The 144,179-nt window shown below is 39.0% G+C and overlaps 5 protein-coding genes across 11 annotated transcripts in view; 3 read left to right on the forward strand and 2 right to left on the reverse strand.

Annotated features, from left to right (window-relative positions):
* Positions 1 to 343, forward strand: part of SGO1 (shugoshin 1) — a 9,021-nt gene extending 8,678 nt beyond the window's left edge. The window contains exon 9 of the mRNA XM_063420672.1: positions 1 to 343. This exon is cut by the window's left edge and continues 181 nt beyond it. The gene's annotated coding sequence lies outside the window, so the exon portion shown is untranslated.
* Positions 344 to 2,022: 1,679 nt separating this feature from the next.
* Positions 2,023 to 41,845, reverse strand: KAT2B (lysine acetyltransferase 2B). Of its 2 annotated transcripts, XM_063409091.1 has the most exons (18): positions 41,494 to 41,842; positions 32,861 to 32,987; positions 28,004 to 28,149; positions 27,418 to 27,507; positions 25,528 to 25,709; positions 23,122 to 23,313; positions 20,791 to 20,897; positions 20,068 to 20,193; positions 18,477 to 18,613; positions 16,907 to 17,115; positions 14,546 to 14,672; positions 12,214 to 12,324; positions 11,041 to 11,184; positions 8,525 to 8,639; positions 7,726 to 7,762; positions 7,301 to 7,364; positions 7,119 to 7,203; positions 2,023 to 4,030 (listed from the first exon to the last, which is right to left on the reverse strand). In XM_063409091.1, exons 1-18 carry the CDS (start codon positions 41,713 to 41,715, stop codon positions 3,837 to 3,839), a joined length of 2,415 nt encoding a protein of 804 aa, XP_063265161.1. In that variant the 5' UTR covers positions 41,716 to 41,842; the 3' UTR covers positions 2,023 to 3,836. The 2 variants fall into 2 exon arrangements, with proteins under 2 accessions (XP_063265161.1, XP_063265170.1); XM_063409100.1 differs by lacking the exon at positions 7,119 to 7,203 and having other exon boundaries at positions 3,877 to 4,030; positions 41,494 to 41,845.
* Positions 41,846 to 42,437: 592 nt separating this feature from the next.
* On the forward strand, positions 42,438 to 56,687 carry PP2D1 (protein phosphatase 2C like domain containing 1). Its single transcript, XM_063390980.1, is given in 18 exon segments — positions 42,438 to 42,605; positions 42,971 to 43,116; positions 44,603 to 44,723; positions 51,277 to 51,663; positions 51,665 to 51,749; positions 51,752 to 51,781; positions 51,784 to 51,820; positions 51,822 to 51,881; positions 54,439 to 54,834; positions 55,500 to 55,552; positions 55,555 to 55,602; positions 55,605 to 55,766; positions 55,769 to 55,840; positions 55,843 to 55,921; positions 56,001 to 56,109; positions 56,259 to 56,292; positions 56,421 to 56,512; positions 56,514 to 56,687. Coding segments are annotated over 18 exon segments (2,253 nt in total).
* Positions 56,688 to 57,157: 470 nt separating this feature from the next.
* RAB5A (RAB5A, member RAS oncogene family) lies at positions 57,158 to 73,672 on the reverse strand. 5 transcript variants are annotated; one of them, XM_063409154.1, is made up of 6 exons: positions 73,309 to 73,672; positions 67,188 to 67,440; positions 63,749 to 63,900; positions 62,602 to 62,724; positions 60,679 to 60,772; positions 57,158 to 58,358 (listed from the first exon to the last, which is right to left on the reverse strand). In XM_063409154.1, the coding sequence occupies exons 2-6, from the start codon at positions 67,348 to 67,350 to the stop codon at positions 58,243 to 58,245; spliced, it is 648 nt and encodes a 215-aa protein (XP_063265224.1). In that variant the 5' UTR covers positions 67,351 to 67,440; positions 73,309 to 73,672; the 3' UTR covers positions 57,158 to 58,242. The 5 variants fall into 5 exon arrangements, with proteins under 5 accessions (XP_063265224.1, XP_063265207.1, XP_063265216.1 ...); XM_063409137.1 differs by lacking the exon at positions 73,309 to 73,672 and adding an exon at positions 73,146 to 73,302; XM_063409146.1 differs by lacking the exon at positions 73,309 to 73,672 and adding an exon at positions 73,038 to 73,292.
* Positions 73,673 to 79,078: 5,406 nt separating this feature from the next.
* EFHB (EF-hand domain family member B) lies at positions 79,079 to 97,360 on the forward strand. 2 transcript variants are annotated; one of them, XM_063409114.1, is made up of 13 exons: positions 79,081 to 79,407; positions 79,710 to 79,772; positions 80,579 to 80,722; positions 82,048 to 82,228; positions 82,824 to 82,934; positions 84,778 to 84,904; positions 85,266 to 85,349; positions 87,107 to 87,173; positions 88,562 to 88,717; positions 89,535 to 89,742; positions 90,109 to 90,312; positions 90,810 to 90,991; positions 93,875 to 97,358. In XM_063409114.1, exons 1-13 carry the CDS (start codon positions 79,258 to 79,260, stop codon positions 94,037 to 94,039), a joined length of 1,842 nt encoding a protein of 613 aa, XP_063265184.1. In that variant the 5' UTR covers positions 79,081 to 79,257; the 3' UTR covers positions 94,040 to 97,358. The 2 variants fall into 2 exon arrangements, with proteins under 2 accessions (XP_063265193.1, XP_063265184.1); XM_063409123.1 differs by lacking the exon at positions 85,266 to 85,349 and having other exon boundaries at positions 79,079 to 79,407; positions 93,875 to 97,360.
* The last annotated feature ends 46,819 nt before the right edge of the window (positions 97,361 to 144,179 follow it).

The following is a 144,179-nucleotide window of genomic DNA, read 5'->3' on the forward strand; positions in this document are numbered from 1 at the left end:
ATTTCCTGGATGAAATATTTGTTGCACAATATGTTATATAAATATGTAAATAGTTGTGTGTCTAGTATTAAGGATATCAGATTAAGGGGGCCTGGATTTATTCTAGTGACTTATTTTTAATGATATGGGTTGGTTACTTTTATAACTAAAGTGATTCTATTCAAGCTCCTTTTGAACGGATCTGGGAGTACAAGAGAAATCTGATGGACGAGATGGGGAATGTCATTATATGGGTAAACTTTAGGCACTTAAAACTTTTTGGGCAGGAAGTATTTTTAATAACTGTTTGTACAGATCTTGCTTATGTATGGTTGTAGTTTCATGTCGAATCTTACAATAAACATCTTAGTGTTTGGAAAGAGCTCTGAGTGGGTTGGTGTTCTTTTGGCCATTTCCATAGTTGCTGCAAGGGCACTAAGGTCAGCAGTGGGCATTACAGGCCTATGTATTCTGTTCCCATCTTATGTGGTGGCATAGGCACTCTTTAGAAGCAGCTTAGCAGCTGCAATTTCATTCTGTAGCTGCAGCTCTCAAAAGCAGCAATTTAGGCTTAGTTGGTCCTGCATTGAGTGCAAGTTAGAATCAAGCAAACAGAAACAAAGCAAATTTCTCATGGAGGTTGGTGAAAAAGGCTCCACTTGGGTCCCCACTGTTGCAGGACATTCATAGGAGTTTATAATAATTTTGTTCCTGCTTTGCCCAGTGCCTTTCCCAGAGGAAGAGGTGGAACATCTGAGCTTGTGCTATTTGGTGCCACACTAGGCTGCATATGAGTACAACAGTGTTATCAACTGTCCACCACTCAACAGACTTTTACTTTGATACACACTTAACTATTAATGGGTTTGTGAAAACCCAAGTAAAAGCTGCATTCCAAGCAACTAATGGGAAAACACAAAAACTACAACCTTTTCCTCTGTTTTGTAAGACTGCTTGTCCTACTTTAGTAGGTGCAGGATCTCTCCCTTTCTGTAATAAAACTATTAATTACTATTTTATTTGTAACTTCTTCTATGGCTCTCAACAATAGTACTACCTGCTAGTACTGAGTGTTTGAAAATAGTTATTCACAACACAGCCTTCAGATGTTTGAATGGAAACTCAACTTTACCTGTGTATCCTAAAATTCTAGCACAAGGCCTCACCACCTCTGTCTGGAATTCTAGTACTAGAGGGACTTAAGCAGAGTGGTTGAACTATGTAAGTTAGAGCCTGGTGCTAGTAATGCCAAGGTTGTGGCTCTAATCCCTGTATCAGCCATTCATGTAAGAGGTGCACTGAAAGATCCTTAAGAGTATTCTGTGAACCTCAGGTGCTCTTTCATGAAACAAATCTGCAGCAGCTGTGTTATCAGGGAAAGAAAAAGAGCAGGGTCATTGCAGAGCAGCCCAAGGTAGGTGTGGTGGGTCTAGTTGGTTTTTTTGTTACTGGATTGAGCAAGCTTGAAAAACTGAAGTGATGGAAATGTGTAAGGAAGAAATCAGTCCTTCCTCATCTCAGCTGCTTTGGAAAGAAGCCTTCAGTAAAACAGCTCTTGGCTACTGTTGCTGCCCTCAAAGCAACAGTTTCATATCTCTTCCTACTCTATCTGTCACACAGTGGATGGGAGCAGGCTTTGTTGATGTGACCATAAGCGACCGTCTAGTGATGGTACAAGCTCAACCTGGACTGCAGCTTGCTGCTCCATATATTATGTACTGTGAGTAAAGGACTCTTGAAGGCAAATATGGGCAAATAGCATAAGCCTGCTCTGAAGTGAAAAAACCAAAACTTTGGAACTGCTCTGTCAACAGCACTGTGCTTCAGTGACCATAAGGCTGGGAATGCTGCTTGCACTGAGCACAGCTCAGCTCAGCCCATCTTGCTCTTGGTGAACTCAGAGGCCATTTTGCAGATTTTCTATCCTCCCTGGAAGAGGCACTGACAGCACTCCTGTAGCTTCACTGCTTGGTTGTGAAATTGCTTCAGTATGGATGTTTGTATCACAAGTACCAAGTAATGAAAAAAAGAGACCAAAATAAGTAGGGTTTTGTACATATATAATTTAAAACTATTCTGTACCAGTACAATATATTAATTTGACAAATGTAAAGTTCATCAGCTGTTAAAGCATTTGCAAAACCACATATCCTACCATAACTTTATTGCACAGTATCTATGAAAATATTAATTCTTAAATTAGAAAACACGTTTCAATATAGAAGAGACAATCTGATTGAAAGACAATAAGAAAATCTACTCTGAAAATAACAAAAATTCACAGGTTACCAAGCTTAACAGACGCATCTGTAGGCCCAATCTACAAAACAGGTTTATAGCATCCTGTTCTGGCTATTAATGAAAAAGTACTCACTGTACCTTTGTTATAGATCCCAATGTAGGTCAGACTAAATTCATACAAAACACGATGTAAGTCCAGCATTAACATTTTGAATACCTTGGGTACCACATTTACTACTTCTAGATAGTTCCTGACATCTCCTTGCTGAATTGATGTGTGATCTAACATCGCACAGGCATTCTGCAGGAATAGATTATTTGACACAGCACAGGATTGGTTTTCTCAGTCTCATAACTTGAATTTTACCAGTGTAACCTCTGTAAATATAAAACACCAAGAATGAAAGTTTAATCTGTTTTTCACAAAAGCAGTCATAATTTACAAACTAATTAGAAAATGTCAAGGGACAGCTTTTTGGCCTGTACTGATCTCCACTAAGGATTTAGGTGTACCTCTTAAATGTAGTGTAAGCAGCAAAATGTATATATATATATATATATGTATATATGAGTGTGTGTTCTTTATACTAAGAGCTGTAAAATGTAAATATGTTCCTGGGTCTAAATAATCACAGTTAATATGCATTTACAATAAAGCTTGGTAGAAAATCCAGTTTATCACAGAATCGAGTATCTAAGCTCGAAGCTGTCCTATGCTGTCTTCCTTTGTGTACAATAGTCTTATTTCTGCTGAACAATCTAAAGAATTTAGCAGTGAGGAGCAGTAAGTAGGGTGGATCATGAAGTGCATAAAACCTTAACTACTAAGCCAATTAAAATTGTCTAGTAGATGCAAAGTAGTCTCTAAAGTTATTTTGGGTACTTATGTCCTGCATAAGCCAAGTCACTATGACATTACGCATCTAGCCAGATTTTTTTTCTTTCTTTTTTTTTCTTTTTTTTTTTTTTTTAAGAGTGGTTATGAGATTACAATTTGCAGGTAAAATATTTATCAAAACTGAAAATGAATAGAAAAACTTGCATCTATCAAAGATCACAGGCAGTCCTTTTTCAGAACCGACTGCTCTTCTCTCACAGCTTCTCAACCAGCTGAGTGTTTCTTTTAAAAAATAATATCTTATAAAAAGATTCTACAAAGAAACAAGTGTTTCAGAACCCCCCCACACCTGTTGTTTTCCCTTACGATTTTCTTTTTTACTGGAAAAAATAATAAAACTTTATCAAATAGGTACTGCATTAGGTAGCTATAACATTAGGTAATCTATAACATCTGTTGTCTGGGAATTTTCTTCATCTTCCCAAACATGTGCAACTTTCCCCATGTTAGTGGGGTTTCTGAGGCTGTAGCTGATAAACTTATTAGGAACATAAGGTAATCGGCACAGAAAAGAAATATTCCGTAATTAAATACATTATAAAGCATTTAATAAAATATTTTTTGTAACTTCAGTATAATACATGTTTGCAAAACTAAAAGGGTTTTTAAAAGTGCTAAGTATTAAACAAAAGTTTCTTGAAAGTCCCACAACTCAGATATAGAACAGCTTTCCCTGTCCATAACATAGGCACACTATTTGGTTGTAAAAAAGACAGTGTCACTTGTCAATTAATCCAGCTTCTTTAATTTTTGTGTAGAAGAATTTCTCCAGTATATTGGCACATTTGTAGTATTCACTCTCGGGGGGGTTGTACTCTCTGCAGTTTGTAAAGACTCGCTGCAAGTCTGCCATGAATAATTTCTTAGACACGTAGTACCTGTTCTTGAGTCGCTCACTCATTGTTTTGAGATCTGCACAGAAGAAAAATAGATTAACAGTTGGATTCAAATACGGTTTGTGTGCAATATCCCTTCAGACTGATTTGCAATTTAACATGAACTGGCAAAGCTAGGATGTGGAATGGAAATTGCCTTCATCTAAGGCATGGTCTGTATTTTAGCTTCAAAAGCAACTGAGCTGGTGGAACTACGCAGCATTTCACTGAAAGGATGAATTTATGTAGGGTTTATTTTTAATTCTTTAAAACATTAAAGCTTTTTTTTGTTCTGTTCTCACACTTAGAGCTCTGAGTTTTCTGTGGGTAGTAGATGTCCCTAAATGCTCTTCTGTCCTGAGACAACCTGTTCTCAGCTCTGCTGGAGGAGGCCTTAGGGGTATATGGGCAAAGAATTCAAACATCACAAAACATATGCGTTAAACTAAAAACCTTACTGCTGTGCAAACACAGCAGAGAAGATACATTGGTCTACACTACAACCAGGATTTGCAGCTTTGAAAAAAAGATGAAATTTGTTCTATGCTCAACATGTATTTTTATTACCTCTTCAGAGTTTACAGTTATATATCCTTTTTAAGAATCATGCGAGAAGTGATCTCCCCTGCTTTCAGAGCATCACGCAAAACATTTACTTACAGAACATTCTTTAAGAAGTACTCTTTATACTAAAATCAGACACCCATAAAATATGTAAATCATCTCAGTGTTCTCCACATAGTTACTTCCCCAGTAATTCTCATCAGACATTTAAAAATTCTGTCTACATTACAAGTGTTCTAGGAGTGAGCACAGGAATAGAAGTAGTGGGAGGTATGCTGGATGCCTTGGCTTTTCTCACCTCAGATGCTCTAACAACTATTTTTTTAGCAATGCTTGAGCCAGGCATCAGCAGCACCTTTGTGAAACCATAACAGAAGTAGCTGAAATGAAGACTTAATGAGTATTGCAAGGACAACACAGACCAAAGACCTCCAGTGCAAAAGAATTAAACTTTTAAACTTCAGATTTAAAAATATAGTTGTATTTTTGTTTTGGTAATGGCTTGGGGGGGTTGGGGTGTAGGTTTGGTTTTTTTAAAGGAAATTTGAATTTATTAAAAGAGAGGAAACCCTGTCAAATTGACAAGATAGGATTATTTAGGGAAAGTTTGATGGATGCTCTCAAATACTTCTTCCCATGGTACAGAACTTCCCACTCCCTAGTTTTGCACAATATTTTGCAAAAGTAAAGGCTTGTTCGGGTCCCATTAAGTCTGAAATTCAGGTACCTATACCTAAACTGGACATCCATAGACTAATTATAGCACCCAGCTGAGAAGGCTGTTCAGCTCATCCTAAAGAAAATGTTGCCTAGCTAGAGAGTTAAGCTGTTCTCCTCTAAGTACAGTGAAAGTTTGGTTCCATCTGTCACTCAGCCATATAGCTTTTGAATGGCAGATGAAAAGGGAAAAGAAACCCAAAGAGTATTGCTTGATGGAGCACCTGAAGAGCACTTAAGACAGGGGTAAAAAAGCATTTATACATGAGAATTGACCTTAGGAGGTAGTAAAAGAAATTTACAGCCATACCTCTCAAAACCTGTACAATTTAGTCTGTACACAAACATAAAGGCAACTGTTATATCTTGACTGAGCAACTTTTTACAGTATCAGCATGCTGGCAGGGAGAGCAGAAAGAAATCTGAAGGTAATCACGAACCAAGGCACAGTTTAGTCATGCTGGGTTCCTTAGCTGAAAAAAACAAAGCAAAACTAAACCAAAGACCTCAGCTTAATCCTGAAGGTAAACTGCTGCCCCTACCTCTAGTGTAATGCATCTGAACAAGGAAAGGACAGACAACATTCCTACTTTGAGTTTGCCAACTCTGGTAAATTATTGGTAACCACTGCTCAGATTAAACAGGTTTCTGAGCTACATCTGCTCAGAAAAGCAGATAGAGAAAACTCTGCCACAGAAGGTGATTCACATTCTTTTTTCTTCATTGGTAGAAAATGAATTTGTGTTGAGGATACAGGAAGCCAGCCATTGGTTTATAAAGCATATGTACACCTGTTACTCGGGAATGATAAGTTGAATTAAAAAATTAATTAAACTAAACTGATATGCATGGGCTTGGAGCCCATGCAAAGCAGCATGAACAAATATTCTCTGAGAATATTTTATTTTATTTTTATTCTGAGAAACTGATGGCTAGTAGCCTGCCATGAACCTGTATTTCATTCTCTAACAATATTAAAGGGTTCAGAAACTGTAATCAGAGTGATAGAGGTGAGTATCACATGAATGAGGAAGGAGAGCCAGAATTCAGTTTTAAATCTGATGCATTACAAATCAGGCATCTGTTTAGAGTATCTTTGAATTATCATTGAGATTATACATCCCAGAAGTCAAAAGCCTGGTCATAGAGAAGAAGTCAAAGGAAAAATGTTATTAGCAGTAGTGCACTTCCCTTTGCAAGCAATCCTACATAAACAATAGCTGTATTACTTATAAGTAAAATAAATACACCAATAAATGTAACACTTCAGACAACCGTGGCGGATCTAAAAGACAAAGATAAAAGTTAGCTTACAATCGGTTGCATGAAGCATTTTCCTAAACTTAAATTGCAGCAAAGTGTTAAGACTTAGCTAGAAAACCTTGTGACCTTTCAAAATGTTTTCTCTACGTGAGTTAGAAATCTTAAATCTGTATTTCAAAGCAACTCAAATGCTCAGGTGTTCCTGCAAGCTTGCCTTCAGGTTTAACATATGAGGAGGATCTGCAATGACCAGTTACCACACACAAGAACACATCCCTACAGCTCACCTACACCAGCTCACTCCTGAAAGCTTCTAGCTGACTGCACCATTTAGGAGCTTGTTAGGGCTCTCTAGGGCACACTAAGATTTCAGATACGAACACCACACGTTTCACAAAGGTCACAGAGCACTCATCAATTTCAAATGACAGCATCACATTCTTGACACTTCAGAGCTGCGAGGTACTCAGCTGCAAGTAACATATATCTTTTACCATAAAACAATCAGATTAAAATTTATCTGCTATGTCTGCAGCTATAATGATTTTTAAACTCTACTTAAAAAATGTTAATGGCATTACCCATGGGAAACCTTATAACTTCATAATATCCAGGAGCTTCAGTTCTCTTCACGGGTTCCATGAAGGGCCAAGCGCTTTGATGGCTCTTTGGTAAAGAAAAAAGTAAGGTATCTAATATGGAAACTAGATATTGGAAATAATTTAAAAATCTTTACAGAAAGTAAATTAGAACTAGCACTCACCTTCACTTGCTGTAGGATGGTTTTTAATGTGCTGTAAAGTTGATCTGGATCCTTGGGCTCCTTACTTAAAGGAAAATATAAATACAAAAAGATTAGCTTGAGTCCCTTATCTTCATTCCTACAATTTGTATCTTACCTAAAAGCAACTCCACAGTTTCAAGCATTTTATGGAAGAAAAAAAATTTAAAACAAGCAAACAAACCCAAACAAAAATCCTCAAAAAAGAACCCCACTACCCAAGACACACTTGCCCACAATAAAAAATAACATAAAAAATATCACCAAAAGCCACTTAAGAACTCATCTCTTGCAGATTACTTGGTTTCCAGTGGATGGAAGGAAATATCAGGTGGCATTGTTTAAAGACTTTTCTCAAAGAAATATCCCAACTGCTTCAACACTCTACTTTGCGTAGTAGCACTTACCCTCTTTCCTTTCCACTTGGTTTCCAGCCAGTCTCTCCTGTACACCAACAACATGAGATATTATATGGGAACTACAGTAACAACACTAACTGAGTTATTACAACTCAAAGAAGAAAAGCTATTTCAGCACTACTGCAGTTAAATGGCTTTGTTTTGATAAAAGCTACTTATAATAAATAACATAACCATCTAGCCCACAGTTCTATTCAATTTCCTACATGCCTTTTCCTCCAGACTGCTGAAAAGATTCTAAAATATTTCTAAATTAAACACATTTCTTTTCAATAACTCAATATATATTTTAATGCAACCCACCCCTGTAAAGAATAATCATGATAAAGTTATCCAATCTGATTCCCCAGGAACAAAGAATAAATTGCAGAAAAGCAGAGCTGAAGAAAAGTCCTCCAAAATATGATACTTAATTTTTTTTTTAATTCTGTTTTGTCCTGTAAGTTCATGCCTTGCACAGAAATCATTGTTGTTCAGGAGTGCAGTGCATTAAAATGGTGCCAGAGGGAAACTGCCGTCTACACTGTGATACAAATCAAAGAGGGATCACATATAAGTAAAATTATACACACATACATAAAAGAGGATCAGCCTGGGATACCTTGGGGAAATCTCAAAGACAGCAGTTGTAATGAAAACACAACAATCTTCACAGAAATCAAATCAGCAGACCAAAACAATTACATTCTAATCAAAAAGAACTATGTGACTACATTAGTATTTCTAGTCTCGGACCTTTCTCGGGCTATGCTGCCTCTGTTCTACATTAAAAGAGTTTGATACATACGAATTCCAGGAATGCTTTCTATAGGAATCTGCCGTACTCCGTCTTTGAAGCAAGAAAGGCCGGGATAAACTTTTCGTATTTGAGCTTGCTTCCTTTCTATGAGCTTTTTAATGATCTGTAATAAAGCAGCAGAGAAAACAAAAAATATTTTATTTGGGCTAAAGTAACCCAAAAGATTAATACAAAACTGAGAAACATTCTCACTTCCTAACCTTGCAGTCCTTTTCCATGAAGCTGGTAATGGGGCTCAGCTACCTGACCAAACACTGATTCTGCAAATGAGGTTACTAAGTCTCTCAGCTATTTTGGCACAGATCTAGAAAAAAAGGAGTCATTGCTTGCCCTATTATCACAAGCTGCACAGCTCTTGGGAAGACAGGAGCAGAGGCAGAGAAGGAAATTTTCTGGAAGAAGGTCTGAGAACTGCCTATAACATTTTAACAGCTGGAGCTTCTGAAATGCTTCAGCACAGCTTGTCAAAAATTTCAAGGCACATATTGAATGCATGTATTTTGATGTACATATATGTTCATATTTCAAAATTTTAGAAATAACCCATTCACTTCAAAGTCTCCATATATCTACCTGTAGAGTTTCTTATGTATCAATCAAAGGTAATCTCATGAAAGTTTTTCTCTTGAGGATGTCAGAATGAGACCACTCTTCAGAACCAAAATTCTAGTCTCTGCAAATGCTAGGGAAAGGCTTTTCCCACTTCTGGGTACACTCTGTTTTACTTTGCAATCTTATTACCTCAAATTCTAAGCCATTTGCTTTGGTGTTCTTGATACCCACTTAGATACTTGTCTAAGCTTTGTGGGTCCTGGATATGTGACCTTCAAAACATAGTAACTTGGAGTAAACAAATGCACAGCCATGCACACCACCAATTTGACAGAATACTTTCTTTGGAGATTATAAAAATGGACATTTTTTTATTTTAAGGACCGTCCCCCCCTCATGCATAGAAGAGGAAAAGATAAAACCAGACTTTAGAAATATTAGGAGGAATACAACAGCACTGTGGCCAGATTCCAGATTCCAGATTCCATATTATTTTCATAATATGAAAAATAATTTCAAACTAATCATTAAATCTAACTTAAGCCCTTCTTATAATTTAGGAACTAGTGGCTTTTCCTGATTAAACCAAGCTGTTCAATCAGTACCAGTAATTACTCACAAATCAGGAGGTAACAAAGCTTTGCATAGAGGGACTTGTCATATTTTTCAGAATGACTCTAAACAAGCTACTGGTACAGTGTCAGGTGATATGGTCTTAGCAGCCATAGGCATTATACTCCAGTTCTTTAAATAAACGCTTCGATCCCATGAAAAATTTCCCTTCTAAAAGGACAGATCCTGAAAAGCCTGGTGTCTAGTATGGGCCAATATCAGCATTCAAGAAAATCAATACATAATACAAACTGTCAACATTCAAAATTCTTTTTATGTCCAGGTAGCACTATCACTGCCTTTGACATGCACAGACAAGCAAACACTCTTCAGGAAGCTGCAGACTGTGAGGGCTATTTCTAAATTTCCTTGCAACAGGGAGAATGAAAGGCCTAATCGATGTTTTTTATGTTAGGCAGGCAATCCTAAGATGCAGTTCCAAAGCTGTATGTAATTATTCCCAGAGAAGATCAACAGCACAGATCAGTGCATAACAGCAGCTTTCTTCCTAATAATTTTAGACATGAGATGTCTGGAGGACCTAAGCACTTAATCTACAAAAGGAGTGTCTCCAAGTTCTTTAGAATGATGTGGACATCCCAACAAATAAGAGAGTGAAGAAAGCTTTTTAACAAAATAAAAGGTAAGGTTTGAACAATCTTGAAAGAACAAATTATAATTTGTTAAAAAACAAGTGGAAACATCAACACAAGTGATGTTTGTGTTGATGTTTAAACACTTGTGTTTAAATGTTTAAACAACATTTAAACACAAGTGGAAACATCATAATTATTTTGCTAATAAACTGCCTTATTATATAAAATATTATTAAGAACTAAATAAAGAACATCCCACATAAAATCCAAAGAGGGACAGACTGGAACTTAAGACAGTCCACCCTTGATTTATATATTTTAAAAATGGCAGAAAAAAAGAATCCTCTTCTTTTCAAGTAAAACAGGTCATGCAATACAAACACTCCATTTAAATATCACTCTAACAAACACCACTGATAAGGGAGGGAAGGAACTGACAAAGACATAAAAATAATCCATCTCATGAGATTTTTCTTAGTTAACTACCACAAAACTGAACTTGAATTACTCCTCAAAATACCAGTACTTCAACAGTATTGTCTTTGTTAAGTCAGTAACTTAGAATTTGATGCTTCAATTCTAAAAATTTTGGCACTCAGACTTGAATGAAGGGATTATTCTAACCAATAAAAGTATGCATTCAAATTTAAGCACCAAAGCAAAGAAAGCTAACCTGGCACCCACAGAACTGTTTCTAAACATCTGAATAAAGGGTAACATTAAACATTTCATTTCAACCTTCACCTCTTTTTGCTTTTTGATAATGACAGAAAATTCCGTGTAGGGGATCCGTGGATTTAATTCACATCCCATTAATGTGGCACCCTCATAATCCTTGATGTAGCCAACATATTTTGCTTTTGGTACTTTAATATCTTTGGAGAAACCCTGACAAAAAAATAGAAGAAGAAAATTATATTGTCATAATACCATTTTCCTTTTACATTTGTTTTAACTAAATGAATGAGGATTTAGATCCAAACTCATCACGATGTTAAAATACAAAAAATACAACATTGAGTTACAGACAGTTCAGTGTTACATAAACTTTCTCATGGGAGGCACTTGATAAAAGAACAGTTAATTGCTAAGAAAGGTGACAGTGGAGACTGTATTCGTTTTGAATGTGTGAAGAGTAAATTGTACCAGTTTTATATACACAACCATAGAACAGGTTGGAAGGAACTTGAGGAGGTCATCTAGACCCATCTCAGCTCAGAACAGGTCTCATCGTATCTGGTTGATCAAAGCCATGACCAGTCTGGAAGATTGTCAAAGGACAGAGATTCCACCACCTCCCTAGGCAACATTTTTCAGTATTTCACCACGCTCAGGACAGGAAAGGGAAAAAAAAATTCCTTCTACCTAGTCCCAATTTCCCACTATCCAAGTCATCTTCACTGCCTAATGCTGTACGCCTCTGAGAAAAATCTGACTCCATTTTGCTGAGCAGATAGTTGACACCTGCTTATCAAATCTATTTGACAGAACAGACATTGCCACCTTTCCTGAATTTGAACCTCATGCTTCAAATCAGAAGGAGCTGTAAGTGCAGGTCAGGTAAGTTTTAGTCTGTCACAGGTATGCCTAGTCCTTTATCCCTCTTACAGAAGTAGTGAAGGAATTGATATTTTACTAGGTTTAGACAGGACAAATTATAGACTATACCATATATTTATATTCTTATATATATACTTATATTCTTACCACATACTTACATACGATTCTGTAAAAGTAAAATGTATTAGAAGCCAAAAACATTACAGGAGATGAACACGGAGCATGTTTTACAGATAAAAAATATACATGTAAAATTGCATTATGCATTTTATCCAATTACTTTGTCATGTCTAGTTATTTAGTTCAACACTGCTAGATACAAAACTTGCACTAAGCAATTTCTTGCATTGAACTTACTTGTTTTTTGAAGTAGCCAATAGCATATTCATCTGCATACGTGAGAAAGTTGAGAATGTTGTGTTTGATGTGGTACTCCTTCAGATGGTTCATTAGGTGAGTCCCATAACCCTGTGTGACACATATGAGGAAAAAGCCATGACAAAGCCTTTGGGGACTGCACATATCAGACCCTGCGGACCAGGGTCATTATACGCTGTTTTTCAAAATGCAGTCTTTCCTCTAGATCCTGTTTTAAAGATTTTCTCTTAATTAACTTTGTTTTGCACACTCAAGAGCAAACTCTTTTGAGCCTTGTAGAGGTATCTTTGTGACCCAGCATGGAAGTTGTTATTCAAGGTGCCCACCTTTTTTTTCTCTCTTTTGTTTTAAATCAGATATCAACCATTAAAATCACATACTTCACTAATAACAAAGCTGCACATACTATAACAATAGAGCATCCTTTCTGAGCCATATCACTTCAAAAGTACAAAGCAGTAGCAATACTGAAATTATTCCAGTGTTCTGTGCACCTGTAGCAAAACAGTCTCTGCCTCAAAGAATTTATCACCTAAACTTATCATAAAGCATAAAAAGGAACAGTGAACAATTACCATAATAAGGAGCAGAAAAGAGTCCACAATCAAATAAATAGCTATGCCTTCTGACTGCACACAAGCATGATTTCCGCTTAAATTTAGCCCCAAAGTAAACAGAAGGTTGCATTGATTCACATTGCCAAGAAAGCCATAGTCATCCCCTTCTGCTGTGATATGAGGAAATGCAAAGTAGATAGGAAAGCCCATAATAATGTTTTGTTCTTGCATATGTTCCAATTTTCTCATCATGCAGACTAACAGGATACTTAGAGAAACATACATGGATTCCTTTTGGGTGCTCTGCTCTTGAAAACTGGGAAAATTTTTACTTATGTAAAAAAGCTAGAGAAATAAATTAGAAAATACAAACTTCTGATTTAATTTACAATTTAATAGCCCCAAATATGGCAAATGCCATATAGGAAACTAAGCCACATACTGTAAAACTTAAAATTATTTTGTAACAGGTGACCAAACTACTTAAAAAAACAATTCCATTTGTGAGGGAAAACTATTCCTATATTTTTTACTGAATTAAAATAGGAATTTATTTTTCCTAAGATTAGGCAGGTCACCCATGTGTGAACATTTCTTTTTTTCTCAGTTACCTGTTGACAGCGCCAGCTGACTCAGAGAGAAAGGTGGGAAGGCAAATTTTCAGAAACACTCAAATGATACAGTGAAGTATCCAGAGGATAAAAGAATAAATAGTGTGTTATGCAACCCTGGGGGCAATCTGATGGGTTAGAATTGTCTGCTCTATTATTATGAAAGATTATTGCTATAAAATCACAACACACCTTTAGCAGCCTCACCTGTGTAGTGCAGTTAAGCACAACTTAAGCATATTCTGTTAGGTTTGCATTTGCTACAACGCTGTGAATGCTAACAGGTCACTGCTTAATGTAGGGAAATGCTCCTCTCTAACACCAGAGTTGAAGAAAATCAAATATAACCTGAATATTAACAGTTGTTACAGACTTTCAATCCCACTGTGTTACTCTTCTGCACCAGGGTATACAATTTTTGCATGTTAACTGCTATACACTCTGAACTAACCCACATCTCAGCTCTTGCTTCTTGAACTGAAAATCATGAAGCTACAGCACCATCTAAAGGCAAAATACTGAACCAAATGGTCAGAATTAGATCCACCTGTAGTAGCTGGAAAAGCTGGAGGAATCTCACATATTCATAGTGCTCTGTATTATTTCAACACAGATACTAATTCTTAAAATTCTGAGAAAATGTTTTGGCATTAATGCAAAAAAGAATTTACAGAATAGACCCTGTCTTTATTTTGAGATGTAAAACTACACCTAACTTTGTACTATATCTCGTTTAGACTGAAGTCATGTAACATCACAAAGTGATTGAACAGAAATTCAAGCAATATGTATTTCAGTCATCCAGGAGATGTTACACTACACGGAGACACAACTACTGGGGACAGAGGCATGGAAACTCCAACAATGGCAACCTACTGGCCATTATTGCTCTGCTGAGAAAAATTTTATTTAATTAATTAAATACAGGTAATTCTACTGTTATGTTGATGATGATTCCAAATCTGCACATTTTAGTTTGGTTTTTGTGTATTACATTCGGAATCACTGTATCTTTCAAAATTTATTTCTGTCTGGCAACTCAGCAGTATATTCAACGTGACTAAAAATATTGGCAGCACGTGCAGTAGGTGAGCGGGACTCAAAAGCATTTAACAAACACTTGTAATACAGAATTCTTTTTACCTTGACTTGCTCATTGGAAGTCACAGCACAGAACACAATCTCTGTAAATCCTTGGGAGGGGAACATCCGGAAGCAGATACCACCGATAACACGACCATCTTTTATTAATGCAAGGGTTTTATGTTTCCTGAGCAGGCAAAAATAACAATCACTTTAATTCATGTACATAGTACATAAAGTGCCATTAACCTTCCTTTTTTCAGAAACTTGATTCACTTCTTTCCATGATGATAATGCAATTATTTTTGCCTCCTAAGTTAGCCACTTGTATCTACAGAAGAGTTGTTAATTTAATATCATGCTTTCAATATACCATAAAAGTAATCATTGTAAAACAAGCTCCTGGCCTTGCCAAGTACTCTGAGATACTCAGGTAATGCCCAATAAATAAAAGTTGTATTGTTGTCATTGAATCTATTGCTGATAGTTACACCATTGCACAGTTCTCAGCATGATTTTATCCTGAGTAAATTAAAAATTAATGGAGTTACAGGATAGCAAGTCCTTTCTAAGGGATTCCTGTTTCTTTGGATGCATTCTCCACAGTAAAGCTATCAGCCTCAAATGCAGCTGATGAAGTAAGAGAGGACATTTCTAATTTCTAATCACCCACTCCTCTGAGAGTGGGTGATTAGACCAGAATAAAAATCTATTTCTGTTGCACTTATGGTGACTGCCAGGAAAGATGTAACAAGGTGCAATCTCAACCCTTACATGAAGGATAAGGAATTGTAGTATAATCTTCAAGGTGTAAAAACAGTGCACCTTTCTTTAGATTATTCAATACACAGTATCATATAAATCATGTAAATTATACAGTTAATGCAAACATAATGTATTTTGGGGAGAAATGTTGGTGCCAAAAATGAGTCCCAGCCAAAAAGCCCCAAGAGTTGTTATACTGTATGTGCCACCTTGACGAAGATTTTTATACCTATTCTTTCTTCCGTGTACTTATTTTAGTGCTTTTTACTTGTGGAATGACAGCAGCAATGCAGTAGCTTGAGTTTTTGTGGTGGTTTTGTCCTGGCTGGATGCCAGGTGCCCACCAAAGCTGCTCTATCATTCCTCTCCTCAGTTCGACAGGGGACGCAAAATGTAACGAAAGGCTCATGAGTTGAGATAAGAGCAGGGTGAGATAACAATTACCACCACAGGCCAAAAAGACCTTACTTGGGGAAATTAGTTGAATTTATTCCCGATCAAAATCAGAGCAGGATGACAGAAAGTAAACCAAATCCTAAAACTACCTTTTCCATCCTCCTTCCTGATTCTCTACCTTCTCTCCAAAGCAGCACAGGGGGATGGGGAATGGGATTATGGTGAGTTCACCACATGTTGTCTATGTCACAGTTTCCTCCTCAGGCAGAGCAGCTCTTCCTCTTCTCCAGTGTGGGGTCCCTCTCATGGGCTAAATCCTTCAGGAACTGCAGTAGCATGGGTCCCTTTCCATGGGGACACAAGTCCTGTCAGCAAAGCTGCTCTAGCAGGCAGTGTGGGCAGCTCTCTTCACAGGGCCACAGGATCTGCCAAGAGCCTGCTCTGGAGCGGGCTTCCCCCAGGGCCACAGCCTTCCTCCAGGCATGCCCCTGCTCCAGCATGGGGCTCCTTCACGGGCTGCAGAGGGACACGAGCCTCCCCGGGGTGCTCACCAAGGAAGGTTAAACTACTGGAGCAGTTCATGAAGAACTGCAGCCTGCAGGAAGGACCCATGCTGGAGAAGTTCACGAAGGACTGTCTGTTGTGGGAGGGACTCCATACTGGAGCAGGGAGAGAGCGTGTGAAGTCCTTCCCTGTGGAGGAAGAAGCAGCATACACCACATGGGAACTGCCCTCGGCCTGCATTCCCCATCCCCAGCACTGCCTGGGGGAGAAGGCAGAGAATCATGAAGGAAGCTAAGCGTGGGAAGAAGGGAGACATGGGGCAAAGGTATTTTAAGATGTAGTTTTTATGTCTCATTATCCTACTCTGATCTGATTTGTAAAAAATTTAACTGATTTCTCCAAGCTGAGTCTATCTCGCCTGTGATAATTATCAGTGAGTGATCACTCCCTGTCCTTCTGTCCAAGGACTTTGTACTTTCTCTCCTCCCCTGTCCAGCTGAGGTGGTGAGCAATAGAACAGGTTTTGTGGGAATCTGGCATCCAGTCAATGTCAACCCACAACAGTCCCACAACAAGAAGCCATTTATTATTAATACAACCACCAAGATGGCATTTGGGTACACTCCACTTAGATTGACCATTGAAAAGATGGCAAAAGTGAAGCACAGGCAGAGCTGCTCTCTACCCCACCTCTGCCGCAAACAGCACCAGACTCCCTCTGCCTTACACGCCAGCCCCCTCTCCAAGGATACCCACGGATCAAAGACCAAGCGGGTGATGTACTCCTTCGGCATTCGAGGCAGCTGATGGGAGAACACATTCTGCAAACCAACCAGCCACATCATGATCTTCTTGTTGGGCTTCTGGTTCAGGGAGTTGCCGACCACGTGGAATTCAATCACACCCCTGCGCTCCTCCAGCCTCGCTGCCTCGTCCCGGGCTGAGTGTGCCGAGAGGAAGTTGGTCTGTACCACACAAATGAGCAACAAAATCAGTTTTGACATTTCTCATCCTCTGACAGAACAGCCTTAATGACCAGAACAAACAGTTCCCTTTTTCCAACAGAACTGCCAATGACTGCCTTTGTAATGTACCTTTGCAGAAGTGATACCATCAAATAAGCCAGATCTAAGTCTATACTACAGTCTACAAAGGCTTATCTGAATTTATATTGATACAGATTAGAGAGCAACAACAATGGTTATGACTCAAAAAGTTCCAAAACCTCTCAAGGGATAGCACTCATCCAGTTGAAGCCTATGCCACTAAGTCTTCATATTTTCTTTAGTCTTAGCCAGATTGGGCATGATTGTGGATTCGCCTACACGTACTGCAAATCATGCATTTTAATGGCGGTGCAGGAAAAGTCATATTTTTTTCATTTTATTAGTGCTTTCCACCATCTCTGCCAGTACTGTAAGAGCCTAAAAAAAGATTTTAATTCCTACAGAATTTGCTGTTACATACCTAGCATCTACAGATCTAAATGCAGATTAAATTAATACAGAGAATTTACTGAACTTATTTTTTTCAAGATCATTTTACAATGACAAAACATCTCTGTATGCACGTACTGTTTACTTTTTTGAGCAAAGTTTGGCTGCTGAGTTTCTAGTCACTGCCAGCCCCAACAGCCAGGCTGGCACAGCATTTGTAATATGCAGAGCCATCAGTCACAGTATATAGTTTGAATAAGAAATGTAGGTGGTTCCAAATCTTCATCAGTTTCTAGCTAAATCTTGGCAAATGAGCTGCTGGCAAAACATAGCCTGGCAGAGAGAACAGAAGGAGGAAAAGCCAGCCAAGGGAAAAAAAAGTGCAATTCTGTACGTGGCACAATTCTGCAATTCTGCTTGTTTTCTTCTTCTAGCCGAAAAAAAGAGCAACTGGGGAAGACAGAGCAAGTAACTGTTTAGATCAGTTTCTGCACTAGAGAGAGGTTTTAACTTCACATCTTTCATTCTGCTGCAATTCTTGAACCCTATTTAACCTTATCTTATGAGCTGTGTCTATAATTAGCAATAAAAAAGCATACTCTGGAACTGTTCTGTAACAAAAGCACCTTGCAGGAGAACCTGAGATTTTTACTATCAATAGTTTACAAGTCTCTTTTCTAACTGTACACAATGCATTAAAAATTTTGTAGAACTATTCTTCATGTTAATGATGTATTTCACCATTATTTTTTGTTCACCTGATTGTGCTCATTCAAAGTCTATTTTTCTTGACAGGACTCTCAGCTCATCACATTCTATCCATGTGGAACATTTACTAAAAACAGACCATTCACAAACAGACCATTTGCAACACCAAGTCTATATCTCACCTCTGGCCCAAGCATTGCTGCAGGATCTGTAATTGTTGACATTACTTCATTGATTAACTCAATAGGGATATCTCCTACAACCCTTGGTCTTTTAGAGTCCTCCAGAGAATAGGGTTCATTATTTTTTCTCTTCTCCCCTGTAAAACAAAACTCTGACAAATTAGAAATAACCAAACTGTCACAGACTAGCACTATGAAGTCTAGCACTTCTGTCATATCCTGTAGTTTATACAACAAGTTTGAGGTTGAGTTTATTTGGTTTGGTTTTAGGTTTTTTTATCCCCACAGACAAAGAGAAATAAATGAAATCTGAAAAATATTTATCACTTCTCAATTTTTGCTTTGCACTGGGCTATCAGCATGAAGCAGGAAAAATATACATCGCCTTCTACTATACCTCTGTGAATTCACAGTCAAACTATTTGCTTTTTCTTTTTGCTTCAAAATCCTCTGCATGGAGCCTCTGTGCAGCTGTCTTGGAAGGTCAGTGCCCAATACACAAATTGCAGTGCCTATTTCTGTATAACATGAAATCTCCCTTTTAGGATTCACTGGAACTAAGTATCCATTATATATTTCTTTGACTTCTTCTGTAAACCAAGCAGCACATACAGTTTGAAAAATTTGAAAATCCACATAAAATTTCCAAATCAAAATATACCATATTAATTATTAACTGTCCTACTGACTGCAGAGCCACATGCATTATTTAGCAAAAACACTAGTTAAATTCACAGAAGAACAGTCCACCAAGTACTAGCAGAGGTACAATAACAGAGATCCAGCTGCTAGCTCAGGATTATCCCACTCATCATCCTATTCATTCCCACTTCTGAGGGACAAATTGAGAAATGACCTTAAAGAAAACTGCCATTTCGGAGCTGCCCTAAGTTTCTCTGCAGACTAAAAATCTAAGACTAACTTTCACTGAGACTAAAAAAATCACTTTGGTTTTAGATTTTCCCATTCCTCGAGGACTCACTTTACATAAGCTTGGGATCACTTCTCTGACCTAGCAACCTCTCTTGACAGGCTCATTAATCCTGCGGTGTATGAAAAAGGATTTATTAGGAGAATTTATGCATCCACCAACTTTTTCTTACAAGGTTTTTTGGTTGTTTTTTTTTTTTTTTTTTTTTTTTTACCTAGCCGCATTCAGGTTTTAAATTTAACCTGATTGGTGTGTCTGTATTTTTCTTCACTGCTCAAACATATGCATTTTCAGTACCTTGAAAGAATAAAAACCCCAAATGTGATGACCCCTTCTACTCTGGCCATTATCTAAATCAAACATCTCCTCATGGCTTATAATAGAATACTCCAAGAAAAGTATTTTTCAAAAACCTCTGACACCAGCAGACCTTTCCCCATCTTAATTTAATTTAAACAAACCAATTGGGGTTCTTTGCAAATACAGTTGCCATTTCTGTTAGTTAAACATTACCACAGTGGAGAAAAAGGTATGTGTGTGCAAATCTTTCAGCAAAAACACCTCAAGTTTGCTAATGTAGAGTGAAGACAAAGATTACCACATACTGCAACTACTGATAATATCAACAGAAGTCAAAAGGCAAGGCTCCTTCTCCATTACCTAAGTTTGGGTCAAGGGCAGAAGAAACTTTACAAGCTGGACTCATATTCCCACTGTTGGATTGCTCCAGAGATGAAGGACTTGCACTGTATGCAACAGATCTTGCAACAGGAGGTGGACTGATAACTGCAATGACATAAAAAACAAACACAAAAAAATCAGGTCATGGAACCCATTCTGGTGCTCTGGTCACAAAGATGGACACCCACCACCCAAAAAATAACATGTTGTGAACACTGTGCAACAGAGCAATGCCACCAGTTCACAAATAGAGACATGAAAGCTTTATCTCAGTCTATTTTTCTAAACTAAATTCTACCTAAAGAGGGACTGCTGGATAACAGGGATTGCAAACATCAGGCTTTGTTAGTTTGCAGTGCTGAGCAGAAGCTAAGAAAACAAACTTCCTTCAAGCACCTGCCAAGCCTGCTGGCATTTAGCTTCATGAAAAGGTTTTATGTAGGGCTCCATTGAAAAGCAAAATCTCATCATTCAGCTTCATCTGTCCTATTTATAGTGCTCTAAGACTGGTTGGATAAATCAAATTCATTAAAGGGAGAAATTGTTTCACCAATTAAGAGAATGAAACTATTATTTTAAAAGGTCACAGACTAGCATCTCTCTCCCTCTAATATATATATATATATATATATTTAAAAGCCCCACATAAGTCCTAAATCATGCAGTTTTCATTTGTGCTACCCAGCACTAAATGCAAATTACCTGTCTGGATCCCCAGCTGGCCAGTTCGGGAACTAGACACCATGAAATCCTGATCCCAAATGGGAGAATTCTGGCTGTACACCTCTTCTTCCAGCATAGACAGAAACCTAGGCACAAAACCAGGCAAAATATCAACTAATGGGATCACTCAAAACAGGTTCTTTTTCAAAATAAGCACTTGCAATGTTTTTAAATTAAAAACATTTACTAAATCAATAAGAAAATGCTGTTGACCAATGCTGTTAAAAAAAACCTCCACACATGCAAAAATCACGAGCCAGAGTAGACACAAAGTATCCTAATTCAGTAGAGCGCTTTCACTAATTAAACCTTACCTCTGATTACAAGCAATAGTTAATCTAATTTGCAAGTGCAGAAAAAGACAAACTACTTCTACAGATCAAAACTCCACTAATGAGAAAGCTATGAGTTGATTAATGTTTTACAGTGATGGCAAAATACGTCTGTTCTGATAAACCAGTATTCTGCACTTGCATTTGCTTTCTGTCTGATAAAATCCCAGTGTTACTAACAATGCTTTTAGGAAGATATTTTCATTCCTTTAAGTGTCCAACTGTAACATTTTTGTGGTTGCATAACAGTATTTTTCACCTTACTTTGGTACAGTTACAGAAACAGCACAATTTTAAACCTCTTAGCATTATTATATTCCACAGACCAGACTCTCCAGCACATTCACCCTCTCAGGGCTAATACACCAATTCCCTCCCAGCAGCAAGACAGCTGCTTATCCTATGTTGCACAAAAAGGGTTTTCAGACCAGAAGCTGACATGGCACATTTCTACTCTCTGGAGTTTCTGTATATGAAGTTTATATGTATAGAAACTGTTCAGCTGAAACCAACAGGACTGTTGAGCAAAACTTCATTGAACAGGATAGGGATTTTCAGGATGAGGCTAGACTCTGTACTGTATATATAGGACAGCCATATCTAAGCAATGTGCAGTTTTTGCTGTTGTCTATAGAGGTGATAATGGCTAAAAAGTTTGTAACAGTGACCTGACCATCTATGATAGAGCAGAAGGACAAATTCAGCTTTAGCCAAAGCTCCACTTCCGGGCAGCACAGAGGCCCTGCCTTCATCCCCTTTAGTGACAACTTCCTAGGCATGCATAGACACAACCCACGAGTGCTCCCTTTGCCCAAAAGGAGAGCCCAGGGCAGAGGGGAGCCCTGTGCCAATGCCAGGCTCCATGCCCTGAGACATGCCAGGCTCCATGCCCTGAGACACAGGTCCTCTGCGGGGGTTCACTCAGCACAATGCCAGAGGAAAGACAAATGCTTCAGATAAGTACAGCCCATGGAAGATTTAAAACGTTATTCATACTTCCCACAGATCATCTGCAAACAGTACTTGTCTTTTTTTCCCCAGCAGAATATCAAAAGGAATTGCAGTGAATAATAATGCTTTTCAAAGTACTGCAAAAGGCTTTAAAAGGCACTGAAAACAGGGGCATATGCACACCTACTTCCTCCACAAATCTGCTCTTTGCATCAATGGGGTGTCAAGACCTTTTTTATATCTGTTTCAGGGCCACACCATGATCCTGTTCCCAGACATGCACAGACATTCCTGTATCCATAACAATCTACCCCAAAGACAGTGTACGTTTTTCAAAGTGCTAAAATAAATTTGTTGTAGGAGCAACAAATCCTGCCTCTACTCAGCTTAGGAAAGTCCCTGTTGTTTTTCATTCCCCTGAGCTCTAACCCATCTTCTGGCCCGACACAGTAGCTTGTATAGACAGCATCAGTGCCACCAGATCCTCTATAGCTTCAGTTCATTTGCTGTTAGGAGGGACAGGCTTTTAAAGTATGACTTGGAGAACCAAACTACCCTTGCAAAATAAGGATATTTTTAAAGTGATACACTATTTTAACAGGAATCCATTACAAAGAATGATCCTGTCATCATTATTACCCCTCTTTACCACCAGTAAAAATTTTGAAATTATGGACTGTGAAAGTTGAGCATGTTTCAACACCCCTATAGGTAATTATTGCTGTTTTATTGTGAGAGACTGTCATCAACATTCCAGCACTGGAAAAGATACTCAGCATGAAATTTATGAGTTTAGGATTCAATGATGCAGTTCTATACTGACGCCTCTCTAATAAACCCATCTCTTCTAGGGGTGGGATGACTACTTTGTTCACTATTATACACTAATTTATGGCAGTAAAGAAAACTGCAGTATCCAGTTGCTACTGAATAAAAAGATAAATTATTTTAATCTGCAGGTTATTTCTCCCTTCCCACAATGAAGTTACCGGTTAACTTTGAATGTAGACACACTGTGACCCCTTACTTTGGAAAATGAGTGAGGATTAGTGTTCGTTTCTCTTGAGGAAGCTTGTCTTTTTCTTGCCTGGCCTGCTCCAGCAGTTGTCGTCTCATTACAGTAAAAACAGAGCGAAGCAATGTCCTACCAAAAACCTGGGTGGTTTCATACCGAGGTAGACTGTCACAAAATTGAGGGACATTGCAATAACAAAGCCACCTGTAAAGAGGAAAAAAGCCAGATAATTATCACCATCTAGCATATGTCAGTGCAATAAAACCACTACCCACATCATTTATAATGCAGCTGAGAGCTATATGACTGCATAAATCAGTTCCACTTCAAGGCTGGACAGAGTTAAGCAGCATTTATACTGATCAGTTTTTCACAGAAATGACAACCAAGTACTTTTGAGTTTACATACATTCTTTTTCTCTGCAGTCTAGTTTACATGAAGTGCTCTTGTTCCAGACAATAAATATAGATTACAGAAAATTCATGGGTATGTCAGGGATTCTCTCCACAGAGAGAATTCTCTCTTATTCAATCATCCTCTCACATCTCCTGCCACTGACTGCAGTTACCCTCTTCTATCTTTCCCCACAAAGAGGCCAAATGGGTGACACTTTTAACTAGCTCCATCCCAATCCAATTGGATTCCTGCCCTGGTTTTCCACCTTTTGGCTTCTTGTCATTATATTCTGACTTGTTACTCTTTCATTACTAGTATCTCCATCCATAATAAACTTTGCACTAAGAAAAATTACAGCATGTCATGTTTCTTTTCTAGGAAAAGAGATTATCGTACCGAAGGGACAACTCAGGAGTACCATGCCAATGTAGATCACAATATCTGTTTATCTTATAAACAAGATTTTGATATCTGTGTGTAAGTGACCAGTCACTGGTATCTGGAGCTTTAGCAGAATCAGACCATAATCATTACGAAAGCTCCAGCAATGAAAATATTAGGAATTGGATGCAAACATACTGTGCTGGATCCTGCACACATTTCCTCATCCAGACCCAAAGTACAGCCTGTCTCGAAATGTTCTCCCAAACTCTTGAGCCTTAATCTTTGCAAACGTGAGTTGCAAAAGAGGTGTGAGATAGAGCTGTTCACAGACTTCTACTCCCTGTTCTTGGCTGATAAAGCACAGCTCTCAAAACACAAGAATGCATGTGAAACTCTGATACAGTTTCATTCAAATCCTCAGGTTCTCAAATGAAATTGGTGACTGCTAAAATTCAGGTGTGCCTGTGGTGCACAGCAGCACCCCGAGCAATGCCTCGGACAACACAGAGGAGAGAAGCTCACAATGACAGCTGAGAGATGGGAAGAGCTCTTGGGACAGGGGGGACCTTAGGGACTGTGGGCAGGACAGTTGAGAAAACACAAGTGACAAAATAATTAGCAACAAAAAGCCATCAACCAGAACCAGTGAGTTATTGATTTCTAGTAAGATTTAACTCCTACCACCCCTGGCTGACATTGGTTATCACAAACAAGTGGACGTCAAACACCCACCAAAAGTGGTGTTAAGAGCACCGTGGGTTATAAGTGCCCTTTACGTGAGTTATTCAAGGTGACAGGACATCTGGGTCAGACACAGGGTAGTCTGCTCTGTCACTAGCCAGAGTCTCAACTCACACCAAGTTTGCTGCTGCTCTCCTTCGTGGAGAGGAGCTGTGTGAGAGGAAAGGCCACCAGGACAGCAGCCAGAAGGTGGTGCTCACCCTCGGCCAGCAGGGATGTTTCTGAGAACAGAGTGCTGACAGAGGTTAACGACCTGCTGCCTGACCGGCAGGACCCTGAACTGCTCTCACTGTGCTCACTGAAAAAGGCACTGCACTACTCTTGTGAGAAAAAGAAAATAAATAGAGATACGTCATTTTATCCTACCTCTTCATCCTCCAGCGACTAAGTTATTCCTTTGAATTCTAGTAATGCATTAAATGGTCATAACAAGAACTATAATTTTAAGGAACCTAGTAATATCTGCTCCCCATTTAGCATTCAAGCACTAGCAAAATTAGTTAGATTCTTCAACTCCTTTGTGATTTGGTTTCAAACAGTGATGCTTTACTGCTAAATGTATCTTCTCTCTTTTTAAGTTGAATAATAAATAGGCTCATACATGAGGCTCATATCTTAAGAAGACAGATAGCACTTCACAAACACAGACCTTGCAAAAGCATTGTTAGATACAAGTGTTCCAGCCTCTACACCCCGTTCTTGGCTGATAAAGCATATCTCTCAAGACCCAAGGATGTACATGAAACTGATAAAGCCTCACTAAAACCCTTAGGTTTTCATGCTAAATCCACGGCTGCAAGAATTCACAAGGTCCATCTGTGGCATTGAGATACCAGTGTACTCCTGAAGTTTATACGTGGCCTATTCGTAAGGAGGACAAGCAGAAGCAGCATTACCTGGTATAATTCACTTTATACCCCGCAATATCATCATTGGGTGATCTCAGTCTTCGCTGAGAAGGTGTCTCCAGGTGCCAGTAGTTAATGCGGTTCAGAAACATTTTAGCCAGTTCCACTATTGTTTGCCTTTCCTTCGAGGGTAAGTGGCTAAACTTGTACTGCACAAAATTATTCACACCCTGAAAAAGTAAGAAAATTCTGTTTAATAATTTAGCCATAATTTTTATAGGAGCATCCTCAAACATTCCTCACTTTATGTTTATCATGAACTCGCATTGTGTGGGAAAGAAAAGAAATATCAGAGACCATCAACTCCTTGCTCAGCTACTTATGCAGGTGGCACAGGCTGGTACCTGTGTACACAGCAGGAGGTACATCCAGGTATTTTTAACCTTTCAGCAGCTGATGTAAAGGGAAAGAAGAAAAAAATCCTTTTTTCCTTCCTTCTCAAAGTCAGTGAACACAGAAAGTTCTAGTAGGCTTTCATCTATACATAAATCAACTATCACCCTCAAAACTTTCCAGCTACTTTTCAGTAATAGATTAAGGCTTATGGACTTCTACTTCAGTTTATGTCTACAAATGACATTATTTCTTCAAGAAGTCTTAATACTTCACAATCATGTCTCCTCATGGCACTTTGGACACTGTCCAGTTTGAAGAAAAATCAACTGAACATGATTAAAATGGGGGACTAAAAGTGCTGCAATACATATTTTATAAATCCATTATCATACTAGTGCTTAGAAAATAATTTTGTTTCATTGAATGGCTGAGCTGCTAAAAACAGAATTGAAAATATTGGTCTTTTTTTAAGGGAACATTATTTCAAAATAAGCTGTAAGAAGAATTACCCTTTAATCTCTATGCTCTATTTTCTTAAGCAACTTGAACTTTATGAAGAATTTGACAAAAAATTGCATTGTACAAAACCTTTTTAATAGTGTATTTTAAGGATTAGGAGCCTAGGGGGATTATATACACATTTATTGTTTATATTAAAACTAAGGAGAACTTAAATGGAAGACTTCTCAGAAATTCAGCAATAAAGTGGTTTGATCTTCCTTAACGATAAGAAGTGAGAGTTGCAAAGAAATAACTACTACACACAACAGTCTTCACATTTAAGTTATCCTGTTTAACAATAGAACATCCATTCATCCACGGTGGGGAAAACATCGAGCTCCTGTTTCAGCGAGGTATGTGAGCCTCTGCACAGCCTCACTGCAGATCATGGGCCCACTTGTCTGCCAGAATTGCATTCTTAGGAGCTTGCTTAACCAAAAACTGAACCTGTCATATGTTCTTTATCTACTGAGAGTCACACAAGCCTCAATTATTCTTTGGTTTCAGCTTTGTTTTTTTCTTGTGTACCCTTTGAAAGAGACAGCTATGATCTCACTGAATTGGACTGTAACATTTTTCTTCATATACAGAAGGCGAGTGTCATTTTAATATTGGATTTCAAAACTTCAACAGCATTTTTCATCACTTGAAACAAAGAAAGATTAGAACTGCCAACATAAAAGTAGCATTTCAAGTTAATTCTCTAAACCCACAAAAAAAGTCAGTTTCATTAAAGCATAAGACCAATGATGAGAAGTTAAATAATGTAACTATTGTACAAACACTAAAAGGAGAACCAACAGCAATCTCCTATAGCCCCATTTTGTCCTAAGCAGAACACAGAAACATCTACAAAGTGCCTAAAAAAATGCCCTATTTTCAAAACCAGTGCTTGCATTTACAAAAAGAAAAACAAACCGCAAAAAATCTCAGAACAAACAAAGCCTCCAAACCCCCACCAAAATAAAATCTAAAAATAAGTAAAGAAACAAGCAAAAAACCCCACCACACACCAATGAAACCCACATTTTGACCCTTTACCTGTTCAATGCTAGGTTTCTCAAATGGAGGACTTTCCAAAGATCCTTCTACCACAGGTTTTCCCATCTGTAAAATGCACTTCCTCAAAAGCTGTTAAAAAGACACAATTTTTTAAAAGTTAGTATATTTTCATACACAGAATCAATGGAAGTCACAAGGGCACAACACACTGTGAGCAGGGTTGAAATTCTCCTGGCTATAGATCTGCTTGTTTAATCATCTGAAGCTGTAATTACTAAACTTCACTGTGAAATCACCTTCTCTGAAATGTGTACAAGAGACTCCTCTGAGGAAATGCAGGCAGCTAAGTGACAACTCATGTCAACTGACTGTTTTTTCAGTGAAGAAGGTTGCAGTTTATACATGGGACTCAGGGTCAGTTCCTCAACCATCTAGATGACTTTTGGAATAAGAATCAGTACATTGCAAGTACCAGAATGTCCAGTCCAGGGTTACTCAGTAGAGCATCATCCTAGAGAAAAACTGTCTGGGCAGATAAAGTCAGTGCACGCCCGAGCAGCAATGAAATTGGCTCATGTGTGAGAAAGTGAAAAATCTGAGAAGATACTCCACAAGTTCAGCTTACTTTGAAAAGGTAGAAATAAACTTGCTTGGTGTCTGCATCCTCTTCTTTGTGGACACAGGTGAACAGATACTCCACATCCAATACAATCCCCAGGAGCCTGTTCATTTCTTCTTCAGACACATTCTCCAGGTGAGAAACATGAGCAGCTAAACAAAATAAAAACCCAAACTTGTAAAAGGCTACTGAGAGAACCCATAGCACTACTATAGGCCATGATATCTCCAACGAAGCCTTAACTGCAAAGGCAGTGATCCTGTAATAACCTACTTAAACAGAACACATCAGAGGTAACTGAAACCTGTGTCACACCAGAGTAGTTTGTAAAGGTTGACCAGGGGTGGTAACTTCCACAGCAGAGGAATGGCAGCTGGTTGGAATCACATCATCCTTTAACACTTAAAGCATCTACATAAATCTTGCTTGCATTAATATGTGGCACTATTAACTAACTACACACATTTTTGTCCTGGATCTATGTCTTTGAGACAAGGTTTCTTGCCTTAAGAAAATAAATCCATAATTTCCATAAATTATGTAATCCAGATGTAAGTAGCACCTTATTTTGTGAAGACTGAAAAAAACCCAGTTTAGAAAAATGCCTTTTTGTTTTAAACTGGGCTTTATTGGCTAAGTCCCTTGCTTTCCTATCATGTAAGATCAAACTGTGCTTTGTGCACACTATATTAACAGAGATTTTATAGACTGTATGTGCTCTTTTGTTCAGAAGTTTGCACACGCCGCAATTTCCAAGTGACAAATTCCCTTTTATCATCTCCAAAGGTAAATACAGTTCCACATCTGTAATTTTCAAAAGCTTGAGGTTTCTCCCTGTAAAGCGGGACATTCATTTCAAGCTGGCTTGAATGACCGGCCCCAGGAAGAAGGAAGGCAGTGTAAAACAAAAATTCAGCTCCCAGAAAGAAGATATTAGCATTACAAAATGCAATGATCTTGGCTGACTCCAGGCCAATGTAGATGGTATGCATATCCTTTCCTCTGAAAGGACAAGAAAATATCCTTTCAAAGAATAAGAAAAATACTTTTAACTTCAGGCATATTACTTTTTATATTCTATATTTTAATAAATTTTATCTATATTTACTTCTTAAGATTAACACATTTTTTTCAACAGAAATCTGACTCCTTAGTTGGGGAGCTAGTGAGACAAAATAACACTTGACTTGAAAACAGTCACATTTACTGGCCACCCAGCAAAGATGGTTTGTTTTGAGAAGTTTAGTATGCTACCAAAACATTTAAACTCAATACCTTTATTTGGCTTCAAGTAAAAAGTACACTGTAATGCAGAACTTTAAAAATATGTCAGCAACTGTTTCCACTTAAATGAAAATTTAGAATAGTGTTTTAGGCACACGGCCATCACGAGCTTCCTTTGAGGATAAATATTCAGTATTCTGGGAGGATTAAAATTATTTAACTTCTCTCCTTAAGACAAGAATGAAGGGTTAATATTCCCAGCAGTTTGTCCTGATCATTTGCAAGTAATAAATATCCTCCTAGAGGAGTTTTGCATTAGAAACAGATAACATACCAAAGAAACCTTGCCTTCAACAAATGAATAAAACATCAGTATAAGAAGCCATTTCTATGCAGTTTCCATAACAATACTGAACCTTGACTACTTAGTGGTGTTTAAACATTTTATTAAACTAGAGAATTATTACCCATACTGTGAATCTAAAAAAGTGTATTACCAGCATGTATTTACCAAAGAGACACTAGTGTTTATACACCAGGCCAACAAACTATCTTTCTTCAGGTGTTCACAGCCTGTTCCCAAACTCTGTGGCCATTACTAAGTGTTTGATTAAAATTAAAGCTTTAGTACACTGACATCAAATACTGCACCACTCTCGACTAGAGTTACACAGTGCCAATCACATGCACTGCCCAATTGGTGCACCCTTCTTCAGTTGCTGTTATGCCTGAAAAAAAAATTTAAATATCACATGTATAGGTTGCTAGATCATGCACAAAAAAAGCGAGCAGAAAGAACAAGACTCAGAGATAGGAAGACCTGAAACTTGAGCAAGTAAGCAGTGGAGTGCACAAATTAGGAATAGTGAAAAAGCAGATTAAAGAGGAGGGTGTCCACAGCCTATCTCAAAACACTAAAACCAAGAAATACCCAAATATGCTACGTGAAGGTGCACAGCAGGAACTGAAGACAGTGATGGGGAAAAAAAGAGACTGAATGTGCATATGGAGTATTAGCACATTAATTAACTAGTTTTAGAAGTGATTCAAGAGTGACAATGTTTACCAATTAAAAAAATGCACCCTGCAACACAGGAGAAACAATCAAATAGAAAGGACAAGAATTTCTGACTATGCAACACGTGGGCTTGTGGCTGTTGGACAGTGAATTGTCCCAGCATCTAATCCAGCTGCAGTGTTAAAAAATATATCTTCCAAATAAAAGAAATATTCATTAAAACAACTACATTGAGCCAAACTGTGGGGATGAGCACTAAAAGGATATATATAAGGTGTAGGTAAGTAGACAATAATACACACAATCAAATAGATTTATGCACCAAAAGGTGCACTGGCTTGAAGATCAAACCATACCTCCAAAAAGAGACACCTCAAGCAAGACAGTATGGAGGATTACCTCTGGATGAAAAAAAAGAAATTATAGGAAAAAAAATCCTACATTTTACATCAGGTACAGGTTTGACCAGCACAGGAATTTCTACATTGCTACTTCAATGGCTTTCTGAAGAGAAGGAAAAGCAGCACAGCTCATGTGAAGCCCACGCACCTTGTGGTAAATCTGGTTTTAAAGGTATTCAGCAGAAACACACTAATTTAGAGGAGATGAATAGGAAAATTATCTTGAAAAACACAGCTGAAAGACATATTTTTCCAGTAGTATGAGGAAGCACACAGCAACTCATTTCTGTTATTTTAAATGAAACATCTTCCTCATTAGCTGCAGTCAGAAGACGTCTTTTCTAAAAGAGCAGTAAATAAAAATACAGTTTCTTGATAGAATACTTTTGCTGGTTTTACAGTACTGGTTTCCCCGGGTTCCCTAGCTAAAGAATGGTTGAATATTTTTTAATAGAACAAAATCAGGCCCAGCATTTAGAAGAGCTGAGTTTACCTACAAAATACAAAGCATCCACAAATTCTGCTGAAGAACAGGGAACTGACAGGCACATCTTGCAAGTTTAAAAAAAAGAAAAATAAGAAAAAGCTCTTTCTTCAAAGGCCAGGATTGAAAGGGATGGGTAACACAAGCACACAAGCCACCCTAATTACACAAACAGAAGCAGCACAGAGAAGCTGTGTGATGAAAAGTTGAAACTAACTTGGCTAAAGTGACTGAATTTTCTGTGATACTATGCATTTATTAATCTCCTCTTGGAAGCAAACTCAGAGATTTGGAATATCAGGAAAAAAATCTGCTGAAAAGCCTAGAAATAAATCACAGGTAATGAGAGTATAAAAAAGAGGAGAGCAGAAATAAAAATAAATCCTATGCAAAAAAATAGGAAAAAGGTATTCCATTAAAAGAACTTTTTTTTTCAAAGGTAAAATAATAAATGATCTATTGTAAAGGTTTCAAATTTCTCTTTTTCTATTTTTTTTCATTGTCCTAAGTTTTGGGCAGCAACAAAATTTAAATAGTAACTGTTTCTTTTCAATTAGTTGTGAATTTTATTTTAGCTGAATTTTTGTTCAGTATTTGCTAAGAAGGATGTGGATCTATGATGGAACAAGTCAAGAGGAGGGCAAAGAAGGTGATCTGAGGGCTAGAGCACCTCTCCTATGAAGTCAGGCTGAGAGTGTGGGGTTGTCAGACTAGAGAAGAGAAGGCTCCAGGGAGATCTTAGAGCAGCCTTCCAGGACCCAAAGGTGGCTCCCAGGAAAGCCAAAGGGGAACTTTTTCAAGGACATATAGTGACAGGGCAAGGGGTGGTGGCTTTAGATTGGTTTAGATCACATATCAGAAAAAGGTTTTTTCATGATGAGGGTGCTAGGATACTGGAACCAGTTGCCCAGAGAAGTGATGGATACCCCATCCCTTCAAATATTCAAGTTCAAGTTGGCTGGGGCTCAGAGCAACCCAATCTACCAGAAAGCATCCCTGAAGGGACAGGCTGGACTAGATGATCTTTAAAAAGTCCCTTCCAAATCAAACTATTCTGTGATTCTGATATACACAGAAACAAAAGAATCAGCTTTTATTTTGGACAAGTACAAATTCTTAAAATAATGATACAGTGATTCAGCACTGTTTTTCAGGCTATGTGGGTAACAAATTGTTATTTATTCTAAGTCTGAAAAACAAAACCAAAAACCACAACAGTATGCAACGGTAGATTTTGAGCAGTTGCTTCCAAGACACGCAAGCTGTCTGCACAATAATTTAGACCATGCTAAGATGTACAACCCTTGTTTTATTTTCTGTGACACATAAGACGTGGTTCTTTCTGTAGGTAGGAGTACCTGCTTTAGCCATGTTCAAGAATATTTTATAGTAAGGAAACATAATACAGTCTGTGGGAGAAAGTAATTCACCTTGTGAAGAAGGCAGCTGGCAGATAAAACCATGTCAGGTTGGGGCATATGGAACACAAAGTATTAAAATTGTTATGGGTAGCTTAATGGTGCTTTTACATTTTAACAACTTTGAATGTCGCTGCTGTTAGAAACTGCACCTCAGCTGAATTTCTTTAAAACTAGTTTTAGGCCATTTCCACACCACACATATCTCTCAAACATGAGCCATATTTGAGCCCAAGTGTTGACATTTTCGCGCAGCGGTCAGCGCCGTCGCTAGGCCCGGAGGCGCCCTGAGGCGCCCTGGGGCGGGCGGGGGCTCACCCAGCGCGTGGCTGCAGCTGCGGCACGGCTCGGCCAGGCTCACCGCGGCCTGCTGCAGCTCGGCCCGCGGCGGCGTGGGAGGCGGGTTCGGGTTCTTCCAGCCATTGCACTTACACGACTCCTCGGCCTGAAAACAAAGCACAGGGACATCGGTCAGCGCCACGGAAACGGCGTATTTCAAAAGCTGCCCCCCCCCACTTTTTTTTTTTTTTTTTTTTTTTTTTTTGAGGGGCGGTGCTGAGAAGAGGGGAGTTGGGGAGTTTTGTTGTTTCGTTTGCATTTTTATCTATCACATTACTAACCTTTATTTTCTGGAAATTATCAGAAATACAACAGTATCCCAAAGAGGGATCTCCCTGTAACACAGAGTACATAATAAACCCTGGCTACTTCCTTTACAGAAAGCCCTCACCCTACTGGAAAAAAAAGTATTCAAATATTTACTAGTAAATCGGCATTTACAGATCCTACCACCGAGACAGATTTAATTATTTAAACATAAGCAGGTTATCTACCAGATAATACATTTGTCACCGCCTCATCAGCTACACTGGCACCAAGGAATCACACAGCTGGAACCAAGCCCATGACAACCCAGGCAGGGCTAACTAATGCCAAAATAACCAAACAGTAAATGCACTATCGGAGAAGGCTGTTTAAGGCAAGGAACGCTTAGCACAGAAGCAACAGATGCCAAAGACAGTGACACTTCCACTGCAACCTGCTGCTTCCTCCAGAAAGTTTACTTACGCTCACTGAGTGTGAAACAACCACCAAGAGAATGCAGCTAAAAGGGAAGAAGACCATGAAGAGAGAGGTTGTGACTTTGGTAATCGTGTCTCAAATCATTCAGAAGTTCAAAGTACCCATTCCAGTTATCCAAAGAGCAGCTTTACAGGAGAGGATTTTCTTCTGCATATCCAAACAATCTTGGTTATTCATTCTAATATCACTCATACTCCTATTTGAAGATCTAATTGGAAAGAAAGCCTGCTTTTCTACTCTTCAGAGATATCCGTGCACTGAGTTGTAAAAAGATACTCATGAAATTGCACTGCCGAGACCTCAGTGAGGAAAGTATGCCAATTGCTGAATAATATTTATGGCTGAAACAATCTTGGTAGGAAAAAATTGTGATGGTGATGTATGCAGCACTAATGTATCATTTTTCAAAACTGATTCTGCATACATTTAGTGTGATCTATTTCAGGAACCTATTTCATTTTCCTTTTAAGTTTCCAAATCCCATCCTACCTAAGGAAGAAGAACCCAGGAGAAGCAGAAAGGATCACAGCTTGACAGCTCCTAACACTGACAGCTTTGTAGATGGCTGGTAAATTGTTCTTTTAAACTCATTTCAATATTCAGTAACCTGAGAACCAAAAAAAACTGCTGCCTGCAGTTTGCGGAGCACCACATGATGTTTTTACCATCCCTGAGGCTTAAGCATTTACCCAGCTGGGCTGCTGGCCCTGGGTGCCACGGCCTCTGCTTGGCCCGGGGCAGACTGGCAGGCATCAAGGGCTGTGAGCAGCATTTTCTGTAGGGATGACTCAGAAATGCACCTGCAAGTGCCCAGCAAAACCATTTCCACATATTTCCCTTGAAAAAGGGACAGCCTGCATGGCCTGAACCTCCTGGCTCTCCAAACTCACCGAGTGGGTGCAGACCACCTGCCAACCCAAGCATTTATAAAGTGAAATCAGCGAGGCTCCAGGATGAAATGAGGGGAAGGTTAAAAGAAATTTTTTCCTAAGTCTCATAAAATGCAATCTGAGAAGATTTATGGTGAAGTTTATGTTCTTTTTCTATCCTGTTTTCTGTGAGTAATATGACTGGCAGAGAACCAAAGGCAGCCCAGTGTAATCTGATGGCAGGAGCGGTCTCTCTCAGTTTCACAGGCATGGAGCCAGCTGTGTTAGTCATCCAGCCCTACCTGCCCCCAGAGCTAAATCGGCTTGGGAGGATGGAGGGATACCTGCAAACCACAGACTGCCCCGCTGCAGGGACTCTGGACACATGGGAGATGACACAAAATCCCTCCCTTTCAATTAGCTTCCCAATGTAAAACCAATGCCAAATAAGCTATACACATCTGTTTGGTGAGAAAGGCAATGTCGGCACAACATATTTTTGCATTTAATACGAGGACAGAGAGACTGTCAGAAAAAAAAAAAGGAAAAGTCTGAAAATGAGATTATTGACAAAGAAAATGCAAGAGACAATTGTGAAGGAGTTGCCAAACGAAAAAAAAGGACTGAAAATTATTTTAGGGAAGTAAGATTTGACCCTTCCTATGCAGCTGTCTGGACAAATGTTCAACACCGTAAATTACACCATGCTTATTATTTATTGCCTTAAATCACACCACAATGAAGCATATCCAGAACTTCCTCCTAAAAATAGGCACAAGCTTTTTGAGATTTATTTTTTCTCTGAGTTGAAGCAGTATGTCACAGAAGCTAACCGAACAATGTTTACTATCAAGCCAAAAAACTATAAACAGTGAGTAACTATGTAAACTTTAGCATCACACCATAATTAACAGCAAAGATGCAAACAGATGTACGAATCGTGATAACAGCTCACTTAATCTGACAAAAATAAATATCCACCCACCCAAAGAAGAACAAAACCAGCATGTTCAATGGCAATTTTTTTTCTGCTCTTGTTGGTATTTCCTCGCCAGATCTTTTTGGAACAGCTGTTAATTCGTATTGTTCAAAATATTCTAGACACCTTAACCAACCAACCACTAGGATGGGGTTTTTTTGATTAATCTCTATGAAACACCAGAATCAGCATAAATGTTCTGTTAACCAAGGCGAAACAGAACCTAAAAAGGTCCTCTTTGAAACTTAGCTTTCACAGTAGATGTTGACAGTGCAAGTATTTTGCACTGAATATGCAATGTGCATTCCTCAGTGGCTTAAATTGCTGAGTTGTTTTAAATCTTCCACAGCATTTTGCTCATTCAATCCTTTCTTTGACTATCTTTGGCTTTTTCCTTTCTTCCTTTTTTTTTTTTTTTAATGTCACTCATCTGCTTTTCATTAGAAAATAAAGTATGACTTTACCTCTGAAAAAACTTAATTTAACATCAAAACAGTTTTGAGGGAAGAAAAGTATTTGAACTAGCACATCCAATCCTTGAAGCCTTGTTTTCTGGGACATCTGCAGAGCTTTGATGAATCCACTGTAGAATGATGGGGACTTCTGCCCTAATGAGGCCTGCAAAATAATGACTGTCACCTTTGCAGGCCCAGGGATCATGAACACCACATGTTCATTGGTGGTTTTTAATAAAATTGGATGAGTGCAATAAAATAAAACACAACTACATGCTGTTTTCTGCCCCTTCTCCACAAAAAAAAAAAAAAAAAAAAAAAAGAAAAAGAAAAGAAAAAAAAAAAAGCCCCACCACCCACTCATACGACCACAAAATAAATAACCCAAAACCAAGTAACCACAATAAAAGGAAAAAAAAAAAAACAAACCAAAAAAACAAAACAAAACAAAAAAAAAAAAAAAAAAAAACAACAAAAACAAAACAAAAAAAAAAAACCCAAAAACCTCATTGCAGAAATTATGTACATTTTGCAGTGCATAACACTTTCAATTTTCTTTTTAACTCCTTCCATGTTTGGTGGAATATCAAACTATCCAGTAGCTCTGGGCACTGAAAACTGTAACTGTAGGCAAACTAAAGTTATCATTTCCTTTAGAATACTGAATACACTGATATGGACAGTGAAAAAATACAGCACATTTTAATACAAATTGTCAGTATTTTATTTAAAAAAGAAGCACCTGAAAGTTACAATATTACACATATCTCTGCCCCTTTTAGGTGAGTTTCAGCTGTCCAGATAAATAGGAATAAATGAGGAATATTAGAATAACCTATGGACTAAAATATCCCTCCCTCTTTTGGATAGTGAAATAAGCCTCAGAATGTACAAACTTCAAGCTAACTTAATCATAAGGTAAAAGACTCCAACAGTTCTGAATCTGAGTTTCAAATAGCTGCTGTGCAGGACTTTTCTTTCCAGCTTAAAATCATACAGGTCACCCTACCTGGTAATTGAGATGCAAAGCAGGCTCGACTGATTATACACAGGACATTACAGATCTTCTCCATTTCCAGCAAGTCAGATTATTCTAGTAAATGCCTTCTTCCTCCCAACACAAAAGCTGTGTAAAATACCCTATAAGCTTTTTCCTGCCAGCAGCAAGGTCAAAATGATGCCTTTATCAAAGAGTATCACATAAATGATAATACATACATTGTTGAACTTAAATCATATATTTTTCCTACTCATATGCCCAGTACCCAAGAACCAGACAGCTGGACACTACTCAGAGCCACTCATATGTATCAGGAAATTAGTTGACCCATTTATTTACAACAATACAAAATAAGCAGTTTCATGGACAGCTCAAAGGGCATGTTCATCATTTATTGATTCAGCCAATTATTTTATTCCTTGTACTTTCTAGTTTCACTTACAAAAGAGAAATAGGCTACCATATAAAACTTCTATTAATAATAAGCACCCAGTTTCTACCTTGTACAGTTAATGGCAGATTTCTTGTTTAAAGGAAGATGCTTTAATTGGGCCTGTAAGACATTATAAAACAGATTCACCCCACAATGAAAGTGGTAAGAAAGCTTTAGATGTCTTCTTTGTCTCCTACACTTCTGCAGAAAACAATCCTGATACATTTCAAGTTGAGTTTCAAGGAGCTATACTCCCACTATACAGAGCCCAGCTGTGGCCACTATACAGGGCCAAATTTGCCTTATCTTAATCTGTCTAATAAAAATCAGGAAAGAAAATTTTTATTATAGAAAAAGTGCTACAATTTTACCTTATGAACTCTTTCTTTTATGTGTGGGAAAACTAGAGGTCACTCTAGAATGAGAAGTGGAAAGAAGTGCTTCAAAAAAGGATCAGCAGCTGGTCTGGAGCCTGGGGCTGGGATTTTACTTCCACATGTGGCTGCTGCAGGGCCTTGGCCAAGTCATCTCATCACAACCCTTCTCACTCTGTCTACATTGCTTTTCTAAAGGAAAAAGCTTTTCTTTAAGGAGGTATTATTCCTTGTGCAAGTGCTTTAGGCTACTGGGTTCTAATTATATCTGTAAACACCCAGGCATTACTGTAAGATACATATAATGAAAAACACAAATTTACAGAAAACTTAGTGTACTAAAATAGTACATATTTCACCTTATTTACAAAAAAGCTCCCAGTGAGACTGGAGAGAGACCGTATTTTCACATACTGTAAACCAACAGGGGGAAAAAATGCAAAGGAGACTTTCTCCTACATCTTCATTAAATATATTTATGTGTGTAAGGCACACAGTGCTGCTTTTATACGAAGTGCTGCAAGCTCGCATGCCTAATGCTCAATTTCACAGTGGACAAAACCAAAACCATGTATGCAGCCATTCATACACACACAGATACATCAAGTGCCAAACGCAAAACCTCTCACAGCACACAGCACTACTGTGTACCTCCAAAAGTCATGAAAATTGCACCAACTCCTATTACATATCTTGTTCAGAATGCCACCCTCCTCCTTCAGACTTGGGCTTTTAAGAAGGTTTTTTACTCAGAAGAGCCTCTTCAATGCCTTCCACCCAGACTTTTCTCACAGAGGAACAAGTCATGTGGAGCACCTCAACAGCCGCAATTCTCCTGTCCAGTTCTTTTATCAGGAAAACACCCAAACCCCACATTTGTCTAGTCTCAGCTCCCTAAACTTCAGGCTCATTCTGCTCAGGATAGGTGCACACCAAACACGTATTTACCAGCAGTCTTTGTCCATGTTTCCCATGACAAAAAGGGGTGGGTTGTAAAGAAGGACCAGGAGGTCTTTCTTGGAGACCAAGCACCCTGCCCCAGAGAAGTGCCTTTTACTCTCCTCTGCTCAGCATTTCTGCTGTCACCAGTGAGACTTACCCTCTGCACAGTCACTGACCTCTCCACCCTCTTGTCTTGTGGCTCTTCATCCCTAGCAGACACATGCTCCCTGGCTGTTGCTCCAAACATCTCTGAGGCTAAGCTCCTGACAAATTCTGCATGCAGAATTTTGCAATGAAATTTATGTGGGAGAAGGTGATTGGCATTAAGGATGCCATTACATATTTTAGCACTCCAACTTGTACAGCTCTATGTAGATTTACATAAGAACCATGTTTAGTCACTACTTGAATGAAAACAGATGTCCCCTTCGGAGATGGGGGGAGTGTTTGCCTTCTCTCACTCTTTTGCACAAATACAAAATCAATGGAAGAGAAGTTGCAACCTAAAGAAAAGTTCAAAGTTACATACTGCACTGCTACATTTGGCAAAGAAGCTTCTCCAGGCTACAGTTCTCAGCAAACCACTAATGTTATAAGGCAAGAAGTGTCCTTCTGGAGCACCTGCCAGGTGTTCAGGAAGAAAAATAAAACATTCTTCCACCTTGCACCATCCTTCCCACTTTATCCCACAGGAGAAGCTTACAAGGAGCTTTCTGTCTGCTCACTTGCTTCTGTTACGAGATCTGAAAGCAAACTGCCTGCCACTGAACTACTGTAGAGAAGTTGAACAGCAATTTTAATCTGAACACAGTGCAGCGTTTAGTGCTGGAACCGTGCCTACATCCTGGCAGGAGGAAGACTCCCAGCCGTGGGTCCTACTGCATCCATCTCTGCAGTACCAATGGAACATGCATCCAAGATTTGTCACAGACAAGGGCCAGCAAGGACACCCAGCAGAGCACTGACAGTAGGAGCTGTTCCTGCTCTGTACCCTATCACCAGAGTCCTGCAAGAGGGAAAGAGGAGCTGACAGTGGGCCACAGAGTGCCCTCCTCACCTCCCATAAGGCACTCATCCTGCTTACCACAAAGCACCTGCAAGAGAGAGGCTGGTGAGCTCCCCAAAAAGCAAAGGGTTTCAGCAGAGACAAGGCTTCTATATAGCACAGCAACCTTTACAGGGCAGAGCACTACAGAAGGCTTTCACCCTCAAAAACCTCATCTGGAGGTGCATCAGAGGAAAAAAACAAACAACCCACCACCCAGGGAAACAAAAAGCAATTCAAAGACACACACACTTCCCTAACAGCCCATGAAAAATGTACCCGTTTCACAACCAACTTCATTTATTAGCAATCCTTGGTGACATTAAAATATGGGAGCGCAAAGAGGACTCATCACTGGGAAAGCTTCAAACCATATCTCTCTGCCCAGAGTTAGTGCTGCAAAGTTCAAGTACACCAGCTGCTCTTTAACCTTATTGGCACTGATGTAATCTTGCACTGTCCCATGCATGCACCAAAGCCAAAGTGTAGGTGCCTGCACATGTGGAAACAGCTAAGACATTGCAATGTGTGGCTTCCGTAATTTGCCTTGCCATGGCAGCATTGCGCCATGCCTTCAGCATACAGCTAAGTCTCCACACCACCAGCCAGGACTACAGAGCCATACAATGATGCTTCGCCTCGTTTGTTAGCCTGGCCTTTCACTTAACATCTGCCTAAGTAGGAGTATAGAGAAAATAAGGTGCACTTTTTTCACAAACAGCACTCTCAAAGCTATAAGCATTACTAGAGGACATGACATCAGCACTGCCAATTTAAACATGTCAGCCCCGCTGTGCATCCAGAAATTGCCCTGACAGCAGCAGCGCAGCCAGCGGCCCGTGCTCTGAGCACAAGCGACAATGCCCACGGTCAGAGCTCTGAAGGCGGGAGCGACAGATCTGACCGAGCTCCCTCCCTCTACAATAAACTGCTTCTCCCACCAAGAAGAAAATCGCAGGTGGACAGAAAGAGCTTCTGATGTAAACCAGGAGCAGCATTCCTGAATGCGAGCGCCCGGCACACGCGGAGCAGAGAGCCCCGCTGGGGCAGGGTACAGGTGGACAGGGGATCTCGCCGTCCGCTCGGGTACCACACACCGAACACCGGCCCGGCGCTACGTGACCGCCGGGAACACAACTTTCCCAAGCGCGGAGGCCGCGCCCCTTCGCTCCTCTGCCGGAGCTGCTGGCGACGGTGGCGGCTCCAGCTCGGAGCAGTGAATTCAGTTCGGAGCAGCGGCTTCAGCAGTGTCACCAGCTCGGCGCTGGGGGGTCACCGGCTACGGCCGGGCTGGAGCAGCCACCGACCTCCCGGCAGAGCAGAGGAGTGCCGCGCTCCCCACCCGGGATGTTTACGCGGGGAGTGCTGCAGCAGCGCCGCTAACTCGGCGCTCACGGCCGGCACCGGGAGCCGCCCCGCCCGCGGAGGGGCTGACGGAGCGGCGGGCAGCGGAAGCGGCGGCGCCGGGACGGGCGGCAGCTCCCCGGGCGGGAGGGAGGCGGCGCTGCCAGCACGGTCCCGGATTCGGTGCGCGCCGGTTGAATTTTTGCGGCCACCGGCCGGAGCGCTCCGGGGGGAGCGGGATCCACCGACACCGCCGTAGCGGCCACTTCCGCGGACAGCGCCGGGCGGCAGCCGGGCCGCCCCCGCGCCCGGCAGGGCTGGGCAGGACACGGCCCTTCCCCACCGCCTCCCTCTCTTCCTCCCTCCCCTCCCATCAATCCCCACCCTCCGTGGGCGGGGGGGCTCCCGCGGCCGCCCGCCCGGGTACCTTGCAGGCGGAGTAGACGCCCAGCTTCTCCAGCTTCTTGGCCCGCGGCGCGGCGCGCAGCTGCGCCTTCTTCCCCGCGGTGCGCGCCGAGCCGGGCCCCGCGGGGCTCTCGGCGGCGCTGCGGACCGGCCCCCCGGCGGCCCCCCCCGCGGCGGCCGGGGAGCCCTGCTGCGGCCCGCCGCCGCCCGCCGCCCCGGCCCCGCCGCCGCCAGGCTCCGCCATGCCCGCGGCGCGGCGGCAGCCGCCCGTCCGTCCGGCCAGCCGGCGCGGCGCGGTGCGCCCGGCCTTGGACCCTCCCCTTCGCCGCTCCGCCGCCGCCGGCTGCTCCCCGGGGGGGCGGGAGGAGGGACCCGCCGCTTCGCGGGCGGCTCCTGCCCCGCCGGCGGGGGTGGGGGGGGCCGGCGCCCGCCTCCCTCCCGCCGCTGCGCACCGCAAGGGCGCGCCCGGCGCCCGCCTCCCTGCGCGGGGGCTGCGCGGGCGGGCGGCGCCCCCGCGGGAAGGGCGGTGGCGGCGGCACCCGCTGCGTGCGGAGCCGCTACGGAGCCATCCCGGCCCTCCGCGAGGCTGCGCGGAAAGTTGCCCTAGAAAGAGGCGGCATCGCTGGCGGTGTCGAGCGGTCCCGAATCCCTGGGAGCCCGCGGTGCAGCCGCGGCCACTGTGGCCCCTCGGAGTGCCGCTACTTTGTTTGGGTTAACCATTGCCTTCCCGCTCTGTGCGCTCTGCTGCCACCGTTGAAGGGTCCAATCTTTTTTCCCAGATGATTTCTAATTGAATGTAAAATACGGGTCAGTTGGAAATACCGGCCAATTTGAAAACTCGCTGCTCAGTTCCTCGTGTCATGGTTCTGGGGCTTGGGATTTTGTTGTGTCCCGAAACAAGTGTTGAGAGCAGGTCCGTTTATACCTTAAAGGGATTACCCTTTAATTGAGAGTTAAATTAAGCAAATGTTCCTGCCCCAGAGAGCGCGCTCCGTGCACAGCAGCAAGTGCACCGGCTGTGAGGCGGCTCTGCCCCGTTGCACGTATGTAAAACCGTGGCTGAGCCGTGAGAAACCACAAATGGCAATTCCGTGCTACGGCACCACGCTTAAAGGGTTGCGATTGAGGCTGGGCGTTTGCATGGGTTTCACGGTTCCTTGATGTGTAAAGCTAAACTATCAAAGTAGCAATATGAGTTCGGAGGGAGGTCCCAGCGCCGAGAGAGCTCTTGCAGGCACAGGGCCTTGGCACCTTGCATGCGGAAAGCAAAAATAACTCTAGGTTTGTGCGAAGTAACATTTGGGAGGAAGGGTGGGTGACAAAACTCTGTGCTGTCCTTCTTCCCTTCGCAGGATATTTTCAAGCTTGCTGTTATACGGCGAGTTGGCATATTCACGAAATTACGGGAAAAGAGAATGGAATAATAAAGTGAGGTATTTAATGAAACAAGGGGATCTGTTGTTTTTCTCTATTTACTCGGTTATCTTTTTATTCTGCAGAGGTATTTTAATCGACAGGGTGCTGACGGGGGTGGGGGTCAGACTTGCTCCCCGACCCCGCCGCGGGCTGGCCGGAGCCGGGGTACCCCGGGGAGTCGGGAGGCCGCGGCTGGCTCCGGGCTTCGCAGCGCCTGTGACAGCGACCTGTAAGATGGCTGCTGCCATCCCCAGCGCTTTAAGACGGACTGGTTAAGGTGGAGGAGCCGCTGCCCTTGGCGGTAGCAGCCTCAAGATTAACAGCAAATTAAACGTGATACAAAAATCCAGTTTCTCTGGAATTTAGGACAGAATTATCTTCGTCTTTTGTTATTATTTTTTTTTTTGTTGTAAGTGTCCGAATCACGTTTTAAAATAGCAAACAGTGGCTGTGTGTTAGCAGCCCCCAAGAAGCTCTTTGCTTGCATTTTCTTTATGCTGGCTACGTTTCTGCTTTCGGACTTGAAAATGAAACTGTTCTTGCTTAGTTTCACTTTCAGCTTTCCCACGACTCCTCTTCGGCAGCAAATGTTACATGCAAAGAGCACATCTGGAACAACACGCTGGCTGCAATGTAGCACTTAATATCCCCACCTGAACACAGACTCCTAGCTTTCCTGGGAGCTGGTGTACCTTTACATCCCCCCAGTATGCTTTCCTTTGTTTGTTTGTTTGTGGTTTTTTTCCCCCAAATCACCAGGTTCTCCTTTAAGCAGTTAGATAATGATATTTAACCCAGCATTAAGTTTTGGACACTTACATGTAATGAATTGCAGTTTTGATAAAGAAAATACATTTACTGCTTTTACACGGGTGAATAACTCCACCAATGTGCACTGAGGCCACTCGGTGGGCGTTTATGTCTGAGGCTGCACAGGTGAGTGCTCACAGGATCACAGCCTAGGTAAACAACCTTATTCTTTAGGATCCTTAAAAGCCTGAAAACTTATTATTTCCATTAAAAAAATCAAAGATGAAAGTTGTCAGGAAGTAAATAATTTTACTGCAGTTTCCTCTTGAATCCTCAAGAGCATGGCTGCCTTACAATACCATGTCTCTTTTTTCCATCATACCTTGATGCTCACCAGATAACGAGAAATGTAAGTCTACCAGCTTGTGGCTACAGATACAGTTACTATAGTAACATTTATAAACACTCATTTCACTACACTTGCAGAACTGCTGCCTGCTAGAAGCTGCTTAGAAAGAAACCACGCTAACTGTGAATAGGTAAGTCTTTCTTTTTTTGTCTTAATATTAAGTCTGATCTTGCTCACATTCAAACTTTGTGCAAATATGTTGTTAAAAACAAAAAGAAAAAAGTTTTATTTTGTCCTAAACTGCTCTAGTGAAAAGTAAAATATTACATTCAAAATTTTAGCAAGACTATGGAGCAAAAAGACAAACAAAACCTAAACCCCTTGTGCTTTGGCATACAAGTGGATACATGTCATTGTTGGTTGCATTTATCCAAGCTGTTTTCTTCTGGTGGCTGAATTCACAAGTACAGTACATACTAATTTTCTAATTACAATGCATGCATAAATCTGAGCACCATGTAACCCCTCTGTGGCTTGTTTTTCATCATTAAACATGAAGATTAAATTAGATTCAAACTCACAGTAGTGTCTGAAAAACCCTCACCATATTTTTCAGTTTCTGTCCTTTGGGGCATGTCAGTGGCTTTGCACAAGTTGAGCTGACTCTGAAACCCGAGTTGAGGAAGCACAGGCAGGAGCAGATGATCCTGCCTGTGCTGCTCAGCTCACAAGCTCAGGTGAGTAGCCAGGTGACTTCAGGAAGGCTTCTCATCTGCAAGAAATGAGGGAAGCCAGGAGCTAGGTGAGACACAAATGCTGTTCATGTGGGTTTCAGGTCTCACTCAGGCTGCTGATAGCCCTGAGGAGATGCCTGCTCAGGGCCCATGCTCCCAGCAGATCAGACATGTGTTTTGCATTTGTTGCTCCTGTATGAATTCACTGTGAACACCTGACAGGCTTAAATGCAAGAGCATGTGTGTTATTACTATTCTAGCAAAGGAAGCAGCTGCATTCTTGAGTCGCAAAAGAGGAAATCAAAATAGAGTTTAGGGTGTGCCGGACTCCTCGTTATTACCTGGTTGTCATTTGTGGCTTTTGGGGCCTCTCTTGCTCCTATAAATTAAAGAATGACTCAGTTAACAGCAGCCAAATGCTACTGCTCTGACAGGGACCACTCACCCCACAGCTGAGCTCTGGGAGTCTACCCCTAACCCTCATCCCTGTCTCACAGCCCAGTCAGATCCAGCATGCCCAACCCAGCCTTGTCTCTCTCCCTTTGTTCAAGTGAGATTTTCTTCCAGTGCTCCCACCTGTTTTTATTCTTGCCATTCAATTCAAATAGGAAAAGTGTAGCTCTTGGTCTTCCAGGCAACTTCTCTGAGTATAAAATCCTATTGCATCCTTTCATTAGTGCATTCCTTGCGGGTGAAGTGGCCTCCCCATGCATTCAGGAGTGCTATCAGTATTTTATGAATCACTGGAAGTATTAACAATACAAAAGTTTTGCTCACTAGGCTGTCTCTAGCATCTCATCAGCTTCCCGTGGTGCTTACATGTGACTCTAACAGCACAGATGGCAGACCTTCCCATCAGGTTTTTGCTCTGGTAGGAAACCTCACACCCCAATTACCCAGTTTCTAAAGGGAAAAATGCAGAAAAATAAATGGAGAAAATGTCATTGCAACACCCATGGCTGCTCCAGTCACACAGATTTCTTGTTAGTGTTGGACCATTTAGCAGTTTTTATATGCTTCTTAACCAGAGGATGATCTTCTTGACTGCAGTCAGACTTTTGATTTAACCCAAACCAAGTGAGAAAACTAAAGGCTGGGGTCACTCCTGCCTTTGCACAATTTGACCTCTGTGTGTGAAGTCCAGAAGATGTTTGTTGAAGTTATTTAGCCATCACCAGTCACTGCATAGGCTTACACTGTGTTATTTTGTGGTAGTGAGAGCTCTGGATTTCTTCATGCAAACTTGGGATGTACTATCTATTTTTCCTTTACCTTCTCTTTGACTCCCCACAATTGTTTTGTTTATTTCTTTCTCTGATGTATTCTTTCTGTTCTTTCTATTCCTTAATTTGTGGCAGAGATCCCTGCAACCCTCCCTGCAATCTGGGACTCCATTTGGAGTGGACTTTTGACTGCTTGTGCCATGTAGGGCAGGTCATTTGGTGCTGGAAGCCTGAAATACCCCTGGGAGACTGGAACAGGCCCTGCTGGCAGGGATGGCAGAGGAAGGGCCTCCTTTCTCCTACAGCACACAGGGTGCTGGTGCCAGCCAGCACCCTTGATACAACACTGACTTAGCTAATAAAGCTATGCATAGAAAATCCCTATTATTTCTGTAAGATTAAGTTACAGTGGCCTAAGCACGTCTGGCTGTGCAAACCCAGTCATGGGCCTTCCACGCATCTGTGTGGGGGACCACCTGGAAATCCTAGATCTTCCAGGAACTAGAGACACAACCACAGGCACCACTACTAATCAACGCTCGGCCAAGCAGCAAAAACTAAACAGGCTAAACCCTTCCATTTGGACCTCCTGCAATAGTGCTGTGTACAGCTGAAAAAAAGCAGAGGAACCCCAGGAGAACAGCACCAACCCCAGATGGGGATTTGTGGGGTGAGGGTGGCAGGATCTCTCTGGGAGTGCAGAAAGCACAGTCATATTATCACCACCCAACTCCTACCTTCTGCCACAGCTTTCTTTGTGGATCCCCAAACCCTCACATGCCTCCCTCACCTCCTGTGCCAAAGCCAGCAGGCTGGCCATCCCCCCTCCATGTTTCACAGCCTCTCTCCCCCACAGAGGCCCTTGGAGGGTAGCAAACTGCTACTTCTGCCTCACTGAGATTGACCCATCTACAAGGAAGAGCTGCAAAGTACCTGGAGTGTAGAAAGCTGGTTTTGTCATTGTTTCACTACTCCCGTTTCCCAGTTTGATGCTTCCTCCCAGCTGGGGAGCTGCAGCTCTGCACAAGCGGACAGTGTCTCAAATTATAACTCTTGCCCAAAAAGACCTAATGACAGGGACTCTTATTTTATAGGGTGGCACAAAACCAGAGGGCCTGGAATCCTGGGATTCCAGTTTTGGACAATACTTTGGAAGATAAATAAGGAGACTAATTATCTTAATTTATTCCATAATTATTTTAATTATTAATCACTTCCTTCTTTCTTACCTATTATCAGGTTTACAGGTAGGAGTGTTCCTGAGCCCTGAAAGCAGGCTCTGCCCCTGGCATGGTCCTGTGACTCACCAAGTTTGTCTTTATCTCTTTCCACACCTTTCATAACTAGACTTTCTTGAAGCTGCATCATTGCTTTTGGGGCTGCAGTAAGTAGGCTATGTATGCACACCTAAGTTGACTCACTTGGGAGAAGATGTCTTGCTCCTTCTGCACAGTTCCCTCTATGGATGATTTTAGAGAATGAGAGGGCCAGCTCTGATAAAAAAAAAAACAGACTTATGGAAGGTATAGGACATGGCTTCTGGGTTAGCAAACAAGTTTGTTTTTTCAGGTTAAGACTTTTTCAGAGGTCTTATATGAGTTTAGGGAAGGCTTTGTAAGGGTTTTCACATAAGATATTTGCTCTTTGCTGCTTTGGCCAAAGATGACCACGTGAAGCTGAGGCCTCCTAAGGCAGCACCCACCCAGCAGAGGCTGGCTCCAACTGTGCCTCTGTGAGGGATACGAGCTGCACAGCATAGTCACACTGCACCAGACAAATGCTAACACCTCACTGGCCACCCACGGTGGCTCCTTGGCAGGTGCTGGTGGCATCAGCACAGTCCTAGCCATGCCAGGAGCCTCTGTCATGGTTGCTGTGTGTGGGTGTGATGCAGCCCCAGCTTTCCAGGGGAGGTGCTGCTGCCAAACTGTGTGACGGACAGGGAGGAGGGAGATGAGACTTGTGGAGGCAATGAAGCCATGTCCTGGTGTCACAGGCACCTGGGAAAGAGAGGACTGAGAGGGAAGCGCTGACTGAGGCATGAGCAATAAGTTAATCAGGGAAGCAGGAAAAAGCCAAGGAAGGTGATGCTCATTCAGCAAGGATTTGCAGCGGTGAGGCCTGTTTATATGTATTAGTTGATAATATTTAGATGAGAAACTCAGGGAGACCACGAGCTCCATTTTACATGACACAGCCCTTCTCTGCCTCTTCCTGTCACCCACAGGCAGGCAGGCAGGCATCTTTCCAGCACTGGTTTCAGCATCAATAACAGTCACCATTTTCTAAGACCACAAGTATGTTGCAAATAATAAAACCCCCAAATCTCACAGAGGAACGAGTTCAGGCCTGGAGATTGTGCAAGCTAAGTTCTGACTGTGTCAAAGGGAAGTAAGGAAGAAGCACTCTCTGGGTGGAGACAGGAACGACATGTGTCAAAGGGAGATAACTGCATGTGGGACTTGTCTGTTTGGATACAAATCAGATCCTCGATCCTCAAAGCTCAGGAGCATCTTTCATTTTTGGTAATTAAAAAATAATGATTGCAGTGCCAAACTGCAGAAACAAAAAATAATCTTACCTAATCTTGCCTTACCTTATTAACAGCAAGCAGCTCCAAGTGTCATAGCTAGAAAGGTTCTCCAGAAATACGAGATTTACTGAGACAATGGTATCATCTGCCATGTGAGCCTCATGCTCTGCCTCAGTTCTGTCCCTTTGAGACAGGCCAGTGTATGGCAGACTAAGCACTGATCAGGAGGCTCTTTGTTATGACCCATACAGTAAATAAGATTTTTTTGCCCTTGAAAGCACATACAGTCTCAAACTGTGGCTCACTCCCCATTCTTCTACTTATCTAATTTCTTTTTATCTGCTTCTGTTTTCATCTCAGAACGTTAAACTGTGTTGGGTTTTGGTTCCCTAAATAGGCACAGGGAACCTGCAGTGAGCTAGAAAGCTGAATTTTATCTTTCACTATGAGGCTGGGAGTGCTTTAGCTTAGTGTATTGTGCTGTCATTATCTCACTGTTATCCTTTAACCTGACAGCAAAAAACCTCCCAGTCTGTATTTGTTCCTGATGAGAGAAATGCAAGGAGAGAAGGAAACACAGATTAATCTTTTTACTTCTTAAGAGATCAGCTAAGAAAATGTTTAAATTTTTTGTATTTATTTCTACAAGGTTTTTAGCTATTAACATAAGCAATTTATGCATACCATGAAAGATTAACATCAGGGCTGCCCTTTTAATAATTATAAGCAAAGTTATTGCAACTAAGGAGTTGTAGCCTATCTTGCTGCATGAATTATTATGTATATTATCCTGGTTATTTACACACTGTAATTAACTGGGGTTGTTTTTTAGGTGCTTTGAAAATGTGATTTGTTAGCACTTACAGCCACTTACGGAGATACAAACCCATGTAAAATGTATGTAAGTGTTAAGAATTCAGTTTGCTGAGATCAAACTAACATTTTGTTGAAAGTTTTCATTTTCCTGTCTCTAATCCAAAGGGCTTTTATATACTCTAAAAATAAAATGGGTGCATATCTAAAAGACTGACAAAAAATAGCTTACCAGGTGTTCCGTTTACATTAGTCCTAATTTTTCTCAGGCCTGAATGCATGGTCATAATGACAGCAGTGAAAAGTCTTGTGCCATCTCTCAGTCTCAAATTCAAATTCTGCAGAATAAAGGGAAAGGGATATCCACATGCAGTTTTATCCATGTACCTCCTTACCTTGCCCTGCTGAAGTGGTGCAGCATTTTCAGAGCAGTGTGATGTTCACCTCTCCTAGAGAGACAGACTTTCCTACAAACTGGTCCTACAGCAGATTGAGAGTTGTAGCCAGCTGCAAGCCACCTCTGCAAGGATAAGCTATACTAGACTGTCAGAAGGTTTTTAAGGGGCTCTGCTTAACACCATCACCCTTTACAGGAGAGCTGTTGTAATTGATCTGTCTCAGCTGATCAGAGGCACTTGAGTCATTGAGACGTATTAGGATTAATTTGACCTGGAGGAGGTTAGGGCTTTGACTTCAACGAAATTTTCTCTAACAACTGCCGTGACAGAAAAGAGGCACACACTGAAACACAAACTGCAGAAATCCTTATAATACACAGGTGATGGAGAGAAGTAGTGAGAAAAAAAAAAAAAAAAAGAAAAAAAAAAAAAAAAAAAAAAGAAAAAAAAAAAAAAAAAAAAAAGAAAAAAAAAAAAAAGAAAAAAAAAAAAAAAAAAAAAAAAAAAAAAAAAAAAAAAAAAAGAAGGTACTTCCTAGCTGAATTCCTGGGAGAGAAAACAGGTGCAAAATAATTTATTCAGGTGTGGCTGTATGGAATGCAAAGAGAGAGCCCCAGTAAAGGAATGAGGTTAAAGTAGGATGAAATTCCCAAAGGCTGCTCTTGTAATGTGGCTGTGGGGTATTACTGCTGCTAAACTACCTCCCTTTGCCCTGGTGATGAATTATCTGTCAGCAGTTAACCAAGATTAATTGAAACAGAAATCTCATAACAGAGAATACAATAGCATGTGCATTTTTGTCTGATTTTTCTCAAGAGACATAAATGAAAAACACTACAAAAAACATAATCAACTTGAATACAAACACTATGTTTTCATACTTAGCAGATATGTGAAGTATAGGCTGGCAAGCTTAGCTGCTCACATGGTGTCAGGATTTTGTGTTATGGTGTCTGTGCATGTACATCACGTGCTGGTTTATGGGGAGAGGATGTTATGCAAGAAGCAGTTCATACTGAAATTTTCCAAGCCTGAAGCAGAATCACTTGGAAAAAAAGTCTAGGTAAAATGGCTTAGCTATTTCTCAGAATAGGATTTGGAAAATATGTTGTTTTGAATGTATTAAGCCAAAAGTCTGATTTTTTTCCTAGAGAAGCTCCATGATGGTGAGGTTTTAAACTACCACTTGGCAATTTGGCTGAAATAGCATCAGCAGTGCAATTTTTGTCATTCTTGTTAACTTGCCCAAATCAGGGCAAGCTACAATATTTAGAAAGCAGCATCAGTTTGCCCATGCCAGGTAGAGACGTGTCAATGTGCAGATACTGAATTCAGACAGGTCCCTCTGCATCACAGGGCCCTGTCAGGAGGCACCTTGCTTGGAGGCTCTACAGCTCTGACTCTTGGCTTTGCAGCACCAGGCACCGGACCTGGGAATAGCATGGGGGATGCAGAGAGAGGTGACAGAGACTGAGCTGATGGGGGAGACTGGAGCAAGGAGCTGGAGTGGGAAAAATGGAGGTACATGGGGATGTGGGGAAGATACGAACTCTGGCTGGAGGATGGGCAGAGAGGCTGCTGCTGACTAGAGTCAGGTACTTGCAGTGCCTAAATTCTACACTGCTAAATTCTCTGAGACACACAGGCAGAAGATTCATTATTCACTTGAATTGCTTGTGGATAATCCCACTCCCACACCATATTGCGATCTTGCCAATATCAACAACCTTGGTACTTCTAAGAAAGTAAATAATTCTTTAATAAAAGCATTACTGATTTGCTAAGATAAAAATTCTACATGGCAGAGAGACATGGAAGGCAGGTTTGCTGTGATGGACAACCATGAAAGTAGGTCAGATACATGCTTTCTGTAGAGTCTTGACGGTTGTCACAATGTGACAGATACAGAAACAATTGTAGCAAAGCTTCCACTTTTATTTCTTGAACAGCTTTCTCACATAGATTCCTCCCACAAAAATTAAAAACAACAAAGAGCAAACTCTAGTTTTGTTGTTTTTTTTTTTTGCCCCAGTAATCAAGGCAGATTACAGGGAAAAAGAGAAGAGCCAGGCAATGAGGAGACCAACAAGACCAGTGTATTATGAAAGTGTGTGCTAAGTCCTTTTGGAGAATGCAGATTTTTACAACTGGGAAGGACTGAGGTTTTCAAAGTTCACTGGACTGGCTGTTCATGGTAAAAAAGAATTCCTAGTGAAGAGATGGATTGCACTGGGGAAGAAGAAATGAAACATCCTGAAATCAACACACAGGTCATTACCCAACACAGCCAAAGCTGTTGCTGGGCTACTGCATGCTGTTATTATAGGTAAGTATATTCCACACCAGGATTTTTTTTTCCCTTCATCCAATTAAGAGGGGAAAAAAAAAAAAAAAAAAAAAAAAAAAAAAAAAAAAAAAAAAAAGCAAGCATAAATTAATCTAGAAATTTGTTGGCAGTTGGTATCTGGAGATAAAAAACAGCAATTCCTTTAGCTCAACATGAGTGAGACATGAGTGAGACATGATAAATTCACTCACCACTGATACTGCTATCAGACAATAGTATTCAGCTTATTAGGTAAGTAGCTTGAGCAGAATATTTGAATTAAAACATTTAATTCAATTTACTAATGTAAAAGACAGTTAGGAAGCATTCCATAACACACAAGTGACCTCTGTAAGAACAGTATGGTTTTTGTGGGTTTTGTTTGTTTGTTGGTTTTTTTAAATCAAGAGGTTTAAGGTGTCATCCCCTCAGGAAAGGCCTCTGATTTTTGACCTGATAAAGTCCTTGTGTCAATGAAACATGCATAAGATATTCTTTTAATTCATTTGTTTAATTGGACTAAGTGCCACCACAATTTGCTACTAGCTGAATGAAAACATGATTTGAGGGAAAAATCTGAATGATTACTTTCTAAAATAGGATTCTGTTGTATTTTACTGTTACGAAAGAACTATTAAGACCTGTTTCCTTATGAAGTAGAACCTTGCTCCTCTTTAGTACAGAATCAGTTATTTATGACAATCAAAAATAATGATACATTCCCAATGCTTCTGCACCCACCTCTGCTACAAGGGACACTAGGAAAAGCTCTTGCAGACTAGCGACTCTCGTCATTGTATCTTCCTACCTGGTGATTTTTGTTACCAGTTAAGCCCTCCTGTGTACACAAAGCAGCTGTGAGATTACAAGCAAGATACTTGCTTCCCGACAAAGGAGTGCACAAGCACGGCTATATAAAAAAACCTGGTGGGTGAAGAGTTCCAAATGGATTTGTGTCTACAGTTACATTATCTTCCAGCCTCTGCTTGAAGCACATGCCCAGCACTACACCACTTTTCTATCACTCTCCCTGGTATCAGTAACAAGGGGGCTGACATTGCAGCTGACATTAAAATCACTCTTTTCCTGTGATGTACATATTCCCACAACTTTTAAGACTTCTTCATATTTCTCCATATATGAAATTTGAAATTAATTTGACCAAAATTAATGACGAGGGTCAAAGATCAGTAGGAAAAAGGGAGAACTATTTGAGAGGCTTCATTGCTGTCAGGATGAAAAAACCCATGTTCCACACTTGAAGAAAACAATTCCAGATATTTTAAAAGTGTTTTTCCTTAACAATAATTTGCACTCATCTGCCAGCCTGAGAAACACTGTAAACCAACTTGATCATGCACTGACACTGAACTAGGCAACTGTGGTATATCCCGCTGTGGATGTGACATCCCACCACCTCCATTCCTCAATGCTTGCTGCTACAGCTGTATTTCACATCAAACAAGCTTTCTGCAGCTATGTGAACTTTTCTGGTACAGGTATCAAAAGAGGTAGTTTAGCACTAGCTCAGCTATTCTTTCAGGAAATGCAGTCACACCTTTACTGGAACATAGCACTAACAAAAAGGCTGCAATGTTTTCAGATGCATATGTTTTCCACCTTATTGGGACTGAAACACATTTTATTACAAAGAGATGGATGAAGGCAAGAACTGAGGCTGGGTGAACTCTTTACCAAATTGCTTCTGGGCCTTGTTACCTGCCTTACGTTCCTTGCAGAGAGGGTTTCACACTGGCTGCAATTAAGGATACCATAAATTCAAGCTTTGCTAACAAGTTAAGTTTGAAGTTCATCAGAGATACTTTAAATCTTTTATGATTAAAATGCACATTTATGAACCACTGCTAAATACACATTTATTTCATCTAATACAATTAATTTCCCACCAAGTGTACCACATCAAAGGAAAAAATTCACACAACATACACCTTCATTTTCCCCCAAGGAACACGTTCTTACAGAAGCACAGACATGTTCCTTCAGCTCCAGATACACAACTAAAGAGGATGGTCAGATACAAGCAGCAGGAGGATGCTGACATGGGCCATCTTCTTCATTTAGTCCCATATTGATAGGTCAGCTAAGTGGTGTTGATTCTTTTGCCCTGGCTCTGGTTTGCAGACAAGAGAGACTTGCATGCAAAAGGGACTAGACTTCTTCTTGCAGTCAAATTGTTCCACAGGTGTTACATTATGCCCTTTGTTAGGTTTTCAGTTGGTGATCCTGCTCCAAAGGTTCAAAGGATATTTTACAAATTCTTCTAGCTCTCCATGGAAATCAGAGGAAGGAGGGGGAAGCAAGCACAAGGAAACACACAGAGCACAACCTAAGGCACCTAAAATTTATAATTAATTAAAAAGGTGCGTCCTTGAGTTTGGTATTTTGAATCACTTTCTGATTTAAGGCAGAAGAAATCTGCCTTCACAGACTACGCTTACCTGTCTCCTACACTCAATGATGCCAATACGGCCCAAGAACCACAACTACTGTGTGAGCAATGCCTGCTCATGCACCCCTTGTCAGAGGTGTGTCCAGTCCAGCCAGATGATATTAAAAAAAAAAATATAAATGAACAGACTGCAGCCAACTTCACATCTAGAAAGCCACCACATCTCAAGCAAGTTCCTTCTGCCTGGCATCGCTTTCGCCCTTATGCCAACATTGGAGCAGACCGAACACCTCCTCTAACACAAGAAATGGTCCCCCAGGGCAGCCACAGAGGATCTCAAATACAGCACTTGGGTTCAGAGCTCCTTCCTTTATGCTCTGAGTTCAAATCTGACATAGCCAGCCCCCTGCAGTGCTGCAATTACACTTCTAATTCTCACATTTCAGAAATATTGAGGGACAGGGAAAATACCTCTTCCTACTAAAGCAAAGAAATTAGTCCTCAGCTTCCCACAATGACTAAGAATTCTTGCTCCCTTGGGTGCCTTAACCAAGTAAGAGATTTAAGGCATCATATAAGTAAAAAGTAAATCCTACATCATGTCCAAATTACTTTCAAGTACTAGAAACTGTAGGCTGCTAGAAACAGTCTGACCTGAAACTTCTTGCTGACTTCATTCAGACACTTGAAAGCACACATTCTCATAAGAGGAAAAGAAAAAGTATTTGAGAAAAATAGAGAAGTTGCACTCTGACTAGTTTCTAAACAAGAGTGCATATTTTTCATATTAGACTGCACTTTAAGCTGAATGAAATGTCACCTAAGACTCCTCATAAGAGTTTATTTGCAGTCAAAAGATTAAGATTCCAGAAGAGTCTTCTAAGAATGGAAAAAGAAAAACCACAGAAAACTTTGCTGCAAAACCAGAAAGATTCAATGATGGACATATTGTTGCCTGTGAAGCAGATCATTAACTATGATCTCAGGGATTTTTCAGTCCTTAACAAAAGGCTGATACTGTAAACAGCAGTATCTTTAAAAACCCCAGTTTGCTATAAATATATTTTCAACTTCAGATGCAGTCTTACACAGAAATGGAGTCATGTCTCTCAAGAGCACAGCACTTCTAATGTGAGAGAAAACTTCAGAATGGTAAAAACATCAGCACTGATAAAACAGATTAGTTGAGGGATACCTGAGAATTACAAGGGCTCTTGGACATCACAGAACTCCAGCAAAAAGAACACCTGTTACATCTGTACCTCATATTGCATCTGTCCCTATCAGCGTTACTTGCCATTTTCTTATTTTGGCTTCTAATGGGCTTTGAGGGGTTTTGGATTACCTGAAGAACTTGCAACAACTCTTAATACTCTTTATTTGAGAATGCATGAATGCTGTTCAACAAAAAGGACTTTGTGTGTCAGTATCCAGTATCCCTCACTGGAGACAACTTAACTGACTCAAACAGTATTAATCATCTGAAAGATAGAATACAGCTATTTTATTCCAATAAAGGTATTTTTCAGAAATAGGCAAAAGGCAACAAAAGGCAACTTGAAACAAAATCAGTGAAGATGTTCTAGGAAGAATTGTAGGCAAAGTAAAAATGGAATTCCTAAGAAGAAAACCAATGACCACAAAAATCAACCTAATCCAGAACTGTCTCTTTTCAGCAACAATGAAGTAAATTCAAAGAACAGAGATAAACTACTCCAATTCTAGCATGCAAGGTGACTCTGAAGAACTCAGTTTGAGGACAGAAAATTTTATCTAAATTTTCATCCACAGTGAGACTTCAGAGCAAGAAGATACCAACACTTTCTGTGCAACAGTTCCAAGTCACACCTGTAACAGCTGCAAGAGAATGTGCTGGCATCAAAGTCTAAAGCCATGAAAATGCCCTCAAAATAGACAAAGCCATGCCATCTAATTCTGACTCAAATGGACAGCTGGCAGAAAAACCGGACTCCAATTCAGTTTGTGACAAACTGCAGGTGATGTTGGTCAAGAACTGCTAAAGACTGTAACACCATTGGGTTCTAAACCACCAGCAGAGTTTGAAAAAGATACACAGGATGTAGCCGATCAATTGTAAATCACAAGCTGCAGAAGAGACAGTCAGCTCAGAGACACTGCAGTGCAACAAGTCACCTTGTGAACAACTGGCAAAGACTGCATTAGCTGCAGGTTCAAGAGACAACACTATTTTGATCGTACTTCTAAATGGATGTGATAAGATACCCAGTGACCTCAACATATAAAGATTTATCATAGGATAACTGAAATGCCAGAGTGTATATAGGACAGGCTTGTATTTAGCTGTGCCATGAATTTATTGTAAGCATCTTAAATGCTGACCCATACACTGAATCAGACATCTTGTCTGGAACTGTACAAATGCGATAAAACCTTCTGAAACTCTCAATAAGAAACGGTAATCAAATTTTTTTTAAACCACTTTATTCAAACCTGAGCACCTCAATATAAAACTAAACACTGGTGAACTGTCATTTTTCTTGCTAAACCCAGATTACTGCAAATTTAAAATCTGCACAAGTAAGTTTCTATCAGTTCAACATTTAAATAGACTAATTCATCTCTTCTGACACACTTTGTAGATTTCATATAATGAAAATAACTAAAAGAATTAGTGCAATATACTGGACTGATCAAAATAAAATGTACTTTGGAAAACAAAGTTGCAAAGTTCATTACTGACAGACAGCAGTACTTATGTTACAGATACAGGAGCATCATTTATTACTGTTCTAGCCATAAAGGAAGAACTCAGAACCCCCTTTGATTAGAGAGGAAAAAAGTTAGCTTTAAGTAACTGTACATTCTGTATACCTTTAAGCAACTCTTAAATATTACAGAAAGTATTAAACAAATGTAGACTACAATGCAGAGTACCTATTTACAGTACATTAATATCCAAATTTAAAATCAAGTTGGATGTACATAATTGTTAGTGCACTATTTTTTATTCCTTAGGGGAAAAACAAACTGTAATGGCCAGCAATGATCAGAAACAAGAAAGAAGTCACAGACACCGCGTTTGTTGTGGTTTTACTTGAAGAGCTCTTACAGTTTGTAGAGGACATAAAACCCCGTATCCTAAGTTGTAGAGTGAATTTACTGGTCTGTACCCTCTGAACAGATTAGAAATGAAGTTAGACTTGATTCATCACTAATTCATTAAGATAACTAACTGGGTTGATATAATTTACATACAGTGTACCAACTAAAACTCCACTTTCTGGCAAGCATAGGATTCTTAAAATTGTTAATGCAAGTATTATTTGTAATAAAATTATTAACCTATGGAATGTATAACTAAACAATGGATACCTGCAGAAACAACTCGTTGCATCAATACTGCAAATAAGTTTAAGTGATTTTTAGACCCTGTTTATAAGGAGGTTTTAAAGCACAATTGAGAATTATGAAAAGACCCAATTCTATTTATTATAACAGTGATCAGTATTGAGGCTACAGGAACTGGCCAATTAGGTCCACAGAAAGTAGTTCTTCTACACCCCTAATAATAACAACTGATTTTTAAAACCTTTCAACTGAAGGAAGTTTATTCCGCTTCCATCTCTCCTCTACTGCTGAAACATTACAGCCAGTGGTGGATACATGCATGTTAAAATTTTAGGTCAAAAGAAAACTCTGTATCATGAACTTGACTATTATCATAAGTCTCTTCGCTGTTTGGAAGCTGTACTGGACCAGGTTAAGCACTCCAATTCCATGGTTATTAACAGTTAGGAAGCAGAAGAATATTCAGAACAGTTTAAAGCAATTGATCTTTTAGTTACTACAACATTGACTCTTGGGTGGTTGTGTGGGTTCAGTAAGGTCTACTCCTCTTCCTCTGGCAGAGCTGGCTCCTGCATTCTGTGGTTCGTTCTTGGGCAATTTTTTTGCTGTAAGGTGAACAGGAAGTAAGAGTTAAACCTGAGATTTTACTAAGATTAAATCACCTGAGTAAACAGAACAACACATTATAGGCATATCAGTACACTCATTGTATAATCTGATTTGATTCAGTGCACTGGTAATGAAAGCAGGGAAGACACTTAACTTCTTAATGAGCAGCAACTTTATCTATGGTTTACAGGAGTGAAATACATTGGTAACTTGAGCAGTAAAATGTATCTGCACAGGTGTGCTACGCCAGTAAATGAGAGCTCTTGTGGGAATCCACACAGAAAAGGCTTTAAGATCAGGATCTTAGTGCAAAAAGATACAGAAATATTGAAAAAGCACACAGCACAGACAGAAATGGGTCAAAAAGTTCCCAGATAACCAGCCAGAGTAAGTGTTTGCAGACAACATATAAAATGGCCCTCAGCACCAGATCAAGCCCTTCCTATTTTTTCCAAGCTGTGTCTTCTCTCCAGCTCTCATGAGTCACTTGACTGGTAATTTATTTCTTACCCTCATGGCTCCAAGGTTCCTTCTCAGTCTTAACACAAAAAATAAGGGTGAAAACTGTCACCCTTCTGTGCAGTAGCTTCTCCTTGATTTCTCTCTATCAGAAAATTGCTAAGTTCTACACAAAAGGACTTCCATGGCCCCCTTACCAGGGCCCAACAACCACCCTTGTTCTATAGTCTAGCTGAATGGTTTCACTCCAAAATAGTTCTGTCAGTTTTTTAAAGAACTTGTTCTAAAATGAATGAAACCCAGCCCAAAAAACTGCAGAGCAGACATCAACACATTGTGGTGCCAGATAACCTCAGGGTGCAGGGCAAAAGGGTGGGCCACAGGGATCTGCTGAGGTCCCCTCCCCTTGGGCTGTTCTACAGTTCTGTGATAAAAACTAGAATCCACGAGCTACTAAGTTGCTGAGCCAGTACAAAGGGACAATGCACCAACAGAAAAAAGTCTTCAGAGCAATGTTTTGGATTCTAGAACTGCATCTAGAACTGAATTAACATTTTTTTTTTAACTGGAAGTTGTGAATGAGTGCTGAAGCAGTCAGTTTACAAGCAGCTGCAGCTTGCATCCAACAATTCTTTCAACATTCTCATTTTTACACATGGTCCCAAGGATTGCATCCACATTTTGCAGGCCATTCCAAATTGTATGAAATACTTATCACCTCATCCAAATTTCCATTCAGAGTCTATTGCTGCACAGATCTTGTTATGATGCACTGACAAAGCTGAATTTCACCCCACTGATGTAAAATACTCGCATGGCCAAAAAACATTGCAAACAAAACACACATTTACTAACTGGGGATTTTTTTTCCTTAAATTTACTTCGTAGGCTTCATTAAAATATGGAGGCAAGAATTATTGTTGATATATCAAATTAAAAAAATCCGATTTTGTGGATTTTTTTTTTAAACAGGAAGCAAACTGCACCATTAAACACAATAATTTTGAAATTTCACCACAACAGTACAATTGAGCATTTCTATATCATTAAATGCAGGCTGATCTTGAACATTTATGAGAAAAATATACTCTCCTGTCTTACAGTTAAGTATTTGTGTCTATCCCTTTTTCAAGTATTTATAATTAATATGAAGCAAGTACTTGTTATAAAGTGTTGCTATACTGATAATTTAATTAGCATCTGCTGGAAGTTTGAAGGACACCACAAATTATCTCCTGCTCTCCTGACTTGGAAAGCACAAGATTAAGATACCTTAAAAAACACTTAATTTTAACATCAATGACGTTTTTTCACAAAACATGGGTTAGAGAGGTGCAATAAAAACAGACTGAATGAGGTTATTTGATGCTATACGTTACTATTACCCCTAGTAAAGCATCTGCTTATGTTTACTACTAAATAGATTAGTGCCCAGCCTAAAAATGAATTCTTTTTCCTCCACTTTCTCAAGTTTATTAACAATTAAATACAATTTTGAGTACCAATGGAACACACAAAAATTCTTGATTTATACTTACTATTACATGTTAGCATCTTTACAGAAATCCCTAAGATTATCTTAAGTTAAAAATATATGAGCGGATTTACTTTTCACATGCAGGGTCCTTTACTTATAACTTGGACACCGAATTTAAGCACACATTGTCATCTTTGGCACAGCTTTTGGATTTCAGATAGCTGCTTAAACAAAATTAAACAAATGAAAGGGCCTGAGGACACTCCAGTACCAGAAATAATTTACACAAAGAACAGAGATCTTAGGTTAGGAAGATGGTCATGGTCTGAATCTCATGTACACTGTTCCCTTTAAAGTTCTCAGTTTTCTCATAAACTCACCAATTGCCATGAATATTTCATTTACGTTCATAGATGTTTTGGCAGATGTCTCCATGAACAATAGGCTGTTGTCATCTGCATAAGCCTGTGCTTCCTGAAAGTTAAAATAAGATTACATTACTTCATTAAAAAAAGGAAAACTCATACAATCATTACACACTGTACTTTTAATTGCTACAAAGGAACAATCTCTACAGAATTTTGAAAGAAAGATAGTTTGTGGAAACACTCATCTGACAACGTTATATACCAGCTATGGAGAAGTTACAATTCCACCAGTCAGTTCAACAACTAGAAGTGGAATCTTAAAGATCCCTACTAATCTTGAGAATATCCAGGTGGATAAATCTCAGGCAAAACTAAATAATAAATTAAAATATTTATGAAATAGACAACCCCAATGCAGCACATTAGCTCTGACAGTAAGAGCAAACAAGCTTCAGAAAGTGCCATCAAATGTCAGTAAGTCCATTATTACCCTGGAAAAAGGCAGTCTGTGAAATATCTTGAGTCTTTCGGCCATTGAGGCAGATGGATCAGAACACTTTTACTACCCTGATACAAATTCACAGTTACAGCAAATAAGCAGTATTCAGTATTTTGCAATGTTACCACCCTTTTCAGTATGAATTTTAATCTGACACACTGCTCATAGGAACCTTACTATTTTTGCCACTTCTTATTAGTCAATTCAGCTGAGAATCTCCAGCTTCTTATGATTATGTAACTGCCTTTGCATTCAAAAAGGAATCTGTGAAAAAGCTGAACTACAGAACACCTATGATGATAAGAATAATCTACAGTGCTCCCTAATTAAGTGGCACCTGCTAAGAGCTATGTAATTATATCTGAAACAACACATTAACAAATACCTAGAAATCTAATACGTGATTTGCAATGAGAAAGGCTTGTCAAGCCCACCAGGAGCCCATAAATCCACAGCAGCAAACACCACAACATTTGAAAAACATTAAGACTGTAATTGTTCAAAAAACAGTACAGGTAGGTCTACTATACTTAAATGTAATTACATTATTGACTGCAGTCATGTATGAAATTTTTGTTAAATACCATAGTTTTTCATGAAACACCAAAGCTTCCTGTCAACTGTCATGGAAGTATAAAATTAGCAAACTGGCAGAAAAACACCTAAACCACTGCTACTCTTATAATTCAACTCTCCGTAGTTACAAAAGGATTCATTTCTATATGCAGCTGTATCTCACACAGTGACCCAAAACACAGGTTAAAAACCATAAATTACTGACTAATAAATACTATCTTAATTCAAATTCAGTCAATCATGAATGGACCAGAACTACCTGCCGTTAATTTAATTCAGTCTAAAGGCTATTTTCTGATGACTTGATTAGACACTCTAGAAGATAAAATACCCCAGTGAGAGCACAGATGTAATCACTAAACCAAAAGAAATGCCATGAAAAGCTCAATTAAAACTTGAACCCTGCTTCAACAGTACAGCCTAAGCAAGTTAGGCACATCAAATCAGCTTTCTATCATACAATAATCAAAATTCTCTGGCTGACAAGCCAGACAGAACAGTTTGCACTGAATTACTGCTATTTCATCCATTGAAACTCTAGTTACCAGTAATTTTGGGTAGAAGACAGAAAGAGGTCACATCAAAGAATGGATATTCAATGAGCCTTAAAGATACGCAAATAAATTAATTATTCCTCAAAGTCAAATTAATTATTCTGAAAAGTCTGTTCCTCCATATTACTTGTACAGAAATAGGTTTTTCGGTAGCATGTATAATTTAATTAGTTTCAGTTGACATTTATACTTAACAGCATGACCTCCATAATAACTAGCTAGGCTATGCATATAAGCTCCTCCTAGGTTTACTTACTATCTATTCAAACAAAATGCATTTTCTGTGAACAAAAATTATGTACATACCTGGAAATCCACAGCTCTTTTGTTAGCTAGATCAGCTTTGTTTCCTGCTAAAGCTATTACAATGTTAGGACTTGCTTGTCGCTGAAGTTCTTTGACCCAATTTTTCGCTCTGGCAAAGGACTCCTGTTAATGATTACAAAATGATGCAACTGAGTTTTATCCTTTTGTACTCACCTATTATCCCCATCTCTGTTATCAACACTTCAAGCTCAAAATGCCATTGCAAGGCTGCTACCTTAGTCCAAAGGCACACTCCAAATTGCCAATTGAGTTTTTAAAATGAAGCATCCCTACCTTAGTTCTCAACTGTGCTTAGCTTGGATAACATTGAAGTAAGTACATAGGAAGATCTTTGTGTAGACAGAGTAAGGAAAGAAGTGGTTAAGAGAGAAAACAGGAACTTCAGTTTCTCTGGGAGATTCAAGTATATGATCAGCTATACTGAAAAGGCCTCAAAATTACTTTTTAATTACTGAGGACTGTTCATTATTGTACATGTACTGTACATGATTTCAGGGTTTTTTTGAGAGTTTTGGGGTTTAAGTCTCATTTTATCAGGAACAAGTGAAGCTTATCTGATCTATGTTCAAAGAAAAAGAAATCTAATAACCTTAGGTCTCAATAGCTTGTGCTACCTTTCCAATCCTTAATCAAAATTTGCGATAATACAATATTAAAATAATGCCTTCACAATCAGAAATAAAAGTGCCACCAGCAATATGATGAGAGTAACAGCTCAAACTCCATGAACTGATTTAAGGGTGTGTTAGAAACACTTCTACAAGAGGATTTTTACTCTTCTCTTTTTTTAATTAAAAAAGGCACCACCACCACCAACAAAAAAACAAACGAAAGCCACCCACCCCAACCCTAGAAACAGTCTTTTAGCCAGAAAATTTAGAGACACAAATCGACATGACACAGTGCAGTATGAAATGAGCAATCTGGTTCAGCAGAAGGCATCCCTGCCCATGGCAGAAATGTTGGACTAGACAACCTTTAAAGGCTTCTTCCCATCCAAACCATTCCACGATTCTACAAATCGATGAATTGATTTACACAAGTCAGTGACGAAAAAATAAGTAAAGATCAGTGCAAGACTGGTAATTTCCAAATCCCTCTTGTGCATCCCTGATCCAGTACTTACCTCGTTTGTGATGTCGTATACCACTATAGCTGCTTGTGCTCCTCTGTAGTACATGGGTGCTAAACTGTGGTACCGCTCTTGCCCAGCTGTATCCCAAATTTCAAATTTTACCGTTGTGTCATCCAGACACACAGTCTGGGTTAGAAAAGCAGCTACAAAAAAGACAGAGGTGCTGAAACCAGAAGTTTGCTTATATCTCCATATTCATATATAGTTATGTTCACAGAGGTGCAAAACAATTCAAGCCTACTATTAAAATACAACAGCAAGCATTAGTGACAGTCTGTAACTGTGATCAACACAGAGGAGTTATTTAAACAACCGGACTTTCCTCAAGTTAGACATAAGAAAGCAAAAATTAAGAATTCCCTTTTTCATAATAGTGAATCTGAGTAACCATAAGCCTTCTCCTAAACGTTCCAGATATAGTCTGTTGAAGCAGGATGTATTAGAGTACCAGTAACAGCATCCCATCATGCTATAATCCAACAGCTCAGGTATTTTCAGTTTGACACCTTTATATTACTTTAATAGCATCTTAAAACTTTGATTTTCAGCTTCTAACAACTTCACCTTAGCTAACAGGTCTGGAAGAAAGAAACACTTTTTCTAAGTTCTTGTTCTCAAAGCAGCTATATTTTTGACTTTGCAAGTGATCTCAAGAACTTATTTCAGCACAATTTCAACAGCCTGCAGTTTCAGGGAAACCTGCAGCCATTGCTACTACAGCTGAACACATTACCATAAATAATGGTCTTCCAGTTACAGAAAATACTAAGTAACTTATTCCAAGTCTTCAAAGAGTTACTCCTAGTAAAACTTTTCCATTCAGATTAAGGTACAATTGGAAGTCTGGAGGTGAGTGCCCACACAGCATAGAAACCAGTATTAAAAACTAAGGGAAGCCCACTACTTAGCTGAAGTGGGAACTCTGATCACTAGGCACACTGATGGACTGTGGCCAATTTACATCAAATGTCTGAAGAGACACTGGCCCATAACGCTTCCATACCTGGGATTTCATCCTGTCCTACATACTCAGAGACATCACAGCCTATGAATCACTCCAAAACTGCTGCAACCTTCAACTCATTACAGAAACCAAAATGAAGCCAATCTTGCTCTGTAAAGGACATTGTAACTAGTGTACAGAAGTGTCCCTGTCTCAGCTGTGAGCAGCAGCTGCACGGTACTTGGCTGCTGGCTGGGGTTAAACCGTGACCAGAAGCTGACTCCTTAAGTGGTCAGGTGCTCCTGCTTCAGGGGTATTAGCATCCATCACAGATGAGCAGGCAGGCTGAGGAAGGTAAAAGCTTTGATGTTCCAATGTTAAATCAACATAAATCTCTCTAAATGCTACATATCCAAACACTGGTAGAACAGGCTCCACTTGGCAGCTCCCTAAGCAGCCCAGAACCAAAACAGAGTGGAAAAACACCATACATTCTGCACAAAACTAAGGGCTTCCTCCTCAGAACAGCTCAATATTATATTTCTCCAAGGCAGAAACAAGATGTTAAGCAAGATGATTTTGAAGTTCTCACAGACATTGTCTTTCATTACGTAATTTCTTAAAAGAAAAATGTACCTACACTGCATAAATTAAGGTATGTACTTGGAAAGAGAATTAAACAAGTGGTTTATTCTATGCAATCCTTTTGTTTTTGTCAAAAGTAACATTTCAGCCACTTTAAAATGCCAGTTGATTTCTGCAAAAAAGAAATGTCTTCAATCTTGCCAAGGCCATAGTCATTTGACAATCAATCATCTGTTAATTATCTCAAAGTCTATTATCTTTAACAGCCATACTTTTGTCTTAAGCAAGTAACAGGCCTTGCTGCACTAGTCTGAAGTGGCAAAACCACACCACCACCATCCAACATGTCTGCCTTCAACTGCACTCCCTTTCAGATGTTTTTATCCAGATTCACAATGCACATAAGCCTCTCTTTGTTAAAAGGCCCTTCTGTATACAAAGAAAATTATGCCTTAGGCAGCTACAAGCCACAGAGTTAGACAGCTTTCTCTATAGAAAACTTTTCTGAATCCCAACATTGCTGCATATAATAGCTCTCAGATGCATTATATAGCATTTCCTTGATTCTACTTGATATAGAAGATGCAGAAGTTAATACAGATTACACTAAACCTTATATATCTGGAATTGAACTTAGGCTCTTGTTTAACATTTGTTTAGATTTTGAACAGTGTAACAAAGTTTGGGTTATCCCAAACATTAAAACAAGAAAAAACTAAACTGAGGTGAAATTAATTTGAGCTCATTGAAATGGAAAAATAAATTTCACTTAATTTTAAGTTTTTTTAAAAAAACTAAAAACCTGGTTGATATTGGAAAGTTAATTCACTACATATCTTTGAGGATGCTCTCCGTATCACCTCACAGCTGTTTATCAAAGCATACAGAAACTTTCATACTAACATTTACCCTCAAGCCATAAAATGCACAAAGCCAAAAGTGTGCAAGGTAAAGTTGTTAAAATAGAAATGATGTGATTCTCTATTCATGCTGACAGATAGAAAAAATAAATACATGCAACAGCTAGAAATAGGGCAAAAGAAGAATGCAATGACACTCAGCTTGTATTTATTTTTGTAAGCTTTGCAGTGTTTTTACATTTCAACAAGTGTTGACGTGTGAAGACACATACAGACCACTGAAAGGCTTTCACATAAATATTACAATGGAACAGGCTGACTCATGCAAGCTGCAACAGCAACTACTGGAGAATATTTATCAATTCATAAAATCCATACTTTGTAAAGTCTGTATGCTGTTAGGTAGTTTTAGGATATGTTTAAATTTATCCAAGAAGGAATACAGCTCAAAGCATAAACAACTCCAAAATACAACTTAAGAAATCTGGCAAAGGGAAAAGTGTAATAAAATCTGTTTAAACAGATTTTTTAAAAATTCTAGTAGCCAGCACCTGTTTCGTTTCAAGTCACAAAATGGAAAAACAGCAAAATAAATTTTGTGATTACTAACACAGAAACATACCCAGAAATGTAGCAAGTTCTCCAAAATCAAAGTTAGCATGCATTAGTGACAAACACAAGCTTCTTGGAAAACGCAATGCTCATTTTTTGCACAGAAACTAAGCTCACAGTTCTGAACTAAGCAGTTATTACATGCACTAAGCATACTGCACAGTTAAAAGAGCCACACACCCACTTACAAACAAAATGTAACATTAAGCCTAAGTTTCAAAACTATGCAGTTCAAGAATACATTCACTACCTCCACTTGAAAAGGATATTTAACTCAGAAAATTATAGTTCTCAATTACTGACAAAGGGCTCAGATTTGATTCTTGCTGTCAATGATCCACTCTAGAAGTGCCATTACATTAAAGGTTTTCAGAGGCAAGGATAACATAAAAATATAACATGAACCAAATGAACAGAGTAATTTTCTCACCTCCAATCGTACTTTCTTGAAATTCATGAAACTGTCCTTTTACAAAACGAAGCACCAAACTTGATTTGCCAACTGCAGACTCTCCTAAAAGTACTAATTTGAATTGGCAAATTTTATTTCCAGCATTTGGCCCGTTGGGCCTTGTTGCTCCTCGATTAGCCATGTCCAAATTAAAAAGCAGTCTTTTGTTTCAACAGCCTTTGAAAGCAAGTTCCACTGAGATCTGAATCCTGGTTCTTCTGCCAGTAACAACCTAATTTGTGAAAAGACAGTGGGTACATTAGATTTACAAACCAAGTAAGAAGTCTCATTCACTAATGCAATATATATATATAAATAAATATATATATATAACTTGACCTAGTATTTACTGAAGTCAACAGTCCAGACTACAAGTACCATCATTACTAAGTTGTCAACAATAGCCAGAATTTATGATACATGAACCAGTTATCTTCTTCAACATCTCGCCTTCCCATTAAAACTTCAAATTAGCATATTAAAATCCAATTATGCTTCTTCTTGCAAAACTTCAGTCTCCTGTTATTTCTTAACAAATCGACTGATGTATAACACAACAGATCCAGACTTTCAAATTATCAGTAAAATAGCAAATGACAAGAAGCAATAACTTTTCATAATTATGCTATTGCTAACCAATATTCCAAAGTTAGCAGTGCTCAAGGATGCTGAAAAACTGAGCAAATTGGGAAAACTCAAACACCACAGTAACTTCTTTGCAAGTATAGTTCTGTTCACTTCTATCCTATCTATCAAAATCAATTTCCTTAAATAAAAGTACAGATCTTCACACACAAACCATTAATAACCTCTCTAATTAACAGGTGTACTGAGAAGCAAAAAGTGAAGCTTTCCATATGAAAATAAATTGACCAGTAAGAATTTCAGGCCACTCTGTACAAGCTACCAGAGAACTACCATATGATAACAAATTTCTATCTCCAATATTTACACGTCCTAGATCAATATTAACAACAGAGGTCTTTGTTAAGAACAAGTATGAACAGTATATTGCTTTCATACTCTTCTTTCCAGCTGCTTAAACACCGCCCATTCCACAGTACTAATTCATATGGAAAGAGAAGCATTTAGACTCTGCTGGTGTCACTTCTGACCCTAATATTTATGTTTTTACACACTTAACAGCAGATACAAAACAAAAGACCTCTCAAAATTAGCCCACAATTTTGCCCTACTCCAGCCGATCTTTTACTGGAATTGAGCACACTTTGCAGGGATATAGCTTTTCTAACATCTAGGATTAGAGCTGGATTAGAGTACATGCTCCTAATGCAAAAAATGGCTTTAATTCATATGTTGCAAGAGAGTAAGCAAATGTGTTTCAAATGACTTCCTGTTCTTTATTCCTTGTGAAAAAAAACCTACATTTTAAACCGAGCACTATCTTTAGCCATCTACCTATTTCAAACCCCTCAGCACACAGATCAGGCACTTGAGCATTCCAGTTTGCTACAGGCCTAGCTCAGATGCCAAGCCTTCCTTCTTCCTAATGCTCCCTCTCCTTCAACCCAAGTCCTGAAGAACCTTCTTTCCTGGAATGTACTTCAGCAGTGTAGCAGAACCCTAACCTTCAGTAAGAGACTCCCTTACAAACTAGTATTCATGGAATAAATGAGAACAAAAATCTTAGCATTATTTACTGAATAACATAACAGCTGAAAAACAGATATTCTATTTCTCATTGTAAACAGAATACAGGTCTTAAAAATATTTTCAGCATCTTAGAGATACCTCCTTTGCTCATGTTTCTCCTTTTCTCATGTCTCTCAAAATAATATACCTTTTTCGAGTTAGGATATAACGATTTTGCTTTCTGTCCTGAGTTTGTGTTTCGTTTCACAATTACATCACACTTAAATAAAAAAATATATATTTTTTTAGATTTCAGGTGTCCAACATAATCTATCAAGTATCATATTTTAGCTACATATTCATAGCAACATGTGAAAGTGTTCCACAGTGAAACAATGATGCAAAAAAGGCCTTGCAAATCCCACCAGTGCTCTTATTAAGCAGACGTTAATTCTATACTAAGATTCTTATTCATTAAATTAATTTTGGTGAAGTATTTCAGAATACAGGAATGGATCCAGTTATTTTAAAAATACCAGACCTTTTATCCTTACACCATAAACGACAATTTTGCACTATTCATGTGTTGGTTCTCAGGCAAGACTCTTCACCCCCCATGCTGTAGAAATGTGCTTCAGAAGTTGTGGAGTGTTTTGCATAAAAATGGATCTGTGACAACAGTTAATCTCTCCCTAATTGTACTACAATAGAGAATGCAGCAAGGTATAACCAAAATATAGGTGGTTCAGAATACTGTTAGCCATTTGTTTATCTTTTTCTTTGGAAAAGTAATGAAGAAAATTAAGTTATTTCTGTTTTAAAATGAAAAAAAAAAAAAAAACAACAACTCATCTATTTGCTGTAGCATTCCATCGTGCTTGGACAATCATGAAACAATTTAAAACCCTTTAATGTTAATACATCCCATGTTTTTCCAGACTCTACAGCATTCATAAAGGCATAAGGACAACATCCAATGACTGTGTGACTTAGTTCTCCTGGGAGCAAGTGGCTTCTAGATGACACACAGTGAGGAAATCAAGCCACTGCACAGGTTACCCCCATGACTGCTTTTTTGCTTGCTGTTTCCTATACTGAGTGCAAAAGGAGGCATGAGAAAAAAAAAATTAACTCATGTAATATTTTTTCAGCTGAGCATTTACAGCTTGTAGTTAATTCAGATTTTTATCACTGACAGAACAGTAATTATTACCCCTGCAAAAATAGTTCAGAACACAAAGTTGCACAGGTTGTCAAGAAAAATATCTCGTTTGGTTTTTATAGATGTCCAAGCTACAGAGGCTGTAGTTATCAAACAGCTTCAAAGTTTACATTCTTACAGCACCCCTCCCCTGAAATCATTCTAGACAGTGAGATACCATGTACAAAAATAACCAGCTCTCAAGCAGACAGCAGAGCACAGTACCTGAGAGGAAGGCCATCTAGGAAACATACTGCAAACCTCATTCATTCAACAGTCACATCAATACATCTACTAAATTAATAATGAAACCTACTAGTCATACCACCCACTTTTCAACAGCTCAGGATAAAAGATAATGCAAGACTGAAAACCTGATAGAGCACATCCAGATTATTGTGACATGTTAAAAAAGTCACTAACACCTTCTAGAAGTGTATATGGAAATCATCATCTTTTGAAGTTTCAGAGGATGCCAAAACTCTGCAGTTAAAGTTCGCAACAAGGCAGCATACTTACACAATAAACAAGGGAAGTACCTGCTTCATCTGAAGAGAAGCAGTACTGCAGTTTGACACAGCCACTACAGAATGGTTTTGGCCTGTTCTTTTCATATCTGTGAGATGAGCACACAGTGCCTCACAAAGATTCAGAAGTAGATTTCAATGCTACAGTCCCCCATGCACACTCCAAGTCCCAGGTCACATTCATTCTACTATTTCTTAATTCATCAGTAAATGAATGAAGACAAAACAAACCTAGAGAATCTGGGAGGAATAGTACACTCAGTACCCTACACATAAACTGCAAACTCAGCTCTGGTGAAAATTTCCTGGAAAAAAACCCCACTAATATTGCTCCCCTTCCAATTTTGTATACATTGTAATCAATATATTTGGAACATGTAAAGAAAGAAAACCTGACCTGGATAAGACATTTTCATTCACCTACACAAAAGCAAGTACACAACTGCTTGACTTGAAACAAGCTCTTAAACTGATATGTATGGGAGTTATGGAAATTATCTACTAATAAAAAAAATGCTAAAGAAAATACTATAGAAATTTTTGAGATGGATGGCTTTATGTGGATGGAATGAGGGAGTTTTTCTTACTTTTACAGAGTTTAAGATAAAAACTCCATTTTGCAGTCTTGGGCAGTACAAATACATAGGTCACTCTGCTAAGTAGGAACTTTCACTCTTCTCCTGAATATCCCCCCCATGACAGACCAGGTCCATGCTGAAAAACCAGAACACAGCGCCTGGAGCATATTATTAGCAAAGGACTCCTGGTAATCCGACCAACTAATTTACTGGATGCTGGGTATTCTCCTCACTCCAGAAGAGAAATTTGTATGCTGTTGGACAGTCTGAGTTTTATTTATGAAAGAGTCCTAAGTATTTCAACAGATCAAGCACAAATCTTATTATGTTTGAGTCTGTGTACAAAATACCAATAACTCCAGCCAATACCTACAAACTCTCAATTTAATGGTATAATTCAGTCATGTAAGCATAAGGACTGGCCTATTTTCAACTACAAGACAGCTAATACAGAAGTATCAAAGTAACACTGGTGACAAAAGCCAGCCTACTGAAGAGATTAAGACAGTGAGCACTGTTCCTGCAATTAATGTGATTAAGTGTATTATCAAATACAAAGGCCACACAAAAAAATTCACGATAAATTTTAAACTGGAACATTCCACCACTTTTGTATCTCACAGCAAACAACACTGTTTCTTACTAATAAACTTTTGTACACTGCATTAACAGACACAAAGTATACAATACTGAGGCTGCAACTATTATCTATCTACTTTAAATTCCTTTGTACTGGACTTTCCTGAATGTTTTAAAAAGCAGAAACTAAAAAGCTTTACATATTAGCCACTCCTACTAACCGAAATTTCTGTTACTCCTTCCAGGTTCAGCAGAATCAGTGATACCTTCCTGCAGTGCTCAAGACAGGGACAAGCAGCAAAATGCTTGTCACATGCAGGCCAGTTTATATTGAAACAGAATGAGACTGTAAGTTAAACAAGTGAATCAACAGAGTTGCTGCAAAAATATCATAGCCCTACTATTAAAGGCAAATAGCCACCTCATAAGCTCATCCGAATGGTGAATGGCAGTAATTGCTTTCAGATAAACTGGTTTATCATACAGGAAATGTAAGCGATGACTATAATACCATTGTCTCCAGCCACCTCACTTCAGCCAACATCTACCTTTTCCTGACATTTCTCATTATGGAAGAACAATACCTACATGCAATCTGTAGGTAAGTCTGACTGTAGCTCTGAAGAATTACTGTAGAACTGGAAAAAATAAAAAATGCCACGATTTTTACTCTGTCTAAATGTAACATGAAAGAAACTGATTAATTTCAGCTGCTTAATTAGCAGTTTAGCCTCACATTTCCATCCCCAAGCTCTGAAAGAGGTATAAGATAAGAAAAAAAAGTCATAAGAAATGCCGAGCAAACAGCCTTTCATGGCCCTGTTTGGAACATTTTGATAGTTCTTATGCAATTCAGCTCTCCTCTAAAACATAACAGCTTAGGTTTGTTCCTCCACCCTACCCTAGCTTTGTATCTAATTCCAATTCAGTGCGATGCACAATATCCAGAATACTAGGCCTGTCGCGATCCCCCCGATGGCGACGCGCTGTCGGGAGCATTTTACTTCCCACCTAGCTCACCGTCCTTCTTCCAGACGCAAGAGAAAGGAAAAGCGAGGGACCCATCACCCAACCCCCCCTCCACCCCTCACAAGCAACTCGAGGGGCACAGCCCCCACGGCCGGCCCCAGACAGCGATACCTCCGCAGGAGCGCCCGCACGCAGGGGAGGATCCCCGCTCTCCCGGGCCCAGCCCCTCCAACCCCCGCCGCCACCTCCCCTCCCCCGCGGCTCCCTTCCAGGCACAGGAATAAGGGGAAGTGGGAAAACCGGGGGCGCCATTTTGAGCCGGGAAGGGAGAGAGCAGCCTCCCCTCCCCGCACGCCGGGCCGCCCGCCTCGGCCACCCGTACCGCGGCACGACGCTCCCGCAGCGCCGGGGGAGCGGCCGCCGGCAGCAGCCCGGACAAGGCGCGTCTCGCCGCCGCCGCGGCCCCCCCGCGCCGCCACCGCCTCCTCACCTGGCCGGGGCGGGGGAGCCGGGGCGGCGGCGCAGCGATGTCCGTCCGTCGGCGCGTCGGTCGGGGCTGGCGGGCGCGCCGGGTCAGGGTGGGCGGAGGAGGGGTAGGAGGGGAGGGCGGCTCCTCGGTGGGGGCGAGGGGCGGGGGCGCAGCCGTGCCTCACCCAGCCCCGCCGCCGACTTCCGCCGCCGCCTCTGCCCCGACCAAAACACTCTCACACACACAACACGCACTTCCGCCGCCGCCACGTCAGGCCCGCACGCGCCGTGCCCTTCCGGTTCGCCCCGGAGTCACGTGGGCGCTTTCTCCCCGGCCGCTCCCTCCTCCCTTTGTTCCCGCTGCCGCCCGCCAGCCCCGCCGCTCCCACGGCAGCCGCGCCGCTCCGAACAGCGTGTGCCAGACTCCCGCTTCTCCCCAGCGCCCGGGGGAAGCGTCCCCGGGAGCGACCCGCGCGTCTTCCATCTTCTATCTACGGTGGGGGTGCTGAGCACCGGAATGGGTTGCTCAGAGAAGTTCAGGATGCCCCATCCCTGGCAGAGCTCAAGGCAAAGCTGGGTGGGGCTCCGAGCAACCTGCTCTAGTAGGAGGTGTCCCTGCCCAAGGCGGGAGAGTTGGGACTGGTTGATATTTAGGGTCCCTCCCACCCCAAACTGTTCTGTGAGTCTCTGCCTGTCCCCTAGGGACTGCATTGCAGCCCGAGGAGGCCACTGGGGTGCCAGGGATCGGAGCAGGGTATCACACACACGGGAAAGCCCTGGTTTAATCCTTCAAAAGGACCAGTTTCCAAAGCTATTAGTCAAATGAGTTGAAAGGAGGAACTGCATAGGAAAACCTGAATTGTCATCGGGAATTTGCCTTTTTAAAACACTGAACAGCCACTGATAAAGTCCTACAGGTTGGCTCATTATCGTCAGAGTGCTAAAAACTGGAGAAAATAGGTTGCTAGCCCAGAACAAGTCTTGATTGCTTCATACTGTGAAACATGACCTTGTGAGAGGGAAGGATAAAGGCCAGTTGGACACAGGCTGTGAGTTGAAGCAGAAACAGAACAACCATGATAAGTGTTTCTTCAGTGTAGCAGCCTTAACAAGGTGTAAGAGTGGCATTTGAAAGAAATAACAAACAAACTGATAAGACATTTAATAAGTTTATCAACAATGGTATATAGTAATTGGTACAATTTAATGAAGATTGTTTAGATACTCCATCACTCCATCAGGAAATAATCAAGTTGATGTTGTTGTATTCTCAAAATACACATTTTAGTTCAACCCCATATATATAAATGAAGCAAAAAATCAGTTTGTGTAAAGCCTGTGGTCAGTGTTATGCTATTTTCCCCTTCCCTAGTATGACATATCAATACTTGGATATACTGAGGTGAATGGAGTGAAAACAGATCATTGTTTTAATCTTCATCCGTTCTTTTCCATATACTTTTCCATTGGAACCAGTTTGGTTTCAGAATAACAATTTTCCTTTTCCACTTTATTAAGTTGATCACTTACATAAGTGCTTTGTGAAAGGCCAATATGTAACTTCAAAAAAGTAAAATACATTTTGCATTCACCAGTGATGTAGAATGCCAGACTAGCTCCAGAGAAACGTGTTTGAAAGTATACAAATATTTTTGAGCTGTGAGTTTGCTAAATGTTTGTAAGGGTTGTCCTTTAAATGTAATCCTGTCCTAATACACTGTTTATTTACCATCACCCTCTGACTGGTCTCGATATGTTCAACTGGATTGCAGGATTTGCTGAGCAAACAGCAGATTCCTGACAAATGTGTTTTACTACACACCTGACAGGCATGCATTGGAGCACCAGATAACATCCAGTCAACCTGGCAGCTGCTACTCACTCACTCACTCACTCACTCACTCACTCACTCACTCACTCACTCACTCACTCACTCACTCACTCACCTCCCTGCAGTAAGAGACAGAACATAACTGGAAGGACAAAAGCAGGAAGACATATGGGTTAAGATAATGACAGTCTAATAGATGAAGGAAAGTGGAAGCAAAAAGGCAATACAAAGGAAATCGCTGGCTACCTCCCATAAACAGACCGGTGTCCAGCCAGTCTCCAAGCAGCAGCCAACTTGGAAGACATCTCCTTTGTCTGCCTCCATTTTTCATTGCTGAGCGTAATGCTGTGTGAGATGGAATATCCCTTTGATCAGCTTGGGTCGGCTGTCCGGGCTGTTTTCCACTCCCACGTTTCTGGACCATCAGCAGCATTTCTCCCTGGGTGGGGCTAATGACAAAGTGGGGGAAAAGAGAAAGTCCTCACCCTATGCAGGCACTAGTCAACAGTTGCTGAAGTATTGCTGTGCTATCAACAGTAGTTTAGTTACAAATCCACAACACAGCACCATTCAGGCTGCTATGAAGAAAATTAACTCCTTCTCAGCCAGACACAGTACATACATAAACAGTTTTTGTGGAAAAATACACTGAGTCTTTAGAATTACTGGAACTAAATTCAATTTAGAGATTAAACACATCATACATGACATTTTGTGGTTCACCTAATCTTACCAAATAAAGGACCATACTATTCCATATGTAAGGATCATTATCTATGCTTCTAGTATAAATAAATCCTTCATAAAACTGAAATAATCTTTCACCTTATCAGATGTATCTCAAGTTCAAGGCTAAATGGAATTTTTGATGCAGGATTTCTATTCACATGACATAGTTGCTGTTAGGAAGCCTGTTTTACATGCAGGAGGTTCCTGCTGGCTAACTTAACTCTCTGACTGCAACGCAGAGCTGTAGCACATCTCTCTTGCTGTATGAAATGCCCAAATTGTTCTCAGCTGGTTGACACTGACCAAGTGGGACAGCAGACACCAAAGGTTCACTGTGAACATGTGAAATAGAGGCATGAGAGACTGTGGCAGCAATCAAATAGCCAAGTTCCAGTTACTGTATTTCAGGCTTGACAGGTCTCTGTGAGTTCTAGTGGTGAAGACAAGTTTCTTCCATTTTAGTCTGCACAAAAAGCTGTTGAAGGAAAGCTCTGAAATCACACAGCCCCTACCAGTGGTCGTGTTTTCATATTTTATTTCATCATGGTTCATATATACCAAAAGTGAAACGGTGCTGGGTGATATCAACAAATTTATGTTAGTGGGTCATGGTTTCACCAGGTGGCTTTCCATCTATCTTAGCATTTCTCTGCAGAGTTTTATGTTCTGCTCAGCCTTTTTGTGTTTAATGCTAGATGTGTAATAATAAGTGGAAGTTGACTTTAGAGGATGTGCAGAATTTCTTGATTGTGTCTGAAGTCCCCCCTTTTTTTTTTTCCCTTTTTTTTGGCTATAACATTCTTTTTTTTCTGTCTTCTATCTCTACTTGTGTACATTTTCTCTGTACCAACATTGGCTTGGTCATATCATAGCATACCAAAAGCAGCACATAGAAAACAGTAATTTCCTATATGTAAATGAATTGAATAAAAAAACTATGAAAACAACCAGGCAGTGACAGCAAAGTGCATCGCCATGCCTGATGTCATTCAGACGTTTCACAACATTTGGAGTGTTTTACACGGCGTTCTCTGGCCTTCAGAGATTTTAAGGAATCCACAAACTTAGTGCTTTTACTCCGGTCTATGCCAGCACCATAGTCAGAGCGAGAGCTGTGTTGCAGAACGTGGGGCGTTTGCGCTTCATAAAGAAAGTAAAATGCAGGGCTTTAGACAGTTTCCATTCCTCCGTTTTAGCCTAAACAAGACAGAAAAAGGCATTAGCTTGTGGGAATTGGATGTCAGAAACTAGTGAAATGTCAAGTACTGTTGAGGAAAAAAAATGCTGCTGTAGAATGGAAAATTTTGTTCAACCTTTTCCAAACAGCTTTCCCCAGAGATCCTACTTCTGACAAATTCATGCTGAAGTAAAGAAAGGTTTAATCTTTTTTTTTCTCTAAAATTGAGTTCAATTGGTTTTTGTTAATTCATTATCTTATCTTTAAAATTACAGGCCCTTCCCACTCCACAACTATTCTTTCTGTGGCCAAAATAACTTTCAGTATAAGAAAGAATGCATATGACACTGATTCCAGAATGAGAAGAATTATAGGAAAGAATGTATATTCTCAGTAGGTTTCAAATTGATCTATAGGGGACCCACGTTTCTGCAAAAAAGAAAAGAAGCACACAGAGGCAAAAAAACCAAGGCTGAGGACTGCTCTACTTGTTTCTGCAATAGGCACTTTTTTTACATGTCCAAGTCCTATTTTTTTGCCTTTGGCACAACCCACTCCATCGGGACTAAGTGGATGCTTTCAATTAGCAAGTGTGGCCACCTACTGGGGAAAAAACAAGGTAAAAATAAATCACCAGTGCGCAGACTGTATAAAAATGATACCACCTTGAGCACAGGTAGGGAGCCATCTAGAAATATAACAAACACAGGGACAAAAATTCCACTTCCTGAGTTTTATCCTCAGATAAAAAAGTCCCAGTTTCCTGTACCCTATTATTACCATATAATTTTTACATTATTGTACTTTGCTCTTCCTCTCTATAAATAGTTCTCCCTTCTGATGACTTTACTAGATAGAAATTCACCTTACAGATGAATGGATCACAAGGCAAGACATAGCTAATAATTTTATTTAGTAAACTAAATTTTATTTATTAAACTACCAAAAATTATTGCTTTATTAGGCAGGAACACTCTAAACTTCAAGCAACAACAAATATGATTGAAATATGAAAAGAACTGAACACATTAAGACTTTACAAGACATTCTTTAGTTCCCAAGTGGACATGGATGTTCCATATTAAGGGTGTGGTGCAGTCACGTCTACAGCAGAAAAACACATAATTTCTTTTGGAAAAGGGCACCAGCATTGCCACAGCTAGATCATAGCTGATGCTGTACATGATGGGTTTTGCCTGGAGAAGACCAAGATACATTTGTACGTGCTGGAAGTTCATGGATCACGGCACTGACAAGTACTGTTGGTGACTTGGACAGCTGGAGCAGATCATTAGACAGCAGCGGCTGCATCGTTCATTTACAGTCCTTACCAAACAAATGTTAGAGCAGAGAATAAAATGGTAACACCTGGTAATGTTTGATTAATTACGATTAAGATCTGTATATTTATCTAAAATTGGTTTTGCCATTGAAGGACTATGGAGAATGGAGCAGGATGTGATTAAACTGAGATGTTTTGCTGGGAAAAAGGGGATAGTTTGCTAAATGTCATAATAAAGAGGATAAAGAGGGTCTGTTAAACAGCGGTGAAACTTGTTCAGTCTTACCCACGCTGCTTTTCTGCAATAATCCACGTCTGTTTCTAAAAGGCAAATACAGTGGGTTAGATATACGAGGTGTTGACTCATTTAAGACAAACAGCGAGAGCACTCACGTGTCTGGTACGGTACATGGGGCAGTGCTGACGGCTTCTCTCACCCACTTCCATGCTAAGTGCGGGTGGGAGCTGCAGTTTTCTCTAGAGGAACAGCCCCAGTATACAATATTTTAATAGCATGCGACAACATTTGTGAAAGTGACAGTATTTTTTATTACATTAATAAAGATTGAAATTTGATCAAACTTTTGACCATGTAAGACCTCATTTCAACCCCAAGATCTAACCCGCCTGTCTGAAAGCTGGTACATTTTCAAAGCTTTAACAGTCGGCCTAAGGAATGTGCGACCTCTGCAGCTGGGCCTTAATTATTTTTCTACATCATGACATTTACAAAATAGCCCAGTGCAATTGATTTCCTGACTTTCGCCGAGGGGTGTTTGATGTAATGGGGGGATGGCGGGTGCTGAGGGCGGTGGAGGGAGCGCTGTGGGGGGAGAAGAGGGGGGCGCTGGGTGAGGGGCCAGGACGGGGGGCTCTGGGTGAGGGGATGGCGGAGTGCTGTGAGGGGCAGGACGGGGGGCTCTGGGTGTGGGGCCAGGATGGAGGGCGGTGGGTGCGAGAGGATGGCGGAGCGCTGTGAGGAGGGGCAGGATGGGGGGCGGTGGGTGCGAGAGGATGGCGGAGCGCTGTGAGGAGGGGCAGGATGGGGGGCGGTGGGTGCGAGGCGATGGCGGAGCGCTGTGAGGGGCAGGATAGGGGGCGGTGGGTGCGAGGGGATGGCGGAGCGCTGTGAGCGGCGGCCGCCCCACCCGCGCGCTGCCGCCGCCGCCGTTACCGAGCGAGCAGAGCAAGCGGCGGCCATGGCGGAGCAGCCACAGCCGTGCCCCGCAGAGGCGGCCCCCGAGTGCGCTCCGGAGCCGCCGAACGTGAGTGCCTTCGCCGGAGGGGGCCCGGCGATGCCGCGAAACTGCCCCCCGCTTCTCCGTGCCTTTCTGGGGCGGAGCCTCGCCGGCGGAAGGGGCTGGAAGAGGGGCAGCGTGTGGGAGGGGAAGGCGCATCTCCCTGCCAGCCCCCTCTCTCCCAGAAATTGTTGTGGTTCCTACCCACTCCCATCAAAACGGGGACCACTGGACAACGTTCCGTGCATAGAGTCAGATCCCAATTTGACTAATTGTGTGTGTTACTATAACGAGTTTCATTATGCGTTATTTTTGATTGCATTGATTAGGCTGGAGAGTTGCGTCCCGCAGGCAACACGGTTGCGAGTTGTCTCGAAGAGGTGTTACCCAGGGTGAGTTGGTTTGTTGGTTTTTGGCTCCTGTTTTTTTTCCACATCTCTTCGCTTTTGAAACTACCATTTATTTCAATGTTGTTTTTTGTCACATGGAATTATAGAGACTAGCTGGCTGGATTAGAAAACACTTCTGGCAGTTCATTTTCATTCCGCGTTTTATTACAAAAATCACTGTACATGCTTACTTGGGACTAAATTGAATTGTTTTAGACAGTTTTTCCCTCTGGTAATGAAATTAGAGTAATTATTGGGAATTATTATTACTTCTGATGAAGGTTCTTTACAAGGATGCCTGCCAGAACTGTGATTCGCACGGGCCCTTCCCCATGGTCCTGAAGAGTCAGAGGCTACTGACACACAAATTGATCCTGTAAACAGCAGGTCTCCCTTTAAATTAAAAAACCCACAACACCGTGGTTTAAATAGTTTCCAAAATCGCTTTATCGATGGTGGAATTGCTGTGAATTACGTTAAAGGTTTCTGAAATTTTTAAGTCTGACATCTAGTTTTCATCAAGAATGCGTGAAGTAGATGTTAGCCAAATTAAAAAAAAAAACAAAAAAAAATCTGGGAAGCGTTGAAACTTCGTAATGCTGGCTTGATAAAATTTAGTCTGGGTGATTTTGACCTTATGCTCACAGTATCAGCATCTGCAGGAGCATATGCATGTACTATAGCCCTAAAGCATCCTCATGTTTTGTTCTTGTATCTGCAATGACACAAATGTCTGCAGTACATTTTCTTTTCAGGAACGTTTTGTGACTGTCTGGTGTAAACTTATTTTTGCTTTGCCTTCCGTATAGCCTGTTACTCCGACTGTTGTACGGAAGTTTCGAAATACAACAGATCCAGCTCCTGGTGCTAAAATAATATTCTATGGCACAGCAGATGATCCTGACATTGCAACTGACTTGACACATGGCATAAAGTCAAGCTCCAAAATCACTGTAAGAATGTGACTCATTTACTCTTGTTTAAGAATGAGCCTCTTAAGAGAGTTCTTAACGAAAGCAACTGATTTCCTCATAGTCAGGGGTAGAGGTACATAGCTGAGTGATTTATACTGCAGCATTTCACTGCTGCTGTGAATTACCTGAGTTCTGAGGTCAAATCATAGGACTTTTTTAACATTATTGAAACTTGAAAATATTTGAAGTTCAGTGACTGTTATCAGTGACGTAACTTTCGTAGTGACTACTGAATTATTAATTTCATTTCAAGATTTAAGTTAATAAACAGTTTTCTACCTAAAAATTTTGCTGCTTGCTTTTTCCAGGTTACAGGGATAAAACCAGTTAAGCTCCTTGCAAAAGAGCTATTATCTGGCAATGTGTTTTGTTTGGTGTAATTATTCTGTATGCTTTTTTACCTTTGGCTTGAAACTTGATTTGTTTAGCTAAAAACTGATGATTTGGATGTGTCGGACAATTTTGTGTGTATTCTTTAGAAATTATCTCTGTAATCTGTAGTCAAACTAAAGAGATCATCAGTAGTTTTATCACAAAGTTAGTGTTCCTATCTCTAAAAATAGCAGTAATGTTAGTAAAGTGTATTTTTACGAAGGAAATAAGTCCTAGTATTAGAGGATGTTGAGTAGGACATTTATTAGGCATATCCAAAATGAAAGACAGCCAGGTTTTGATGTCATTCCTTAGAAGTTTCTTTGTTGAATGGATTAATCTGTACTGTATCTGTACTGGATTAGCCTGTATTGTCTGTTGAAAACTTTGCATTATTAATTAAATATTATCTGTGGGAAGGGTTGGAAGCCTAGTCAATTTGCTAAGCATGGGTTTGGATCAATTGTATTTGCTACTACTTTTTTCAATATTTCTTTATATAATATTCAATGAGAGTCTAATAATAAATCTCTAGAATGCCCATTGCTTTGATGGTTAGCCTCAAAAATCAAATCACTTTAGTTTTGATAACATTATAATTTGACTATTGTTTCTAATATGTGCTAAGAAAAGAAAGACTGCAGCCACAAAATTTATGTATTAACAAGTGGAAAAACTAGCATAAAATAAATATATCTCACAATAAGTTAGATACTTAGCTGGAAATTTAGCATAGCATTGGCTATAGGTCTTCTCTCAAGACAGAGTTTTGGTTTGCAAGTCAGTAGATAAAATTATGTCAGTGTAACTACAGAAGATCTCATTACAACACCTATGGGCAAACTTTGGTTTGTGTGGGTAGTCATAGTGATGTGTGAATGATCAAAGTTTGTTGGTTTTCCTGCCTCTGGTGTTGTTTGTGTTGTCTTCAGGTAGCTTCGTTGATAAGTCCAGTTGCTAAAAGTGAATTTCAAGAAAAGATGCAAGACATGAAAGAAGCAATTTACTCCAGTAATCGTGAAGCACCTTTGGGTAGATCACATGATCAATCTTCTAAGTTACCCGAGGGCTTGGATATAATTAATACTAGGTTTGGAATAAAAGTCTTCAAAGGTAGGAAAATGTGCCAGTAAAACATATTTCCTGTAAATGCAAGATAATCTGCAATTTAGTATCTAGCACATGCTCTATGATTCCAACAACTCCATTTTAAGAGAAGAGTTATTATATAACAGTTACTGAAAGGCCTAACAATTTTTCAGTTACAATGAAGAAACCAGCAATGGAGAACATGGTAACCAGCAGGGCTTTTGGCTCTCTCCCTGATCTGTCTCTATAGATTTCCTGGGAGAAGTGTTTAGGTAGTTGTCAACTTACCTTCCTTTTCCCAACAACTCTAATAGGTCTCATGGGAGAAACCTCCTTGACATGTGTACCTTTCCTGCACAGACTGGAGGAAATCACATCTGTGTTGTTTATCTTTCTTGCTAATGTTCTGTTCATCTGGGTTTCTGTGATTCTCTCCCTAGTCCCATGCTATTAGGTTATTAGATTGAATATAGATTGACTAGAAATGTGGGAAGAAGTATCATCCTTCCACAGTATTGGTAACTGCTCTAACAAGGCATTGTTTACAATTAAGAGTGAATCAAGCTAGACATCCACCCCCCTTAGCTCCCTCAACCATACATTCTGTATTTGTTTCCAGATTTAACAGCTGGAGAGGTTGTAAATCCACTAAAAACCTTTGAGGAAGTGGATAAAGAAGCGAGAGAAGGACATGATTTGTACGTTCTGTCACATGAGGATTATTACGTGGGTAAGTTAAAGGCCAGTAAGAAACCACATAAAAAGTTCCTCTATGTGTGTTCAGTGCATGCTGTATGATTTTTTTTTGAGATGTAAACTAATTATTTTAACCACTGTATTAACACAATATAAATTATTTTAAAAATTATATGAAAAAAAATTATGTGAAAAAGACTGAGATGGCATGATCTCAGTTTCTAGAAATGTCAATCATTTCAGGATGGGCATTTAAAACAGTATAAGAACTTCATGAAGGAGTTGGAAGCCTGATTTCCTTTGGGTGCTGGTTGAAAAGCAAAATATTTCCAGAAAACTAGAAACTCACAAATGCCCTGGTTGCTTACTGAGTTTGGCATTGTCTAAGCTACTGAAAGCAATCTCATATTTGAAGTCACCGGCTGTGAGCCCAACCCACTCCAGTACTTTCTCCTCTAGTTCCTCTCTTTCATCAGGATCCAAACAGAACTTCAGAGCAGACAGACTTTCTGATGAGGAGCTTAGCATTAAGCTCTGGTTGTGGAAGGTTTCAGGCTGCTGAGTGGCCCTCTGGAATGCAGGTTCCTCAGCCTACAGCATCCTCCCCATGGGTCTGTGGGCTGTACCTGCACTGCTTCAGCCCCTGGGGGCTGTACCTAAGTAATGTGGTCTGTCCAGGGATGGTTACCCTTTATTTCACTGCTCTGCACAGGAGCAGAGTGACAAATACAAATAGCACTCTAAAATGCAGTACGTTTTTGTTGTTGTTGTTTTTTTTGGGGTTTTTTTGGTGGTGTTTTTTTTTTTTTTTTTTTTTGTGGTTTTTTTTTTTTGGGGGGGGGTTTTTGGGGGGGTTTTTTTTGGGGTTTTTTGTTTTTTTGTTTTTTTGGGTTTTTGTTTTGTTTTGTTTTGGTTTGGTTTGGTTTGGTTTTGTTTGGGTTTTTTTTGTTTGTTTGTTTGTTTTTGTTTTTTTGGTTTTTTTTGCAGCCACTTCTATTTTTCCCAGTTTCATGACTTGCACTTAGATTGAAAATGTAAATTTTATGTGGAGACTGTTACATAGATGTGAAATTATGGTACTTGTTGTCTCACTGAGGAAATTTTACTGTAAATAGTATTGGTATAAATTGGCCAAATCTGTAACTTTATCCCCCCTCTTCCCTGCCTTTCTTGGGTACTTTAGTGGAATTATTCATTATCTTTTTCTCTGTTTTGTAACTTCCATCAGCTAGATCATGGAGAGGCCAAGTCAGAAACAGACTGACAGAAAAAAAGTCAGCTATGTGCCTCAGCAGTAGTGTAAGAATTCTGTGCTGCCATACAGCCATATGAAACCCTTATTAGAACATATGCAGTGAATAATATTTTTGAAAGTTCTATTTATCATTCTTTTTAAAAGGTGATTGAAAAGAACTTGGAGAAAAAGAATTACAGGTTTTTGTGTGATAAAAGGACAGATCAAGAGTATATCTGAAAATGCAGCATTTTTAAATTAAAAAAAAATAAATCAAATGTTACAAATGGTACAAATTTCTGCTCAGGTGTAGATATTGTAAAACAATTTGTTTGCATGACCCTCACCACTTAGGCTACATGGTTTCATGTATTCTGTTGGGCTTGTGTTTAATCAGACATAAAAGAACATCCAACTGAAGCAGTTTTTGCTTTTTATTTTGCCTTTTGTCTTCACTTTTGACAATGAGATTGTTCGTAACTACTCAATACAGGGGGAATGCAAATTATTTGTCGTTAGCTGAACAGGTTTGTTAGTTATTTGCCTTTGGTTCTTCATTGTTTTGTCCCAAGAATGAAGATACTGGGTACATTTTTCTTCCTTAGGTGTTTTACATGGGTTGAAATGCCTGCTTTTTCTGCAGGGGAACCAGTCAATAGGAAGTATAACTCACACTTTGACAAGTCTTTTGTTTATGGGATGGAAACCCCTCACTATGAAGATGGGCGAAATACAGCCAAGACCTTAAATTGGGTCTTGGACCTGGATTCGTAAGTTGCAATGAGTTGACTACTTAATTCATGGGATGAATTATCAGGAAGAGTGGGTCTTCATATTTCAAGAAAATTGTACATCTCTCAATCCTATCTTTAGCTGTATTGAACTGAATAGAAGATGAAAGATATGATTTTCAGAACAGTTTATCCAAATGACTTTTACCATGTAGCAGCACTTAGCATGTCTTAAGCATTATGTAAAGCCCTTTGATTTTAAGTAGCAAGATATTTTAATTACTAAGTTGAGAGGAGTTGCTGTTTTCTTTTAATATATAATAATATTTTAAAATATTATTGAAAAACGATTGAATATTTTTAAACAAATATGTGCAGGAGTTATTTTTGTAATTTGTAGGAAGAGAGCACCACACCTTGTGTCAAAACGAAGTGATGATTTCAAGGAAAAATACCAGCCTCTGGTTGGAAAAGTGTTTGATCCGTAAGTCAGCAAAGATACCTTCTGTTATGAATAGATCAAGCACTAAATTCATTCACTTCTGCCATTTCTCCAATATCTTTTTGTATCTTGGATAAAAAATATAACTGTGTGCTTAATGCTTCCAGTGCAGCTCTCATTTAACAGAAAAGGACTTTCTACCTGCTCTAATTAGGCTGATAAGTACACAGGTTACTAATAAGGGCTGTACTGTATCCATGTAGTGAAGTTAGATCTTACTGTTTAAGTGGTCTGTATCTGACAAGCACTCTTTAAGACATTTTCCCCCTGTATTTTGCAATTAGGAAGGTTTTGAAAGGACTGAACCATCTCACCTAATGTTTTGGGATTCGACTATTTTGCTTACTCTGACACTGTTTTTGATCTTCTTCAGTACATCATCTGTAAACTCACTTCATTACTTCCTTGGAAAAGGACACGGAACTAAATTGTGTTATTATCTAGCAGCATTTACCAGCCTCTTTTGAATCATTAGAATGACTGACATTTATGAGGCAATCTGGGACAGTTTTGTAATTTTACAGAACAGAGCTTAAGAAGCACCACAGAAGTCATAAGGTACAGTGGGTGTAGGATCCAGATGTGCTGCAAATCTAGGGCTCCTGAATGTATCCAAAGGCTGTCTGCAGATACTCTAGATTTCTGCAAAAATACATCTGAAGGCTCACTAACAGCACCATTGACTTTGGTAGCAAAAGTTAATTTTAAATTCAAGATCTCAGGCTTAAGCTGATCTGTAGAAGTGTTCTCATAGGTACATGTGAGGAGTGAACACAAACACGAGTCAGTTCTTTCTCTCCCATCACTGCGTCCCAGCTTACTGTGAGACAGACCTGGAGCAAGAGCAACATGAGGCAGTGTGATCAGTCAGGGGTGGGTTGCAGTGCAGGGTGAAACCCAGCACTAATATTACAAGATAGATACAGGCTAACTTAAACTTATTTAGTGAATTTTACGCCATCCACATCCTATATGTGAAATGAAAATGATAAAAGAAAAATATACATAGTAGTTTTTGGATAGTGGTGTTTCCATTTCTCTGTGTGGGGTTTTGTTTGTTTTGTGCTTTAGAACAAAGCACTGGTTATCTTTTCCATTCTGATGGGGATTTTTGATTCAGATAAGTGTTTTAATTATTTAATTATTAAAAATAAAATGAGCATTGAATCTTTTTAAAATTAAAAAAGGAAACAGTTCTTTAATGTCACAAACAACCTTCAGTTTTTGGTAAATAGAACTGAGCCAAGTTTTCCACATGGGTATGGGCTTGGTTGCTGGTTTTGGTAGACACAAAATTGCATGTGGAAAAGCAGAGATGTGATTCAATTTTTCCACTGTAGCCAAATGTACTTTATTTCAGACATTTCAGTTGGAGATTTTGTCTAAATATTCCTATTATTTGACTACAAGGAATTCTCTCACACATTTCTATCATTTTATTTGAAAAAATGGCATAGCATTTTTTTTTCCTTTTAGTGAGCATAAATGTTGAAAAAGTTAATATTTACATTTGGCTGTGTTACATTGTGAACAGTGAATGTTCTAATCACCTTTGCAAAGGAATGCTTTTCTGGAGTGGTAATGTTGAAATTAAGTCCTGATAAACAAATTTCAGGTGAACTATAAGTATCATCCCTATTATATAACCACTTTTTTTTTTTTATTAATAGTAGCTGAGGTTTTATTTTGGCTATTAATAAACTGTTTGACAATTAACAGAAAAATGTCCTTATTGACAGCATAGCAGAAACTATGAATGTTCCCCCAGACCATACATTTGGATTGGTGATCCCTCCAGGTGAATATGGTAAGTTCAAGGGCAGAATAAAATCTTACCTTGCTGGTGAAACTCTGCTGAAGTAATAACTGTTGGTTGTATGTAAGTTTTCCTAAAATTTTAAGAGGCAAGGTACAAAAATTTATCAACACTAAATTTTTTAATCAAAAAATGTGAGAAAATGTGAGAGATTGAAGTTGCTAGAGGGTAAAAAGTAAATGTCAAAAATAAAGAAGCTTAAGGTTTGGGATTATCATGCTGGCATTCTTTTTAAAGCCTTTGTATCTGAATGTAATAAAATGGGAAATGGCAGAAAACCCTTATTGACATCAAAGTTACAAATTAAAATGGCTATTTAAATCAATTTTGCATCTTTCCTGTCAATGATTTCTCAAGCACTTCCCTAAAAAGGGTAAAAATAGCAACCAATAAATAGGGATAATAAGTTTTTGAAGATTGTAAGGAGATAGAAAGCAGAGTAAAAATAAAAAAGCTATTAATTTTCATTATGACAAAATTTTGAAAGCTAGTCAACTCAAATAGTCAGTGTTGGGATCGATGATGTTTTAACATTATGTTTAATAAATAGGGAATACAGTCAATAATTGTGAAGCGACAAAAATGAAATGGATCGAAGTCATCCAGTTAATCTGGGCCAGAGAAAGCCTGTTCAAAGAGTGCATTACCTTTTACACGTTTTAGCATGTAGTATGATAAAGTTCATGCTATCAGGAAGAGCAGAAGGAACTGAACAAAAGAATTCATAATTAAAAAGTAGAAAATAATGCTTGTTCACTGCTGTTAGAGGGGGGATTAGGTGAGCTACTCATGTTTGTTACTGAACTCTGAATGAACTTCTTGCATTCTAGAAAGTGACTTGGCATCTTGGGAATTTGGATGAAGATTGTAGCTCAGTGTGCTACAATTTTAGTTTAAAAATACTAATAAAATTAGGATACAAAGCAAATGGGAACAGTAACATAAAAATAGTTCATTGTCATTCTAGAAACCAGTGATACATAATTATCCAAAATACTAAATTGGCTCGCATAAGATTCTGAAATGTGACAGACTGGAAGGGGTAGATTAATAATATATGTTCTTTTCTGCTCAATTATCTGGACATTGAGTAACAACTACTGCTTTTAGAAGCTTTTGGGAGCAGTGGATAGATTTGTGAAGCTACATTATGATGTTCCAAATTTTTTTTACTCTGTGAGCAGAGAAATAATGATATGGACCATTTCATCTTGTAATGAAGTGTCTGTATCAACTGTTCAGCAGTGCTGAAAATCAGCATCTTGAAACTGAAATTCTCCTTTGCCTTAATGATTAGAGGCTATTTTTTTTTTTTTTTTTTAATCAATGTCTGTTTACTATATATGCACAACTAATTGAGGAATTGTTCATTTTTATGGACGTTCATGATCTTCTTCACATCCGGGTTCCGTGTGAGTTCCTCCGTGGGAAGGACAGAGAAAGAGTTGTCTTGATTGCCGTTCGGCAAAGTCTGAAGAAAGCTAAATATGAGAATTTTGATGTGTTATTGGAAGCATTAAAACATTTTGATAAGGTTAGTGCTCTGAAAAGGTATAAATGTAAAGGAATTTGTGACATTAGTGCTCCTGTGCTGTAGAGATACAGACATGGAGCAAGGATAGCAAGGTAAATATGACTATATGATGAAGACTATAACTGTGAAGATAACTTCATAGTTACTGTTGTTTCATCTACTGTGATATGCTATGGAGTTAGACACAATAGTATTTGAAGCTTTTCATAGTATTATTTACAATATCCAGGTTAGAGGAAGCAAGGGACACACAAGCAGGAGTAATCTTAACAATTTTTGGACTTCAAAATCTGGCATTTCTTTGTAAAGGGAAAAACAGTGGAAGGGATTATGTTCATATGTTCTTCTGAGCTGTACTTTTTGACTGAGTTGCCAAGCATCAGAATTTCAGATATTTTATTTTTTTTTTCTCTCCAGAAAAAAAATTGTAATTGACATTTCATATGTAACATTAATTGTAATGTATACAGAATGATAGATGTTTTACTTTAAAATACATTTTGGCTTTTTCTTAACAATTATGATTAGATTCTTATCTTGTCACAATAGCCTGTCACACCTTTACTCTCAATTCACTGTATTATTTAAGTTGAAAATTGCTTTTTGACACTTCTATTCAGATTTCTAATTTCTAAAATACTTAGGGTTTATTTTTGTACTCAGCAATATTACTCTTCTTGAAATGCTGTGTCTGGTGCTATTTGTGTGTATCCATACACCTAGCTGTATAAACATGTGTTTCTTTTGGTGAAGTTAGTTTATGATGGCTGTTAGAGAATCATAGGATATAACAACTGTTTTATTTTCTTTGTAATAGAATGGTGATGGAATCATACACAAGGACAACCTACGAAGGATCTTTTTTCAGCTGAACGTGAATCTAGATGATGAGCTCCTGGATTCCTTATTTGACTGCTGTGATTTGGATAAGGATGGTCTGATTAATTACAGGGATTTTGCAAACTTTCTGAACTGGAAAGATAAAATAGGTGTTAAAGAGTTTGAAGAAAAAATAATTAGAAAAGGTAGATGCCTTAATACTGGGAAACTGTGGGGATGATCTTGTTCTTAGAATAGCTGTTGAAAGGACATTGCTGTTGTAAAGTAGGTGCTCCTTTAGAAGGATTTAGAGAGTGATTTAACTACCAGCAGAGTCTCAGGTACAGATGTGTTTCAGAATCCTGGAGTTCTGTGTTGCACACTGAGATTGTCACTGGGAAGTTTCCTTAATAATACAGATCAACAGAAAGTAAAACATCTCCTAGGAGCATTATCAGAAATGTAGATGGATTATGTTAGCTCCTTTGTAGTTCTTCAAGCAAAGTTTTTTGCCTCTTAGTCTACAATGTGTTGATAACATATCTTGGCTGTACCATGACTTTTGTATATAGGGAAAAAATTAGATGCCTGTCTTCCCAAAGACACAAAGAAAGAGGATGAACCACTGCCAAAACAGGAAGATCTCGAGCTAAAAGAACCAGGAAGCGCAGAAAAGATGCCAAAACCACTTACAAGATCAACAGACCGTGTATATACAAATTATCAAACAACCTCTTCTCAGTATAATGCTGTAGTAGGTGGTATCCCAGCATCCTGTAAGTACAGTGGACTGTGCTGCTCACTTCTGAGCATTATTTAAGGCAAAATCAGGAGCAAAGTTAAGTAGTATTGCTACAGGTTCTACTAATGTAAAACAGCAACTTAATTTATCTGAGCTAAGGTTTTTTTAAGATTTGGACGTGGAAGTTGGAAGGAATAGTCTATTCAAAACATTGAAATTAATCTAGATGTCTTTGAGAAATTATGCTAGTAATTTTGGGAGAACCATATCTCCTTGGAATCACCTGAAATACTTTCAGGTGGGAATACGAAGTAAGTTAAGTACTAGCATATTACTGCAAGATTCTTTGTTTTCACACTTCATGATGTAGCTGAAGCCAGGATTTCAAAAAATGTGAAAAAAGACATTAAGAAAATTATATAACTTGTTATTGAGCCTATGTCAAGCATCATATTTCTTCTTATTTTATGCAAAATGTTTTATCCTCCCTGGCACTATTTATCCATGCTGCCTATTGATTTGTTTTCACAGGTTATCCATTGTGTGGTGTTCCAACTATTCGTTCAGATATTCCTGCTCCTCGAATTCGCCGCCTCGCTGACACTAATAATTATGGTGACCAGGGCAGTAGTTTTGCAGTATTGTTCCCTTCTGTCTTCAGTCAAAAGGGAGTGTATGAAAAAGATCTTTTAAAAAAGAGACCAAAGGCAGAGGTATAGTGAATTTCTTCAGAATATTCTTCCAAGATAATTGTTCTGCTAGCCATGTGGGAATGGGAAGTCATATTATCAAGTAAACAGGTTGTAAAATTCATAGTACAACATTGCCATCTTGCTTTACTTCCATTCAGCTATCTGGAAAATATGTACTTTTCACATTCTAAATTATTCATAAAGATGGTAGATATTACTTTTATTCAGATCCAACCTATTCAAATTTCTGAGCAAGTTCTCAAGCAACATGTTTTAATAGAAATGTAGCCCCACTATGTCAGTCATTGAATGAATGATCTCCAGAGATCTATTCCAACCAAAGTTATTCTATGATTCCATGAAGCCCCATTCCATTAAAAAGCCCCACAAGAAGATTTTTACAGGTGTATAAAAATAATTTCTATCACAGAGGTGTTTAGTGGAAAATTTTACCAAGAGCTTCTCCCCTCAGACAAACTTGGCAGGTTTTGCTAATGACAAATTCAGCAAACCACGAAAGTACCTTTAAAGTGCTCTGCTGAGTCACAGGTGTAGGCTCAGATCTACAAAGGATCTGTGCAGTGATGGAGGACATTGGGAGTCACACAGCAGTGCTGAGCTGTCTCATAATTCTGAAGACAAAGATGAGACATGAGACTCTAGGGACTTACTTGGGGACTCCATGATTTTTCTGATAGGTCTGCAGCCTCCTACCACTCTGTTTTCTCACGGACCAGACTATCTCTCACATAAATACTAATACAACTTTACTGCTTCTTCTTCAGTATTGTTTACCACTTTGTTTTTACATTTGTGTACAATTTATATTGACAAATATTAAGAGAGAACTTCATTACCTGAAATACAATTTATTAGACAATTGTAATGAAATGTGAAATTCCAATCTAAAATAAGAAAAGAAGCAGTGGCAACCTCTTCCTCTATACTACTCATTATATTAAATATTCAGGAGTCATGTTTGAAAGTGGATCTGGAACTCGAATATATATTTTACAGAAAATAGTGTTGCTGGTTAGCGTCTGGGGGTAAAAAGTGTGGTGTCATGCTCATTAAACACCTTGTCAGATTGTTGTGTGCATGAGCATTTGCCACTTTATAATCTAGCTCTGAAAGCAGGAAATGTGTGCATGCAGCAAATAGCTAACACTAAATGGAATTCATGGTTCATTGAGAAGCCAATGACATCTGCCAATTACATTTGTCAGGCACTAGATAGAGCTGTTCTTTGAAGATATAACATGTCCTGAGATGTCATACTGTATTGTAGACTAAACCAGCTATATTGAATTCAGTACTGAACCACCTCTGAGTCCATTTAAATGCCCTATGTTCATGAAATGGGCTGTTAGGACACTTTATGATTATTGTTTTGATATGTATAATTAATGTTTCCAAAAATTTAGTGGTTAATGAAATGACTATATTATTATATTATATTATTATTAAATGAAAGCCCAGAGTAATTTAACACTGCTTTTGCATAGTGCGGTAGAAATGAATGCCAATTCTGACTATAAAATAGTTTCATGAGGTGACTCATCTTGTTGCAAAAGAACAAAATAGTTCTTGGGCTTGATGTTTTCTTCACTTAAATTCTCTCCAGTCTATTGAAGAGAATAGAAATTATGTAACTGAGGAATAGTGAGTAATTTGTATGCAGCATGATCTTGTTGGTCATAGGTAGGAGTGAGTTTCATCCTATCTGCACACAATAGTCTGTGGTTTGGTCAGTGATGATTTTACAGCAGTTGATGAGGCAGGACAGAGCTTTCTTTTTACATGGTGAAGCCAAATTATGAGAGCATGTAGTCCTTTATTTGCCCTGCAGTGGTGTCCTGTGAGGGAGTATTGCTTTAACTTCTACATTTCACTAGCTTGTTGAAAACACCGGATCAGATCTTGTTTGTTTTACTCATGGGTAATATTATTGATTTAGCTGAAACATTTAACAGCTATGCTTAATGAAACAAAATTCAGTCCCTTTTTTCCTCCTGCAATTTCACCTTGCATAAACTCTCACAGATTTATTGGCTAAGATGAAGCTGCAGATTTGCTGTACTGGGGATCAGGCCTATATTTATACAAAAGACAGTTTTAGAGAAAGATGATCAACAAGGTTGATTTGACTGTGTTAAAGGTCTTACTTTGTCAAAGCATGCATAAAGTCACCATAGCATAACTATAACCCACGTGTACACACACATATATTATACAGTTGAAGCCAAATGTTTGCTGGTATTAACAGAAGCACAGGGAGCATCAATATTCTCCTAAAGTTACCTTCCTCTAATGAGTCAACAGGTTAGTGTACTGAGGCATGCAACATGAAGCACCCAAGTGAGAAAATATGGAAAAAATACCTTCTGCTGAATTATTTTGGTGTAAAATTATAGCAAGGCTCAAAGTTGATGTGAACCATTTCATTTTAGTCATTTCATCCACTTATCTATACCAGCTGATGACCTTGTGTATACTCTTGCTGTGAAATGCAGATAATAATGTAATCTGATTTATGTTGGTAACTGCAGACAGCAAAAATAGAGTGGATAAACAGAACTTTACTTAGGGCTTTTAAAAAGCATTTACTTTTCCCTGAGTCTTCTGTATTTGATTTTTTCCCAGTGTTGAAGTAGTGCATCAACATTACTGTATTAATTACAGACAGTTTTGTACAGCTTTCATTGCAATAATATTCAGATGTACTTAAATAGGAACTTCTTTCATTGAGGATGCAGGATATGGTCTGTTAGTTTTAATTTAAGAGTGGAAAAATATTCTTTGGCAAATAGAGATTGTTAAATATGAAAAAGCCGTACACTGTATAGTTTAACAAAATGCTGACTAGAATTACATGAATTGTCTTATTCTGTATTGTTTTTGTAGATTAAACAAATTCTCCACAATATGGGCATGAATGTTGCAGATGAAAGATTTGAAGAAATATGGAAGCAAGTGTGTACAAAACATGAGATAAAAGAGCTTTGTGATTGTGAAGAAAGTATGTGGAATATACTGAATAAGATACATGAATCACGCATAGAATCCTAGTCTCTGGGCACTGCTTTTCTTGAATATCAGTCATAATACTGAATAAATAATAATAAATATTTGTATGTGTATTGCCTTTCTGAGTAGTGGGTTCGCCACATATATATGAATCATTGCAGTTGGTAGGAACTGGTATCCATGCTTGTAAATGTAATACAAATATTTCTCTTATATTCAATTTTACATTTTTTTAATTTTTAATTTTTTCTCTTAAAGACATTTTTGAAAGCACTAAAGATAAATGTTTCAGATATTCAAGTCCTCTCCAAGATTATTATTATATAATGGCATTTTCCCTTTCTTCTCATGTTCCATAATTCTTGTCAACAGAGATCTGATTGTGGCAAAGTATTTGAGATGTTTGAAAATTCATGTGAGAAGGTGATTTACAGTGAAGTAGTAAGGAAGGTACATAGCAATAGGTGTGGGATCTAGAGTGTTGTCATGAAATAGGCTCCATAAAAACCTATGGGTTAAGAAATGCCAGAAATGAATGTCCAGTTGTGTGGCAGAGGGCTCCTATTCTTTATGCAAGCTTGTGACTATTACTTAATAGTATTCAGCTTTCACAATGAAGAAAAAAGAATGGACACTGAGAGGTGTTTAGGTAATAAACATTACATAAAAGTGCAGGCTGAGTAGTCTGAAAAGTTTGTGAGGGCTTTCAGAGAGCCAACTGTTCATCTGTGACCAATATAGTTTCTTGGGAAGAGGGAGAGTCATTAATGAAAAACACACAGAGATTATTATTGTTATTATAATCTCAATGTGTATATATAAAGCCCAATAAGAATAAACAATGGAAAGTGAATAATACTAAAACCTGTAACTGTGAGTTGGAATGTTCATTCTTCTACTGCATTACTGAACTTCAGTATAAAAAAGATGGAAACTGTTCACTGTTAACAATGAGAAATGCTACTTCTAGACTTCCAAATTCAAACTGCCCAATGTAATCTTAACAGAAAGGATTTCAAGAAGGATGTTACTTTGTCACCTATTGGTGCTTTAAATACCTTAAAAAGACTTGAGAATGTTGCCAGACAAAAGCATTGCTGAGTTTTACAATGAAAGTAAAGGTTCTGTTATGTTAAATACTAGAAATGCAAATGTAATGCCAGCTTAAAATTTTACTATAACCTTCTCTCATGTTTGTTAAGATTCCTCTTTTGCCTATGTTCTAGGAGCTGGTCACTTACATGTAACTAACTTGTTACATGAAATCTGCAAGCCAGACCCTTTTGTGCGTTATTTTTGTAGCATTAACAGTAGATATCTTACATCAAGTAGAAAGAATTTGGTTTCTGGTATCTCCAAGGAGCAGGTGGTGGAAATGCTGCCTGATGAAGCCAGCTTCTTTCCTGCTGTGAATGAATGTTCTGCGCTGTTACTGCCTTGCCTCATCATCCTTGTAGAACTCTCTGCATGCACTCAGAAGCATGCAGGAGGTAGACTGACTGGCCCAAGTGGAATCATGACAGAAAGATAAATGTACAGCTGATTACAATTGAATTTATTATGTTAGAATTTTATCACCTTCAGTGAAATCCTCTAAATCTTCTTATTATGTGAGAGGGAAGAATCCTTTACCTTTGCTGCAGCAAACTTTCAAAAGCATTAGAGAGAATTACTTTAGAAAAAACAAAATATTTTTCCTCTTCAATAGAAGACTTTAGGTGAAATATTCAAGCTCACTTCAGGGGAAAAATATTGCTGGATCTATGTGTGTGCATATATTTATATGCACGTGTATATATATGAGATCTGTTGTGTTCGTTCAGCAGCTTGAAATTCTGTGAGCCCTATTTCCTTTTTAATCTACCATAAAGATACTTGCTTGCACTCCTCTACTTTCAGTAGAATCTTTTCCTCTGTCAGTGAAATGGAATTAATGTTGTTCTTGGTCAGTCTGCTAAATAAGTTCTGAATAAAGAAGACTGATAAATCATGGTTTAGTTTTTTGTGAGTATATTTGTAACCACAGACTAAAGATTTTCTTTCAAGTTTGGGTTTGAAATTACCCCTCTGAAGCTTTAAAAGATAAATTACTCAAAAGAGCTGTAAATTCTGCTCTGCTGTTTTTCATCACAATACTCAGTGGGAAGCCCCTGAAAGATTTAATCACTGTGACACAGACATCGACTTCTCAGGAGTTCCCCAATTCTTTTGCTTCCTTTTGTTAAATGCTTTGTGTACACAGAGTCTTGGTGCAGATTTTTGTGTTTCATGTCTGTTTGACTTCCCAATATGTGAATTCAATGACATGTTTTTAGGCTTTAAATCTACAATTTGTGTTCTGTAATTTTTATGGCTCCCTCAATATATTCTAAATAACAGAAAATATAAGATTTGCTTTCTTCTATAGTTCAGTGTGATTCTAGGTATGGAGTTGGTGTAACCAGGACAGCACACTACCTTGCACTAACCAGGAGCTGTATCCAAGGTAAAGTTTTTGGAAAGAGATGTGAAAACAACTCAAAAGCCATGTGTTCTGAGAGTAAATGTATAAATTTAGTGCTTGAGGCAATTTTTTCTCTTAACAGTTATATTAAAAAACCACATGTTGACTGAGATGGGGGACAAAACTACTAAACAGCAAATTGTAGCAAAGTAAATATTTTGTTAAAAATCGGTGAGTTATAGATGTTTTGTGTCAAATTTTCTTAATGAAATTTTCATAAAAGTAGACACTGGATAAAAAACACAACACATTGAGATACTTGTGCATTATTTCTCCATTAATCTCTGTTTCACTGTGATGAGTATTCCAAAGAATAATGTATTTAATAATGATGCATTTTTAATTGGTTCTGTCAAGTGAACAACGTTCATTTTAGTGCAGATGTATTGGTTTCCAGGAGCAGGGCAGGGAGCTCTTCCTATATACAGAGATAGAGGAAAGTGGTTGCTAGTCCTCAAAAGCCATGACAGGGCAACTGACTTTCAATACTTAAAGACACCTATAAAAGATAAGGTTGAAGATTTGAATGTGCAAAATTACTTTTCATTCATTCTGTATTTCTGGCTCTTTATCTTTAGAATGTGAATATTAATGTACACACATTAATTGACATATTTGTATCATATGTTCACATATATGTGAATGTGAATAGGAACGTACATAGCTAGTATGAGTTAGTGACTTGCTCTAAGGAAAGCAGATGTTGGATTCGATTATTCTATTATTATTCCTGTTATTATTTCAGTTCTCTAATGAAAAAAAATCTGTGCAATGGCATTTGTTTGAGATGCTGGAAGATCCAGTGCACTGTCTTCCATAGACATGTATGTACAAATAAATGTAGGCCTTTCCTTGATATTATTACTAGATAACATTATTGTATCTGTCTTTAAAAGATGTTTTTGGTTCTGTACATCAAGAAGTACTGCGGTTTTCAGTGATTTATCTGATCAAGTAAATTTCCTGGTCCTTGTACTCATTCCTTGAAGTGAATGGCCAGTTGTGTTTGTTTATTTGATTTGGTTTCTAAACAGCTCTATATAGTTATTTGTGTGCTAAATAGAATGCTAATAATCTTTTATACTAAGAAGAGTACTTCAATTGTATGTCTAAGCAGAAAAGCTACTGGGGAAAAGTGCCTAAAAAGATGATTAATGTCTTTGTGTTGCCAACAGATAGGAGCAGGTTTGATGTTTTTGGAATGACTTACACAGCCTAATTAGTTGATGTTTGCCATTGGGATGCATTTCTTTTGACAGTAGTTATTTGTATTTGACAGTCTGTCAGGAAGCACCATCTTCATGAGTGACTTCACCTTGCTGGATGGCCAGAGTGCTTTTATAGCAGCTAGGTACAGGTTCAGGCATGCCAGAGAAACACTAAATGATACCATAGTTGAGTAGTTCCAATAGGATCTGTATTTCTTTACTTCTCTTTAATACCTTACTTTAATTTTGAAGATGCCAGCATAGATTATGCAAACCTGTAAGAAAGATTTTGGAATTTTTGATCAGCACTAATCTGCAAGGGGAAAGGTAGATAAAACAGTTGCCACTATGTTCTGATTTGCTAAGACAGGTGCTTGTTGATTTCTGCCAGATGTGTGTGGATTCTCTGAGGCCTGGATGATGTAGAGAACTTGTGCATCCTGTGTCCACATTCTTTCTTCCAAATGTGGAAATTTATATTCCTGGGGACACAGGTATGCACAGCTGTGTTCTGACATCATACCCTAAGAGATGAAGTGTTACATTCTGTAATAAAACTAAAGAGTAAATCTGCTGTATTCCATGTGTTTTCAAAGCTCACTCCTCATTCCAAGGCCTAGATGTAGATGAAAATGGCAAAACTAAGACTTTATCTGAGAGAAAAGAGATCCTGACTGTTACATTCCCCTGCGGGAATGGTTTCTCCTCTCTCAGGGACCCCTAGAGCTTGTACCATGTAGTTTGACCCTTCCCTCCCTCTCTGACCCCACTGGCTGTGTTCCAATTTGCTCCTCCCTGACAAGAGCTGAGAAAAGACCCTGTTCCTCTCTGGAATAAACATCTTACTGCAGCTAAGGGTTAGAGCCTCTTTTGAGTCCTTTTTCCTGTCTATGATATATTCCTCCAGAGCCTGAGAAGGCCTGAGCTAGCTTAGACCCTTGGAGGAGTTAAAAAGGAGGATTTATTATCACCTGAGTACCACTGACAGGTTTTAGTCATGCCTTTTGTCAAGGTTCTCTTCCTCCAGTAATAGGGAAGATATGTTCTGTATCCTAAAAAAAAAAAAAAAAAAAATCCCGTGTGTGGTGTATATTCACTAGGTAAGGTTCTACCACATAATCAGATCAAAAGTAGACATAGGGGCTTAAGAACATGTAGAAATAGCTTTCCTATAAGTCTTGACATTTTCTGCAGGTTCTAGAAACTGACAAATATTTCTTTGAATCTGAGGTGGAACAAAGGACTAAAATAAGAGCAAAGGGTTTTCAAATTGTGCCAGTTAATCACAGGGTGACTTCTTGGTTTTTTTTGTTTTTTGTTTTTGTTTTTTTTTTTCAGTAGTTTTCAACAGATTTTAAAGACAGATGCATACAGTCCTATATGACTGCTTTACTAAAAGTGTGTTCCTCAGTGCATGACAAAATTTAGACCTTTTTGCTTGTGAGTAATAAATATAACATGAGAATGTTTTATCTGTGTGTATCTGTGTGCAGTATCTACACAGGGCAGCCCAGGGCTGCTATTTAGCCCAGTGTGCCAACTGACAGTGGTCAAAAACATGTCTATGGAGAAGTTGCCCATCAGGGCAAATGTTTCAGTGCTTGTTCCAAGCAGTCTCACAGTGCTCCAACTGCTTGAGCCTCAAGTGGTTGAAAGGAAGGAAGAACTTTTCTGAAAAGCATTCTTAACATTCAGTGATCTTAAACACTTTTCTCTTCATGAACTTACCCAGTGCACCCTTGAAACTTTGGGATGCTCTAGCTTCTGCAACATCTTTTGTCATGGATTTCCATAGCTTTAGCAATACATTGAACAGAAAACCTAGCTCCTTTGCTTATTTTAAACCTCCTTTCTAAGGTTTAAAATGTTTAAAAATATGATGTAAGATGTTCAGTCTATTTGAAGAAAAACAAATAAAGCAATTTCCAAGTGCTGTCAGTGGTACAGACATTCATAGACAGACCTGTCACATCTTTCCTAAGTCCTGACTGGGGACTGCTTGCTTACCTGTTGCCTGCAGAGAAATTATTCAGAAATATTCTTTTGACAGATTACCATTTTCTGAGATGTTTCTAATTCTGCAGCACATTTTCTGAGGTATCGTGAACATGGATTTAAAAGTGGCAGACAGGAGCTTTTTCTGTGCTGTCAGTTGATTTCCTCAGTAACAGTGTTAGGAATAACTACTGTATTTCAAACATGGAAGCAGGGGTAGTTTGAAAGGTGTGCAATGATTTTGCACTGAGTCAGAAGTCATTGCTGAGTGCAACAACCATGTAATATATTGTTGTATGCTTACTGCAAACACAGTTCCCCATGACCTGCTTTGCTCTTATCTGTTGAGTCAAGTGGATTTGATTCCAGGTGGTGTGTTACTTGGAGAACAGAATTTCACTTTATACACCTGGACAGTCTACGTGTTTTCTTTCATAAAATGCTTTGGAGGTGTAGGGGGGAAGATGAAACTTAATATTAAATGGCTTTATAAATACTCTGTTGTTCCAGTTGCAGTGGGAATGTAGACTAATGCTATCTTGTATATATTGGTCTGATTCCAGTGGATATATATATCAATAACAAAATATCACTCATACAATGTTTCGCTCAAAGGACAGTCCTGCTGAAAGCAGGATGGAATGAAACATCCAATGTTGATGGATTCCAGACTTCTGATAGTTCTGTGAGAATGTCTTTTGAAGTCCTTATTTGTACCAACTTTAGAATGGAAAGCATTACAAAGAATTTCTTTAGAATGATGGAAAACACAAACTGGTGATTAATTACCTCATTTGAACTGGGCTTAAATTGCAGTTAAAATAGTAATATGATGAATAGGGATGTAGGATTGGAGATGTTTGTTTTGGTTTTGGTTTTTTCTTCAAGTCTTCTTTTGTACTTATTCTACAGGTGGGGAAACAAAGACTCATGTTACCTTTTTTTTTTTTTTTTTTTTTTTTTTTTTTTTTTTTTTTTTGGAAAGTGTGAAAATGTGGAATGCATTTGTAGCTATGCAACCATCTCCTGAAGACAGTAGGCATCTCTGTGTACATGTAGGCATATAATTGTCTGTCAGAGTCCTGGTTTTCTTTTCTAATTTAATCACACAGGTGGCTAAGTCAAGCCTTTCTAAACCACCAGTAAGCCCTTATTAAACCATGATCATCCATGTTTAATACAAACTTGCTTAAGAGAGTACACAGTTCACCTCTTAAATTGCTTGACATGAAACCTAATGCCAGTAAGATTGAGATAAGATTGAGAGCCAAAAGCTTAGATATCATGCCAAGTATTTATCATTTAAATAATAGCTGTTCTTAAAATTGTGTTTGTTTGGGTTGAGCTTGGTGTTGTTTTGTTATTTTGTATTGCTGGAAACAGTATCAGTAGCCTGAGCATGTTGTCACGGAAAGTACTGGTACTTTGTTACTGACTCATTTTTTGCTTCATTTCCCAGCATTTATTGTGTTCGTCAGCTTTTCTGTTCAGACAATTTACTCTGGGCTTGTGAGATTGACATAGCTGGAAACGCACAGCCTAATAGTGTTTGCAGGTGGTCAGAGATGTGCTAACAACGTTCCAGTATCATGACTACTGGCCTTATTATTGAGAACAGAAAGAACTGAGAGATTACTCAGTAAAATTCTGCATAACAAACAAACAATTGTTCGTAAAACTAGGCATGGTTCAGATGAGAGATGAGTGCTTCCCTTCCCTCTGCTGCTTCACTGGAGAATTAGGGAAGCAGATTGCAATCTTGGAAAGAGCTTTGCATGAATTGAAGATTTTCTGGCCCTGGAGCTTGAAAGATGTCAAGTGTCATGTCCAATTCCCCCTCTGGTTAACAGTTAACAGAATTGGTGGGGAAAACTGACTGTTTGGAATGAAAGGAAAAGAAATTAATGTTTTGTATGCTGTCAGAGATTTTGTGGGTTATTTCCTTTTTAAATACAAAACCAAACCAACCAATCAAAAAAGAATGTAAGGGAGAAGAATGTCTCCTTTTTAATTTTCTTCCACTGAAAAAGTAGAAAAAACCACAATAAGAAAAAAAATAGAATATTGGGAAACTGGAAATGAGTAATGTATGAAAAGGCACATTTTTCTTTTCAAGAAAGATATGCATCAAAAGGAATTTGCTTGGTTTTCTTTGATAAGAAGAACGAAAGTATGAAAAGACTTTTCAGTCAACTCCATCCATTTTTGCCAAAGAGCCGACGTGGAAGAAAGCTGTGATTCCCTAAAGGGGAATTCCTGAAAGGACATTGAGCCTTTCTTGAAATATAACAAGGGGTTTGAGAGAAAAACTTATTGCAGCTGTCTGTAGAGTGGTAGTTGTTCTACAGTGTTAAAAGATGTTTTGAAACATTGAGAGGAATGTCGTGTATTGGATTGTATGACAACAGTGTGCCAGTACAGTGTGTGCCTGATTCTTTGTTTTGAATGACTGTATAAATATAATAATAAATCACCCTTCTTCCCTAAGTTGTTAGTCATGCAATAGAAGTAAGGCATTTTATTATTCTCTTTAATTTCCCTGGAAAGTGTAGGAATATTGATAATTATCACTTTGTTGAGTGACTGCTATTGGGGTGATGTAGAAAATATACTTGCCTAAATATTTTGTAGTGTTTCATACAAGTGGGAGGATATGTTGTATTGCTTCAAATCCATTTTCCTGTCAGAACTGAGCACTGCAACCACTGCATTTCTGACAAGCAACCCGTTTGTTTGAATTTCTAGATGTCATTCACATCTTTAATTCCAGGATTCCAAGTTAGTAATGATATTCTGTCATGAGTCATACAAAATGGTTTTACCCAGCATTTAAGAATATATTTCATTTTAAACATAAATATTATGATATTTGAGACATGTATTTGTGAGATAGGATCACTGGTGATGTTAAGCACAAGATCCCTCTGTCTTTCTCCTTAACTGCACGCAATCTATTGAAGCACCAACTTTCCTAAAAGTTCTTTCACACAGAACAGAGGGAAAGATGCGCAGTTATGTGGCAGTTGAGTTTCTCAAATATTTTTCTCACTATTCAAGGAACTAAGAGGAGATTTAGAATCTCTTTACCTTAAAGCACATGAGCTTGGTGGATGTTTGGTGCTGTTCAGTGTGGGGAAGAGAATGCTCCAGGAGACCTTACAGCAGCCTCCCAGTACTTAAAGGAGGCCCGCAAGAGCTGGAGAGGGACTTTTTACAAGTACAAGGAATGAAAGGACAAGGGGTGGTGGCTATAAACTGGAAGAGGGCAGGTTTAGATCAGATATTGGGAGGAAATTCTTTACTATGAGGGTGTTGAGGCACTGGAACAGATTGCCCAGTGAAGCTATGGATTTCCCATCCCTGGGAGTGTTTGAGGCCAGGCTGGATGAGATTTTGAACAACCTAGTCTAGTGGAAACTGTCCCTGCCCATGGCAGGGGGGCTTGGAGCTGGATAGTCTTAAGGTCTCTTCTAAGCCAAACAACGTTGCAATGTTTCTGGACTCAGCACTTGATTTACTCAGTCCCTAGGCTTCCTATGTGCCTTCCATTTCCATGTACATTATATTATCATGTGAAACAGAGTCTTTTTCCTTAAAACTATTTGTGAGTTTGATCAACGACATTATTAAAAAAAAAACAAAAAAACAAAACCAAAAAAACCCCACAAAAACCCAAAAAAACAAAACCACAAAAAAAAACCAAAAAAAAAAAAACCACAAAAAAACAAAAAACACAAAACAAAAAAAACCACAAGAAACTTGTCTCTTAGCACGATGGTGCCTCAGCACGTGCTCCCAGTGATTCTGTTTAGTGAATCTGTTTCCTCATTCCTGGATGGCAGTGCCGGGAGCGGGAGGGGATCCTCGTCTCTGCGCGGTTCCGTTCAGCCGTCTGAGCCCGGCCGTGGCGGCGGCAGGCGGCGCTCCAGGATTTGCGGAGCTGGAGGACGGCGGGAATCGCCTGGCGCTGTGTTCTCCACAGCCAGCACCGCCAGACGGTGTTCCCCTCTTCTGTCCAAGCCCAAAGCAAATGTCGCCCCTTCCACCGCATTGAATTCTAAGGGACTGGGGACATTTGGGGATGTTTAATGCTCCGTGTTCACTCTGGTCGGTGTAACCTTCCCTGGGAGAAATGTGATTCAATAATACTGGAGAATTGTGATGTGTAAATGAACACCCTATCGTACTTGCTCCCCTGCTATACATCTGTGTAAGCAATCATGTTGTTTTTTGTAGTATCTATATGACTGGATTTTAACATACAGATTTAAGCAGGTAGATTTTCAGTCTAGTCCAGTAATTATTAAACTGACACACAAATGTCCAGGATATTTTCTTCTGTTAGGGTTAGCATAGCTACTCTCTGCAGCAGACTTTGTTCACAGCTCAGAGATCTTCAGGAAACATCCCATTTTGTCACTGATGCAAGCAGCAATGCAAGTTATATCAAAATCTGTACATACATGCTTTAATCTCTATGAAATATATAAGTCATGTGAAAAGTTATTATTCCTTTAATGGCAAGATTTTGATTTGACATATATAGCAGCAACGGTGAATGGCAATTAAAATGGGAAAAAGGAAAACTGGACAAGATTCCTCAAAAGCAACTGCAGGTTTTATGGTAATATTGCAATAACAATTTACAATAACTTAATAAGTATGGAAAAAGATTCATTAGTGAGTGTATGTATTGAGCAAATGCTTATGTCTTCAGTGTTAATATACAGGATTTGATCAATCAAAAGACAAAAAAAAGTGTGGTTTCTTCTCTTTTTTTGGTGAGGTTTTTGTTGGGATTTTTTTGTTTTGTTATTTGTTAAGTATTGATAAAGTGAAATACTCTTGGAGTAAAATGATGGAAAAAGTACTTAAAAAAATCTATTTCTATTTTATTAGAGATGTGACTGGTAACAAACGTATTTTGAATTAAGCATTTGGCTGTGTGATGCTAAACATGGTATTGTCAGTAGTGAGTCATTCACTCTGTTGCTTGAACACACATTGGTAATGTGTTTTCTTTTAGATTCTCATATTTTCTCAATGCTAAGCTTACTTCATGGTAAAATATACCCCAATTCACACAGTAATAGGTTCACTCTCCACACCTGGCCCCAGGAACTGTTGCAGAGCATGGGATCAGAACTGGGGAATGTCACATCTCCAGCTCTTGAAACTGAACTATATTAAAACCTATCAGTCTTTCTCTGTAGAAAGCAAAATGAAACCAAAACAAATTGAGCTGGAAATCAATGAAATTGTTCCTGTATTAAACAAATCTTGAGAGTGTACAATTTTTTTTCTCTTAAATCCTCATCTCACACTCCTTTTTCCAACAAACACCTAGACTCTAAGCCAAAAGATATCTTTCTGTAAGGTTATAGAGAGATGGGGGAAGAAAACCCATCTGAGTTCAACAGGAGTTTTTTTAAAAAGGATTTTTTAAGTACTGGAGATTTAACCTGCTTTCAATTTCTTTTCTTTTTTTTTTTTTTTTTTTTTTTTCTGGGACCACTTGAATTACTTTTAAGAGGTCTGGTATTTGAAATGATAGGCTGCCAGTGTTTTCTAACACTAGAGGCCATTAAAATTCCTCACAGTGTAATAAGATATGTGGTCATTCAAAGGCAGGAGGCATTACAAGCAAAGCAATATGTCTTAATATTACTTCATCCATAATCTTCAGTGATTCATACTCTAACTTTGTTAAAGGGATCCTGAATTTAACTTCTGCTTTTAAGGAAGTGAATAGCAAGCAATAAAAAAAATGGTTATGACACTTTCGTCTAATGACAGAGGAATTGAACCAACATCTCAATTCTCTACTTATGTATTACATTTCCTTATTAATATAGGGAAAAAATTAAGTCCTAGTCCTGATGTTGTCAGATTGCCTGATATTTTAGGTTTTTTTCTGAATGGTTGGTGAAAATTCTAAAATTCCAGCTGAAAGAGTAAACACAGCTGTAAGTATATTTGGACTGAGTTTGAATCTGCCCTTAGGGTTGAATGGGAATCATGCTTTGCTTGCAGAAGCATATTCTCTCCAGTGCCATCCAGCAAAGCAAAACATTGCCAGCAAAACATTGTGGCCCTTGCAAAGAAGTCTCTGTGTTAGCAGGAGCTCTTGCCTCCGGCTGTGCTGCAGAAAGTGATGATAGTGACACACAAGTTGCTGACAGGCTGACAGTGTCTATTAGTCTGTGGGCAAATGGTCAGACCACTCTGCAAGTCACTCCAGCCACGTTTCATCCTTTGTTCCATGTGTGGGCTTGTACATGGAAGTGATTTAATTAAGGGTTATTCACCTGTCCACTGATTTCTTAGGGCTGTTGAAAATTCAGATGTCTTCCTAAGTATAACTGATTTGGTTAAATGGAAACTGTTCTCTTAGAACTAGCAAAATGATGCCTTTTACTAATTTTTGCTGTTAAGTATTTGCTGCCAAGGCTGTTGTCATTGACTGTAATCTTAGACTCCCAAACTGATGCTAAATTTTAGTTCTTCCCTTTTTATGTAAATTCTTAATTCCTGATGTCTGTCAGGATGTCAGGATAACCAAAGCTCCTGCTAAGGTCCCAGGATGAAGACCTGTCTTTACAAGTCTTCCCTCTCAAGCTACTCTTGTACTTTCACTTTGCTTTCTCTCCTGGCAGCACAAATTTACCAACTTACTAAGGATTTTTCTTCTTCCTTCCTTGAGCCTGTCTTGCATCAGAGTCCTTTATATGGTCTTCAGAAAGTATTCCAAAGCCTCTCTTCCCTACTTACTGTAGCTTTTGGACAGAACATGATAAGACAAAATATGTTGAAATTTTGTGCTTAAACTGGTTACTTGTAATGAAGTAATTAAGTAGTTGAGCTCATGCTTTTGTAGAGATTGCTGGAGTGACCAATGCCTCTCTGTCTTGAGGGTGAACTGTAGGACATATGGGACTCTCATTGATCGTCCTTTGTGAAAAATGTATCTGCTTTGTCTAATACTTAAATGTGTATTTTGTATGTGTTTTGGCAGACAGAAAGTGAATAAGTCAGGCCCGTGTGTCCAAGAAAATGAGGGAGAAAATTATTATCTTTCAAATTAATTTGTGGTTAGTTTCCCCAAAGAAAAAGATCCAAAACCATAAAGAAACCTCAGAAACTCAGTGAAAGCTGCTGGATTTCTTTGCTTATTTGTTTCATCTCCATTGAAAGGCTTTTGAGGAAGAGTTGCTGTTGAGATCTCTGCATGTCACTTCTTTTAGGCTTTAACTACCCAGGCACATCGAGCAGCATCAACAGACACAGTGGAATAAGATTAGTATTAATTTACAAGTGTAAATATTGTAAATGTTGAGGCTAATAAGAAGCTATTTCTATTTTATTTTCTTTAATACTTCTGTTTAACATGTGGCTGCTACAATGCCTTTTTTGTCACTTACCAATCAACTTTTTCTAATTTGCTTTTAGAAATCCATAGTAAATAAACTTATGGTCTAGCTGCAATACTTGATGCTGTGTCCAGCTATCTCTTTTTTTCTGGTATTCACCTTATTTACTTTCACTGTTCAGACCAGCATGTTTTAATTCAAATGCAACGTGTTTTTGTACTTGCATTACTCATTGCCTAAATCCCCAGATAAGTTGAAATTGTCAAGAAGTCTGTGTTAGTATGATTTCTGTTTTCTTAAAGAAAAGACAAATGTCATCCTTATATATCTTTGCAATTTTAAATGAGAAACAATGCTATATTTTCTGTACTCGTGTCATTGCTTTAAAGACTGAAGAAAAATAGGTTTATTGATCTACATGTCTAGGCTTGATGCATGTCTAAGAGGTGAAAAAATCTTTAAAGTAAATAGCAAAGTTTTACTACTTCAAATATACAAAGGTACCATGGGTTCACGTTCTAGTTACTCAAATTTCATAAATATGGAATTTTAGAACAGAAATTAACAACATCAGTAATGAAATCAGAGAAATCAGTAATTTTCAGCCTGGTTAATAGAAATTATGGCACACTTCTGCTGTTTTACGCCAATCTTACTGACTCTTCACTAAGCCCTCATATTCCCCTGCAATCTGTTTTATTCTTTATGCCAGGTATGCTTGCTTTAATTACACTGGGATGGTGTTTTAGTTTGAACAGCCTACCCTCAGCCTGAAAGGGAATAAAGTAATGTCTTTCATATGGGAAGAGTCACAGCTGTTTGTATTAAATGTAAATAACACTCAGATTAGGAGATGAACACAAGAAAAAGAGGGTTTTCTCTCCTCACAACCCCTTGTTCTCCTTAAATAGATGGCTGGGATCTTACTCAGCTGGTGTTGCTTTTATCTCCTGTTTTGTTCATGGTGGGAAAAGGATGGGGAATTCCTCCTCTCTGTGGTATGGCAGAACTAGGCTTCTGCTTTCCCTTGGTCTGATGTTTTTGCCTTTTTGTGGTGGGATCCCAGCTAATGCTGCAAAGCTTTCAGGTTAGATGGAATGAAAAGAGGTATGTGATGGTCTTTTTGTTAATTCTTGTGGTATCCATGTGGTTTATTTGCTTTTGTTCAAGCTAGAGGTAAATGGAAGTTTTAATTCTGACTTTTTTTTTCTTCTATAAGTAAAAGATTTTTAAATTCTTAGAGCCTTAAAGAAAAACTTGAAAGGGTTACTACAATATGCTATATGGATACCGTATGGTAAAGCTATTTTCCTAAGACTAATTAATGATGTTTTTACAAAAATATGCCGTGAAATGGATCAAATTCACACACAGGATCGCAGCATATTCTGCTGTTGGAAGAATCTCAAAATCAGGCAAACAACCCTTGAAACTGGGATATGGGACTGAGGAAAAGGCCTGGAACTTCAGGTTTGGGTATACATATTTCCTTGTTTCTGCTTTCCCACCGAGATCCAATAAGTTGCCTTAATAAATGTCAAAACAGGCTTCATCAAAATTTATTTCTGTTCATTCTCCTAAGCAGTTTTGTTTGTTTACTGTCAATATTTCTGAAACTCTCATCTGCCTATTGTCTGCAACCTCACACCATAAGTGGCACTACAAAACAGAGAGCCTTCGTTACTGCTGAGTTACAAATCCTCTGCATTTCAGTGCTGCCCAGGTCCAGAATTTGGTTCTGCCTCTAGTGATGCTGGTTATAAACAAGTTGTAGACTATATTAAACTAAACAATTTAAGGAAGTTGTCAAAAATATGAAAGCAGGGCTAATCTTTAAATCTAGCTAAAACCAAAAGCATGATAAAAGTGGTGCAAATGCTGATTATGTCTTGATTGGTGCGAAACCAGACAGAGCTGCTGTCCTCAGTGGTGTCCTGGGTGAGGGGTTCAACTGTACAGAATGATGAGAGTTTATGATTTTCTGCGTGATCCTGGGAGATAGAGGATGCATGACAACTCGTTATTTAGTACGTCTGAGCTCAGTGTCTGGTCCCCATATGTTTAGGAGATTTGAGCACTGGTTATTCAGTTTAAGAAAAGGGATTATAACTCTTTAACTGAGTGGCTGCTCTGGCTTTTTATAAACTGCTGAAAATATTCATATTGGGAAAACATTGAATCTGTTATGAATAAATGTAGAATGAACAGAAGGTGCTCAGACTTTTTTAGATAGTAATGATGAGAAATAAGTAAACACATGAATAAGGTGATTGCAAAGCATCCTGTAGATGAGGTTGCAGAAATCCAGCTGACATGTTCCTGAAATGTTCTTTAATTATTTCAATTTTGTCCTGTAACCCCAGATATTTCTCACCAAGGGTAAATATTTTAGTTAACGTCACTAATGGCCTTAGGTTTTAAATACACAGTTATGTAATTTTTTTTTCCTTTTTCTATCTAAAAGCAAAGAAAGAATATGAATGTTGGCCTCCTCTAGACAATAAAACTACAGAGGCGTTATTTTCTTGTGCCTCCTTCCCCTAAAGGAGGGGGGTGGAAAGAATGAAATTGATTCCAAGTGTTCTGTCTGATATGCTGTACCTGTTCTTACAACAAGCTTCCTAAAATGAACTATTGCAGCTGTATCTTTTGTATATAGTTTTTCTCTCTCAGAAGAAAAAGATTAGGTGTCCTTTTTTTAAAAAATTTGTTTTGTTCAACACTGTTCTCAAGGTTTTTGCTATTACTGTGAGTTTTTTGATGCTTCAGAGCGAAAATGATGTCACACTGCTGTGACAGAATGTGTGATTTGACAGTTCTTCCTCTGTGCCCCATGAGGCAGAAGAGAACAGAATGAAAGGGCTTTTTCCCATTTCATTGCACACAGGTGCACAGCAAAGGCAGGCAGCCACTGTTTCATGCAAGGCAATCTGCTGCACCTTGCCCATCAAGGAATAATCTCTGTATCCTCCTTGCAGGATGCTACTTATGCACAATGGCTCCTAAACCTCCTGACTGTCTTTTTCAATGCCTAGGGGCTGACCCTTATGTTTCAAAAATATTTCCTGCATGAATGATGATGTGAAGAGAACACTGTGACTACTTTATTTTTTCCCTAGCACTTACATATACTGAAGTCTCTTGGAAAATTAACTCTGAGAAAACTAACCAAAGTGTACTCAATAAAAAGATAACAAAAGGCATTACTGCTCTAAAATAGAGGAGATTATACTGATGGGAAGTAGTGTTGATGAATTGACAGCTTTAATAGGATTGTGAGCTGTACTACTTTTTTTCACTAGATAGGTTTTGGATATTACTGAACTTTTAATATTTCTTGAGGTATTTAACCTGTGTTTATAGCCTGGAGTCAGAGGTGTCTGTTGTCTACACCTTTCTAGACCTTTATTCCCTTAGTGACTTGTGCAAGGTCTCATTGAATAATGGGTGATGTTTTGGGGAGTTCATTCTCTGATCTTCTGAACTATAGCTCAGAGTCCAACTTGCTGAACTATTCATCTTTCTGTAGTAAAAGGGGAATACTGACAATACAAGTATTGAAATAGTCCTCAAAATAAAGGTCAGTGTTTTAAAATTCCTGCTCAAAAAATAAAGTCTACCTGATATATCAAAGGTGGAAATTGTTGGTGAATTGGGTTGGCATGACCAAGCTTTTGTAGCTGGAGGAGTTACAGGGATGGCTTCTGGTGAAAAACTGCCAGAAGCTTCCTTCATGGAACAACTCTGCAGACAAAGGTCAGTGGAAGAGAAGGGGTAGACACTGAAGACACTCCAGACACTGGAGCTGAGCTTTCTCTGCAGGCTGTGGTGCAGCTGTGCCCCTGCAGCCCATGGAGGAGCCCAGGCTAGAGCAGGTGGATGCCTGAGAGGAGGCTGTGACCCCATGGGAAGGAAGCCCATGCTGCAGCAGGGTCCTGGCAGGGATCTGCAGACCTGAGGAGAGAGGAGCCCACACTGGAGCAAGTTTCCTGGAAAGACTTGTGACCCTTTGGGGTCCTCATGCTGGAGCAGGCTGTACCTGAGGGACTGCACCCCATGGAAAAGTGACCCATGTTGGAGAAGTTTGTGGAGAACTGTGGCTGATGAGGTGGACTCACATTGGAGAAGTTCATTGAGAATTGTCTCCTGAGGGGGGACCCCATGCAGAAGCAGGGGAAAGACTATTCTCCCTGAGCTGTGGGAAAACCAGTATGGAATGGATTAACCATAACCCTGATTCCTCATCTCCCTGCACTGCTGGAGGGGAGCAGGTAGAACTGGAAAGGGGTGGGGAAAAGGTGTTTTTACTTCTTTTACTTCTCATTACCCTGCTCTGATGTTGTCAGTAATAAATTCATTTAATATCCCAAATTCAAGTCTGTTTTGCCCATGATGTTATTTGGTGTGTGATCTTTCCTGGTCCTTAAGTCATGGATCTTTTGTTTTATTTTGTCTCTCATCCTGCTGTGGAGGAGAGTGATAGAATTTGGTGGGTCTGGCATCCAGCCAGGGTCAGCCCACTACAGTTGTAGAAGACTTTTAAGATCATCAAATCAAACTGAAGACTAAATGCTCATCCAAGAGAATATAGGTGCTAGAAATCACAACTTATTAGACTGAGACTGGGATTGTCTGTCTCTAGTTTATAATTTTTCTCCTTCTTTCATGTAGTGTTATCTGTCACTGAGAAATACCTTGTGCAAACAGAAACAAATGTAATTTTTGCCAGGGCTTTCAGCAGCCTGCCACAGATTTTGTACAAAAGAAAAAAAAAGCAACTGTAACTAAAGCATATGCAAGCAATTTGCATTTCCTTAGTGATGCTCTTTTTCAAGGCAGAGGAATGGTGTTTGGGTTTTTCAATACACAATTCACCTGTAATTTAATTAATGAAATTATTTAGGTTCCTTTAAGAGTTTGGCATTATAACTTGCTTGTTTTAATTCCTCAGGCCAATATGAGATACAGAAAAAAAATTTAAATTCCCAGACTCTTTTGTAATAGTACTTTGGTGCTCTATTAAAGTCAAAACACAGACTTTAAATTTTAAAACAGGAAAAAAGTGTTTTACTGACAACATTTGCAAGAAGAGAAACTAAATTGAACAAAATATCCAACTCTAAACAGGTAACAACTTACAGAACAACTTCCAGGGAATAAAAGGAGACCAAAAAGCTATTTGGCCACATATAGCAGCTAGTGGTTTCAAAACACCATTTCTCTGTTAGGCCTCTTGCAAATCAAAGGTCTCACAAAGTAACCATCTGTAGTAGTTGTGTTCCTCCAGCAACTCCCATACCCTCCCTGGTGTTAGAGGAGAAACTTATGTAGTTGTGACTCCACTGTTGCACTTGAGTGTAAATGGGTGTTGACTGCAGGTCGGTGGCTGAGACAATATGCTGTGAACAGTGACAGCTGGGCTTTGGATGCTGCTTCTGGTTTTTTGAGGATTTTTAAACTCCTGCTATGAGCACTGCAACTGCAAGGAGCAAAATGCAGAATGAAAAGCTGCAGATAGTAGCACAAAAAATTACCACAACCATATTTACCAGTTTGTTGCATAGGCAATATTCATGTTTCTATTATACAGGGGTAAGGGTAGATGCATGTTAATGTATATCAAACTGAGATCTTCACAGGGCTGTGAGGACTTTAATTCACTATTTATTAAAACTTTTCTGAATGTTCAGAGAGAAATTCTACTAAGAACTGCTACAAAAATTAATATTGGTTGTGATTTTCTTTTTATATAAAAGCCTTGCAAGCCCGGAGAAGTTCCAGGAAATGGGAAGATCTCATCAGCACTTAAACAAAATAGACAAAATAACCTCAGTAGCTGGGCTGGTTGCCTGGACACCGCCACTAGACAGGATGATTGAGACTGATTTGGGATGCAATCAGACAGTAACATTAGCACAGCTAATGCCAGTCAGCATGGTGCTATGGAAAGCAGGTTGCCTGTTGTATTTTCTGTTGAGTGAGATTGGAAGTGCTAAGTGAGACAGCCTTTGCTTACATTCAGGTGTGACATGGAGCTTGTATGCAATGTGAATTTATTGAAGCAACATATGTGCTGACAGCAGACATGAAACAAATTAGAATTATGTCACTGTATGTAAAAGTAAGATGTGGAAGCATCCAGTAATTATTCTCAAATTAGAGAATTTAAGTAGGACTTGTTCCTTTAATTTTAATTGGTGTTTTGTTGTGGAAACATAAAGTCATTGCTGGCTTAAAGGGGGCAGCGAGAAAATGAAAAATGCTGGCCCTCGGTGCTGCTGAAATGGACAGTGAAATGGACTTGAAAGCAATGAGGTTTTGGGATGCGATGTATTAGCAATAATTATTACTTAAGAGAGTATTTTTGGAGGCTAAATACATGTGCTACACTGAAATAGAAGTCTCCAGGTACACCTATCAAAGCATTTATAAGAGCACCAGTGGCAAATACCTGATCAAAGTTTCTCCTTATAAAGACATCAATATGTTATTGCTGTATGCAATGTGAGTTTCTTTTTCCCATTTGTATGGTTATGTAAGTCACAGAACACCAGCATTATTAAGAATGCCTGTGTTCATTAGACAATAATTAGTAGGTAACTGTTCACTCACTCACACATTCTCTTGTGTGCCCTTTGTGGGCTAACCCAAGTTGGATACCCAGAGGCTGCCAAATTCCAGGGATCTTGGTTCCAGCAGGCACACAAATACCCCTGTGGCTTTATCTCCACCTGGTCTGGTTTGCACAGCTCCTTGCTGGTGCTGGTGTGTGCTAGTGGCCTTGTACAGGTTGAGCCTTGTGGCCTGAATTCTTCAGTGCTTGCAGATTCAATGGGACCATCAGTCTCTGGAGCTGATCAGTTTTTGGGAGATGGTCACGCTCTACCTCCCTGCAGAAGCCATGGAAACATGAGTTATTTGTTTTTTAGAACCTTCAGCTGCACCATGTGTTTTATCTCTTTCTGAAAATATAACTCTGCTTTTCAAAACAACTTTTATTGTGTTTAGAAAGACTTGGAAACAAACACCTCAGCTGCCCAAGGCTTAACTGATGCTTTAAAAAAAAATTCTTGTGATTTTTGCCAAACACCACCAAAAATTCATGTATGCTGCTGACAAATTGGAGATCTAATTTATGTCATTACATTTGTGCAAGGAGGTACAAAAGCTTTCAGATATATTGAAGCCATAGTAGAGACAACATTTTTCCATTTCAGAAAATGAGCAAAAATAACATTGGAGAAAGAAAAGCTATGTGCTTACTGAAACTGTTGACTCATTCTTTAAGGGAAAGCATCTCAGTTATAAGTTACTGTCCTTCCACTCTGTGGTTTGTTGCTTTGGGGATTTTTCAATGTTTAAATTTTGTTTCAGATTCTCAGTCTTGTCTCAAAGTTGGGTTTTGAGCGGTTACTAGTTGTAGACTGCCAAATCATGATAATCCATCAAAAGCCATGTGGAAAAGGTTGGTAGTATCCTAAATGGGACTGCCTGAAACAAATCTCTTCAAGTTTACAGCAGCTGCTTCAAGTAGGAGCAGCTTCCTCAGTTCTCTGTGGACTGGGTAAACCCTACCCAAAGGTGTGTCATGACTGTTTGTGAAGAGGTTAAACCCTTTGCAGCAGTTTGAGTTACTTTCTTCCAAATATGTTGTCAAACATAGGGCACTGAAACCCTGGCCGGAAAGACTCCTGTAGTGATTTATATATTTTTTAATGAAAAATAGAACAGAGAAGCTGCAGAAAACAAAATGTATGGTCAAATGAGCTGCAGAAATGGCCCTTAGGGGGAAAAACTCTATGTTGCTGGGATAAGTGCTGTCTGGAAAGCTCCTTTGAGTAAGGAAAACGAAATTACAGTATACCTCTTTTCCCTGAATATGGAAGAGTTTGGACTATAGTACTTTTTATTTTTAAATGAATACAGTGAATGTAGGAAGGTACCACATAAACGTATTTTGGAGAGTGCTGTGAGAGAGGTAGGCATTATTTTCTGAAAACAATAGAAATAAATTTTGTGCAGCTCTTAAATATCTATTTAAGTGAATAGAAAGCTCAGATATGCCCGAGCTTTTTCAAAAATTGTGGAGAAATGGTGAATGAGGTTGTCTTACATGTCTGAATTTATTCATTATATAATGTCGATAAACATCTTCAACTAAGCATTGATGTTTTAAGCTTTCATAGGGATCAGTGAAGTTTATTTATATATTTCTGATACATGGAGCCATGCTATAAAAGTGAGCCATAAGAGTCAGCTTCAAATATAGACAGCTTGCAAAAAAATGTGAACATCACAGGACATGATTTAACCTAGCTTGAAAATCCTTGCTTTGTTATAGCTTTAAGGAGATGGCAAACTTTAAATGTTAAAAACATGGATTTTACAGAAAACAAACTTATCCCAGAACAGCTGATGTGCAAAATGTTGGTATTAATTGTAGTTGGCTTAATGCATCTTTGGTTATTTATGTTTACCATTATTATTATCATCTCCAGAAATATTTGCATATGATCTGGTTCATAACAATAAAATGCAGACATGAGTCTTCAGAGCAATGTGAAACCACTCTTGAACACTTGAAGAGGTTATGACAGCCTGGAGAAATCATGGTTGAAGAAAATGATCCAAGGGCCTTTCATTGCCTTGAGAAAGGCTGTGCTTTGTTTGCTGGGTCTGTCACCTATCAAGGAGCTGTGGCCTGCAGATGGTAGCAAGAGCAGCTGCAGCAGCAGGCACTGTCTGTCTTTGCACACCCCTTCTGGCCTCATCCTGCAGTAGGAGAGAACACAACCCATCCCTGTGCCGGCTACTGCTGACACAATGGCAGGTGACAGCCACAACCAGTGGGACAAACAGGAGCTGCTACTTGTGAGCAGTGGTTCTCTGAGGCAGGGGAGACAATTGGCAGACAGGGTGCAGCAGAAGACAGGGCTACCCTAATATGAAGCTTCCTAGAAAATGGACTTATGTCACTTTTCCAAACTCAATCTCTAAAACAAAAACAACAAAAAACAATACCCAAACAAACCAAACAACAAAGTCTCACTTAAAGACAAATCTCTGCCTTTTTCAACTGCTGTAGCAAGACTGATTATATTTTCATCTGCTGTTCCTTGTAGAAAGTATCCAACTTTGAGCCTCTGTTCTCTTTTCTCCTGAACTTAACTGTAAACCTAGATGATGTATTACTACAGAAATATGGTACTAATCTGAATAGGATCTTTCATAGAAATTGGTGAACTGGACCATATATCTTCCTGTAGACAACTAAGTATTGGATGTTTAATTGAGAAAATTCCCCAGAACATCAACTGCATTTCCAAAAGCAGTCTCTAAAACCCTTCAACATTTAGTATGAAGGTTTTTGTTTCCTTTTGTGGTTTTATTCTGCCTTTTTTTTTTAATAAAAATTTTAAAATGTGGCATAAAGAGTGGGAGATTTTGAAGAAGTGATTCATATGTAAATGACACTGAGGCAGATTAAATACCTACAGGATTTCTTGCAGCTTGGGTTTTACACAAATAGTAGAGGTCAAACTTGTTAGAAGGATAAATGTGAGAGCTCCACGGCAATCACTTGGTTATCACATGGTTATCACTTCTAGTGCCCAGGATGGATTTAGCTGTTAAGTGTATGAAGGTAAGGCTCTGTTACCCCCTGTTATCCCACACTGAGGGGCATTAGTCATTCTGGGAAAAGTGTATGGCTTTCGATTTTTGATGAAATGAGGCGAGGGAGGGGACAGCTGTGGTTTGACTGTGGCACGGAAGCGTCCGTGCACAGCATTGAGCAGGACCAATGAGCAGGGGTGAGGGAAAGGGCCAGATCTATATTCCTCAGTAAATCCATGTCTGCATAAAAGAAATTCTCTGAAATCCTGCAGACTGGAACTGCTGCCAACGGGCAAGAGCTGGTGATTAAAGAAAATAATCCTTGCCTTTTGATGGCTTGTTCAGAATTTGTGCAGAGGATGAAGCAGAGCATCAAGTGCACCTAAAAGGCAAAATAGATATTTTCTGTTGGCTGACATTTATTCTTATTTTCTTTCATTAGAATGGCTTTAAACATCCATTTGCTCAGGATTTTGTGTGACATTATGTGTGTGCTTCACATGTCTGTAAAAAGAGAGGTAACCTTTACATCCATCACTTTTGCACGATATTAACTCAGCAATGCCCTCGTGGGGGTGAAGGCTCTGGAACTTGTAAACAAAAGGGTTGTTGTTGAAACTCCATATGCTCAAACTTAATTCCTTCTGCATTGGAATTACATATGTTCCTAGCTTAAACCATGCTTTTCCAGTGGTTTAGAATGGTTTAGTTGTTTTTAATAACCCTTTGAAGTGGGATGTGGATGTATAGCAATACAATTAGCACGATTATAGACTTTTCCAATTTTTCTTTCCATTGTGAATGTGGCTATTTTCTAACATATTAGATCTTGCTTCTACCTCACCTGAGGTGACACATTCTGTGTTTAAAAAATGGTTGTTAGGCATTGAAAGAATCATTAATAATTTGTTATTGCTTTTATGATATTTATAACCAGGGTGATTTTTGTCTGCCTTTTGCTTTCTGTAATTTGAAGGTAGTAGTGTGGGGTGGGAGAGGTTAAGGTTCTCAGGCTACTGCTCCCTATAGATAAGAAATCGCTACTGGATATACTCAATTCTGCTAAAGAATGCTGCTTCTCTCACATTTTCCTGTGGTTCAGATCACTGAACCTCTGCTGAGACCCAGGCCAGACAGAAAACAAGTAGTTTCCATGATATTATGCTACAAGGCTTGGAGGGACATGAGAGGGATCCTCATTACCTGTCACACTGGCTTGGTAGGGAATCCACTCAAATTAGCAGATTGATTTTATGCAGAGGAAGATGGAAAGAAACCTGGCTCTCTGCTGGCATCCTATACCCCTCAGGTGGGCTGAGTTGGCCCTACTGCACGTTATATTTTTCTGTATGGCTTTGGGAGTATTTGTTGTTGTTTATTTTTTTTTTAATTTATTTTTTTGCATTTCCAGACAACAGTTTTGAATAGGATTTGGCTGTCCCAGCCCACACTGCATGAGGACAGTATGAAGAACACCCTACTTGCCATTTGAAAGATTTTTTACTCCGTTCAGAAGATTTTTCAAGCTAAAAAGTTTCTTTGCAGTGACAGTGAGTGAAACTGAAGAAAAAGGGGTGGGCACAAACTGTACAGGACTGTTTGTGTGTCCTGTTACTGGTTATCTGAGTTCTGCTGTACATCTCAGTACAAACTGCATTTCAGTCTCTTTTCAGGCACTGCAACATAAGCCTCAGCTGTCTCAGTAGGAGTTGAGCCCTGGAAAGACTGCATCCTAAGGTCAGGGTCCTGGGGAGCCTATTTGTAGTCAAAGGCTTTCTGCAACAAAGGCAGCTGATCTTTGCAAATGTGCAGTAGGATTTCCCTCCCCCGCCCCTCCTTTTGAGAATGATGGTTCCCTAGGATTAAAGGTGTTGCTTTCCGGTGTGCTTCAGAGAGCTAATGGTGATTTGTTTGGTTTTGTGTTAGTGGGGGGTTTGTTTGTTTGGTTTTCTAATTCCACCTTCCCCACCCCCAGCTGTTTCCTCAGTTTGGAAAATAAAGGAGTAGATGAATCATCATTTCAGCTTTCTGATCCTTATTTTACCTGCAATTTTTACAGCTCCCAATAAGCCGTAGAACTAAACTGGTGAGATTCCTAATAGGGAGACAAGACAGTGCTATGACAAAGCAAATCAGTGGTGCTGCCATGGGGTAGGTTTCACTGACTCTAACTCCCAGAATAAGCATCAATAATTTTATCGATGCTGGCCATCAATAACTTAATTGGATTTAACTGGCATACAGTTAAATCCACTGCTATGTGCTCACTGTTTTTCACAGTATGTCTTTTTCAAAACAGCATTGTTAGTTGTACAAATTTAATTTATGTTAAATGACATTTCAGCCTTGTGGATAGCTGCCTGCAGGAAATACCCGGGCAATTTCTTCCTTCTTTCTGTGAGAATAGAGTGGCAGTGTGGGTGGTAATGAATATTTAGAGTGTTTTTATTAAAAAAAAGAACAAAAGAAACAGCACCCACAACCAAACACACTTTCTAACAGCATTCATTAGAATTTAATTGGAATTTTATCAAGATGAACATGGTTAAGCACTATGTTGCACTGAAGGCAAGGGGGAGCTTCAAATGGACTGTGGAACTATACCAAGAATGGATTTGGCATGTTTTCTACATATTTTCTACTTGAGGCTGTTTGGGACAAGGATACTCAAGAGTTAAAGGCAAGAGTTTAGACAGCATAATGGGGAAAAAAGTACATCTATGGTTCTGGCAATACTTTACAGAATTCTTAGGTTCCATTTTGCATTTGTTTTCTCAATGCACATGTAAATAAGTGAGTTCTTTTCTGTAAGAGTTCTATACGCAAGGAAAACCTTAGAGCAGCTGTGAAGGGATGCACATAACCCTGGAGCAGTTATTCTGTACCAAGAAGTGCACTGTAGAGGAAGTGGTCTCCTAAGACTGTGAATCCATGGCAAAACTCCTTTGTGCCTAACTTCTGAAACAAATAATGGCTCCCTACACAGCAATAATATGCTCAGCAAAATTTTGATTTACATTCACAACTTTTATTCTAATCTGTAAAGCCGTGGGGTCTTTGTGAGGGGTGTAAGTGACCTGATGAAAGGCTGGAATTGTTTAAACAAAGCAGATCCTGTTCTTGTCAAGCAGTGTGGTTTCAAAGTAGGGCACTTGGCTACAATGCAGAGAAGTTTGGTTTCTTGCCATACAGCAACTCTGTGATGTTTGGGAAATCTCTCCCTCCTGCATGCTTCATTTATCTTTCCAAAAACGTATAATGATCTCTCTTGTATCACCATGAGCTTCACAGCTTAAAAATCTAGATAAAACAGGCTATAATCTTCAGAAAAACTTTTTTTTTTTGGTGGGACATGGGACTTCATGGATGGCAGTCTGTTGCTTTGGAGACAGATATGTTCTGTATCCTGCTCAGTTTCTTGATTTAGAAGAGCCAAATATTTTTATGGTTAAGAATCAATATTTTACATGCTGGAGCAAAACACTCGGATCTGAAGCTTGCAGGCTGTACGGTTTGTCTAAAAATTTATTTTGAATGGTTTTAGACAGTTTGTATTTCCTTTCACTTCTCTGGGACTCTGCTTCCAAGAGATGCATTTTCTGACATCTCCTGAAATTTGATTCCTAATAAGAAGTTAATCTTTCATTCCAGAGCATCAGGAATCCTGTTTAGCAAGGCCACCTTCCCTCCTCTCTACCTAACCCTTAAAAGCCCTTTTTGTGCAGGTCCTTTTAACATTGCCTTTTAACATCCACTTATTTGAGGAGGTCCCAGGGACACCTTTTGTTCCCCTTCTCCAGCTAAGCCACCTGCTACTCTCTTTTGAGACTGTCTTTTCTTATCTTATTATCTAGAGCCTTCCTGAGCAAATGTTTAGCTAATGAGGCTCTGGCACTGCACAACAATAAGGGATTACTTAAGTCTTTTTAAACAAATGTTCAGATTTTAGTAACTCCACAGAAGAGCTAGTTTTCAGTGAAAGCAAGCTGGTACCTTTTTGAGGAGGAGAGAATTAAAATTTGACACTAAAACAAGTAAAAGTCCTTTATGACATTGCTGATGGACTGCAGCATCAGAATCCTAGGAACATCTACTCTATGATTATTGATAACTTATTTTTGTGCTAGATCCTACATGGGCCTGTAAACTCATAAGCTTTTCAGTCACATAAAATTTGCCTGGATTGAATCTGGAAGAAGGGTAGCAGGAGGTTGATTCTCAGAGCTTACCTTATTTCCTTAAGAGTAACAACTCATAAGGAAAAACTCCTGCAAAATTTCTGATTGTTCTCAGCTGAGTTGCTCAGCCACTCTTCAACAGAATAAAGTCTCTGAGTCGTGGTTGTCCTCGGGATTGCCCTCAGCAGCTGTGTGCATATGTAACAAATTCAGGAATTCCTCCTTCTTGAAAAGTCAAATGTAGCTCAATTTTCTCATGAAACAGAATTAGTTCTGTGAGTTTAAAATAAAAGGCAGTGAATAAACTCATACTGCAGTGGCAGTACTGGTGTTGTTCCCTCCCTTGCAGCCAGCATTGAAGGACACTCAAGGTTAAAGAGCAGATCAGCTTGGTTCTCACATTTTTTTGTCTAAGTCAGAGCACAGACCAAAATGATAGTTTACTCAGATAAAAAGGGGGTTGAAGTCCCACGTTCTCCTCCTGGATTTGACAAATATTTGATTCAAAATGAACTAGAGGGAGTTCAACACAGGAATACCACATGTTTTTTGGCAGGAATATGTGCTGGGAAAGAGAGGGTGGAGTCAATTTCTCAGTTTAGTTCTGTGAGTTTTGTAAATGTTACATGAAAGGATATCAGAAGGCATCTCCACAACACTACATTTCTATTCAAACAGATTATTCCTGAACTTGACAATTATTCTTGCAAAAACTCTGAATCAGCCATCTGTAGTTTTTGATGGATAAACTGTTTTCTAAAATTGTATGTATTCCTAGGCATCCTAATTTATAATCTAAACAGATCTATGCTAAATACTAGTGATTGTATGAGGTTTTGTCACAGTTGAGTGAGATTTTTTTGTACTGAGGTCACCATGACATTGTGATTGATCAAGTTGGTGATATTATAATTTTTTAAGCTTTTGTGAAGTTTGTGCTCTTTTTTCAAACTGATCAACTTTTCTCTTTTTTTTTTTTTGAGCTGTCAAAAATGCTTGCAATTAGATCCCTTTTATGATATTAATTTTGTATTGCAGAAAACTACTACTTTTTAATAGGGTCTAAGATTTACTGAAATATAAACTTACTGTAGAAACACACAGAGTCAGATATTAATGCTTCCTTGTTACATGTTATTTCCAAAAATATGCCACTGGAGAAAGGAGGATGATCTGCTCTCTGAAAATGAACATCTTTGTGTTAATTTAACACAGGTCAGAAATTAAATTCCAAATAAGCCTCTTCTCTTTACCCTGCTCCTTCTGGTAAGAGAAGGACAAAGGTAGAGACTACGGGTTGAGATAACAATTTACTCAAAGCAAAACAGCAATGGAGTAAGAAACACACACTCTGCCCCCTCTCTGCAACCAGGACAAGCTTGTAATACAGTTTCAGCCTTATACAGTGGCACAAAATCCCTCAAGCATAAGCCACCATCCCTTTATGTGGTCAGAGACACCTAAGCAAGTTTACTATTATCTCTGTTTTGCATATTTTCTAGTCTGCCCTTGTTTAATCATGATTAAAACTGCATGTTATAAACTTTTTCCTTCTTTAATCATGATTAAAAAGCTCTTCACACATCTTGTTATACATGGATAGACTCCTGTGAGGCAAAGCTGCTTGGCACATAAGGTTTTTTAAAAAAAAAAGAAAATAAAAAAGTAGGAAACACCAAGTCAAGGCTCTGGAAAATGCATGTTCAGTGGTGATATCAAGATAACGGTGAAGGGAGACTACCAGAATAAAGTCTATTTATAGAAAGTATGTGTCAGTAGCACAATGCACTGAATAGAAGAAGAAATCTTTGAGCTAGCAACGTGCACAGTGGCAGATATATATATAGCAGTCTTCTCTGCTCTACAGAGATTTTGTGGCTTTTTTTAAAAGTGAATTTATTTTTTGAGAGAGTTGATGTAATAACACCATTAGAAATAAAAATCCTTTGGCTACCTGCAAACAGGGGAAAGTATGAAGAAATGTTATGTTCAAGCTTTCTCTGTTAGTACTTGTTAACGCTTTTAAAGCTGCCATGACAGATGAAACCTTATAAGTTTTACACAATTGTTTTACAATTCTAGCGTTTCAGGGTGCCCATGGAGAATGTCTTTGTCCCAATGCCCTTCTGTTTTCTTGGCTAGTGCCCATGGCTTTGGAGGAGGAACATCTTAGAGCATTTATATTGGTGACTGAAGAGAACTTTAAATTGGAAGTGTGTAATGATGAGAGTGCTGTGTAGCAAGTATCTAAACAAGCAAAAAGGTTTCAGAGGAATTTTGATGTCTCCAGTTTACCAGGTGTATTCTTGCTTTTGGAGGTATGGGGAGGCTTAAAAAAAGCTAAATTTGATAATAGGCATCTCTCCTCTTCCTTCAAAGGCCCTAATAAAGGAAAGAGACAGAGGGGCAAAGTTACTATGACCTGTCTCTAAAATGACTTGGAGGTATCCTGTCCTGAAATGTTGCTGCAAAGGGCTAGGTCTCAAAATATTTTGTTCCCTTGAAAAAATGACTAGGAGTGATCAAATTGAGGTTTTGGAGGAGTGTATGGTCTGAACATTTCTTCTAGTTTTCCATACTTCTTCAGTCCCTAATCTGACTGCTGTCACCTGCTAGGAACTGGATTATTCCTGAAACATTGTACTGTGAAAGCAATTCGGTTTGGCTTCAGTGAAAAAAAACCAGAACTTTTGCATTTGAAAGAAGCCACTGACCTTTTTTCTGTCACAGTTGTCTCCTCTTATGTGGACTACATCTTTGCATATTGGTTGGGTTACAAAATATAATCCACTTTTTTCCTCTGTCTCTTTCAGCCAGGTTAGTGCTCATGTTTGTGTTTTTGTTGTGTTTGCTTTTAATTACTGTAGTTGCACAAATTGGTCTTAACACTATATTTTTATTGTGCCTATTGTGATAAACTAGTACAGAGCACTGTAGGTCGGTGTTCTGCACTGCAATTAATCTTGCAGTGACTGGGTTATAGCATCAGTAGTACATCTCTGCTCTAGAAGATGGTAGAGGAATTGTTTTACCGCTATAATTGCCAACGAAATAAGAGAATTACCTGTGAAGGTGTCAGGTAACATCTGGATCCAGATGTTCCTTTTCTACTTTATGCATCCTTCCCTTCAAAGATGAAGTTTCAGTATCTGTAATGCATGAACTGGCTCACTGTGTGGGAAGTTCTTGATCCAAACAGCTGCCTTTGTTCAAATTATTAATCAAACTGGTCTTGACCCTACAAGTGTGGCAAAGTAGGAGATCTTTTCTCTCTCTCTTAATTAGTCCAAATGTATTATTAACCCAATATGCTCTTAAATTTTATGTTCAGGATATTCATCAGCAACTGAAGGAATTAAAAGGCTGTTTTTTTGTTGCAAGTCGGTTTGGAATGTTTACATTTCCATTGAGGAAAGTTGTTCCTGCACAAGCATTTTCAGACAATCAGGAAAGATTAGTAAGTAGTAGCATTCAAATAGCAGTTGAAGAAAGAGCAACTTCTAAAAGCCAGAGGAATAATGAGTAGCTGAGCAAAGCACAATTTCAAGTGTATTGCTGCTCAAGTCCATTGAGAAACCATTTGAAAGGGAAAAAATGTAGCTGAAGAGCTTTAAGTCAAGAGCTTGGGACTGTTAAGAGTCTAGGTGACTTGGAGTGCTGGCAGTGGAGCCCAGAATGAGCCACTTAAACTGACTTTCCACAAATGCAAGGAAGGCTTTGTCTCTTTGGTTCCTTTTCTATAAACCACAAATATCTAAATTTGTGAGGACAATAAAGATGGGTACCCTAAAGTTGGATAATGTAATATGTATATTCTGTGAATCTTGTAGTTATAAAATATGTAACATAAATGAGAAATCTGGTAGAAATGGAACTGTAAGTCTTGCCTGGGTCTGAAGTTGAATATATGAAGTAAAGAAAATCTAGGGCTTCACATTAACCAAGCAACAAGAGAACAAAATATTGCAAAGAACATGTGTCCATCTGTTGCACAGAATAATGTGTGGAGACTGCAGTGAGAAAAGAGAAAAATGCGTTTTTGCTAGACGCTGGATTTCAGGATTCCTTTCATTCTGGTGTTTCTCCAGTTCCCTTTCAGCTTCAGTCTGCTTCCGAACATAAGCGATTCATTTATTTTTTCTTGAATTGACATTGTTCAGTCTTCCTTCTGTTTTCAGAGGGAAGCCATTATATGAGGATAAAGGCTACAGTTCCAGTTGTCATAAGGGATACGTAGGTTCCCAGGGTTCCTTGGTTTTGCACAGCTGAGTGAATTGTGCAGGTGTTGTAGAAACACGTTATGAAGGGAATTTGCAGTTCGTCATCACTTGAGTCAACCAGGTATTAAAACCTGATAAATGGAGCCTGAACAGGAAAAGAGATAATTTTCTAAGAATGAGAATAAGACCCAAACTGCCTGGAAATAAGAGAAAAATGAGCATGTAAAGGAGTTTTTGTGAAGCTGATAAAGAGGAACCAAAGGAGAGAAGTATAGGAGAAGCAAGCTTTAGGTTAAGTTTATTAGAAAGTCAGAGTACAGGTAAAGGGATAACTACTAAGTAAGCAGACACAAAGCTTGTCTGACATTATCAGAGATAACACAAAAGCAACATAGAAAAAGGTATGAAGGAGAAAATAGGACAATTTAATCATCAGCTACTTTTTACCACTACCAAATAGCAGAGAAATATCACTGCAGAATCCTTCACAAAGACTTAATATGGTATACATAGCTTATAGCAATACTAAATTATATTATTTGAGTACCATTGGTCATATTTAAATTGTGAAGTCAAAAACTGTAAAAATTGTTAAGCACCAGTGCTGCTGTAGTGTTTATATAGTCCTCTGCCCTATGCAGTTTTGTGTTCTACTCTGAGCCGTGTGTACCCAGGGCAATGCACTTTTGCAATACAAAACCCACCTGCTCTGACCACAGGGAGAAGAAGAGGGAAGGGAGTTGGACGTGAACTGTGTTCACTCTCTACTTGCTCTTTTTTTCCTCCTCTATCTTCTCCCTGATTTGTATCCAGCCAGAATCCCTCTCCCTGCCACCCCAGCAAAGTGACAGAGCAGATAAATGCTCAGCTCAAGGGATCTGAGTTGGAGTGAGAGTGGGAAGACAGGAGCTATTTATTTCATGGGAGGATTGGGATCCAGGTGCTGCAGACAGCAGTGTGACTCTGGCAATGGAGACTCTTGGAGAACAAATTCCATCCTCTCTCTCTTCTCTTGTCCTTCCACCCACAATATCAGGTCAGATATCAAGCAGGGTATTTGAAATCACAAATGGAAAAGACTACCTTTTCACTTTCTTGTGACCCTTAGCTATAGTTAAGTTAAATGGTATTACAAAAGGGTTTTTTTTAGTATCCACATGGCAGAAGATTTAAATGTGTGGTCTAGGGCAACTGCCTTGATGAACTGAGACTCTTGGAATAAATAATCTCTTGCTCATGTTAAGTTTCCTCATGTATCACTTGTATGATCAATGCATCTATCTCATAAACTGGCCTCTTTCTGAGGGGTGAATTTAGAGGAAATTCTGGATTGGCGGAATAGGGGACAAGTGAGACAGAATGCTGGGTAGGAGCCTTGTGCTCTGCTGGTAACAAGTGCTTTCTACTACATGTTTTTGGCTGTTGTCTGCCCTATCCTTTGTTATTTCTTTCAGGTCAATGAAGAAGAAGTGAGAGAAAGAAATAAAAGTGCAGTTCAGAAAGCTGCATTAAAAATAAAGAGGTTGAAATGGAAATGAAATAATGTTGAAGTTACTTCCCTTTTTATTTGCTGAACTAATAACTTTTCTTGAGCAAAGTTACTTGAATAACCAATATAAAATATAGACATGAACACTAAATCTAACCACCTATAAAAAACTGAAGGGTATAGTGACTGGAAAATATCTTTTGATTTACCTAGGGTATTTTACTTCTATAAAATTTCTTGCCTTCTCTAGTTTCCATGGGTGCTGGATTATTTCTCTTTTGTTTTTGTAGCAAACCTGATTTTTTAAACTTCCGTAAAGAGGAAATCAAAATTAATTCAGGCTTCCAGGCCTGATACTGTCCACTTGTTCTTATACAAGCACTATAATTTATACAAATCAAAGCAGTTCAGCTCATAGGTGAAAAAAATCAGATTACAGTTGCAGAGTGTTTTATCACAATATGGAAAACTCATTTTATTGCAACACCTTCTGTTTTTTTCTTAATGTTTTTTTAAATTTAATTTCTGGTACTCTTTATTTTCTTTTCCTTGAAGAGAATGTAATAGTTATTTGTCAGCTTTTGATGCTGGCATTAGAGAAGCACAGACAATTGCATGACTATCTCAGACCTTCATCTGAATAAGACACATTGATTACACTAAAATATTTATCTGTCTCATGTAAAGCATGATAAACTCCCTGGGAATCTGAACTGTAGGATATGGTACAAGACACGAGGAGCTATCAGCTCCTTTGTTCTTACACAGCTTTTCTCTTCCAGTGCATTGCTAGTTTAATTTGAGAATCTGCTTCAGGAGTTGGATGATGAAATCTCAGGTGCTCATGTCAGTGAGGATCCATTTGTTTGGCCAGTTCACAAGGAAATGTGGATATATACATACAGATGAGCCAAATTAGTCTCCTAAACAGCTGTTGATGTGAGGTGTGTACAATCAAACCAGTATGAATTTGCCGATCCAGGTTAATGTGTTTCATATTTCTCTTTAATTTATAATGACTTGTTATCATACAAGCAGGCAGACAGGAAACGTGGGCTTTTTGACTGGCAAAATCAAATGGGTTTTTTCCTAATTGTGAGTGAGGAAAATTTCTGGTTGTGAATTTCAGTAGATTTTCTGTTTGGATCATATTAAATAGCATGTAGTGATAGCAAGGTAAAGAATGTCTTAAATGGTTTGTTAGTTTGGGGGTTAATTTTGATTATTTAAAAGTCTGCTTCAGTCACCATATTCTCTTTCCTGGTACCTCAGAAACGACACCTAGTGTGGGCTTCAAACTCTGATGTAGACAGTGACAAAAACAGATGACGTTTGTTGGCATTTTTCTGGTGGTTTTTTGTTTGTTTGTTTTGTTTTGTTTTGTTTTAAAGTGAGCAGCTTAAAAGTACTGAATTCTGACTAGAGTTGAGATCACAGTTTTCCCCGTGGTGGGCCACACATATATTACCTTTATGGGATGGTTACTGTCAGACAGAGATGGGATGTTCCTAGAGCAAGAGCTGAATTCCAGCAGAGAACTGTAAAGGTTCGTCTGGAGGAAAACGTAGAGACACTGATGGTGGCCTGTGGGTGTTACACCAGCCCACCAGGCAGTCAGCACCAGATGTCCCTTTCTGTGACTCTCATGGACTTTGCAGTGAGTGGGAAAAATGGGATGGTTAGGGTAAGCACAGGTAGGAAATCGGTCTCCAGTGTTATCCAACACCAGGCTTTTGATCTCCAGAGTAAGGCTGCTCTGCTATTCCTTCCTATTAGAGCCGTACTTGAGCCTGAATATGGCTCAAGTGCTTCTTGAAGGATAGAAGGAGATTAAGTGGCATCTCAGAAAATGGTTTGGTTTTAGAGCCCCATGTCTGTGTACTTGAGTATTTAAGTAGGTATTAGCTAAATAGTCTTCCAAAACCCTGAGATAATGATGTACAATTTCCTAAATGTATGCAATTTCGGAATGTTAGGATGTTCTGTGTGGTCTGTTCAACTCTATATGTGCTGTATGGGAGTGGTACCGATGGAGCTAGATAAAGATCTTGCTTTTTATTTTATGGGCTCATCCATCTGAAACATACAACTTGATTTTTTTCATCCTGTTTGTGTGAATTATTAAACTACTCTTGGAAAAGTTTGTTGATTTTTGACTTATGACATGACAGATTTTGTGTAAGAGTGTATTTGTATTTTTGTTCCTTTTTTCCTTTCCTGAAATAAAAACCTGCTGTCAGAATTTTATATTCAGAAAAGTAATTTTATATTTCTTAAGAATACAAAACTTTAGTCTCTTATTTTGTGAATGGTTATGCTGACTGGATCAAATGCTTTTTGGGGTAAATTGTATATTTCGATGTGCATGTCAGACTTCAACACAGATTAAATAATCTGTTCTGATCTGTACTATATGAGGCTTTTGCCACTAAAAATCCAGTTCTGTATATTTTTGGGAGGGAGTTAATATATTTATGTTTTGTGAAAGAGTACAATGTCTTTGAAGTCTTTGCAGTTTTGTTGCTAAAGAGTTTGCATAAAACTAATGCAAATGGCTCAAAAGAATTTATATTTTGAAGTTCCTTCTAGGGTAGACATTGTATCCTTATTATTAATATTTCAGCCTTGATTTACAGAAGTTTTCTTTACTTTTTTTTCTCTATGAAGTATAAAATACTGTTCTCATACTCTTAAAATAAAATAATAAAACCCCAAACCTCAAACCCTTTCAATCTTCAGGAGTTTTTAGTTTATTTTTAATGTATTTCTTTAAATGCTTCAGAGGATAAAGAATTAAGAATAGAAGTTTTCACTGCAAGGATTGTGAAGCTATCCAGCATTTTAACAAAGCCATTGTTAGTGCTTTGGAAAGGCTTTTCTTTAATCAGATATTTAATGCTGCAGCAATCAGAACAGGATAATGATGATTCTTTAGCAGCTTGGAAAATAAGGACAGTGGCTATTTTAGTGTGTAGCAGTGGTCCTTAACTGTCTGTCTAACACAGCTAAACACCTATTGAGAGCAAAGGAAGATGTGTTTTTCCCCCATTTTGAAGAGTTTCCATCATCCTCTATTACTTTTTGATGTAATACATGACAAGAATTTACTTGTTATTGCAATGATGAATAACTTATCTTGCTGTGATGGCTGAAATCTTTGCTATTTAATGGGTAAAACCTAGAAGGGTTGTGAAGATCACCAAATCCTTTTATGACTGGGGACCATATGCTTTTTTTCTTTTAATAACTTTTAATAACATATTGAATGTCCTCTTCAAACTGCTTAGCTATTTGAATCATGGGTTGCAGTCTGACCCTGGAATTTTGTCAGGGAAAATTCGATCAAAGTGGTTTCCACATTTGCTGATTTATGTAATATCACCTTTGTTTGTAACTTAAGAAATCACAGGACAACCAAACTTTTTTGCCTTCAGCAAGCATATTACAGAAGATCTTCACTGAAATCATATACTTTTGTCTAAAGTTCTAACTAAAGTTCTATGAATAGCCATGGAAATAAGATGCCCATGGCCATGAGGGACATAGTGAATACATGTCTCTAAGTATTTAATGATTGCATAGAAGAGAACAAATTCAAAACTTGTTGTTGAAGGAGATATACCACAGAATATCTTAGAGCCAAATCAGGACAAAAATTTATTTTGAGAGCAGAAAATTAATTTTCAAATGCCTACTCTAAATAAAACATGAACTTTGGGGACCTAATTTAGGTTTTTAACTAGTAGTAAGTAATGGAAAGATTACATTTAATGGAAGGACTACATTTAATCGATTTTTGTTTCCAAATTTCTTTCAGCTCTTTTAATTGTCTCATTTAAAAATGCTGTAAGTAAAAGTGGTGTTAGATCCACTTTTCACTTAGGCTAGCAAAAATAACCAATGAAAAATCCCAAATCTTTTTGGAACTGAAAATGAATGGAAGAATACATTGCTTACAGAAAAGGCATTCCACTCCCTGCTACTGGGTTAAAGATCAATGTAGACAAATCTTCCAGCAGTGAAAGTTTCTTATGGATCTCCTGCAAAAATTACAAACTACACGGCACTAGCTTGTTAAAGGAAAAAAGCAACTAATATTGAGAATTCAGTTTAATCTTTAAAGACCTGGACATGGTCTACACATATTGTATCATGTCTTCCTTTTCAACATTGGAACAAGGAAAAACAATGGAGAACTTCAGACCAGTAACTAAGGAGTGGTTTTTGGTTTTTTTTTGCAAGTCTTTGACTTGCTTTATACCTTTATTAGCACTAAGATAAGTAAAAAAGGTCAAGTGCTTTGTAAACAGTAGACAAATATTATCCCAACTGTGGTCCTCCCCTAGGGGAAGAATTGAGATTCCTCTGTATGAGGCTGTTGGCTGTCATGTGGGATATTGGTCAGTCAGAGCAACAGTCTGGTAAAACCAACTGGATCCTGTTGGAACAAGAGCTGTGAAGATTATAACAGGAGAATTTTTATATTCTGAATTGATGAGTTTCCCTGGCTCAGAGTGGAAACTTGATTCAGTATTTAAGAAGAGAACCACATTTTAAGTGAAAAGAGAGTTGGCTGATGATGAACTCTTTCAGTTTTGTGTAAACATTTTCTTTTCTTTAAACAGAATACCACCTTTTCCTCAAATGAGACATTTGAGAAATACTTTGTGTGTTGAGTAGAGAATTCAAGCAGGTAGGTAAGGATCTATCAAATCAATAATGTTATAGATATAGTCAAAACCAATGATTTACACGTTGAATATAAAAGAATGCATCATAGTAGTAGGAATCTGTCTATTAATGCAGTCTGTATGAACTACTCAGTAATAGAAATAGTAACTTCAACCTAAAGTTTTGGCTACAAGAATGAAAAACCTGGTGTTTCTCCTTTGCCCATGCTTCTAGAATCTGAGTGAATAGCTCCCTGGCCACAGAGTATGCACTAGATTGGGTGGATCTGGTAAAAAGAAGTGTGGAAAATGTCTTTATTACCTCTGGAGTGGATTAGTGACTGTTACACATGATGACAAATATTTATATGCAAAGTGCATATTATTAGTACATATGTGCTGCAAACCACAAATAGATAGTGCAAAGGATGCTGTAAGTGGACAGAATGACTGCCTAAAGTGAGCTTAAAAGGTCTTCTTTTCTCAGGAAAGTAGTGAGATACCTTCATACCCAGAGCATACTGTCAAATCTCTGTAATTCCCTTTCCTGAACCACTTACATGGTGCCTTGAGCAAGTTTATATGATGCTACTCAAAGCATTGCAATCCTAGAAATCCACAGGAGGATATTTAGAGTAATGTTTTTTTAAAGGAATGTCAAGCAAAGAAAATAGTTGCTTCAGTCTGGATGGGCTAAAGAAGAGATTACCGCTCTTTAATGTAGGATCTCTGAAAGTCAGGCTAGCAAACACATTGTAAGATAACACCAGGACAGCTGGGTTAGAGCACCAATAAAAGACTTAACCTCTAGTTTTGAGCTTAGCTGAATCTAAAGAAAGCCTAAAAAAGAAAAAAAAATCTTGCAGTACTGTGCACATCAATTCTGTCCTTCTTTTGTGCAGGTTTTGATGGGTTGTAATTGTGTTCCTGGCATTCACAGTGAATCACATTAATTTTGCTTTTAACTCTTTTGAAATTCAATAGAAAAGTATGCAAATTGTTCAGAAGGAAGTATGTAATTCAAAAGAGGTGTTATATGCTGGGATTTTTTTTCCTAACTGAAACAGAAGCTTCATTGTCTTTTCAGGACTACTTTATTCATCTTGATAAATCAGGAGTCTGTTTCCTCCACAAAATTTAAAATTAATTTTTCCAGCTCCTGATTCTATTCTCATGTTTCTAGTGTCTGTGGAAGGAAGAAAGGGTTCTTGTTGCTGTTATTATGTAATTGCATACATTCCTCTATGACTAAATGGGTTGTTCCCTTATGGATTTTCTTAAAAATGAAACCATCACAGTGATATTAACTGATTTAGTTGAGATGAGATTAACTCTGTTTTTAGAGTCTCTTTGTGAATAAACTTGCTACTGTAACTTTGAGATGGGGGGGTGGGGGGGTGTGCGGTCCAGTGTGTGATCAAGTGCATCTTATGCAAGTAGAGTTGATGAAGAGTCCAGGCATAATAGAAAGAGTATAACTCCTGAGCAGGGCTTAACAACGCTCCCATGACTAACACTTGTGCCATCAGATAATTTCTGGCAAATTCTCCCACATTTTGCCCCCAGCAGTCTAGTACCCTCTGTTCAAATACTGATTCCAAACCCAAATGAAGACTTTCCCCCCACTTTTGAGCAAGATGGAATGTGGATGAGATAAGGAACAGAAAAACACTCTGCCAAACAAACCAACTCACAAAACCTTGCCCTGTGCATGAATATTACCTTTGGAGAGGAGATATGCATCTATTCAAACTCTTATGTTTACCTTGGTGGCAATGCAAATATATATTGAAATCTAGGCTTGCTGTTGACCTGCTGTGACCAGGAGATCAGGCCATGCAGGAAGGCATTGGTCTCTCATCCTGTGTGAGCTTCTAGAAGTTACTCAGTATATGTGGACACATTTGCTTTGATTTTCCAGCTTAATTCCAACAGCTGCCTTTGCCAGAATATCTTGTGAGCCAGAAAGAGAGAACAGTCTTAGTGCTCCCCACTTCCTGCCAGAGAGTGTCCCCCTGGAACACTTGTGTGTTTTTCTCTTATGAAATGAAGCGAGGAAGGACGGTAAAGACACAGAAGCACTGCAAATGGCTATTGATAGTCATTTTAATATCTCAGCTTTGACCTAGGAGCAAGCTATTACCCATCAGCTGTACTGCACTAAGGACAAAATAGAAACAAGAAGTTACTGTGGAGAAAACACCTTGTGCCAACTCTCCATCCTGTGGGAACTTCTGTTCCTAAAGCTTTGAGAAGAATGAAGCAATTAACGTCTGAGAGGCTAAAGTGGATATTGCTCATTAAGGTGTACTTCATGTGTATTTCTCCTGTTGTGTTTGTGACTAACATTGGCCCCTGGAGGCTACCTGAGGGATGAAGGGTTGCTGCTTTAAGCAGGCTGCAGGGTAATGGCTGCTGTGGATGCCACAGGAAGCTGGTAATGAAGGGGAAGGTGGGCACTGAGTGGGGAAAAGGAGATTTGGGACAAATTGGAAGTGTGCCTGTGAAACAGAGAGGCGAGCAATAGACATTTCTGCTCTGCAGGCGTGTTTGGTGTACCAAATCCCCCAGACTGCATCACCCGGAACCTTTGTTTTAGCCCTGTTCCCACTCTTTGAGCTGCTTTTACTTACGAGAAGGGTTTGTCTGGTGTTTTTGTGCACTTGGGGATAGGTGTATGTTTCCGATAAAGTCTGCAAGCGAGGCGTGTGTGGGAAATACTGAAAATTACTGAAGCTTCTAAAAGGTTTTTAGTCTTAATGTTCTTTCAGTCTTTTTCTGCTCACACCTGAGATTCTGAAAATGGTGGGTTTGGTTGTAGAAAAGGTCTAAGTGTTGTCCTTCCCACCCTTTCTCTGAAGCTATACAAAAATAACACGAGGTGTGAAGGGGGGCATATGTAAAGTGAACTGACTCAAATTTAGAAACTATAAGTTTTATTTTCATGCTAGGAAGGGAAGAGAGGCAATATATTACTCCAATGACAAAATTGTTTCTGTTGTATTTGTACAGTGGACAGTGACCAGCAATACAAGGTTGACATCTCTCCAAGTTAGCATCTAAAACAAAACATTCCTGGAACAGCAGCTTAAATTTGTTGTTTATTTATGTGAGAAGCATTTGCTGTTTGTGCTGGAGTTTTTAATTAACAGTGTATCACTACGTTCAGACTTTTATGCTAACTACAAGTAGGTTCCTTAAGCTTACTTGTTTGTATAAATATATATAAAAAATAGATTAATTGGCTTGCATCATATGGTGGCTTGTTAGTTACTGCCTGTTGCACCTTCGCACAAGTGTATTTTCAAGTACGTTAGATCTTGCAAATTTTCCATAGCTAAGATTGAAATTTAATGTTTGATATTTGAAACATTAAATTTTTGGGTTTTCTTTTGTTTCATGCATTAAAAAACACTGATAAAACTCAAGTGTATATATTAGCTACAGTGCATAAAACTCTTTGTAATGTGCTGTTCTGTTCAGAGTCTTGCAGATGGTATTTTAAGATAGAAAGGTTTCTGAGAATACATTTCCAAACATGAGCAAGGACAACAGCTTCAACTTGGTAGCTGTATTTCAATGCATGTAAGAGTGGCAGGACAACAAAGCCAATTCTCTGGCATCCTCACTGTCATTTTCACACACATTTTTCTATCAGAACTATTGAAATGGAACAGTAACCCTTAAGATGAATGCAAGTTGCAAATTTTTATTAAATATATCAATATATCAATTGACTTCTGCATTTGGCAGCCCGGCTTGTTGCTGTCTGTGGAGGAGGAATGCTTTTACACACCTGAACATTTTGAGAAGCTGTACCATGGTTGCCTTTTTATGTAAGCAGTGTGAAAACTGCAGATTAAGGTCGCTGTTATTGTTTTGGGCAAAGCAAAGAAACCTTGAACAGGAGAATGGTAGTAGCTTTTACAGGGAAGTGGGGAGATGGGAAAGGATGGGAAACCTTCACAAACTGGGCTATTGTTTTCCAGAAAAGCAAACACACTTGTGAATGGGATTTAAAAGCAGAGAGTTCACACCTGATTTAAGTGAAGAAGCAAACATTTGACTCCTTCCTTTCTTGAGGCACCCTTTTTTCACTGGCTTTCCCTTTTTGCTTGTTCTCATACATTCCTGTTTTCTCTAGCCCATCTCAGGAAGGGATTTCCTTTTGCATTCTTTTTTAATGAAAAAGAAATCTAAGTTTCTGGGTTTACATAAATTTGTTGTCAGCCTACAGGCTTATCTTATTGCACCTGTAGTTCAAAATGATTTGCCATACACTAGTAACAGATTGATAATACTCTTGCATTTCATTTTTCCTTTATTATCTGTTGCAATATAATCTGATAAAGAAACTTTGTCTTTGCCATGCATAGTCATTGAAGTAAAAAGTCATTGACATGGAGGAAAGTCAGAGAGAGAAGAATGAAAATGGGAAAACTGCTTTGGCTCCCTGCAGAAACTAAAATTTTATGTCATTCATAATTATATTCAACCCTTTGAAAAGGTGCAGTGGCTGAAACTTTGGCATTCTGCAGTATAGCAACATCCAATGCAGATTTCTCTTCACTTTTGTTCCTTCCAAGTATATCACTCACATTTGGTCTCCACTTTGTAAGCAGTGTGAGTCAAGGCCACTGTCTATCTGTTGGAATTCTTGATGTTTTACTGTAAATCTCTTTAACTGATGGTGCTTACCCTGGGAGGAACGTGATGTAGAAGTAGCAAGAAAAATATATTCTGTATCTAAAACAATAAATAGAATTTCTGTCTCTAAACTGAAACACAGCGATGCAAATTCCCCACAAGGATTAAAAAACCCCCAAACCTCTCCACTCATCAGTCTTGTTTTTGCTGTACTTCATCTGTGGTTGCTGGTTTTATGTGTGTGTGATGAACCCAGTATTCAAGTCCTTCTACCTTGAGTGCAGTGTTGGTTACCAGGAGGACTTGGAAAGGTTCTTTCAATTTTTCCTTCAAGGATTCAAAGTTCCAAGTCTTTATGTATACAAAATCCCCAGGTTGGTATAATTTAAGCATAGTTTTTTACCACCTCCCTAGTTTTATTTGTGTGACAGGGAAAGGCCTCTGGCCATCCAGAAAATGTACCTACCGATACCAGAAGATACTTGTACCCTTTTTGTCTAGGTAATTCAGAGATACCTATTTGCCAGTAATCTCCAGGTGAATTTCCCTGTTAACTGTTACAGGAGGTGGCTTTTCCCGATTTATAGGATTGTTTTTCAAACAAATTGGACATTTCACTGCTATTGATTTTGCTATTCTAGTCATTCACACACTAAGTACAGACTTTTGGAGACTAGAGATCATGGACTCAATCCCCCAATGGTTTTTTTTTGTGTTCCTTTTCTGTTATTTTTCCTCATCACAGGAGGTGGAGCTGTAACCTGTTGGCTGTCCACCATTCCTGTTGATTCTTAATGGGTTTTAATATATTCCAAGCAAAGTTCTCCTCTGCAGGTGTTGAATGCTGAATAAGTTGTTTCTGTATAAATAAATTTTTAAAAAATTACCTTTTCATCCCTACCAGTAATGTAACCAGGAGGTCAGCTGAGGAGGATTCCCCTGGACCCCTTCAGGGTGATTCTTCATCTTCATTTAAGGTCATGGGTTTGATTGTTTGAAGAGCCCAGTTTAGGTTTCCTGTCTGATTTTCCAATCTTCTTTGACTGATTGCACAAGGAGATATCATGCCTGCTAAGTACAGAAAAAGCTCCTGTTTGTATGCTCTATTTTAGAGACATATTAATAGGTTTTTCCAAACGCACTAACATATGTTCCCAGCCCTCTGTGCATGTGTTCTCCTGTCCTGGGAGTCTCTTTGGTGGTCCCTGGTGGTCGGTGACCCCAGTCGTACCTGATTGCTTGGTGAAGAGTTAAAGCTGGCATAACTAGGCTGCTTGCTTTCCATCTCTTCCTACAGAATGAGTACTGTGTGGCACCATAGACCGGTGGTTTCTGAAGAATAAACATTGTTTAACTCACCAGGTGCAAATGATTTTTCATCTGGCAATAGTTGGGGAGCAGAAAAAAAAAATGCTCATAGAGGGAAACTTAAAAAGATGGGTTGGATGTCCCTTGTGTATTGACAGTCTGAAAGCAGATTGCTCCCCCTCAACCCTGTAACATCACCTGAGTGTGTTTCCTAAACCAGCCTAGTGAATTTAGGTGAATTAATCTCTGTTTTGAGCAGTTGGATTTATATAATGTGATTTTGCAGAGGAATACATAGTCTAGTTTAATAATACAGATCTGTCTAAATAGATTACATGGCTTTTACACAATTCTGCTTTTTAGTGCAAATAAAGCAGAGTCAGGTGTACTCAGCACAGACCTGTACACCTACACAGATCTAGTCCTCAGGTGTGACAGCCTTCTCCTAAAATGGCTGTAGATTGTCTTATTGTTCACCCAGCTCTAAATGCTTTTTTGTCTCTGAAGAGGAAAGGGAGTTGTTTGTACTGTGAGATTTGATGTATCTAACTGAGCCTTGGCTTTTAATTTACACACCTACATAATCCCTGCAGAGAAGGAGGTGCTCTGAATTGTTCTTCTTTGATGCTTATCTTCCTCTATTGACTGCAAAACGAGATGTGGAGGGAAAGGCAATCTTCCTTTATATTCAGTTGCAAAGACATGAATATATGCCCTTCTCTCCCACTACCCATGCTGATGAACGTTTTATTCAAGCAAGCTAATTTCCAGACCTGGAAAAAATATATGAGAAATCATGTGATGATTTAAAAACAAAGAAAAAATTGTCATGGAGAGCAGGCAAAATGCCATACGTGTTTGTTGCAGCAGTAAAGCCCATAGAGAGAGCAGTAGGGACTAGAATTAAACAGATTTAAAAGCCATTTCACTACTGATGTATAAACTGCAAGGTGGAGTGAAAGCCAATTCTCTTATCTCAGCAGCATGAGCCTTACAGTCAAAGCTGTCTGGGTTTTTAGTTGTCACATGGACTGTCAGGCAGTTTAGTGTTCTCACATAGAAAAGTGTTTGGATTTGCCTCTATGGTCCCATCTGGAGATGAAGGTATTTATGCACATCTCTGATAGCAGGCTTCTCTGCAATGCTCAGGATGTGCTTCCAGAGGGGTCATCAGGAATGCTTTGCATTCAATGAGTTTTTGTTTAGATTTTGTTTGAATTTTGTTTGCTTAATTTTTGTTTGGATCCCCACCTCCCACTTTCTAGCCTCTACCGAGGCCACTGCTGATCTTTGAATCAAGAGGGATTTGCATACCTGCAAAAAGCAGGACTTTTTGCTGGTATGATTGGAATAAAGCCTATTTGGGTCTAGAAATGGAAATCCAAGCCCTGTAAATTTTCCTGAAAATTTGAATATTTAAATTACATTAGAAGAACTAAGTAATTAATTTCTTTATTTTAATTGCTTTAGGAGAGCACATAGTATTTACCTCAACCTCCCCAGTGTTACTCTGGAACTCTGTGAGAAACAAAGAAAGAACTGACTACCTCAGAAAAATGATAATTTTCTTCTCTCAATCTTTAATATTAATATCAGTTAACAATGGCTTTAGTAAAACTTTCTGAAACAGTTAATATAAAAATCAATGCCAAGTAATCCAGAGGACAATTAAATCCTTTATAAAACCAAGTTACAAATCCCCTTGAGACCACTGATATCAATGGAACCCATTGTTAGTTCAAAATTTGGGGAAGTTTAATAACTTTGAGTAGAAACAGAGATGCTTATCAGAATAAAAGCTGGGGTCCACTTTGGTGAAGAGGTAGCATTCAGATTTCAAGTAGCTTTTTTCTGCTTGAGAAGAACATCCATTTTTTTCCTCTGCTCCAGAAAGACTTGCATGCCCTAAAATCTGAACATTTTTGTTAAGATCACGGTTGTTTATGGGTACTGTTTAAAATTCTAAAAAAACTTGAGCTTAGTTCTGTTAATCTGTCTTCCTACAGGCTTTATTCTTTCATGTGATTGTTCAGGAGACCATTTGAAAAACTATTTAAAATTCAATGTGAGTAAGGTGCTACCTCTGTAATACCAAGGAAATGTCTTTAATTATCTTTTAGATAAAAGCTAAGGGTCTTGATGTCACTTTTTCACAGGCATCTTATTAGACAGTATGACGTGTGGGAAACTTCTGGCTTGTAACAGTCAATGTGTATTTGTTGAAAACAGTCATGTCAAACCAATCTAATTTCTTCCAGAGACAAGATAACTGGTTTTTGCATAAAAAAAAAGAAACAGATGTTGGATATCTTTAGTAAAGCTTTCTTGTTGATATGCACTGCACTCCCACAAGAAAACTAGATTAATACATTTAAATTGTAACTAGTAAAAAAGAATTTTAGTAGTCATGGGACAAAAAGACAGACTGGATGAGTAAACAAAGTAGAATGCTTCAGGGATCCATCCTGTCTGAAATACAAGTCAATGTTTTTATCAGTTACTAATATGACAAAATTGAAGATTCTCCCTCGATTTTAACTGTGCAGGTAGCAGTTCATGAAGAGATCTGGGAGGAAGTGTGAATCAGAAGCTGACAGTGAACACAGCTATCAGAAAGAAAAAGGTAAATGAAATGGAAGAGTTGGGAAAAATGTGAGATTCTGAATGTTGGTGAAAACATAGTTGGAATGTGGTGGCAAGTCTTGGTTTAGAAGAGAATCACGTGCCCAGCATGTGACAATCACGTGGCACTCATACTCGGTTTATGATGATAACAAGAACTACTACGCTGAGTTTCACTCAGCTCAGTGTAATATAGGGGTAGGCCAGAGCAGGAATCCGAGGAATGCACTGATTTCTTATCCTTGTTTTTACAAAACTGAGGTCACTGGTGGTTAGAACTGACATTTTCTACTCACTCTTCACAGCTGTAAAGTAAGAAAAATCACCTGAAATCACAGTAATCTACAAAATAATACAGTAAGGCTGAATAACACAGTAATTCAAAATAAATAGAACAGTAGTTCAAAATAATACAAATAATCAAGATTATTCACTATGTAATATCCACTTAGGCTTCAGCAGCTCCAGAATTCTGGATTCTGCTCTTTTACTGAGCTGAACATTCAGGATAGAGGATTTAAGTGACTCCACAATATTTATCTCTTTTCACTACAGGCAGATTTTAAAGTATCCTAATGATTTTAACTCCAGTATCTGTTAAGTAATAAGCACTGAAGGACTTAGTTTCCCCTGCACCTGCTGTTCCTGCTTCCCTTAGGGCTACTGCTTGCCATGAAAACACCCACACTTTTAACTGTGTCACCAAAAAAAAGAATGACTTGCCTTAAAAACTCTGACTTGAAACATCAGGGGTTTAGCACACAGAGGAACTTGGCAAATGGCAAAATAACCCAAAACAGTGGAAAATAATAAAAGTTCTTTGTGGTAACAGCCACTGGGGAATTCAGTGTTTGGTTCACCAGAAGCCCAGCAGGTGGATCTGTCTGCCTCATGATGAAGGAAGTAAAGGAAGTTAAACTTCCCAGTGCTCTGTGCTTATGCCTCATCATTCCAATAGCCTGGCTAACCCTTAGAACCCCTTCTGATGTGGGATTGGAGGATTGGGCAGTCTACCAGCTGGATCAGGGAACCACTTTCACCAGGAACTATGACTTTCATTTCTTGCCAAAGTTCTTCTTTCTTAATGAGTGCCAGCAGCACTTGAACCTGCAACGGGTAGGAAGTCCACAGGAGAGGATGTGCCGGGATTTCACTGCTGCTCAGAAAGATGTGAATGATTAAAAGAAAATTTTGGGTTTTTTCAGTGGGCAGCTTGCTTTCTTGTTTAGTAAACAGCAAGCTAGCCAGGCTGTGCAGTACCACAGTTTACAGTTTAATTGCAGAGAAAACACTGTGGGTGTACTGTACCTGCACTAAGGGAAACTAGCAACTAGCAAAGAGGAGCAGTTGAGGGAGAGAAAAAAATGCTGGTAAAACAGAATAAGGAGAAGAGAGAGTAAGGGACTGGATAAAATTACACTCAGGAGTAAGCAAGATGTACTCAGTGTTTTTCACTAGAGATTCCATGCCCAAGCTTTGGCTCTTACCTTAGGTCTAGGTAGCACTGCATGAGATTCTTGTTTGATGTTGATAAATTAAAGCTGCTTCGCAATTTGGAATATATGAAATCTCTCAGCACCTTTTGATACTTCTGAGACTGGAGATGGTGAAAAGTGAAGAAGACTTGTGAGTTCTCATCCTGCCCCCTGAGGAGGGGAGCTTGGGCAGCCTTGCTCATGTTGATCTTACATGAATGCCCATCAGTGCCCTCAGCTGCTAGGCACACAGAGCAGCATAACCTGTCTCTCCACCTGTCAGAGATCCAGGAAGCTGCACTCAGCTGCCCAGGGGCCAGGCACAGAAAATCTTATGGCGGCAGTGCCATGTGAGCTAAAATCTTGCTTTCCTTTGAGGCAGTAGCAACCCCTGGAGAGAGACACCTGTTCTCATACCATATGAAAACACGTTGTGAGGATGACTTTGCTAGTTCTTTCAGCTCCCATTGCTGGAAGGGCATTATGAAGGAAGAGCATTATCTCATTCACGTTAATGCAATCCATGCTGTCATTGCATTTACATTCTGTCAGGGCTCGAAGTGCCAATCGTAAGCTGGGTTTTTCAAAGTGTCAAATATATCTGCATCAAAAATGAGTTCCTTGCCTCTGTGTCATCTTCTTCTTTAGCAAAGTAAGAGAAAAAGTAAATAGGCAAAATATTTTACTTGCAGAAACTTTATCGTACGAATCTGAGTTGTTATGGGATTTGGACACAGTTTCATGTGTTTCCTTTCCATCACACACACTTCCCCTTCATCTGAGTCTTTGAAGAATTGTGTCTGTATGTTTTAACCAGTTTTCAGCACCTGGGATCCCATTTGGTTAAATTATGTGCTGAGTTGCTGTTAAAGCTGTCACAGTGTTTTGTTGGCCAAGTATAAATTCAGTCTGTAACTTTCACAATGGTGTCTGCCTTCTAGGATTTGTGAATTATAATAATACTTGTTAAATTTTTCCTTTGCTCTTGTTGATGAGGAAAGTTTTATGAAGACAATTATTCTTCCATCTGTGGTTATATCATTCAACTTTGTTTTCTCTGTCCTGTGTCATTCCACCTACTACACTCAGCATCCCTGCTCCTGCTGGTACAAGCTGTTGTCCCAGTCTGCTCCAAACTTTTAATCTGTGAATCTCGGTGTTTGTTCGAAGTTCTCCTTTGCTAGAGTGTCCCTGTGAGTGAGCTGCTATTGACCTTCCTGCCCTGTCGATCCTCCAAATTAATTCTTTTCACTTCAAGTTTCTATCTTTCTACTGCTGCAAGGTCGATTGTGTTCCTGATACTATGATTTTGTAACTTTATGCTTTTTATCAATGAACCCCAGCATGGTTCCTGCTGCTTGATTGGATGCCTGTGCTGACCTAGCATGCAACAGCAATTTCTTTCTCCCTCCTGAAATGCTATTTTTGTTTCTTGCCCTCTTGATCATTACTAAGTTTTGGGGGTTTTTTTGAATCAGCTAATGCTCATTCATATAATTTTCTTTACCTCATCCCTGTCCAATAAACCTGCCACATTTGATTTGCTCTGCCATTTATTGACTCCTTTGGCTTCGAGTGTGCATATACACCTGTTTTAAGTGGACTTGTCTTCACTTCTTTCACATGGCTTTTGCAAATATGACCAATTTCAGCCATACTTTAGAGAAGTTAGGACATCCAGGAAAATTCTGCTTCTACCCTTTCTGTGAAAATCAGAGCACTGGACTGGGCTCCCAAGGGAAGTGGTCACAGCACCAGCCTGACAGAGTTCAAAAAGTGTTTGTACAACACTCTCTGGCACGTGGTGTGATTCTTGGGAATGGTCCTGTGCAGGGGGAGGAGTTGGATTCAATGATCCTCATGGGTCATTTCCAACTTAGCAACTTCTGTGACTCTTTGTGATTCTGTGGTTCTATTCCTGTAGCCGAAGGCACATTTTTAAAGACGTTTTGTTAATGTATGTCTTTCTCAGTTGCCAGTATATATGGAATTTGTATGTAATTGCTGTGAAAATGAATCAATTTTGATTATACACAGCTGTGTAAAAAATTATATCCTACATTCTTTACCATAGTAAACAAGTTACTTTTTTCTCTGAAGGTTTTTTAATCTATAGACTGGTGTTTCTGTGTTTTCTGTGTGTACCTGAAAGCTGCTTTTGAGCCCTTCTTGTTTTTTCCTTTATGGGCTTCACAGGCTGCTCTTGAACAATTTTCAGCTATCCTGCTCTGAATAAGTCACTCCCACACATAAGTTATTCTGTATGACCTTTTTTTCTTTTCTAACTGCATTTATCATATGAGTTTATTTTTAGACCTTTTATTTTTTTCTCCTGTAAAAATTGCTGGTTGAATGGAATCTCTCTTCTTTGGCTCTATCTTGCCAGAGGTTATTCTACTGAGACTGTCAATGGAAATGCATGAAACTGAAAAGTCTGCAATGGCAAACAGTAGCTCTAATCCTTTAGTGCCATTCTAGGTGCAATGAGGTCTTTCAGGGGTAAAATAAGTTCACAGTTCAGGCTATAGTTATATTATGTCTCATCCCTGAGATACATTAAAAAATGGCTTTTGTTTCAGTACAGATTTCCTGGCATGGGTGACAGCATCTGTTTAGACAACTGTATTTCCAGAGCTCTTCAGAAAAGCTCTTTTAGTGGTGAGAGTTTCTGCTAAAGCAATTCTTTTTTGGCTTTGCCTCATCCAGAGGTAATTTTCTATATCATCTGTTAATTTCAGTAGCGATTTTGTACATGGAAATAGTAAGATCTGCAGTGGGGTTGTTTCAATTGAATAGAGTTGAATAAAACAAAACAAGAGGCATCAGGGTGAGGCTGGGCAAAGGAAGGACTGTACAATACAGGGCTCTGCACATGAAGGTGA

The sequence above is a fragment of the Prinia subflava genome, chromosome 1, assembly GCF_021018805.1.
Source record: "Prinia subflava isolate CZ2003 ecotype Zambia chromosome 1, Cam_Psub_1.2, whole genome shotgun sequence".
Taxonomy (NCBI): domain Eukaryota; kingdom Metazoa; phylum Chordata; class Aves; order Passeriformes; family Cisticolidae; genus Prinia; species Prinia subflava.

Excerpts from the sequence above, each read along its gene's own strand:
- KAT2B (XM_063409091.1), bottom strand. The coding sequence starts at position 41,715 with ATGGCGGAGCCTGGCGGCGGCGGGGCCGGGGCGGCGGGCGGCGGCGGG. Across the intron at positions 14,673-16,906 it reads ACCCGCTTGGTCTTTGATCC|GAAACATAAAACCCTTGCAT; the intron begins GTGGGTATCCTT and ends TTGCCTGCTCAG. Across the intron at positions 8,640-11,040 it reads TTATCAAAAAGCAAAAAGAG|ATCATTAAAAAGCTCATAGA; the intron begins GTGAAGGTTGAA and ends GCTTTATTACAG.
- RAB5A (XM_063409154.1), bottom strand. The coding sequence starts at position 67,350 with ATGGCTAATCGAGGAGCAACAAGGCCCAACGGGCCAAATGCTGGAAAT. Across the intron at positions 63,901-67,187 it reads TCAAGAAAGTACGATTGGAG|CTGCTTTTCTAACCCAGACT; the intron begins GTGAGAAAATTA and ends TCTTTTTTGTAG. Across the intron at positions 58,359-60,678 it reads TGAAATATTCATGGCAATTG|CAAAAAAATTGCCCAAGAAC; the intron begins GTGAGTTTATGA and ends TTCACCTTACAG.
- EFHB (XM_063409114.1), top strand. The coding sequence starts at position 79,258 with ATGGCGGAGCGCTGTGAGCGGCGGCCGCCCCACCCGCGCGCTGCCGCC. Across the intron at positions 85,350-87,106 it reads GTTGGAAAAGTGTTTGATCC|CATAGCAGAAACTATGAATG; the intron begins GTAAGTCAGCAA and ends CCTTATTGACAG. Across the intron at positions 89,743-90,108 it reads AGAAAAAATAATTAGAAAAG|GGAAAAAATTAGATGCCTGT; the intron begins GTAGATGCCTTA and ends TTTTGTATATAG.